A 127,828-nucleotide genomic window follows, 5' to 3' on the forward strand; every position below is an offset into this window, starting at 1 on the left:
CTTTGCAGAAATCTTTGTTTCTATCTGAGTAAAAACTGACATTTGAATTCAAAGCTCTTGTCAAAGCTGCAACCTGAAAATTTTTATACTAAAATATACTCATGTGTTCAAGACTAAAAGGTGCCAAACCAGAGCACGGGAAAATAGCAATAAAAATCGCAATATACCAAAAATAAGATAATCTTTTTGGTTATACATTAAGGAATTATATCATTGCTGAACTAAATATGTACTCCTGCAAACACCTGAAGTTAGCAACACAACCCCTATAGTTTAGCTCTGGAAAGCAAAAGAAACGGCTACAACAGACACATACACACACACAAACAGCGTGAATACACCACACAAACAGTTCAGCTTCCCTTGTTTTCTTCAGAAAGACAACCTGGTGGGTTGAATATACTGGCTGATACACAGCATGTGTACAAAAAGTCCCATCCAAACAACTTTCAAAGCAAAATGTGAACCAACTCAGTTCACAAATTGTTTGCCCTCTCTGCCTTGAAACTCTGCGTGCTTGCAAATAATATTTTTAAGAGCCAATACCTGAGAATGTACCCATCAGATATCTGGACTCAGTCGACTCTTCTGACTGGATACTGATTGGAACAGTTTGGCTAAAGTTTCACAGAGGATGTGATGAAAAAAATAGTTGTAAATAAGAGTAAGGAAAATTACAGGGGTCTACTGTAAAGTGATGAAAATGGTTATGAAAATGATAATATGTTATTGCTCTACAAAAAGGAAAGGTAAGTGAGTATCAGCGTAAGTAATTTTTTCTGCTTGTTATGGTTCTACTCTAATTATTAAATATAATTTATTGTACTATACCTATTAGATTCCTGTGTATGTGAGGTGAGCGCAGTATATTATTAGAGCATTAATTACAATGAGGCACATGCTGTAGGCTGTCTTGCTAGTTTGGAGCAAGGGAAAGAAAGTGCTTCGCTGTTGGTCATTAGGAAAATGTGAAATCTGAAGTTTGTGTAAACATGTGCCTGCAATTACACAAGTGCAGTGTATAAAAGATACATTGCAGCACAATAGATTCAGTCTCACTTTAATTGATTTGCTGATGTCTACAGTATACAGACGTGATAGGACTTGTTCCTCATACTTTCTCTCTTTGCACAATGCGGCTGTCCCTCAAAGTCTGACAGGATCTTGACATGGTCTAAATTAAAATGATTTTCACCTGTCTCGAAACTCTATCACCTGTCTTTTAACTTCAGTCATTCCTTTACTCATATTCCTTTTCAGTATGAAATGTCAATTGACCGAAGTGCTGTCACTTCTCTCAAACTTGGCTATTGTCTGACTTATCTGAATATAGCTTTGAATCAATGTGACATAGCTTTATTATATTGCTGCTACTCCTATAACAAGGATTTAATCCAGAAGAAGTACTATTAAGCTGCTGTATGTAGATGTTCTGACATGATGAGCGCGTTAACAAGATTTCATGTTAAATGTTTACATGCATGAAGCCATCAAAAATGTATAACTGTGTAAAAGGCAGGAATTGCTGGTAAACCAGCTATGCAGATCAGTGTGGCTCGTCATGTTATTTTAAGTGGAGAAGCATCCTAATAAACTCTTAAGCACTCAGAATGATTAGCTATTGCATAACCTGAAACAGCGCCAAAGGGTTAAAGCCCAGTTTTAATGTAGTTCAGACATTACTGGGCTTCAGTATTGGGCTGTATTCCAAAAAGACAATTTAAGAGAATTACTGGAGCCACATTAAGTTGTCAAGATATCCATTCGATCAATGAGAGCCTAAAGAAACATTGTGTTGCTGGAGGGAAATGCATCCCACACATGTGGGCTTTGTTAATTTGCTGCATGCATATCCTAAATTAACTGTCTTCATCTAAAACAGGGCAGCTGAATTACTGTCACAGTCTAAAAATTCTTCCAAGGTAGGCCACATACTGTTCCTGTTCCTGAACAGTGAACTGTACACTGTGTGGGCTGCTGTACATAATTTAACCATGAAATAATAACAGGAGTCTCTTGATTTGACACATTTATAAAGTTCACAATTATTTTAGTTTGGAAGTATCATTTGAATACTACAGTTATAATTTAATTAGTAATATTACATGGAAAAGCTAAAAAACATTGCAATAGAAGCACATAATTTGGCATGTGGGTAAATTTTTTGCTCACATTATTTATTAATGGTTTGAAGTGATGTTCCCTTTGGCAGAAATCCTTAAAAAAACATTGACTTAAGGCAATTAAATGCCTCTCATTATCACTTTTTAGAGAAAAACAAGAGACATCTTACTGACTTATTAGGGTCTTCAAGGTTCTGTGTGTCTGTGTACTGCGGGACAAAATAATTAATGTTCCGAAGTATATATTGGCATGCACAAGTTCAAAGAAATTACTTAAGTGCTCACAATATATTATACATCTATAATTGTATGAAGTAAATTGGTTTAAATGTTTTGGCTGGCTGATTTCATAGTCTATGCTTTATCTTCTATTCCGATTCTGTGTTGGATCTTTGTAGATATTTATTTTACCCATTTAGTAACACTACTTTGAGTGAGTTACATGACATCAATTTAAAGACAATGGAATTGTCAAAGATTTTTAAATGAATACCCACCTGGCATGATATAATATAAACCATAATATTATAATAAAAAGAGGAAAAAAAAATATTTTTACTTAATGAACCGCATTGTTCCTGATAGCAGGAAAACACTGTCTGATATCTTAATTTCTTCTCTGACCATTTAGGATTATTTCAAAATCTGGAACAGACTTGGTGTCGTTTCAAATAGTCCACAAAACATCACAAGCGTTTTGACCACAGTGCCAAACTTTCCATATTGGTTTAACACCAAGAATCTAATATATTTGTCCATTTCTGATGCATTTTGTTATTTTCTTTGGTTGTTAGCAGAGTAGGCAGAGGTCATGTGAAAAAACTCATCTGGTATTCATTATTGGGATTCATTTTGGCAGCTGATGTACAGTTACTAATTTAAAGTTACGGTTAGATTAGACTCTTCCAGAGGACCTCTGGCCCCTGGTCCCTGTGGATCAGAGCTCAGAGAAAGACTGGTTAACTGTAGCAAAAGGATCTCTGAACTTGATTATATTGTTCAATATGTAGCATTTGTGTCTAAAATCTAAAGAATATGTAGACAAATAAATATATTGCAATTTAAAGTTTAAAAGAAGTGGTTACCAGACCTCAACTCAGGTTGTGGTTAGCAACTCGAGGCTACACTAGCAAGTTTCTTACCAGCATGAAAAAACAGAATCTTCAGTGCTCATATGATTCCTTTTAACAAGTAAAATAATTATATTTCTTTTAAGTACTCTTTTAAGTGCAAAATGATTTAATTATACCTCTTTTTCTAAACAATTTCTTTTCATTTTTTATACAATTTCTATCTTAACACACAAATAGTCAAATAAATATATCTTTTTTAAAAAACACATGTAAAATGGTCTGTTAAAGGTCTGTGAGAAAAGGTTTCTCTGCCTGCTCCCTTGCAACCTCCCTCTAAAAAAGGTTCCTCATTTTCTGCCAAACAACTCACACAAAGAGTCAGGTTACAGCTAAAACCAGATCTCAAGAAAGGTGGCTGTCACTCTTTTTAAAAAATGAGTCACTGTACCTGACCTCTGTGCTGTGTTCAAGATTATGTAACTGCTCCAAAAGGTGATACTGTCAGATTTGACCGAACTCTGAGCCAGTCAACTTTTTCTCTCTTTCCTTCAGATCTATTGTATACCGAATATGTGGACTCGGTTAAAAGCGATAAGTAGCCTAATACATGGATTTGCATTTGCTTGCATTTGTATTGTCTTTGTTCTTCATTGGGAAAGCCCAGCCTGACCCGGTCTGCTCTCTGAAATTCTGGCCTGAGTTGATGGACACTGAGTGAGTATAAATATTCAAGCTCTGTGGAACCATCTGTGCTGCCACATTAGAAACAGCATTATCATTTCACAAAACAAAAGCTTTTATGTCACACCTACTTGTGTTAGAATTGTTATATTGTTTTTTGCAGCCTCAATGACACAATGACATTTTTAAAAGTGGACCGTTACTCAAACACTAGTAATTTCAAAAAGGACAATTTACATAATGCAGAAAGAGCACAGATTTACAAAGGGTCAGTCTTGTATTTACTAGTATAAATGATCATTTTCCAAATCATCACTGATCACAGATGAACATCCCAGAAACTGAAAATATAAAATATAATCATTAACCTCAAATTTTAACAAAAGAAATCTTTTTCATGTTATGTAATTCGAGCTATGACTCCATTACCTTTCTGTTTTCATTTTAAACATTCATCTTTGCCCTTCTGTGTTGTGAATTTGCAAGGGGTATTTGTACATGTATTCATTATTGAATATTTCTAGTGTGGTTACTAAAGCAGCTTTGTTCTTTTGGCTGCCACTGAATATAATCATCAGTGAAAAAAACTGCACATAAGTGTTTTTTAATTAAAGTCTCTTGCTTAGAAAAGCCTGAGGCGGCCTCCAATCTCAAAGCAGCATGTTGTTAAGAATTGGGATGTATTATTTTCAGGTCAAAATTAAATTCACTGCAAAGGTTTCTATCAGAATCAAAGGCCCTTTTTTCTCAGATATAAGAAAAAGTGTTGTCTGAAGTTTTCGGATGTCTGTATTACTGAGTGGAGGAACCAGTGGCGCTTTTTATATTTACATTAACTGCTGTTTAACTGCTTTATTTAGGCCTGATTACATTACTAAACCGTATTCACCTTTTTATTATTACCTGTTTTTCTTCGAGAGTGAAGCGTTAACTGAATACAGCAGAGTTACCCGAAACCTGTCCTGTGGTAGAAAATATTTTAATGCAGGACGACAGTGAGAGAGAGCAATGCCTACAACAGTTAGTGAAAAATTTAGTTTGACAAATTCAACATTTAACTTTAGTTAAATATTTAGTTTAGCAAACCCTTAATGTAAGATTTTGTTAAATATTTAGTTTGGCAAACTCAATAGTGTAGGATCAAGTTAAATATTAATTTCAAAAAACTAAACATTTAACATTTAGTGAAATATTTAGTTTGGGATCAACGTCATGTCAGAAAATGCATTTTTGTAAACGTGCTCTATTCTTTCGTCTGTTATGTGTCATTTCTTAGTTACAAAATGAACATGGAAGTGGGGGCAACTCCAGCAAACTCTCCCATTGAACCTAAGTACTTGCTGCAAACTAGCACGTCTCAGACTGTAGACTTTAAAGCAAGCACTGGAGACAGAATTTAGATGCAAACTTAGCTTAAGGCTGAAATATCCATAGCAGTATGACCAGGTGAATGGAATAAAGCATGCCCCTTCTCCTCATACCCAAAAACAAACAAACAAAAAACATCAAATGTACACAAAAATGTTTAAAGCTTCAAAAGATAGGTGGAATGCAAGCTTTAAAAGAGAGGTCTGAAATAAATTACATAAGGTTGTGGTCCTGCAGGTCCTGGAGCAAGATTCAATCTATAACCTTAAAAGCCCTTTGACCAAACCGGAGCAGAGTTCATCACAGAAGACAGGGCTCCTCCCTGAGAGAGTGTGGGAGGAGTGAAGGAGTCCAAGGGTTGGATGAGGTCAGTGAATCAAGGAAGTCCAAGGCCATGGAAAATCTTGTTCTGTATGCCATGTTGGACTGTATGCCAGTGTCAGTGCTGCAGAGCGTGGGCGAGGTGTTCACAGGGTCAGATGAATACTGTAAGGTTCGAACATACTACCTGAATAGATACTTTAAAGAGAGCTGTATAGTGATATTTATGAACTGGAAGTCTGGATGTTATAAAGCCATGCATTGGGCTACAGAGGGTTTTAGGGGGAAAAATGGGTGCATTATTAGCACTTAATTTGCAAAAAATCTAAAAGTCAGCTATCTAAGATTCAAATGTGTGATGCATAAAGAGGAATCTTAGGAAGACCTTCTCATTATGCCTCATTCACTGACAATTCTCTCACTCTCCTTCTTATTTGCTGACTATGGGTGTTTACTCTTTAAGTTAAACCAATCAGACTCAGCCACAATCTCGTCCAGCCACCAATCATGTTGCTGCTGTCTAACTATAAATCTGTTCTCTCACTGCTGCTTTCAGGGTCATTTCAGTGTGAAATTGTTGAGACCCTCCTCCACCCCATTCACCTCCAGTTCATCATATCCAGTGACCAGGTTGAGCGCATCAGAAGTCCACTCCTCATCATATCCAGATCTTCAGCATTCTCTTCAGTCCTTCATCAACACCACCACCGCTTCACACACTTCACCAACCCCTTCAAATATGATAGCATCACAATGGGGTCTAATCGCCAAAGATTTTTCATATTTCTCATCTTCATTGTGCACATGTCTATTAAATATATTTGTGTATTCAAAATTAAATCTCTCCTGATTTAAATGCTAAAAACCCCAGAACACTTCAGGTCGGGATTTGGTTGTTACTTGCAGAATATAAATTAAGGTGTGACTCCACAGTCCACCTCATTATCTTTACTTAGTTGGAGGAAACATTATACAAAGAGGTGTGTGTGTGTTGGCGGGGGGGTTAACTGTCAAGGGTCCTGGTTAATCAACAGATAGATTTATACGTGACTAATCTGAACAACTGTTTACAATATAATTCACAATGCCTTTGAATTCGCAAAGGAAGAATGAATTGCTCTTTTTTCTATTTTCACTCACAAAATGATTCCATCCATTGATTATGTATGTTGGCTTTTCTGCTGTTTACCAGCTGAAAGGCTTGTAGTGTTTTTCTCCCACAATTGCACAAAGAGACATCGTTATTGTCACTAATTATACGTTAAACCAACAAATATTTTGACAACTGTGTGCTTTACAGACACTGGGAGCTATAAAGCAATCTAATTTAAATAAAGTTTCCACAACTGCAGTGGCCAGGGACACATGTAACGTCATAAACAGCCAACAGAGATGAGGAGATACAATTTAGATGGGAGCAGATGCACACATTTTAAAAAGTGCTCATTGTTTCCTATTGCAGAGGGAACAACTTATCAACAATGTCATAGGTAACATGCAGGAGGAACAATTTCACAATATGATATTATGGTGTAAAAAAAATGACATTCCCCTTGCAGGAACAATTTCAGTTGTAATGAACCAACATTTATTCAACATCAAAAGAACAATTCACAAAATAGTTCTCAGTGGTTTTCGGTTTTACCCCTGATCGCAACAATCTCCTCATTATTTTCACCCAGCAAGGAAACAACAGGCTGGTACTGAATGTTTAGTGCACAAATGCTGAGAATTAAAGGAATGGTTTGACTATTTTGGAAATGTGTTTCACTGGTTGCCTGGCAACCTCACAGCAACAAAAGGACTTAATAAAGTGACGGCCAAAAAATAGTCTGGCACATAACCCTCCGTAAGACCACAAACTTTTTCTCAATAGGAATACAAATAAGCATATTGTCAAACTTTGTAGTGCTGTGTTTACGTTTTTATAGCTCATTGATATGGTTTGATATGAGTTAAGTCTCATGGCTCTAACAAGTAACCTTGAACAAGCCAAATGTACACAATTCCTCTAAGACAGCCAAAGTTAATATGTGGATAGTTAATAAATGTAAGTAACAAACTAAAGACCAAGATGTGTTCCTGTGTAATAGTTTTTATTGATGCATAGGGATGAAAAATTCAAGTGCGTCTTGAGGATACGAGGATCGAGCATCTGACACTGTGACTATAACCAAAGCGCATTAAAAACCAGACGTACCAGTACACACATGAGTGCAAAAAGGAAAGAAAATAAGCACATTTTTATCTCATCTAACATTTTACTCTCAGAATGCCAGCACAACTTTACAAATGTCACAGACTTCCCAAAGAAGTTAAGGACTAACAAATGTATTCCACCGCAGTTTGTTTGTGCCATTTTTTCTGACTGAACTACTGATTAGAAATCCGCACAATGAAAAGCTCATTTTGACAGAAGAAACATGTTGGAGAAAAAAAATGCTTATCAATCTGTAAAAGGGTGAATGCTAATTCAGCAAAGTTTATCAGAATGATGAATTTAAATGACAACAATATTTTTCGACATATAAAATTATCATTTCAAATGCCTTCCTGTTCAGTACCCCTCTCACCTTCATGACCTCCCTCAAAGAGTGAAAATGTCCTCTGAATTTTAAATCAGCAATATGAAGATCATTGTTGAGGAAAGGTCACAAGGTCTCATTTTTCATTTAGCCTTTGAGACTGTTACTGACTACCATGTTATTATTAGGGAACTAACTTTCTAGGTTTAGTGGGAGTTCAGTACAGAAGCCTCAACATGCATTTGATGACATTAAACTTTCGGGTGTAGTCACTGAAATTTATGATCTAATTTGAATGGAATGAAAATGCCATCTGTGCAACTAAACTTTCATGATTTATTGATTTAAAAAGCTGGATAAAACACAGACCTGAGCCTTTGAAGAGCACAATCACATCTCACATTTTTCATTCCATCTGCCATGTTGATTTGCCAGCTTTTTTACACTGACTTGTTTTTTTCTGCATATATGTTGTTTTGCAGTTCAAAACTTTTGCCAAAGTAATATTTTCTGTAGTACTGAGTGGACAAGGAAGCCTGTCTGTCGAGAGCCAATTTTCTTTCTGAACTCATGCACACACACAAAAAAACCATCACTGCCAGCAGCAAATTTCACTAATAATGTAAATTCAGCGCCTAATTGGCAGCACACCAGCTGTTTCTCATCAAAATAATGAGTCTGTTTTTCTTTTATGAGAATATTATCTATCTTCTTTAGACACTGAAAGCACGGTTTCAGTTTTCGCGTCTTTCCGTTGAGGCAGTGTGCCTGACTACACAGTTACAGCCTGAGGTTTCCAGACAGAGATCCAGTCTGAACCTGTCTAATGTTGCCATCAGCCAGAAAAAGAGAGGGAGGCTTTTACCACCAACAGGCAGCTCAATGACTGCTCAAGACTGACTGATTAATTTCCTGCCTTTGTTGGTCAAGACAATATAGACCCTTCATAAGTCTTCTACCTTGTCTTCATCCTTCTTAATGGCTCACTGCACAGTTTTATTGTATGCAGATGAGGGAACCTGATCAAGTCAGTTTCTGTGCACATGCATAACTGCAAGGTCTTAGATCTGCCACTTGAGTGCGACTTATTAATGATTTCTGGGACTCCAACTCTTACATATGCACTGAGCAATATAAAAGGTTAATAGGTATTTTATTTTCTCGGTTTAAAGGAAGGCAGACATTAGTGATCAGATTGTAACTTTTGCTGGGTGTTAAATAAAAGAGCCTCCTGGCATTATGCTTTTGTGATGAATGATAGCCACTCAGTAGCATTGCTGAATTGCTGATAGCTAAATTAATGAGGTTGCTTCAACTTGTACAGTGTTTTAAAGTAAAGATATCCATGTTCTAATTAAGTGCTTGTTTGATTTAAATGAGTAAACATTAAAAATTGTCACTGATCAAATACTTTGAAAATGTCAGGACTTCCACAAACACAGAGCATATCATCAGAGCGGAAATTAAACCGACAAAGAGATCGAAGAAACCAAAGAGAAAAATATTGAAAAGATTAAAATTTTGTCCTGATGATGCCACTAAATGAAGTCGGGAGATTACCAAAGTTATCAATTCATATTGAGGGAATATTAATGTGTGTTGCAAAGTTCATGGCAATCCATCCAAAATGTTTCACTCAATGTTAACCTACCAAAGTCAGTAAGATATATAGTCCAAGGGTCCCATGTTCCCCATTTCGAGGGTTAGGGCTGGAGGTTAGGGAACATAGACATACTCCCATTGGGACATTTCATTTTGAACCAAAGCGGTGGGCCAACCGACTGAGCTGATCATTGCTATCCATTAAGCCATGCCTCTAATGTAGCTAAAAATAATTTATTATAGAAATGTATAGATTGACGTAAACTCTGGCACTGGACCAACTGTTCTGGATTTAGAAATATACACATAAACACAATGTACGTACAAACACACACTCAAACATATGAAACACTTTAATATATGTTAAACACTTTTGACACTTGCAGTAGCATGTAAACCTTAGTGTCAACCCCAGTGAGTTTTCATGGGAGATTAGATACATTTCATGTCTCCATTATGAGCACTCATGGGTAATTTTCTTCTACCACATGAGAAATATTGCTAAGTGATTGCACGGTTTGCATGCAATGATGTAGGTTGAAAGACACGATGCAGAAGGTTCACAGCCTGTAATGTTATTAATTGTCACAGCATATGTTGCTCCATCTTTCCCCTTTTTACCTCCCTTTGGTTTCTAAATGAAGTCATTTGCACATATTGTACATGTGAATCACAGACATTTTTTTTTTGTTGGAGTGAACATTTGATATCTGTGCATGTAAGTCACAGCCTATTTTATAATTGCACTCAGATTTCCAATAATTGAATTAATAAAACTGATCAGCTGATGACCACCTTAATGCATAACACATATATGTAGTGTTAATTAATCATAGTTGTCCTACTGATAGAATTGTTGTTCCTTGCGTATTGTTTTTGATTACTGCATGTGAGCATATTCTACATGATGTTGTGTTTAGAACTTCACCATCAGTTTTACAAAATGAATCTCCAAAATGTGATGCGTAGATATTATACGTTTAATCTTTAAATATAATAAAGGAGGCTATTTGTTTGTATGCGGATTGCAAAATGTGACAAATAACCCTTTTTTAAGAGCCATAGTAACCTTACAACATTAATTTATTTTAAAAAAAAACAACAACACTGTTACTTTCTCATAACATGATATTAGTCACAAAAAATGTTATGTTATCTTATGATTCGATTGATTATGATTCTTGCAACAGGACTGCCTATTATAGCCCTATAGAGTTTTTCTTCTGGTATTTCCAGATGGATTTATTCATTCAAGTTGCCCTTTCATTGTGTTTTATTATTTCATAAACACACAACTTTTGCAGTGCATTGTGCACAATTATTCTGTTGTTTTCTTGTCTGTGCATGCATGCCAGTGTGATAGATAGATCAAGACTGTGATCAGTCCATTACAGAAGTGAACATACTGTTGATATAATACAGTTCTGGGTTGCCTTTTAAACCTTATGAGATACTGGCCATGGACTATAATTCAACTCCTACATTATTCCTCTTTATCATAATTGCATTGGTTGATGATAAACCGATGATAAATCGACTGAGTACAATGCATCAAAATGTGTTGTATTTACAAAGGAAACTCACCACGACACATGTTGTATATGTAGGCAACCTTGTGTAGATCTGCATATTGTCTTTTAGCCAGATTCTACTGGGCCATACTGTAGGACTCATAAATCACTATACTGAATATTAAAGCAAAGGTGACCCCAACCTCAGTGCAGTCATAATACATTGATTCCTGTATTTTTAAACAGAAATAAGTGAATGATCGCTATATTGAATGTTGCCTGTACATTTATTACTTAATAATGAATTTGGATTGTTTGACTTTTTGTCCACACAATGACAAAACAAGACAAAGAATGTTCATTAGAGGCTACAAAAAAGGCTAAAACGGCAAAAAAAAAAAGTACAATCATTTTGATTAATTCATTCTGTGTTGTTTTAAAATGTAGAAAGCAGCTGTAAAGTCATAACTACTTTTCTCTTTTTTGTTAAAGTTAAGCCATCCCATATGCCTCAGCAGTTCGACACACAGTAACCCAATAAATATTAATGCAAGCTGCAAACACATTTGCCAGGAGATGTAGCCAACAATCTGTTTGGAATAATTATCTTGGCGCTTTTTGTATAGTCAGCTAACTAAATAGTTATGTTTACCTTATATCAGGCTTTATTCACAGATAATGTCAATTTTGGTGACAGGCTTGGTTTGCATGACAGCAGTTTTATTCGTTACTGAAGACATGGGACCAATAAAACTACTGCAACGAATCTTTGTGCTGCTTGTTGTTTTTCTTTGTTTTTCTTTACAAATGTATGTACCATTTGTGAAGGGTGGTTATTGTATATATTTGTGGTTGCATATTTGTGTTATAAAACAAAGGGAAATACTGCATAGAGCTTTCATTTAAACGAGGTTAAGGTAAGTTAAGAAACGTTTTACATTTTAAATAAAATCCAAAGGACAGACACCCATGTGAAGCAATTGGCAGCATGCTCATTCACAAAGGTTTTATAAATCCTTTAATGAGTTTTTTTTTTCACTTGGTGTGACATAGCATAACCAAATTTCTCTAAGGCGTCCTCTGAAACTTCCATTTGGGCTTTAATTTAATACCCAGGCTGTTACGGTTTTGATGTTCAAAAAACAATGAAAGAGAAAAGAAAACTTGTAAGGTGACAGAAAAAATGTTATAATTGAAAATGAAATCATGGAGCCCCTAAAGAGACCACACTAATTTACATAATAATGAATACTCATGTGTTATTGTGTAGTCTGGTACATGCTGTTTAACTACGCTAAGACTTTGAAATGGTTTGTTCCTGGGCTTTGAACCTCTCGCTGTACAGCTGATGACTTTGCACTGAGCAGAATGACAGGAAAATAATGAAAAACCATCTCTCTCACATCAGAGTTCTCTGTAAATTCATTTGAACACATCTGTTCCCCTGGAGTGTCATCAAGTGACGCAGCTGTAAAATATTGTGGGAGCGACAATCGTTAATGGGAAAGAGCACAAATGGCTAACATTACCCATCAGCCACCATTTATTTAGATATAAAATGGACTTATTTGTCTACTCTGTTGTTTTTCTCTGCTCAGGGGACAACTGAAATGATATCCTAGCAGTGGAAACAATAAATTGAAAATATACCTAAATGTTGGATAGCTGAATAAAAACCACTCATCTAATTTATCAATTAAAAACCACGCTTTGCCTGCCCATATGCCTGCCATTAGCGGGTCTGTTAGTCATTGTATTGGCGAACAAGTGTTTTTTGCCCTTGACCTGAATGAAATATTCAAGAGAGCTACACATACACACACATACACACACTCTGAGCTGGTGGAACAGATGCAGGTGTTATCTTTGGGTGGGCAACAGGCAGACGTCTCCATCTCCAGTGGTCAGAGTCATCGGGGTCGTCATTGTTCTGCTTTGACCCGCTCCACGCAGCAGAGACACCTGAATCATTTTAATGATTTCTTTGTATGAAGCCTCAGACATACAAAGAAGGAGCAGGGAGATTGCATCTGTCCCTTTCCAGTGATATCTGTGTCTGTATGGTGGCATCACAGGGTCACGTAAGCCTGTGATTGAAGAAGCCACTGTAGATTTTACAAACCTACAAAAAATAACTGTAGTCCAGAGAGAGAAAATTCTCTTTGGCATTCACAAAGTAATTTCAGATTTTTTGTCTCTCCTGATAATCCAAGTTGAAAAGCAATTTGATGTTTAGGGTTTGAGATAATATCTCACTTGAATCATATTTAGGTCAAAGATGATGTGGGAATATAGATCTAAAAAACTAGGTTTTATAGCAGTTCCTGAATGTCAGTAATTCAATACAGAAACTAAAAAGAAATATCCAGTCTGCTTTGATGAAAATTAAAGGAATGGTTTGACATTTTTGGAAACAGCCTTATACACTTTCTTGCCACGAGTTAGATTCATACCACTCTGATAGGGTAAATATGAAGCTGACTTCCAGATGTTGCCAGCTTAGCACTAAGCTTACCAGATGCTGGTTACAGCTATATATTTACAGTATGAGAGTGGTATCAATCCTCTCTTCTAAATCTTGTCAAGAAAGCAATAAGCATATTTTCCAAAATTAGTGATTGATCCTGCTGACTAATTTTGCCTGAGATTTAGACTAGTCGACTAGTCTAGACTGTTATAACGTTCAAAAGACGGTCAAAATTGAACTCATTTTAAATACTCTGCACACACACACCACTAGGCTTCACAAATTACAGTTACACACATTTGACGTTTTAAATGTCAGTAAACGCACTGGGATACGACTAAAATTGGCAACATATGGACAATAACTTTCTGCTGGATAACTCTGTGAATAATTTGAAAGAAAATGAAGACCTTGCTCATGTTATTAGACGAAGAGAGAGATCACCCTAACAACTGCTTGATTGTTGTGAGATAACTTGACACATGATGCCCATTTTTTCCACCGCTGGCTGGATTAACTCTGTGAACAACAAAATGTAGATGATATGGCATCTGCAATGATGTGAAGTCACACAAGATAATGTTACAGCTTTCAAGAAGGAGGTAGGCTAATGCTGTGTTAGCTACCTAAACATGGCCAGCATATATAGCGAAGCTGACAACTGTTTTATGATTTGATCGCTTTCTCAGACTAATCTAGTTAACACCCCTCCCTTAAATGATCTTATCTTGTCAGAAATAGAAGTAGAAAGGTACAGTTACAGACATGCAGAGAAAAACTGTGCTTTATGTTGTATTTGCTGAAGGAGCCTGTGGGCTTTTCAGCTGAATGCCTCCATATGCTGTATGCTTTACACATGAGAGCTGCAGGCCGGAAACAAGGCAGGAGGTGTTCTCAGCGGTCCCTCCTACATGCTGTTTCTGTCTCTGGGGCTCTTGGGTTTGCATGTGTGTGAGACCAAACCCATTCAGCATCAAAACCATTCCTTTGTTTCACATAAACCCCCTCATTTATTCAAGCTAGTTTCTACATCCAAACAATGCCTATAACAAGAATGAATTTGTCCTAATTATCTTCTGAAACTGTGAGTAAAATCCTCTCACTTTAAGAAGTGTGTGGGGAAAATACGTAACCATTTTACTGTGATGTAACAAGCTTTTGCCAACAGCAGACTATTCATTGGATCATTGTAGAAATACCAGCTGCTGCCCTTATAGTTGCGGATTTGCATATTCGACACCTCTGTAAATACTGCATGTGGAAGTATTCATAACTCTTCCTGCCACACTCAATGCTACCACAGAGTTGCAGCAATCTTTAAAATGTACAGTAATTATTAAAAACAAGCTTACAGTAGCTGCTTTTTGCTTCCTCGACATTAAGCCTTTCATAAAGCCAGAAGAGATTTTCAGATTTGATTTATTTTTTGGCTTCTGTAGAGTCTCCTTTAAGGGACCCCCCAGTGATGTAGTCACTTGATTCAAAGTGTTTTCCTCTGAGAGCAGCTCTTTCAGAAAGTGATGTGTGATTATCTCCGCTTGTCACAATCCTAATCAAAATAAAGTTCAGGCTTACTGCGGTGCAAGCATTATGGGGGATGCACAGATGTTTCAGATAGCAAGAATCAGGTGTTACTCCTATTCTGCCACAAACAAACAACGTGATGTGCAAGACCTGAAGGAAAAATGTAACATTTTATGTGGGGTATAAGGCCTGAGTGTGCTTCTCTGGCATTTTATTTAAACTTTTAGTAGCAACATAGGAGTATTGGTCCAACTACTGCTATGTTTTAACACTGCTCAGATGAGTGTATCAATGACAGTGGCTGTCAGGCAGTAAATACCTCATAAAATAATAGAGTTAAACAAATGGGATTTGAGGAGTGATCAATATTTTTTAAATACAGTCAACAACAATATTGATACTGTGGAGCTACTGTATAGTCAAACAAACACACATACTATCTTATATGTCAGTACTACAGTACAGAAGATTGAGTCCTAGTCAACACTTACAGATTCAGCAAGGTTCACAAACAGTAAGTGCATGACCCAAACAGGGAGGGTGGTCTGTTCCCTGAGCACCGGACTAATATTTAGATGCATTATGGATCAGTAGTTCAAATTTCTTTTGCATAAACTCACTATTCTTAATGACTGACACAGCCTTCATGCTGTCACAGATCAGTAACTGGAACTATCTAAAAACCCTGCAGAGCTTCCTGTGGCAGCTCAATATTTGTATATCCCTGTGGTGACTAAGGCCAGAGTGGCTGGATGGCAATTAGCAGAGCTGTACAAGGCGCATGCATGACTTCACTGCTTTCATAACTATTATTTGACTGTAAGCAGTATCATATTTGCTCACAGGACAGGTAGAAAAAAAGCCAAAAGTTAACATTCACTACAATTATTTTATCACACAATAAATCACTGATTTATAAAATAAGTTGAATTCTGTAATCTAGTTTAATTAAGCACCCCTGTAGGCCTCAAGCCATTTGATTTCTTCAAATTAAAGCAAAGAGCTTTTTTAAAAGGACTACACACAGAATATTGAAAACTAATTTCTCCAAAAAGCCCCCAGTGTAAAAACTTGGCAACCCAGGTGGAAGGCACAGCAAATGGTTGTTTTCAATATTTTGGATGACTTGGCCAGTATGGGAGTTATGGACAGCATAAGGCTGAATGCAGATGAGTTTAGTTTGTTGCAGTGTTGCTAACCACTTTTTGCACATTCCATCAAAACCAGCCATACTGCTCCTGTAGATGTTTACCAGTCAGGAAATTATGCTAGTTTGAATACTAATGATGCACAGCATTCAGCTGTAGAGATATTTTAACAGCATTCTTATATTAATTTAGATGTTGCAAACTAGTTATTTAAAATTAACAAGGTTATTACAAATAATGGACAATCTAATATGAGTTCATGAATAAATGCATTTGTTAATGAGCAGTAATTAACACATCAAGCTAATAAGCTCATGACAGCTTTTGTGGGGCATCAATTTTGATGAAAACTTCAGCTGCACATGACAACGTCAACTTACCAGAAATATGTGGTAGCGTTGTGTGTTTTCATGAATGCCTCTTGTGTGTGTGTGTGTGTGTGTGTGTGTGTGTGTGTGTGTGTGTGTGTGTGTGTGTATGTCTTGCTTTTATTGCTGTATAGCTTCAATAATGCCACCTGCAATAATAGCTGAACATGTGCCTGCTGTATGTAAGTGCACTTCACTTGCCCTCCTCTCACCTTCACAGATGCAACAGCGTTCAAAAGAATGAAGCACTTTTAGTCAAGTTTATTTTTTTTAATTTTTTAAAAAAAAATTTAATCCCTCTCCCTGCACCATCTGTCAGAAATCATAGACCAGCTCGCAACCTTTGACCTTCCTCTTTTTATTCAAGCAACTCTGCAGAGCACTAATGAAAAGTTTTACAGGAACTGAGGCAAGTATATCTCTAAACACTTTCCAACCTCCACTGATCATACACTTCACAATCTGCTCTGCTTTTTTTTACCGTTACGTGAGCCAGGGAATCATTTAGACAACACGGTGTAGGCGGTTGTCCTTTTGTCAGTATGCACAGCATCTGTGTGGGCTGCCTGCTGGGCTCAGCTCTCTTATGGATAGGGCACTGCAAGGCCCAGGCTCCCCGGCTGCAGTCAGACAGATGCAGACTGGTGGGCGCCTCATTGCTAACTGCCTGCAGACACACAACAGCCATCGTGTACCAACACTCAGTTGGAAATGACTGTGAGATTGATGTGGATATCCAGCACATGTGTGCCTGAATCCACTTCCCTGGCCTCTGACCCGCTTCAGTTTGTTTACATCTTATATCATTAGTCAGGTGTTGTGAATGAAAAAAACAATACTGTGTAGGATTAGGAATGTTTCATCAGCATGTATGCATATATTATTGTCATAACGGCTTTATTTGTTGTTTTTACTGATTTAGCTTCACTAAATTACATATAAAAAATGAATGGATGATAAAGGAATAGTTTGTCATTTTTAGAAATACACTAATTAGCTTTTTTGCCGAGAGTCAGATGAGAAGATTGACCCATATATCTGTTCTGTACCGCCGACAGGTGTTTAGCTTAGCTTGGCATATAGGTTGGAGAAAGAGAAAACAGTTACCAGAGGAGACTCCAGGAAATAACTGTATTATATAGGCTCTTGTAAAGATAAGATAAGATAGATATGTTAATCTAATTTTTAGACGTTGTTTTCACAGATTAAACAAACAATATATAACATGTTAATGTATGAGCTTTGGAGATGCTGGTAGGTGGATTAGTTATCTTTGAACAGAGCCTGGCTAGGAGTTTCCTTCTGTCTCTAGTCTTTGTTTTAAGGTAAGCAAACCAGTGGCTGGCTCCAGCTAGATATTTGGCAAAGACAAGAGTGGCATTAATTAGTTATTGAGATGATTTAAAGAAAAATGTTACCAGGGTTAGGACGTAGTTTTACCCATGTATAAACTAGTTTTACATAAACTAAACATAAAAGCAAAACTTCCATTCAAAAGAAATGTCAGCATAAAAACCTAATGATGGCTGAATCTGTAATGATGAAGTTGTTGTGAATATTATTCATGTGTTATGAATTTATTTTAAACTCAGAAGGTTAATGTTAAGATGTCAGCAGTCTTAAGGCAGCATTTTCTTGGAAACTATGGGTCTGACATAAAGTATCATCTAATATTAGCAGGGGTTTCTTCTATTAGCTTATATAATTACTAATGAAGAAGATTACAAAGAACCTGAATGGGTAGCGCATCCTCCATGACTGATGGTGTTTCCCTCTGCTACGTCTCTGTTGGTATACTGTATGTCTGTTCTGTCTAGTTGAGATGTTTCTCAAGACATTTCAGGTGATGAAAGACGGCATCAGTTCCACAAGCTGAATAATTAACTAGTTATTTTTACCCCTCTGGGGCATGAAGCGGCTGCCTGTATGTGTGCAGACAGGTGAGAGGATTGCTGACTGTATAAACGATGGCATTGAGTCAGAGGATCTCATGGTTTCACAGGCGTGCAGCCAAGCTTGTTAATAAAAGGCCCTAGTAAGGGATTGCTCTGCATTCAGAGTACCCTCAAATTTGAATAATTCAAATACAGAGGTATTGTTAAGTTTAAGCTACATCCGGAGCTGCTGTTCTTGTTATATATAATCATTATTAGGGAGGAATCTAAGAAAATGTTCCCCATTGTTGGGTTCTTAATGTAGCTGTCAGTATCTCAGGAAAAGTTATGTCATCAACTTGATGGAAAAGGACGTGCTATGCAAGCACTTTCCTTTGACTACAATGTCAAATTGTCATGATATTCAAATTAAATCAATCTGTCACAGAACCTCAAATCCGAGTCAAGTCATTGTACTTGTTGATGATGGATAAATTGAGACGTCAAGGCTGAACCAGCCTCTGAATCATGCATGTAGTGCAATTTTCCTCTGAGCTATGTGTAAAATATAGGTATACATTTCCCCTGTTGCCTCTGAGCTAATGGATAGAAAAGAAGAAGGAGGTAAAAAAAAAAATGACCAAAGCAGGCACACAGGCACTTATCCATTTTTAATTATATATGTCTTGCATCCCCTGTCAAAATAATCCCGCTGTGCATTCCCTGTAAGTGTATCAATATGAGCTGGACACTATTTACAGACATAGAGCTCCATTCCCTTGTTTGTAGGGAGAGCACCCAACCCTAATCCTGAACCAGAGTAGCTCAGCTGGGAGAGCTGAAAGTACCAACATCAGGTATTTTCAGCCTTTCTTCCATCTAAACCATAAATAAACCTTGTTCATTCCCGAGTCACAGAGTACAGGCTGCATGTCACAGCTATTGGAATAGCCGTGTCTCTTTTGTAAGGCTTTTAGTGTAGGTGGTGTGTTTATCCCACCGGTCACGCTGAGGCAGCCACCATGGGGCCTCAGCCCTCCTCGGTGAGTGTTGGCTGAGTTTGCCCACGCTCTGCTCTCCACAGTGAGCTGTCTGTCTCTCCTGGTACCCAAGCTGTCAAATATCTTCACAGGAAACATACAAAAGGGGGGAGTGATGCTGAGAGAGGACATCATTTTCAGCAAATTACAGAGCAAGTATGACCCTCCCTCTCATTTTTTTTCTGGCTCCTGGGGAAATTATGAGGTAAGTCTGACACCTTGACTGCTGGATGATGAGCGCAGACATAGGCAAAGCAGAGAGACAATAAACTTCACTGAGGGTAATACCTTGGCTTAAGTGGCATTTCACGACCCCTGCAGACTCACAGATAAGAGGATGAAATCTCAAATTGGTCTCCTTGTCTAGTCAACGGGTGATTGATATTTTATAGTTCAACCCAAACATGCATAGCTGGGTGAAATGAAAACTGGATTTTGTTACATGGCAAGTCCATTCCAGATGCAATTTAAAACTTTGAACCATAGCGGGGAAATATGAGATCAATTATTATCTCAAACAGTTTATCTATGCTGACTAAATATTTAAATGAATGCAAATGGTACTCCCACAAAGGCCTGTGGCTTGGGATCTGTGTCGTAACCTAGTCCCACTCAGTGCGCTACCTAGTGTTTATGCAAATTATTCTTCACTGTAAGTTTGCTCATTGCAATTCTTTGGTTAGTGCAGCGCAGGTTAAACTGGTGCCTGCATACATATTTCTCTTTTCTTTTATTGCTCTGGTTTGTCCCTCTGTCACTGCTTGTTATTTTCCGCTCAATAGAATTTTAGATTAGCCATGAAAGATCAAATGCAAAGGCATTCACAGTTTTTTCTGGGCATTGTGCTAATATTCTGCTGTCAATGTACCTGGATATTAACTAAATTACTACTTCAGTGCATATCTGAGGGATCTAAACTGTACTTGCATTACATGACACTTTATACTAAGAAGTAAATATTGCACAATATACTCCACTACATTTATCTGACAGGGAGTAACAAAGGTTACTGGTTACTTTTACAAATTAAGATTTTACATACCAAACATTGTAAACATTGAGAATATGATGCATTATTAAAAAATTTGTCTATGCAGAAACAGTATATACAATTTTAGTTTAAACAGTTAATCTATCCATTATTGATTGATAATTGTTCTGATTAATCATAAAAAAATGCATTTCATAATTTCAGCTTCTAAAATGACTGCTTTGCTGCTTTTGATCATCTTAAATTACCTTAAACTGAATAATTTTGAGACAGCATTTGAAGCTTGAGCATATTCAGAATTTTCTTAATTTTTAAAAACCAAACAAAAAACAGATTGCAGAAAATAACCAGCAGATGAATCTATAATGGAAACACGAATCAGCTGAAGCCCTTAAATAATGAAAACTTATCTCCACCTCAACCATGTAGAGCATTAGTACTGCATTAGTATATACTGTGTATATCATGTCATTAGATATGCTACACTTAAATGGACAATTTTTCTGTAATCAGTACTTTCACAGATGACCCAATCTTTGGTTTCATTTTATTTATGTATTTGTTAGCTGTAAACAGAGGGTCTGATAGAGAACACTGTCAAACGAATGAACAATAGTAGGGAGACTTTAATGCCATGTCATATGCAATCACTGTATACTGCTGCCTTTCCAACGTTCAACCCTCCATCTGTTTGTGTGTTGCTGGAGGACAATAACCACATTGGTAAGTAGGGTTGTTAAGCGTCAACAAGCACTTTTGAGTGCAGCTTCCTAAACAACATTATCGTTGGTGAAGCAGCTGTAGATGCTGTCCCACTGCTTCACCAGTAAGATAGATCTCCTGCACTTCACTGACAGCAGATATTCCATTATATCAACCAGCAGTCACCGTTTCCTCCTCTGAATTATTGCCAGCCCTGGTACTTGCCTCAGCACCAAATTGGCTTAGCCAGTAAATGGAGGATTTGAATAATACATTCCACCTATCTGCCTCTCTTTCTTCTCCACCCAGACTGCCTGGACTTCATTTAGTGACATTATAATCCATTCATTTGTAGCAGTTGCTCACAATTTACATGAAGCATTACTACCCTCCCCAATGCAAGACTAGTCAAAAGTGCCTGATTTCAAAAGCAGTATTGCTGTCATTCTCATCTGTTATTCCATATTAGAGGTAAGTCTAAGTCTAAGTTATATGTACATACTCAAATAGCTTGATTGATTTCTAGGGCCAGTGGTGTTGTTGGTCTCTTTTGCTCCTTAGCTATACTTTCTCTCAAACCTGTGTTGATGACAACAATACCTGGTATGTCCTGAGAAGCTGAAATTCCATGTGCAGTTTTGTTTTAGCAAAATCTCTGTAGTGGTGTGTCTCAATAAATACAGAAAAAATTGCTTACATTTACGTTGTTAGATCAATTCCCACAGCACTTATTTAGGCTCATCGTTGTTTCTGGAATTGAGGACATCTGAAATCTTAAATTGAAGTCAGTATTCTATTGTGAGATAGTTTAGATAACTTCATAGTAAAATATCAATATGTATTGAACTCATATTCAGTGTGTAAATAAGAAATGTGTGAGAAAGCTCAAGAATGAATAAAATGTCTGTTGTCTGGTGTGAATATGCAATATCCAGACTTTGTTTAGCCATTTGAAAAAAGTTAATTGGAAAAACAGAAACAGAATAATTGAGACTATTTTTTTTACTTTGCCATTTGCTGGGAGAAGTCATAAAATTTAGCTTAAAGCCTCCACAGACTATTATTAAGTGACAAATTCATTGCTATGCTTGCTTGTTGGGAAAGGACAATCACGTTGAACATAATGTGCTGCTTAAAGCTAAAACCCAAAAGCATCATTTTAACTGAACATGCGGTTAAGCCACTCAAATGCAAAGCAACAGAACAACAAGAGACTTACATACTACAATGTAAACAAACATATTTCCACATTGGATTAGAGGCTAAATGTATTTTTACATATAGTAGGCCATCCCCTCGTATCAAAACAAAGAAACTAGATTTCTAGATTTTCTTATTTTTTCCACAGATCCTCTACGTCAATAAATCTAGTAGCAAGATGACACTGCATTACATATTTAGATTTATATATTCCCTTATGTACTTACTCTCCACTGTATCATCAGTATATTATGAACAGTCCTATCCATTGTGAATCAAAGCTCATACCTGGACAACATTAAAGCAATTGTGCCCTCAAGGTAAATTCAGCTGGGAAGGTCCATTATGAAAGCCCATCAGCTACACTCTGAAAGGTCCTCAGTCCTCAGGTTGTATCTGAATAAAAAAATATAATATTTCAGAAGCTTGCTCTTGTGAGCCTTCTCCAATGTATCCAAAGAAATATTTTGCATGTTAGGATTCAGAATTGAAGCAGTATTGTTGGCATTTGTCAGAATTCATGTAGCTTTACCTGCTCAAAAGAAAGATGAGACCTTTGGCTGTGACCGGTCATTCTTTATTCTGCCAGCTGTGGATCCTGATATCTTTAAACCTTTATTTTCTGAATTCAGGGTGATGTGCAGTGGCAGCACCAGGCTCAAAGGCTACTGTGTCTGGGGTCACGTATCAGGTTCACCCCAGGGTCATGAAGATATTAGGGAGCATGATACAGTGTGTCTGTCATTTTCAGTGCTGCAGCTGCACTGCTGTGACTTCCTGGGCCGGGCTGTCCACATCCACATTTCACAGCTCCAACGTGACTGCTGCAATGAGACAAGACATTGCAGCATCTGTGCCAAGTCCTCACACAACCACTTGCTCCCTCTCAGAGAAGAGCATCTGCAGCCTGGCTGCCACTTCCCGACTTACTCGGGTCATCCCCCAGACTACGTCATTACAGAGGACATCAGGCTGCACTCTCCATAAATTAAATCTGGGACTGCATTTACACAGGGACAGACAATGTGGGTTTAACCATTGAGGCACAGATCAGATTTATTCATTAGTATGTAATGTAATCTTTTCTTCTGTTCTCTGTATTTTTCCAGCTCCTTTTGCTCTGACCCCCAAGTAGGGTCTTAATCAACCTTGCCATCGTAGCATATTATGCATACATAACTTAGATTGTTTATTTGCGAAAGTAGAGGGAGAGTAAAGAAAGGGTATCCACAAATACAAATATACCTGCATTTAAACATGTTACATCATCTTGTGTTTCTTGTAAACACCATCCTGTATTAGACTGTGTGGATGCAGGTCTGTGTGGGTGGGAATTTGTATTCTGCAGGTTCTTGTATTCAATAATTTATCATTGATATATATTGATTTACTATCACAGAGACCAAGGCTTGACCTCCTCAGTGAAGTATGGTCTACTTCAATAGCTGTCCTGGCTCCTCCCTTCATCTGCTCCCCCTTCAATTTACAGACCACTGCCATCACAATGTGGCAGTTTTTACTTGTCTAAGGGGGCTCCTTAATGGTTTCCATTTACATTAGAGTACCCGAGCCTGTCATATACTGACAACATGCCACAGCCTGTGGTCAGGGGTCTAAGGACAGAGAGGTATATCCCGACTGTACCCCCTTGAAGCAAATGTTTAATTTGTGATATTGGACTATGTAAATAAAATTGACTTAATCATATGAATTTAAAAGTACATACACATATAACATTAGGTCTATGTGATCATTACAAAAAGCATTCAAGTGATATTAAACGGAATACAGTAAAAATACCTCATGTTTTCATACACAAGTTCCCTCACATTATTATTTAGGAATCACCGTCACCAAATAGTATGAAATGGACATATTAAGCATTTCTTTAGATTACTAAGGGGCCCCCTGCTGGTAGGACCAATGGACCTTTGTGTGTGGGAAAATATTATCTCCTTTCATGCAATACAAAATTAAACATGCCTCCAACCAGACTGTGAAATTGAGCAATTCAAAACCATTTCCAGCGCGGCGGTGCAGCCCGTACTCACAGAGAAAGGGAGGAAAAGTTTGCTCATAGATAGGCTGCTCAAGCCCTAAAGCTCAAGTGACGTAGCTGATACTTTTCACTCCGACTGTCTTCATTAACTTGAAACTGGAAACCGTTTTTATAACACACCGGCTATCATGCGTACTCACTTCTGCCCGAGGAGTTGCCATAACCCTCTCGGCATCCGTGATGAGCCCGCCACCATTTATAGCCTCGCGGTGACAAACAATCTTATTATGAGATTTAAACTTTGCCTCGGCTAGACTAGAGGATCAACATGCGCTCCTCTCGCACTTATTCCCCGCAGTTTCCCAACTGATACAGTACCTACCTGCCTACCCGCCTCCTCTTGTTATGGTTAAACGCCGGTGTCAGCTCTCGGTGTAATAGAAAAACCCATGCAGGGCTCCGGGTCTGTTCAGCATACATAAAGGCGAGCGGTGAGAGGAGCTCAGCCCCTGAATTAAATCACTCACCGCTAAATGGATCTTTGAGACTCTCCCTTGACGCAGTCAGTCGCTGCTTTGTGTGTCTTCAAACCGAAAAGAGAAAACTGGGATTCTTTTTTTAATTTTTATTTTTTTTATTATCTAACAGAAATACCTAATGTCTCTTTGAACAAATGTCTTGTGTTCGTGGTGACATACAGTAAGCTGCCAGCTTTGTATCGGGAAGAGGCTCTTGCTCCGCGATCGTCAAGCAGGTAAGCTCTTACAGTGTTGCTAGATTTTACACTTCAATATCGGCGAGTTTATAGACAGAATACTATACTTTATGTCCCTATGCATTCACACGGAGTAGCGGTAAATCTTTCAGATTGATATTGAATGCTTTTAAAGAATAGTGGTGTTGAATTTGAGTAGTCTTGTTTGGCTTTGCAGAACAAAAAAACACAAACTGTTCTATTACCAAGTGCATATACACCTTGCAAAATGCACAGCTGAACTTGTGCACCATCGTGCTGAAGTAGATGCATTTTGCGTTAGTTTTTGCCAGATCTTCGCAAGCTGACGTGTACTGTGAGCGGGACACGGGGGGCACTTTTTCGCTTTAACTGCGGTTCTTGTACGTTGCAAATAGTCTTTTAACTTTATTTTTTTTAAGTTTGATCAATCTCAATGTTATTTACCAAGATAGGGGCGCGTTTTAACGACACAATAGGTTTGCATTTGATCTGCAAACACTCCATCTGATACAGCTCCAGTGAAAGTAGAGGGTACTTTGCAACTGTAAAGCTCCAGTAACACCGCCCGCTTGCGATGTCGTTTCAGCACCACGGACAGCTCCCCGGCCGCTTTACTTACGCAGTGAAGAAGGCTCAACTTTATTTCATAGATTCACACAATGAAACTGGTATCTAGTCACATCTGAATGAGAGCACATGTTAATGTGAATGTAATTTACTTTGTCTGGTTATTATTGGAAATAAATAAATAAATAAATAAATATATAAATAAGCATCCCTGCCACAGCACTATACCATATTAAACGTGCATTAACTCATAATTTCAAACACAAATAATAAATGATCAGTGCATTGCATGGCTTGGATTTATTATGTTGTCATTATACAGTCTTGTACTTACAGTACAGTAGCTCTGTGCAGTCTCACTCAGATTAGCTGAGGATTTTGCTGCGTCTGTGCCATCTGTCTGGGAAATGCATACTATATACTTCACACTAGACATGTTGATTTATTTGAATTGCACAAGGCTTCATATGGATTGATTTCTTTATTCTAGTCAGCATAGGCCTAATTTCCAAAGAGGTTTAGCCAGCTCTGAAGTCTTCCACAAAAATGAAGACTCTCTAAATTCTCTGACAGAGGAGGAGGAGCGGAGGAGCTGGTGGTTTGGTGGGGATCTGTAGTCCAAAGCATATATAGTGGCTCAAAAAACGCTGAAACGATGCCAGGTTTAATATAACCTACACCTGCGGTCACTCGACAGCCAAAGAAATGACAAGCCTATAGGAACAATTCTCTGGCTTTCCACTCAGCTGCACTATGGACGTAGGAGTGCTGTATCATCTCTGTTCTGGATAAATAATGTGTTACTGTCCTAGTGACATTTAAAGCCAGGAAAGCATTTAAGACATACAACTTCTGCAATCTGTTTTATGCCACTGAACCGCAGGCATTGTATTAATTGTCAGTGGTTGCCCTCGTTCCAGTCATTTCATACAGAATACCAGCCTGAGCTTAGCCTTTACCATCCGTGTGAATCACTATCTGATTTTTTCCCAACTTTTAATGTCTGGAGTTATGACTGTTTCAAAACATCTTAGTTTTGCTGCTGTTGCTGAAGCTGTCTCTCACATTTGCTTTCACGTCTCCCTTTTCCTGTCCCCGTCTCCCTTATCTTGATTATGCAGCTGGATGATTGAGTCAGCTATTTTGTATGCAAGTTGCCTTAGCTTGGTTCTTTGTGGAGGGGGAGAGAGAGAGAGATCGTGCTGAGGATACTGAAAGAGAATTACAGCTTCTCATGACGGTTAGGAGTGGAAAAGATGAGGCTGCCCTGTTCGATAAATTGCTGTTTGAGAGAGGCAGATATCCTCAGGGGACAGCGGTTTTGGAAATGTGACCAACCTTTCTAAATGGAAATGGCAGCGCACATTACAGTTTTCCACGGCTCTATACTACGAACGACTTGAATTGAAGCATCCAAACTCTTTGTTACCAAGTTAGTCTAATATGAACCCATTTCTCTGAATTGGGAAAGATTTTAGAGGCACGTCATTTTGTACAGTGAGAGTGGACAAATATGTATGGCATACTATGAGAGCGGTGTACATAGGGAGGTGAAAATATCCATATTTACAGTAAGTTTAAGCTCATAGAAACCTTAAATCTAAACACATCCCACTACCCAGTTTGACTCTGGGTAGGAACTTTCACAAGATCTCATTCTCCTTTATCTCTTGCCATGTTTCTTGTTGTTTGTGAACTACGAGGAACAAAAATGTATGGGGGAAAAAAGCCAAAAAAAACCATAAAAGACATTGCACATGGAATGCAAATATGTTTACTTTTTCACACTAATGTAGAGAAGTTACCGAGGCTTGGCCAACTGCATGCTCAAGGAGCGATGCTCTGGTTATATGGTTAACAATGTGTAAACTGTAATCAAAGGGACCAGTCATGGTTTGTAGACAGAGCTGTGAAACATATGGTACAACAGCATGGCACATTTCTGTTCCACAGCTCTCCCAACCTGTAAAATTCAAACAGCAAGTTCCTGTGCTGTAGTGTGTGTGCATGTGCCATTTAAGAAGAGCTGTTGCACCACCTCACTCTCAAGTGTCCCATGTGACACTCAGCTGTTTTATAAAAGGAAGAATGAGCTCTTTTCTCTCAGTAGTGAAGAATGGCTAGGCTGTGGTATTAGTCACAGGGGGAAAACATGAACAAATTTAATTTCTTCCTAAGTAAGTGCTAAATGTCTGGATTTGATGCAGCAGACTATGTTGGAACAAGCAAGTAGATTGGTTATAGTTACATTGAATCAAGCAGCACATTGTCCAATAAAGTTATAATCCTTAAGAATTTAATTAAATTAAACCCAGTATTTAATACTATTACGGTATGTATTCTTTAGCAATAACCATTCAATACATTTGCTTCCTGTAATTACCTCTCTTTCTCTTAGTTTTCATTGTTTGTGACAAAGTTTCCTATTCCGGTGCTGGGCTCAAATTGCCTTCCCAAGGTATTCACAAGAAATGATGCAGGAAGTTTTGCAGGCTCTCATTCTTCTAAAGTGGTGTCAGAGTTGAATTAAGTTACTGCCAGTGTTTCATATTGAAGGCATTTAAATGTCAAAACACAGAGTGGCTTTTATTGTGAAGCAGTCACAGGAAACTGAAAAAAAAGGCTGCACTGTAAACATATACCAGTTGTTCTTCTTTGTGCTGAAACAGTAGCTTCTCAAGGAATGTTAGCTGTTGTATTAAACTGTACTTACTGTTACCACTAGGTGTCACCCAATCAACCAGGACTGAAATCTTAAAGATAACAACTTAAATGTAATTAATGAGTTATTATATTGTATTTAATTATACAGAACTGATGCAGCATATCACCTTTATTGGGTATGTTTTATAATGTAGTAGCTACCAGGAGCTATCAGCCAGTCATTATCTTAGTAATGAGTTGAGTTATATTACCTTTGAAAACATGGCGGTGAATATATTATAAGTGTACAAACTTTGGTTTGAATCGTTTTTTCTCAGTATTTCAAATTCAGTTTTTGTAGTGACCAGACTTATGAAGAGTTTTTTCTTGTGAAGGACAAGGCCATCAATGACACTGTCAGAGTTGGGCCTGAGGACATCAGACATGAAAAGGAAATGTTATTGACAGTAACTTAACATTCAGGAAAGGAAGGCAATTGGTTGAGGATTTCCGATATCTAATAAAGGCTGTAACTAGCAGATAAGGCTGAATATACAAAAACTGCTGCCACTTAAGCCTAGCTGCCCTTGGGCACATTTTATTTAGACATTGCAAAACAAAGATGCACCTTTGCTGAGATGGTATCTCATATAAAAAATGGTAAAAAAAAACCATTAGCAAACATCACCTTGAATCAGCAGCTCATGTGTCATTAACTGCACACTGTGTTCACAGAGCTGTGGTCTGGTCTCATCTCAGGAAAGAATGTATTTGAGTTTACTTAGGGGAGTTTATTGAAAGTGGCAGCGATGGCCCTTTGGATTCAAGGTGCATTTCAAGAAAAAACAACATCATGGCACGTCTGACCATTATTGCTAGGCACTTCCATTTCTTCTATTTACTAGCATCTTACGTGCTGATTACATTTCAGGAGAAAATTCGATGACTGCCATTTATCATTTTTTTATGGGGATTTTTTTCTGTGACAACTGATTAGCCCACAGAGCTAAGGAGTACATGAGAACACGAACGCTGGAGACAGTCAAGTTGGAATGAGCCACCGTACCATTGACAGATTGTGGGGATAAAGCCGGAGATGTAGGGATTCACTCGAGGGTGTGAATCAGGCATAATTAATTTAGGAGTGCACAAAAATTAATCCACCCAAGAGTGCCAGAAACGTTTCTGTGTAGTTTCCCCAGCCACCTGCTGGTTGCCTTATGATAGATGAAACCCTTTAGTAAACAAGCATCACAAAATGGCAGAGTGAGGCATATTGAACATTGCTGTGTCTCTTCCTTGCCATCTTCTCTGAAAAAAGTAATTAGATGCTGGGATGCAAAACACCATGGCAGTGTATCTGCGGGCACCTGCTCTGTTTGATGAATATCCTGTACACGGGAGCCCATTAAAGTCGATACAAAACAGCTCTGTCAAAGATCACTTCAGAATCAGGATTTTTGTGTAAAGTCCCTGATCGCTTAAATTAATTCCTTTTGTAACATCCAGATTATGCATATTATGATGAACATAGCAGAGTGTGTTGTGCCGTATAGTGTGTGGATCACCTTTTCATTACAGATCAAGAGCAGGGGGACAGGCAGCGGGACTTTTAACATTAGAAGTCACACCAAAGAGTTGGCAGAGACACTGCTCACAAACATAGAGCTGGTTTACAATATGCAGGCTGCTGGTGCTCTGTGAGCCCAGTATATGCAACATATTTCCTCTGTGCATTGTGCACTGTACACAGCACAAACCAATACACTGTACTTAAACACACACAAAGCACTTGCACAGAAATAACTATGATCTTCTTATCTATTTTATTATATGAAACTTTTCATTAGTCAAAGTTTCAAAAGGCCATACAACATCATTATATTAATATGCACTGTATGCATTTGCATAGCTGAGACAAAACCCAAAAGATAAGGGTCTTGACACTGGACATGGTTAATAATTAATTGCTAAGGCAAATTTCTTTGAAAGGAAACATTGTTTTGTTTTGCACAAAATGATCAAAACATTTCTACCAAGGGTTAATATGTACAACTAATCACATACATACATACATTACATTTGACTCCAAATTATGATATCTTATTGCCCAAATACATGGAATTACATATATCAAAGGCATAACACAAGACTACTATCTGTATTGGTTCATGTCCCCAAAATATATATATTCTGATTTATACCAGGGGGTACACCAGAGGTTCCTAAGCTTTCTGCTTAATTTTCTGCATTTAAGTGATTCAACCGTCATTTATACTCCTCATACATATATTTGAGTTTAGCTGGCAACAAAAACTCCTGAACCTAAATTTTGAACCCTGCATTCAAAAACAAAACTGCATCTAAATAAAAGCTGTGTTCAGGAGGAAATAGTGGAAATAGAACAGGATATTAGTGGAGTAGTGACTTTAAATAAATGACTGCCCTGTCAAACATTAGCATTCCATATAGAGTCACGTACAGTAAGGCGTCAGTCAAAAGGTAATAGCAGTTATAAAGGCCATATATAGCTATAATTAAGGTACTTATGTAGGTTGTGATTATGTCTGTTATTAATTTTCTTTAATTGAAACCATGCCAGAAAAAGATCAAACCAAAATGGGATCTGGTGACTGTGCTCGAAGGCTTTACCTTCGTCGGTAGTCAGGCAAAAAGAAGAAATGATGAATGAATTATTGCAAATGAGAATTAATCTCTGTTTTGTCTAGACTGCAACTGCTCTTCATCAATCATAAAAGGGATACTATAAAAATACAGGGCCAACACATATATATATATTGTTTAATGCTGTCTTGGTGCAGTGTTTGGCGAATGCTTGAGTTTGAATGGCACTCACCTGCTGAAGTTTTAATGCAGATGGATTTTCATGAATTAGATCTAACAGGCTCGGTGTGAACGTGCTGTCAGGTGTGAATGAACAAGGATGACAATGTGCTATAATGACCTATTTTTTGTTTATTGGATGTAGCTGATTATCTTGAGTGGAGATGCTTCGTTTATGTTTTAAGATAGATTAGAGCTAAATAACATCTTAAGGATCATAAAAATTATCAGATGGTGTAGTACTCCATTTACTATCTCTTCATTGTAATGATTGACAGCTACTTTAAGTAAAGTCCTGGTACTCTATCTCTGAGAAGACACACAAATGGGCATACATGTACTTGCAAAGCACACACAAACATACAATCTCTCTCTCTCTCTCTCTCTCTCTCTCTCTCTCTCTCACTGGAAGGACAGGACACCAATCACATTAATTGGTTCCTTGGGGAAATATAAAACCCAAAGACAAGGTTTGCAAAGTCCAAGGCGCTCAAAGTCCACCAAATAAGAAAATATATCGTCTTTTCCTGGGTGTATAAATAATCGTATATATTGTTTTACTCTATTTATTTTTTTATGTTATTCTAACTTTAATTTTCTGTTGTTCGGTGTGTGTAAGATGAAGGGACCGCAAACTTTCATTTTGTTGTACCACCTCTAGCTGTATAATAATAAATACATTTCCTTGGTCCTTCATCAAATTAAAGCAATTTTATACAGCAGACTTTGTATCTTGTTTCGCTGCGAGCGGCACATCTTTTGTTTAGATAATTATATTAGATTTCAATGCAGTTACAAATACATAGTGTTAGAAGATGTAGCTGATTAGTTCCCTGATTTGTAATGCAGCATGATTAGGCAGTATGCAGTTTCCTACCAATTATGAAATTTAAAACAACTGTCTTTAAAGATGACAGATGCTCCATGAATAAAGCTGCTCCCACATGCCACACTGAAGGCAAATGCTTTTCATCAAACAGTGAGAAAATTATTTTAGGTCAATAGGTGCCAAAAGTCATCATCATAATCAATACATGGCTCTCCTCCCTATGAATGTTAAGTAACCTCAGTCTGTGCTTGTAAACAGCTGATGCACTAATGATGCACAGAAGAAATTAACCTGTTCAATGACTTCTGCAAACATCTGCGACTATGAAACACTAAATCTTGTTTTTCTGTCTCTTCAACATTGCAGTTCCATCAGCTCTTCTTTTTACATATATTTTTCATCATTTTAATTCATAGTTCATCCTTACATGCATCACAGTGAGTTTTTCAGATCGATTTTGTCTACCCTCCCAGAGTCATTCATTCAACTCCTAATGCAAAGAAACCAGCTCTGGAGACTTCTAATTTGGTTAGTGGCGTAATTCATCTCTTTAAGTAAGATTTCATATTCAGGCGCAACGTCAGAGCAAAGACGAGCCAGCCAGCCAAACGCCTCCACTTTTTACTTCTGTTTTCTGCTTTGTAAACAGTCACATTGCTTCCAGGTGTGTGTCCCATTTCTGTCTTTGTCTCCAAAATGAATCATTCAACCAACCCACTAAGGTTGTTTGTGATTATGTTAGAAAGGTCTCCTGTCAATCATGATCCATTTAAGTCAACAATAAGCTTTTTTGGTTTGTTTGACTAGACTATTCCACCTTCTATAGTCTGTAAAACTTGCAGTGAGTATAGCTTGGTTTTACACAATATCAACCTAAAATCCATCTGTGTTAAGACTCAAATCCAAAGCCTTGATTTGAGGCAATAATAGACTGTACATGGTATTTACAATGTTTACACCGTATAATAAACAAATGCCAAATTCACGACTGTAAATATTATAATTTGAAATAATATCAATGATTAGCTGCTATTTGTTACTCCAAAAACCTAAAGCCATGGATAGATCATGAGACAGTGAGGCCTTGGACACTAAAAGTCCTCACAAAAACTGACAAAAAATGTTGTGTGTCTCTATAGTCATTTTGCAACACTTTGTGGTCATTTTGCATCACTTTGTGGTCATTTTGCAACACTTTGTGGTCATTTTGCAACATTTTGTGGTCATTTTGCATCACTTTGTGGTCGTTGTGTCTACTTGTAATCCTTTTGTGATCTTTATAGTTGTTTCGCATCAGATTGTGGTTGTTTTTGTCTCTTATTTGTTATTTGTGCATATCTTTGGAGACATTTAGCGCCTCTTTGTGCTTTTTTAAAATCTATTTGTAGTTGTTTTATGTTCCTTTATGGCAGTTTTTTTCTCTTTTTAGTCATTTTTCATTTCTTTGTGGTTTATTTTGGTCTCTCTGTGGTTATTTGATTGACTTTCCAACAAGAAAGGTGCAATAACTTCATACAAACATTCTAATACTAAATAAAACTATACACACTATTACCTTCCTACTGTGGTGGTGGCGGTGGTGGTGGTGGGTGGAGTGGGGCGTCCTCTGATCTGAAATGTACTCTAAAAAATAACTATTAGAAAGGAAAAATAGCAAGTGTGTCATAATGTGATCAAATAATTGGAAAACACAGGAGTGCTGTAAAAAGAGAATAAAAAAAACACAATTATTTCAGAATTGTTCTTTCATTGTTCAAAAGCAAACTTAAAGACTGCTGCTGCTCAAAGTCAGCTCACAGAGTTGCTGGATAATGCCTCTACTTTCTAACTCAAGGGATTGATTGTGGAGCTGTTTTTGCTCCATGCACCCAATTGCCCCTCACCGATTGAACAAACATTTCTTTAAGTGTACAATCATCTGAAGTGAAAGCCAAGACAAGACAAGGAGCAATCAGATGATCAGTCTAGGACTCATCTACACTTTGATGTTGTGTGAAGGTCATCCCTTAATCTTTCTTCACACCCCAGCCAACCACATTGTCGTGCAGACGTCTGATGAATGATTTGAGCAAGCCGATTGCTTCCCATTGAGCCAGCTCTATTGCAATGCTTGTGAGTTCTTGATGGTTGATGGGCAACCCCCACAAATATCCAGCTGACCAGAGTAACAAGGTTACCTTTGTCAACATCAGACTGGCTCTCTGATCATAGAAATGGAGAGACCTCTGTGACTGAATTTATTTACTGATGTTAATACCATTAACATTGTCTGGATGGTCATCAATAGCACTTTTCTTAGAAAGCAACTTGAGAAGGAAGCTTTCATATTAATCTAGAGATAGTCTAAGGAAAAAAGAAAAATAAACAATACATATTTTAGGTCACCTATGGGAATTGCCATGACTTATTCTTTTGGATGGAACACAGATGACACAGCATTGATATGACTAATTGAATGTGTTGAACATATTGTGTTTAAATCCCCCCTTTCAAAATAAATAATTTGTTAATTTTGTTTAAGCTGTTTAATGTCTGATTGTCTGCTGCTTCAAGGAGAAAATGTATGTTTAAATGATATGTGATAGTAAAACACTTCCATCTGCTATTTTTTGGCATTATGAGTACTTACTTTAGATACTACATTTTGCACAGGCCCTTTACTTGTAATGGAGTATTTTCACAGTATGTTTCACAGTACTTTCCTTTTCAGATATGTATCGGATATACTTTATGACATGTAGATTTAATTCTGAGTCACAGTGAAGAATACTGCCACACAAGTCATTTTGGGTGATCATTTCCACTTCCTACAATAACAGCCTCTTGACTCAGCGTGCAGCTGTTGTAACAGAAGGCTTTTATCTCCTAACAATCCCAGCATCTGCTTTACTCTTGAAGTTCTGTATCTTTGCTGCCTGAAAGGTGGAAGCAAAACAAAATTAAAATTCCCCACTTTTTTATTTTCAGGACTTTTAAGGGTTCTGTTGTTGTAGGACAATCACAACTCTAGTGAATGAGGTTTGAGCTGAGCTTCTAGCAGGGAAGTACAGATTCACGAAGTCAAGCTTCATTCAATGAGAACATAGCCGCTTTAGTTGAGATGGGCAGGTGGTCAATAATATTATGACTGACTCATCAATAATTTCATCAGCCATATGTCTAGCCTTTGCAACCTGTGGACAACCTTGTTTGTTGTACTATGGGGATCAAAGGTCTGTTGTGTGAGGAAATAATTAAGTAAAACGTCTTTTGATAGTTATTGACTTAAAGAGTGTGCAAGCTGCCAGTATACCCTAATGCATCTCTACATCTCAACTTAAAAGCCTTTAACCATTCTGTCAAGATGGTGTATAGCTTTTAAGTTTTGGCAAGCAAGCAAGTTTGCTTTCCTCTGCACGTGTCTAGTCATGATTAAAGAGTGCAACATGTTTTCGAAGTGTCCATGCAATGGCTCTTCACAGGCTTGAATAGAGTTACTTAATTTTCAATCAGTAGTACGAGCTAAATCTACTGACTGTCAGTGAGAAAGTGAAGATAGGACATTGTTACCATAGAAACTGCTTCCAAACTTGGAGCAAACATACTAGCATCTACTTATAAAAATGTGCCAGTATTCACACCATTAGCAGGCCACAGTGTACCATAACACTCACATTGGAGAGCGTCGCTGCATACTTGACTTACTGTTCATTGACACTATCCGAGGCTTTAATATGATGCAAATTATTCAAAGAGCCTGATTTCTACACAGTCATCTAAATGAAGTCTTGAAAAGGCCTTGGTGTAAGTGCTTTATACAATGACTTGAGCTTGGGAGCTTGAAACAACTAATGTGATAAATTAATTAAGACTCACAGTGTTTGTCGAGATTCCCACTGAGTCACTTGTGTTTCTATCTTTGTGACTGATTAAACAATGCAGTTGTTTGGGGGAAAAAGTGTCCTTTACAGAGAAGATTGATTGCAGAGCAACATAGTGAGGCAGAACACTGGACTTTCAAAGCAATAAGTGAACCGAGCCACATCAACTGAAAAAAAATCACTATATTTGGTGTGCCCTGAGCAATGAAGTCAGTGTTGCACTGTGCCAAGTTTTGAGAGTGCTGTTACCAAATACTACAGATCATGATTCAGATCAGATGCAAGACCTTTCTTGGCAGGGTTCTTGCTGCTTACAGCAGCGAATCAGAAACATATCAATATTTACCTGGATATCTGCCATGCTGAGAGATGATATCTCTGAACAACAGCCAGATGAATAACATCCTTTGAATATAACTTTTTTTCTCCCAACAGCTGATGAAATCGCAGAAAAATGTATTGGTAGCATGAACACTTTCGCAAACATACTTTTTTAATGATTATAATCCAGGTCGACAGCTGGCAAGAAAAGTGGTCCATCCCCAGCTGCATAGCATTAATCTGACGCTCCACCTGTTGTCTCCTCACTCACGCCCTCCATTGCTCATTAAACAGCGCTGCCTTTCAGGCCGAATCAGCTCAGCCTGGTGATCACCCACTGTGAGACCAGAGCACAGAGAGAGAAGGGATCTGGGGTGCCAGATTGTCAGGCCTGTGAGGTGTTATTCCTCAAATAAATATGATGATTATGTGTAAAGCCTGTGTGCCAATTATGCTTTCCCACTTCTTTAGTAAGACCACTTGGAATCTGTGTGAAGCTATGCACAAAATGTAGACTGCACAGTTCGGGTCTCTTGTCATTTGATGAATATATGTAATATAAAATGAACAGGAACAGGCGAAAAGCATGAGATTAGGTTCTTTCAGTGGACTTTTGTATGTACAAAACAGGAAGTGAATTGTGCCTCCACTGTTGAAGTCTCAACAATCAAACCCTTTGGGACAATAAGCGTTTTATATGTGAGGGCAGACTCCATCCTTTCCCTTGGGCAAACATAATGCCTATTTCACACACACATTCTTTTTATTTATGCGTGCAGTGCTTCAAAATCAAGGTGGTGTTGACTTGATAAAATAAAATATTATTTTATTTGATCCCTACGTTGTTGCTAAGAAGCAGGTTGATGTCAGTCGGTGTTCATGGATCACATGGCAAATGTCTCCCAAGAAGAAACTGGCTAGTCATCATGACTGAGCATGTAAAACCTTTTACTGTGTGCTAGGATACTGAATATTCAAGGGCTTTTACCACAAATTGGGTTATTGCATATAAAGTGTTCATGCTTTTCCACCATTGTGGCTCATAAACTAGCTCTCAGATTTAGGTGTCTAGGGTTAAGATCAGACTTTAATAGCAACTATCCCCCCATATTAATATAATTCACAGTGATGATCTGAGGAAACAATACCATACAATGGCTGTTTACATGTTAGCGATTCAATTCAAAAGCACAGTCTAACTAAAACATGATTCTGGTTGAACATTTCATGCATGTTGCACCTCTAGAGTCTGACCTCTGACCAGCATCACTGTGGGCTTGGTCAAAATTCTGCTTTGTTGTAAATATAACCCAACAGTGATGTTAGGATGTATTGACCACATCATAGTGCACTTTATCTCTAAACCAAGGCAGGAACTTTAACGGATCAATCAGGGGCTTTGGCGTAATGCTCCTGTCTGTCTAACTTTGAAATATTTCTATGCACGTCTATCTCAACAGTCACAACACATAGTTATAGCCTGCAAAATGTAGTAAAACTGATCAAAAACAGAGGCAGGGACTGTTGTAACCAAATTATAATCATCAGCCATCTTTTGCTCAGTAATTTCCAGCAGCTAAATAATGACAGAGGTGTTCTTCACATTAGCAATTTCAATAGATGGATTTCTGCTTCATTTTTCACAAAACAGACAGTTCAGGTGTTGCAAAAGCTCAACAGAGAAGGATGAAGGGAGTGTTATACTTATAATACAACCTATTTTTCATTTACTATTATGCTGTGCATAGACATCTCTGTTAAACTTCAGCCTCTAAGGATAGAATAGGTAAAGAAGGTTAAATAGCCTACTCTTACTAATAATATGCAGAAAAAAAGAACATGCAAGTTTAACACAAATTAAAGTATTACCTTAATTTTTAGGATGAATTGTTGAGGCCTGTTGTCAGATTAGAAGTGCCGTTAAAAAAATAAATCCAAATTTGGGTGCTCTCCATAACCTGTCTGAATTTAGATTATGCCCAACCACTTTAGGCAAAATAAAGGTGCCAAGGATCTTCACATTTACAATGTGCTGCCAAAACCTCTGGCAAATTCTGCATAAACCTGCAAGAAAAAGAAAACAAACCATTAAAGCATGTTTGCATCTGTTGTGATCTGTTAAACACAGATAACACTTATTATGTAGCAGATAAACCATCAAAAACCATTAAAATTGTACAGCAGTTTCTGCGTATTTTGCTGAGGTTTGGTGTGTGTATGGTTTGACTAGGATTACCGTGCGATTAGCATGGTTTCGCTAATGTGTGTCAGAGTCTAAATTATACTTACTGTAGGCTATGCATAGACACAACCCATATAATATGCAACTGTGGAACGTATGAAATCGTTACAGGTCCTTGCTGCCGTATTTTTGGCTCATTGAATGTTTGACTGGAACACTGCTCCCAAATCAAGAGGTTGACTAATTGTGGTATGCAACTGGCGAAGCAATTCACTGTCTACCATGTAAGTGAGTGACTAAATTAATAGATTCTAGTAGTATGCAGTGACGTAAGAAAAGAAAGCTTGAACAAGATCACTTCAACATCAAAAACCACAACAAATAGAGATAAATACCAAAGCCTTGTGTGTCAAGAAAAAACCTGCAAATGAAGGGTGGAGCAGATTGCTCAGCTCAACAGTATAATGCATTTAGATCTCTGCTTTACTTGCACAACCTGTAGAGGATTTTCATCAGTGAAATACACCTAATAAAATACAGTGGTATTGCATGGCACAGGCAGGAAATATGTAGTAGTGCACATAAACAATCAAGGAAGAGCATGCTGTTTTCTTATTCATTCTTTGAACTGAAACTTGAACCTATTGGCACTGATTTGATGCATAAAGAGAAGGCACCTTATGACCTGGGAGTGATAAATACTAGGAAGGCTTCCTCCCTCGAGTGAAAACCTCAATATGGGAATAGACCACAAGTAGATGGTCTCAGAGAGAGAAACATTTTCTAGAAGTAGACAAACTCAGTGTTAGAGGTCAGCAATGAAGATCAGCTCACCTCCATGGAAAATGAGAAGTGTTTAAGGGAAATACTGTATAAGTGAGAGATGTTCCACAGTCTGAATGTAAGGATATATTATAGCAAATATTTTTCCCTGTAGAAGAACACCACTCAGGCCCTTCAGCACTGTCAAAGTGTTCAGTGGAGTGCTGGATGAACTGCAGGAAACAGCCTGAGCAGTGAATATTACTACAGTATATACTGTATGTTTAATTCGAGGACAGGGCCTCCCTTGAGGGCCAGAGTGCCTATTAGCCCTGCGGGTGTGCCTGCTCAGACTTCACTCCTATCTGCCGCAGGCACAGTCCCTCTGTCAATTCCTCTGTGTTGTGCCTCCAGTCTCTCCTCCAGGGAAGTTTTCAAAGAGGTACATCTGTTCTGTCACAGTAATGCCAGTCATCACATGATGATAAACTTATTCTGAGAAGTGTTTTCCTTTGCAAATTATGAAAAGAACCATTACTATGATAGTTTAATTGTAATAATATGAATTTGAGTTGAGAAACTAGCCTTATTTATGTGGGAGCTCCAATGTTTTTCTGTAAATCAATTATCAATTCAACTTTTCAACATTAATTATGCATTTTAGTAATAGCATCACTCTCTTTGGTAATGAGAATAAACATTTTCCTGGAAATATGTGAGACAACCCTTCAATGTAGCATGTAATACAACAAAATTAGGTTTATTATGATTACATTAATCACAGCATAGAAGTTGAAATTTCAATTAATTTTCCTTGATAGTCTTCAAAGATGCAAGCTTGATTAAAAAGTATAATCTATCTTGACCAGCGCATAAATCCACATCAGAGGGAGTGGATATATCCATGAAGAAACGTGCACACTGTAGTGAATATTGGGCTCTGCACCCTGTTATCAGAGGTTGAGGCTTGACTAACTGTATCCTTTTCTGTCTAATCTGATTTGCACAGCTAAATGCTTATGCCTAGTGCTACGTGCCAGTGTCACTGTACTATTAATTAAAAATGTTAGGTCTTTCACTTTTCATTATTCTTACTGTTTAATGATTTTCAACATTCCCTTTTGGTTGATCTGATCTGATTACAAGATCCACAGTGCAAATGACTGACTGGACGGAGGAGACATTGAGTACTGACTACAAAATAAACAACAGACTGTACTGAAGTACAAAGACTGTACATTTATTTATAAAAAAATAACACAGGCAGTAATCAATAATCTTGTGTTCAACACCATTGCATAAGTAACAGTACTACTATTGTGCATGCTAGTGGACTCACTTAAAGGACTATGTTACAGTGTACAGACAGTTCAAAGCGTACTTATCTTTTCCACATAATTGCCACTCTGGGTAAGGGCTGCTTGATGGAAATGATTTTTTTTTAATTATCATGAGGCATAAATCTTTTATGTGGACAGTGTTCAAAGCGATGACACTGTGCAGATTCAGGAGCAAAAGATGCTTCAGTTGTTCAAAATGAAATATAGCCTAACGTATATCTTTCACTACTAGCCGGCATGTACATCAAGGCTTTTAAAGTTTGTGTCTGAATACGAGCTGGGTTCTGCAGGCGATCTTGGCTGTCATCCCTGCAGCTCGGACTGCAGCCAGGGTTTGGTCTGAGGCGGGGGCTCAAAAGTCTGAAGGGACCTCCCATAAGAGAGAGACATTTGAACTTTGGTTGCCATTCTGTTTCATTGATTAAAAGTTGAGTTTTCTGTGAAAGTGAACTCTGTGATACAAAGTGACTTTGTCCTCTTGTCCCAGCTTTTATCAGAAGTTTTTGTTTTTTCCCCAGAAAAACTAAAGTGTGCAAATATGCAGTTTTATCCAACAGTCTGCAGTACAGTGAGTGACTATTAGGGATGTACAATTCTCCCATCTAAAACGATCTGATATATACATAGACAGAAAAACATTTCTTACCTTCAAAAACATACACCGATCAGCCATAACATCATGACCACCCTGGTGGTGACCCACACACAAAAAACTATGATGCACTGTGTGTTCTGACACCTTTCTATCAGAACCAGCATTAACATTTTCAGCAATCTAAGCTACAGTAGCTCGTCTGTTGGATCAGACCACAAGGGTCAGCCTTCACTCCCTACTTGCATCAATGAGCCTTGGCCGCCCATGACCATTTCAGTTCACCACTTTTACCTCTTTGGACAACTTTTGATAGGTACTGACCACTGCAGACCGGGCCAGTTGTCTACCCGTCACAATTTGTCCCTTATCAAAGTCGCTCAAAGCTTGGGGTTAGGTTGCCTTGCTCAAGGGCACCTCGGCAGTGCACAGGAGGTGAAACTGGCATCTCTCTAGCTACCAGTCGACACTCCATATTGTGGTCTGTGGGATTTGAATCGACGACCCTCCGGTTCCCAAGCCAAGTCCCTACACGCTGAGCTACTGCTGACAGGTGCCATGATAACCAGCTAATCAGTGTTATTCACTTCACCAGTCAGTGGTCATGATGTGTAATGGCTGATCAGTGTATATTTTATAAAATACCAGGGAATGCAAGTATTTTTTTTCCTTTATGGCATGGGGAAAAGACATTTCAGAATTACGTTTCATTAGGTTTATTGCATTTCTAATAGACAAAATAATAATATCACTGTCCTGCGTGTTCTTGCTTGTGCTAGCTGTATTAGCATCCACAGACCTGCATAGGTGTCACCATGCCGCTTCACCAGGTGAGTGTTATGATTAAGATCTTACAAATGGTCAGACTTCCTGTTTATTGAATCCTAATGTTGTCCAAACTTTTGATTTGGTGAACTGTAAATCATGTCGGCGTTCTCTGACATGTTTGTTTATGTACCAACCTTGCAAGCCTCAGTGCACTAAAGTTACTCTCGGTGCTCTTGTCACAAGAACCTTGCATTTACTTTTACCTTTCACAAGAGTGGAGACGATGTTAGCAGCAAAGCTTCAATCAACCAATTCATAACTTTAGAATCAGACTATCGACCGGTTCACGGACTGTTTAGATCGATTCAGAGGTAAACTTGGTAAATCTTCACACCCCTTATATATCCCTATGGATGACTGACCAGGCTAGAATCTATAGTCTCCCTCATGAATATCTTCAAACAAACAATATTATGAATCACAAACAAAAGATTTAGAGCAATCATTTTTGAGAAATTTGCTGCCAACACTTTCTACAGATGACTAAAGAGGTCAGTTAGCCTCTTTGGGTCACTTATTATAAAAAATCTGACCCTTGCAAATTGACTCACTGGACTTAATGGGCCCATTTGGGCTGTGGATAAAAGATTGAAGATTCACATGCTGCTCTTATAATAAAGTAGTAATAGAGAGGCCAAGACGATGCTTGTATCATTTCAATGTTTTTTTTGTTTTGTTTTTCATGAATGTAATGAAGTAATTAAAGGTGTGAGTAATACATGTGGAAATTGTTAAGTTATCCTGCACATTAGTCCAAAGACAGTTTCTGTCAAACATTATGGGGCTTCCCAGTGACCCAGTGGTTTAAGACATGTACGTTGTAATCACGGTGTCATCAGTCCGAGTCTGGCTGACGGCTTTCTCACATGTCATGCCCCATTCTTTGCCCCCATGTTGTTTGTCACTTTGTACAATTAACTGTCTATATATATATAAAATAATGATTATATATATTTTATATTATTCATTTTAATACAAATAATATGATATATATTATAGCAGTATATGTGAGCACTTTTTTTGTCGTATCCATTAATTACCATTTGTTAAGTTTGAGCTTTAAATTTTGCAACAGCTACATATTAACCACATATTTTTACTTGTTTTGCTGTAAAAACAAACCATATTTTTCACAACACACTGATTTTATTGTTTTTGCTGCATAAAACTTCTCTGGAGTGTAAACACTAAATTAAAATACAATAACATATTGAATCAAAAGACAGATTCCAGTGTTTCCCTGCAAGTAGATGTGGATGTTTTCTCTTTGTGAAGAAGAACACATTATAGTGTGAATATTTTATGCATGGTTTACAATCTCAACTCAGCTGTTTTCTTACTAAGCGTGTGTGGCCCACATTCAGAACAATGCAGTCTTGCATTTTTGTAATATTATTAAATTTATGCACATGACTGCTTATGTTTGCAGAGGAGACCCCGAGATTTATTTGGATTTGCATCTCACTCAACAAGTTAATCAACAATATTTACGGGATTGTTTTGTTCCATTTTTTTTTTTAATTCAGCGCATGGATTTTTGTGAACTGCAAGCCACATTGGTTTTAGCAATAGTCAAGTATGAGAAAACAGGCTCTTGTGGAATTACATAACAGCCCTCTCACAAAACTGGAGAGATGCCAATGGTAGCTTTGAGGGACCAGCTAGACCGGACTTCTCTTCTCTTTTTAATGTGCTCTGCTTTCACAGCCATGAGCCATCACACTTCCCCTGGTAGCCTACATACACTCTCCTCCCTTTTTGTCTCTGGGTTTGGCCTCTATATCCTGCAGTTTACCCCAAAACAACACCGGTGGTTTTAAATGGGTAGTGGGAGGACCACTCATCTTCTTATATTGTTTTTATTGACTTAGACAGTTGAAAAACACAAAGTGAGAGAATTGGAGAGGAAACACAGACAGAGGTGTCAGATACTATACTGAAGGTACTTTGTGTTCTCAGGCTTGTCAATAGATACTGTGACAATTTATTTTGTATTGTACTGCTGTATAGAGCAGGGTTGTATGGCTGAAATGTGTATCACAAAAATATTTATCAATAAATATGCCATATAAATGAATGCATGCAATATCACATCCAACATAATCAAATTAAATGACAATGCAATTGATTATGTTTCACTGTGTCACTGCATTTCAAGACATGTAAAACTAAATATTTAATAATTAAATTTGTTGATTTTTATTTTCAAGTTTTTGGACAGAATAGACAGAACAGAATTTTGAAACTTATTAAACAAATGCAAGCGACTGGAGTCATAACTCAATCGAATCTGAACAAACAGACATAATACACCTATTTCTATGACTTGCACTTTCCAAGGATATTACTATTTCTCTATCTAATAAACATTCATAAATGTGCATAAAAATCATTGAAAAAAGATGCCTCTTACCCAGAGCTTACCTGAGAATCATCACATTCTTTAGTTTTCTTCAGTATCAAAGTAAATCGTAGTTCCGTCCAACATACAAGCTACAGTAGCTCAGTTTGCTGGTTCTGATAGAAAGATGTCAGAACACACAGTGCATCGCATTATGTTTTGGCTTTATGGCTGATCGGTGTATAATGTGTATAATATGAACTGCACTACTATTCACATAATATTACTTGAATAAGAAAATCTGAAGGTTGTAGAAGATTCACTGAGATATGGACAAATAGCTTTCTGAAAATTTCAAGACTTACTTTCTTGTCTCGTCCATCATCATTAGTGCTTTGCTGAATTGGTTTTTAGCTCTTATAAAATAAGTGTTTATCTGGACATGTATTCAAACTGCCAAGCACTTTGATTGCATGTAGTGTAGCAAGCAAGGCCACACAAATGCCCTGCCACTCCTGCAAGCTGTAAGCTCTTCCATGCACTCCTCTGAATTACCTGTCAGCATCGATTACAGAGAGTCAGTGTGGATAGGATCTTGGATTTTCTCTCCCTCAGAATTAAGATAAGCTCCTGCCTGCCTGTTTGAGATGCCCCTTGTTGACCCACCTGTTGAGAGTGATGTGAGATGTGTGCTCCACCGCTGTGGCCATATTATCCTCCAGCTATACACACAGATGCACTCACACCGAGCTGGCAGCACTCACTGTCCTCATCTGTTCATTTCTCCCCATCGCCCCCATTCCTCGTCTCCCTTCTCACCTTTGTTTTCAGTCCTTGTTTTTCTTCTCTCTTCTCTAACCCCTCTTGCTAAGCTATCTGTCTGCTTTTATTCAACCTCATCTCTCTCGCCACACCTCGTTGACAGCGAATTCCAAAGAGAATGTCCTATTTCTGCTGTTATCCAAGCAGAAATAAAACATTCTGCTCATTTAGTTTGTGAAATTGGATATATATATATTTAAATAGGCCATTTCACCAATGCACAACACTATCTACCTCACCTTAAGAGTACAGTGAATGTCTACTTGTGTGTAAAAATATTTGTCTCTATCTGTTTAATTCTGAAGTGAAGGTCCACTTTAAGTCTGTCTTTTTGTTTTGTCCTAGTGGTCAAAAAGCATCAAAATGTTAGTTGACAAGAAGCAATCCTGCATGTTTCAGCCTAAATAAATAACTACACTGAGTATTTGAATGGACTAACAGGTCGTAGCTGCCATTGAAAATTATACTTAAGTTTTAACTGAGGTTTAGGAAAAAAATGTTTTGTTGTTTGTTTGGGATAAAACAACTACTTGGTCGTGATTAGGGACTAATTGTGATTAATTGTGTTAATGGTAAAATGTATTAAAGTCTGACATTTTGTCAAATCATCCACCTGCCCACACTCCTCCCTCTGCGGAAGTTGTGGCTCTATAACAATGATTGCATTTCCATCCATCAGTTTTTATGCTTGTAAAAGGTAAAAACAAAAATAAGTTGAAATGTCCCAAAAAATTGGCTGATGTGTAAAAACTGGTGAATCAATAAAAACTGAATATGACATAGTGAAAGTAGTGCAATCAAAAAAGATTTCAAATAGGATGCATGTGACTTTATCACTCAAGCATCCGTCCAAATAAGAAATGAAAAATAGGGGCAGAAGAAAACATCCAATCTTTGTGGACCCAATCAGGAGACTGTAACCTTCCCCAAATTCTACATGAAACAAACTGAATGGCATATTTCCATTAACAGCCATATATGTCAAGTACGATCATTGGCAAACAAATTAATGATAATAACTCCCTAACCTCCATATCAGCACCACAACAAAACAAATTTAAGTCACTGCTCCTAAATTTGTGCCGCAGGCTTTAGACTTTCTCTTCAATCAACACTCATATGCATGCTGAAGTTTCAGAAACTCAAACAGATATCGCTACTTGAGACTGCCAAAGATCAGAGTGCAGCTTTCAAACGTTATTCCTGTTTTAGTGGCCTTTGACCTGCTTACATTTTTATTTTATTAATGCAAGCCAGATTACCCTGACCTCTAATCTAATCTAGAGAAAGAAATTGATTAAAAGATGGAAAAAGTGACTATGGCGCTAAGAGAATATTCTATTCTTAGCATACAGATCAATTTTCTCTTTTCTTACTAATAGAATAATGTAAAGCTCCTTGAGCTGAAGTTAAGACAAACTATTTATGAGTCATCCAAGTCTGTTTCCTATTCATTATCAATAGAAGAGCTCTAGGCCATGCATCAATGTGACACTACAGCTTAGTATTTGTTCTCTGGCTTTAAGAGGGAGTTTTTCATCTTTATAAATTCTGATTGGACTTTTTATGCCCCATGGAAATGATATGTGACTTTGCGACATTCTCTGAAACCATCGCAAAAGGTTTCATCAGGGTAGAGAGGCCAGTCCTTGAACGAACGCTTTCCATAATTTGCACAGCTTCAAGCCTAATGTTAAGTTGATGAGAGTCTCGTGGATGGGAGTCTGGAATCTAATATAATTTCAGCAGAGGGCTGATTACACTCTAAATGGTGTGCAGACTTTTCAATATGTTGGGTTAAGTAGATACGGGGAAAATTTATTTTTAGGTTTTTTCTGATGGGATTTCAATTTTACAACACTGATAGGGCTTTTCAGTGCCAGAAGAATTAAGATGTGACTTTGAGGCATTCTCCTAAACTCCTAATACAATTTCCACTGTGGAAACAAGCTGATTTTCTGGGTCAAAATAATCGTATCTTGATTTGGTTAAATAATCTAACAGTAATATAAAAAAACGAACACTAACAGTATATTGACTCAAACTGTGTCAATTTTTCACCCAGTGACTTTTAGTGAGTATTATTATTTGATATTGGGTTAGATGACATTTTGAGTTAAGATGGACAGTGACTCAGGCCCTCATGTCCACATTGCATGCTCTTATCAGCTTGCCTCAAACATGGCAGAGTAATAGTGTCCTCGTCAATCCATTTTGTTATTGTACTTACAGTTCCTAATCCCTAGGTAATCCCATTGACTTCACTACAGCGACAACTTGAGCTTTCCTGGACAGCTGTCATCTGTTTACATTTAAATGTCAAACTGCTAAGTTTATTAGCAAGGGGTGATGTGGTCAACAACGTTTTTTGGCTTTTGCTGTCTGAATAACTGTAACCATATGAAGACTTGTGAGGTGTGAGAATAAGAGCCTCATAATTGGATTCATTTGGACATGATCATTGTCCCCATTAGTACCATTTGTATACAGTGATGTAGACTCAATCTTTCATTGCCTCCTCCTCTCCCCTTGGAAATGGACAATTATCTTCCGTAAATTGATTCCTGCCACACATTGAGTACATCAAACACATGCACATAAAACTCAGTCCAGCACCCAATTGCTCACACTTTGTGTCACGTTGCACACATACCAACACACTGGGCTTTATCTCTCCCTTTGTGTGAGCATACATCTAGGTCACAAGGAAATTTAAAACATATGATTCTTTTCATGTTTGCTTGCCTCTAATCCCCCTAATCCATTATTTGCCATGCTCAGAATATGCTCTCTGTATTTGAACTTCAGTATGATCGACTGATACTGGTGGAGAAAAGGACTCGAGGACTCAGCAGCTATCGTTATCAGCTGATAGTCAACACCGCCTTGGGCAAATCCCACCCCGAGGTTGACACCATTTCCTTAGTGCCATTACTGATCTAATATGTCCGGGCTCACTCTAAGATCCAGTGACCCAACTGTCCAGAGTGTAATTTAAAATATACAGCCCCACTGTAACAGTAAACACCAAGATGAATATCTGACTGCCTCATAGTCAAGTGCCTGGATTAACTAAGGTTGTATAATTTCATATTAAACTATTGTGTATTAGGAAAAGGTTGATCATAACATAAGCCTAAGTTTTTTTTAGTTTTTTAATAAATCATCAACAAATCAATCTGTGTTTTGAGTAGTATCAAGCTTCCCATTTAACTCTCAGCCAGAATTTCCCTAAATTTGAAACTACTCCTTTAACAGATGAATTAGTATTTTCTTTCCAAACTGTGGCATATGAAAACATAATTGGGGATGGGCAGAATAAACTCTTCCTGTTTGGCTTTGAATGATACAAATTAACTTTTACAATCTTAGCTAGAATAACATGCAACACAGAAACTCTGTGGTAAATCCCTTTTACTGTGTCTTACAGCCTTGTGTAGAGGATTAGAGAGAAAATCCACAACAAAGCAGAGCTCAATCTCTGTATTGTGTCTTCATGATCTTGAACAGCTTGTGGTTTCTTTACATGCAGAACTTTCACCCAAAGTTAGAAAAGGAGCCAAGCATTAAAATAAAGCACTGCTAGAAAGACTGATGGTTGCAGAGCCCCCAGAGAGCTCTGTATAGCAACTTGGGGTTCTGCACCAGAGGCTGAAGGTTCTGTGTAGCTGCATAAACTCACCAGGTGTTGTCTGAGATGCAGTTTAGACCTCAGTCTCCTCTCTGCTGCTGCCTCCAGGCTGTCCAGCCATTTTCTCTCACAGTTTGTTTATCCTGTCTGCCTCCACAGATTCCTACCACAGAGAGTGGAGCACTGACCACCACTGACTGAGAGAATGTTTAATAGTCTGCTACATGCATTCAGACTGTCTCTTAAGAAAAACAGTTCCTTTGTTCTTGTAAGACTTTTCCACTTCCACATCCTCAGACTATGTTTACAATGTTTCTGGCTCTCCTGGTAGTTCATACCTTGTTCTTGTAGTTAAGGTATGGTGTTATGTACCTCCAACAAATCTATGGGAATTGTCTTTTGTGTAATATTTGTATTGCAATATTGCATCGGTCAATAACGATGACTATGGATGAGGATTGTTCATTTTTATTCATATCGATACCATTTTCGAGACTGCTTAAGGAACCAAGTCTTTATACCACTTGATACTTCGATACATCGATACTTTTCTATTAATTTGGTGGGAAAGACGAGAGGACAATAAATTCTTAACAGAACTGGTATTGCTTTTATTGCGTAATTGCAGTTGGCAGACAATTCAATTCAGTGATTTGATATAAATCATTCTCCTGAATGATCCTTCCTCCACCCACAGCTGCACCTGTGTGTTACCAGCCGAACCTTCCCCTTGGCCTATGGGTAACCTGTGCTGTTTTGTTGTAGGTAGTGAGTCTCTGTGTGAGGGGTAGTAATGTTACTTTAGTCAGTCATAAAGTGGGTAAGTAATTTTAGGTTAAGGTCCAAGAAAGACAACTCACGTTTTGCATATGGAGGAGGCTTGTAAATATTGCCTATCGAAAACAAAACTGTTACTTTACCTTGTAAAATATCTACTGTGTCCACCAGATAACTTAATTAAAACATACTTACTAAAATAATACTAATATGACTAATGATACAATTTTTGGTGACCCATCCATCCACCACAACCTCCTCACTACGTGGACTGTAATAAAGTCACCCGACTTCCTTTTTTGCCACAGATGCAAAGGAAACATTATTCCTACAGCAGCTAGAGGGCTTTGTCACTTGAACGTAAAGGAATGTCGTTTTGGGGTACTAAAACGACTGATGCTGTTGTTTTTCTTGGGGAAACAGTCTCCTTCAGTTGATGAAACTCTCCTTCAGGATCATATAGTGTTCTCAGTCCCTCGAGTGTCCCAAACTATAGGATTCATCAAAGAACTTGGGGAAGTTGCTTGAGTGAATTCTGAAGTGAGAGAGGTTCAGCAAGTGAACAAAAAAGGTGACAGCATAGTCCCCTGGAGTGCTTGAGGTTCTCTGCAGTTCGATCTGTGCCTGTGCTCAGCAGGTTGACTAACTGTAGTCTGTCTTTGAGGTGGCAAATAACTTAAAAACTCTGACATCCACTCGCACAACTCCAAATTTGATAGCGACGAAAGTAATGGAAATCGAACAACTGAGTTCTGCAGGTGGAATAAAAGCGCTATGTACCAGGTACATCAAGTCTGTTATCTACAAGGTCATTCAGCTACAACCACATTTTAGTTTCATTAGTTCTGCCAATTCTAAATACAGTATATGAAGACAACAGAAGTCAATGGGGTGAACCAAATCTGTTGGGCTTAGTGATTCTTAGTGATCACCAAGAATCTTTTATAGTTATCAGTCAAGCAATATTAAATTTCACCAGAACCTTACATGAAGCAGCACACCTCCACTGAGGCTCTGAGTGAAATTAGTTCCCCTATTTGTTGCAGTATAATTTAAAGGATTTTAATCTTCTACATATTAAGCTTTGACTTGCGTCCTGAGATAGCATACTTGTCCACATGTTTGGGACACAGAGCTGACAAAGTTGAGGAAGAAAGACTGACGGTAGAAAAGCAGCAAACTGTCACACAAAGTGTTTGGTTTTTTTCAGCCCCTGACAGACGTGCCGTACCTTTCCTTAGCACTGAGGCATGAGTCAATCAAAACTCTAAGCACAGGACATCCCTGCATGTCCTATCTCCCTTGAGCTCCTTCAATACATTACAGTGATGGACGTGTGTCAGGTGATGAGAAAAAGTCAAGCGACTTACACCAATCATTGCTGCCTTACATCTTGGCAGTTTAGCGGGTTCATGTAAAAGGAAAGATCGACAGTTGCTCAGTTCTCTTGGAGAAGACAGACCTCTTCCTACAGATCAGCTGTTACAGTCATTGAACTGACAGTCAGTTCTTTTCTTCCTCAAAGACGCTGTAGTCTGCGTCTGCCTGGTGTGAAAACATTCCAATTTTGAAACACACTGTCTCTTGTACAATATTCTTCTGAGTATGTTGCCTGTTTTGTCTTCCATTGGGTTATAGAAAAGCCTATTTTTTTTTTAAAACCAGCTCAGAATAGTGTTCTGACATTTTGTGCCATAATTCAGTACAATCCCAGAATGCACCATGGTTTCTGTTTTAGGTGAGCCTATGTTGTCCTATGAGTGAAGCAACATAAGTTTTAACAGCCATGGATAATGATATACCATTAGGCAATACAGATTTTGTCAGATTTTGCTTTACTATTTCTTCCTGAATATCTAGGGTTTCCACTGAAGGAAATGTGACAGGTCAGTGAAGACTGTTTTTTGGCAATATGATAGTTGGTTAAAAGTTATTATCTTTGGGTTTTGGACTGTTTTCCAGATAAAACAAGGAATCGAAATGCTATAATTAATGTGCATAAATAATAAATGACACAAGTAGCACCATTTTACTTAACAATACATGTGTGAGCAACTGTGCTCTGGATTAAATTATCTTCAGACACCACTTTGGCTTTGAAATGTCAAGTACAATAAACAGTCAAAATACCATTTCTTATAAACATATAGTGTGCATGCAAATCATTGGTATTGTCTAACCCTCTATAGCAAACAGAGTATGGCCACATTAACAAAAACATGTAAAATAAAATATAATCCAACAGCACAGTCATGATATACTGGGATACTGGAAAATATCTCAACTTCTAACAATTACTAAGATTTCTTTCATTTTCAGACCATGGTTTTTGGTATTGTTTTGTACTTTATTATACTTTATTATATCAAAAGGTGTTATATTGTCCACTCAGTGGATTTAATAATATGATAACACTCATAATATGATTTCCTGCTTTTAAAGTGACATTTAAAAGCTACCTGCAGTTTCAGCTGACAAATGTTGACAAATTGGGTTGAACCTAATATGACCCACCTCGATAACATTGTTTGTAACTGTTACAGACAATTACAGACTTGAAGTCCTTATTGTGTTGAAATTATTTTCTTCTTGCAGTGTTTGATCCTTAACACTCACAGTCATGATCTAAAGCAAACACCAATAATCCAAAATGTGGAAGGGGATATTTAGCGCTCATCATTACCTTAGTTGGTCAATTCCAGGCTTATTTGCAGATTGCACAAACGAGACACCATGAAATGAAAGCCTACAAAGAAGTAGTCATTAGGAAAGCAAGGCTTTGACAGCACTTGTGGATTCATTGTTCAAAAGCATCCAATAAGGACAACTCTATAGATTGAACAGACCTATTAAACGTTACCATGGTGACGATAGTCATGAATTGTTTTACAATCACTGTCAGAGTCCTTAAATGGGGCTTTTTGCCACTTATCTCTGAATCTCTGCTGCTAAAATTTGCATATGTTCAGCCCTTCAGGATGATCTTACTTAGTCCTGTCGGGGGGCTGCTTCCAATGAGCAGCAACGCCACTTCTCTTACAGTTGGCTTGAGTGGCAAAGTGCAATTACTGAACCCTCTTCCCTGACACTGACACAGCAATGTAATTATCTCTGAAGTTGGCCCAATGTGACTCTCATTGTTTAACCCTTGTGTAACAGGTCAGCAGGATTGTCTGCCACTCCCCATCTATCCTGATAGCAGAAGGTAAGATGGGGGCATGGTCTGTATCAAGCCTGACAATAGACAACTGGACAGGAATAATCCAACACATCCCACCTTTGTTAAACTGGATTTAACAGGTTTTCGAATATATTTTAGTGAATCAAGTACCTTGTTTTTGAATGTCACTAATTGCACCTGGCAACACCTGCTGTAGCTGGAGATGCTGGGCAGATGAGTCAGCGGTTATCAAAAAATAATTCCACCCACATAACTATTTCTAACACCATGATGTGTTGTTTCTGCATATTATTTATTATTAATTCCAGAAGACATAAAGGTTAAAAGACATAAAGTAAAAACTACCAGGCTACTCTTTTCATCTTGCTTTTAATATTTGTACTAAACTAACATAATCCTAATCAAGCATGCTGGCTAACAAGTGTTCTACTGTTCCTTTTTCACTCTAGTTTGTAAAACTAATAAAGAAGAGAAACAATAGGAAATAATGTGTGCTGAGTTAAGCATTCTGAAAATTATATTAAAACAACATTATAGTTGCTAGGATCTACTTTTGTCTCTGGTTGGTACCTAAAAAAGACATTATCTTAGCCCACACGTTTTCCCTATTCGGAATTTGTGTGCATTTACAATAGAAGTCATAACCCTTTCTTGGTAAACAATGTAATATTTTACTATAGTATTTTTATTGATGTCAGTGTTTGCTAGACTTTTAAAGACTATCCTTTTACAGATTATTCTCTCATGTAACATTGCTAAAATCAAGGTTATAGAATATCATACTGTTAATTGAATAGTGTTTTTAAGAGGATAAGGGTGAGCAAAGAAAGTTTATGACATCATGTTTTTTATTGCTCCAGTGATCCTGCATTAGTTGTCACAAGATTTTCAACCAACTACTGAAACAGCTTTGATAGCACCTGTAAGATGAAGACATGGAAAAATGGAGGACGTTTTGCCAAACATCTCCTCCCAGTAGAACGATGATGTAAGCACACAGGCTTTTAGGTGGCTGGTGTGCAGCCAGGTAGAATGACATATGGCAAGGAGGCATGAGCAATGTGCTGCAAATCACACTTAGGTGAACGCAATCTCTGCCTTGACTTTCAGGTTTCATAAATAATGCAGTACGTGCAAAGAAAAACATTTGGATTTCCCAGGAGCAAAGACAAATACGTTCCACTTTTAAAGTGCACTTGTTTCAAAAAAAGAAAAAAAACATTTATAGCCAGAGTAGCCTGGAAATGCCACTTGACTGTCCCAACTTTGACCTGAAAAACACTTGTCTATTTTAACACACAACATAAATCCTACCCAAGCAGGTCTGGGACTTGAACAGAGTCCAGGCAGAGCTGTGACATGCTCAGCCAGGTCTGTCCAGGTGGTCAGAGTTCAAACAGACTGTCGATGAAGCCGTATTCATTCACAATGTGTTCATCTCTGTTTAAAGCCAACTCTCCATTGAGCATTTCGTTGTAAATAATAAGTACTCACACATTCTTTGAACCGTCTATACTAATAATCTTACTACTGCATCATGGGAAGTATACTGAGTTTCAGGTGATACAATAGTGTGAAAAACAGTGTGAAAAGTGTGTAAAAATATTCAGTGTCTGGATTGTAGTTATTGTTAGAAACTGAAAAGGGAATGTTTATGATAGGGAGCTAGGATTTTTAAATATTATGCTACCTTGCGGTCTATCATATTTCTTAAAATTGGGTTTTGGATAGTTTGGACATTACAAATATTTAGTAGATAAAACAGCCATTTTTTAAGAATGGGATTTGGTGGTTCTCAAATTGTAAGACTTAATTTAGCTTTCCCTCACTGAAAGGGGAATAACAGTTAAGTAGTAAGTAAGGACTTACTGTATGTCTGAACGTGCCAGAAGAGAAGCCCTACATAAGTACAGATGCCTCTGAATCCAAATCTTATTGTTCCTGGAGCCTGATTTCAGGGTGGAGTACAGACTTTAAAGGGCAGTGGCAATAAAAGAAGCATAATAGGTTAGAGTAGGTCACAAAGAGAGCCCAGTGCCAATAAATACAAGTAACAATCCAGAAAATAAAATTTTATTTAGATGAACAAGCACCACTGTGATCACCAGAACAACTTTTTAAGACTATTATAATTGGGTCTGCATTAGATGTATTGGGTTTTAAGAGTAAGGTACCGCATGCACTTACACTGTATCACTGGAAAACAGTCACTGAATAAATGCGAGCAAAAGTGAAAAGGAGGGGGAAGAGAGACAAACGAGGAAAGAGACAGAGAAATAAGAGAGAGAAGAGAGGCTTCTCTGCCTCAGACAGCGTGTGGGCTTTTGTGTGATAGCTGGTGGCTGTAGGAGGCTGTGAAAAGATACGGTCTACTAATGGGTGTTCAGGAGAATGTTTCATTTATTATCATACTTTACTAATGCGACATGGAGTAATATAGGACGGCAGTGCTATTCATGCAAACTCTGAGGGTTTTGCATTGTAGGGACTGTTAGTGGTGCTTCCAAAACAGTTAATCCTGGGAGAGGAGAGGCAGCTGCAGCCCTGAGAGGCTGTTATGAAGTGTGGCTTTAGAGCAGCCATTGGCAACATTAGGTCCACAGACCAGATACAGAACCTTTAATCTTTTCCCATGGACACATTTTCAGTATTGTCTATTCCTCAGTGGTAGTTGTTCTGTTCTTAGCTCTACTTTGACCTTAACAGTCCAAAAACATTGTTGCCTTTCAACATGTTGTTTTAGTATGCTACTGTTTTTCTCTGCATGGCATATCTACCTTAGTAATAACCAAATGCACTAACCAAGTCATATACAATGTGACATGCACACATAAATATGATTGTAGCCTTTCTTAAAAGAGCACACCATTGATTTAGTATTGCAGTATAACACTGTCACACTCAAGATGAACAGTTTTAAAAAGTATAAAAATTTATACAGCAAACCTGGTGCCTACAGTCTCCACAATGCAACTCCTCCGCTTACAGTCCTGACAGAGATTTGAGTGAGTTTTGCTACTAGCGGCTAACGTAGCCTCAAGTCACTTGCCTCAAGCATAGATGAGGAGCGGTGGTACAAAGTTCTGGTAAGTTCACGTCTTTCTAACTCCACACCCCCACATTTTTCCAAACGGCACCTCAAGTGATATCATTTGAGATAATTTATCAGATTTGTAAACAGACTTTGATGTGTGAAAAAAACATTTATGCTTTACGTAGCAACAAGTGGGGTTTTTTGGAATTTCTTTGTGTTTTAAGAGGTTATTTTCATATGCCATGCTGAATGGAGGGACTGCATAAATAGAAAATGGTCCATAATTGAGTTTATTTGAAAGCCCAGAGAAATTACTTGGTTTTAATGGTTCAGTGTGTAGGATTTAGCAGCATCTAGAGGTGTAGTTTCAGATTGCATCCCCTCGCTTCACCCTCCCCTTCCAAGCGCAAAGGATAACTGTTGTGTGTTCAAACTGAGATTTACCTGCTTACCTTAAAACCAACAAGCAAGAAAAAGGAAATCAAAAAAAAAAAACACAAAGGCACAATAATATGCCTGTAGGTTTTCTGTGTTTGATAAGATTATTATTCAGTTATTACTTGGCAATATTTTTCAAAACTTACCTTCTATGTAGCAGTCTTTGACAGCTCCATGACCATTTCCACAATAATACAATGAGCAGCGAACAACCTTCCAAGTTTTGATCCTAACCTGAAAAGCAAATGAGAGCATAGTGATAGACAACCTCATCACTGAACATTTCTGCTGGCTCTCCCCTGTAACTAGATTTAGGTTACTCATTCATTGCGTAGACTTTATTATTTTGTCAAGCTCCATAATCTCCATTGTCGCCTGTGCCAGAGTTTCTGTTAGAGGCATTAAGCACCAACAGCAAGATAGTTTATCACTTAGTTTTTAAATTATATATGAGACAGGAAATTATCCTTATAAACGAAGGGAACAAAATTTATAGTGAAGAGCACATTCAAAAGTTATATGTTCAGTGTGTCTTACTGTGTTATCTCTGAATGTACCTTCAACCCAGTGTTAGGTATTCTGTGTAGATTGACAAAAAAAAAAAAAGCTAATGAGATCTAGAAGAAATGTATAAGAACATTTAAATGAACTTGTACATGAGCAAAATTGTATTTCAAATTGTGTCATAGGTGGAATTCTCCTTTGCCCATTTAACCCCCCAGATGGTTTCAACCTGAGGGATGTGAATTGAACTGTTATAACTTTAAGGAACTCAAACATATAGTAAGGAGCTTGCTCATTTAAAGCATTTAAAGAGACGGTGTACAAATGACACCGCAAATGAAGGATACCACACAGCAGATAATCAACAGGAGGAGGAACATGCATGCACTGGGTAAGAAATGTCTCATAGGTGACCAGCCCAGCGGAGTTATGGAGGCAGAGAGAGAAAGGCAAAGCCCAGGAACAAAGCCAGCACAAACAGATGTTGGAAAATGTACCAAAATCCAGCACAAAGCTAGGTTCTGGATGGCAGAATAAAAATGCAAGAAACATGGAAAAAGATCACTGAGAAAGAATTCTGATACTGCAGGTAATAAACCACACCATGGCTAAAGAGGAACAGAGACATTATAAGAAAAATAGGTCATGTCAATTAAATTCAAAATATAAACTTAATGCGACTATTATCTTGCAGCCAAGTCAAAAAAGAGTTGACTGATTTGACCAAACTACACTCTCAGAGTGGTTGTGTGATTGTCATTTTTTCTGAAGGAGCGTTTCCATGAAGAGAATTTATTGTACGTTCCAGGCAGCAACAACAGGTTTTGTTGAGTGTTCGACACTAGAGGCTCAATCAGTAAAAATATAGTGTATCTGAAACAGGGAATGGAACTACAGCATGCATGACTACCGAAGAAGGAAGGATCATGAAGTGAGCCTATGGTGTCCAGAGATGTTTTGTGTGATAAAGGGTGATGCTAGAACTTACGTTTAACTAAATAGATAAAGACAAAAAATATTCCCACTAAGACATCAGCCCAGCAATCTGCGGCAGTCACCTCATCTCTTGATCCAGCAAGTGAATTTTGGCAAAACCCACTGCATTAAAGCAGTCTAGAGTGAAAGCTGCATGACATGCTGTACTTTTATCATCACTGTCTTGTGAACTTTATTAGCACACAGAAAAGGGTTCATATCGAGAAGAGTAAATCAAAATGCTGCAAGGCAACCTGAGTTGCTACCAACCAACATTATGAGCAATCAGTTCTAACACAATTTGATGTCCAAGGTTAAGGTATGCCACAAAATATCTCCTCTGTTACCCCTTTCTCACTACCACTTGAATCCTATTAGATAGTAAACCCTCTTGAGGGAAAGCGAGATCACAAAGATATGAGAGATGGAGGCAAGGGAGGAAACTGGGTCTGCTTGTGTGCCTCAGCATTTGTGATGAGACATTAACCTCAATGTACGTGGAGCCCTCAGATAACCCAAGTAACTAAGGAGTTGATGATGAATTATAGATGTTGTTGTATTCATTGCTCTAATACCTACGATCTTGTAACCATCTACATGCTGGTGAAAGATCCAAGAATAGAGAGTGTATTAACTGTATGTCCACATATTGTACAGATAAATCAAGTGCATCAATTTCCTATAATTAACCCTAACCCATTGTGCTTTTTATGGCACCTGTGATGTCTTTGCGATTTGATGAATGAAACTAAAGAAACTGAATACAAAACACATAACAAAAGCTCCTTTATTACTACCATTGCAGTGATATTTGAACTTCAGCTTTTGTTAATGATGGTCTTTTTTCAATAAATGTGTTTAAATTCACACACAGCTATATGAAATGTTCCATCTTGAGGCAGGCAGTATATGTTTTTGGCCAGCCCCCTTAAATTCAGTGATTTTAATCATCTTTCCAAGAGCCCCCAGGTGAATTTGTCTTTGTTTGTGTTCATGTTACTTGAGATAGATAATCCATCACAGTGAACAATATGTCATCTTTTATTTATGTCATATTAATTTTATTGTTGCATGCTAACACAGTTGACACATTACCAGTATTTCCACTCATAAACTAGAATAATGAATACTTTCTGAATTTGAAAGTAATTATTATTATTATTTGCTTGAATGTTATATTCTAGAGCTTCACCCAAATTTGTATTAGCCACAATTAATTTATTAATTTAACCTATATATTAAAAATATAATACAATTGCACAAACACAGTAAAGTAAAGCTTGTGTAAACGTCTCTACTATTCGAGAAAGTGACGAGTCTCATTTTGGCTTTAAGAAGAAAATTAAGCCTAGTTTCTAAAAAAAAAAACAGCTGCAGCTTTTCTGACGAGCTGCTTAATATGCAGTTCAAAAAGCAGACCATCATCATTTAAGATATTTGTACTCTGGAACAGACTCAATTACATTACCCTGAAAATAGTAACAGATGGAAGATTTTGTGACCTATTTCCAGAATTAGCACTGAAAGTTTAGTTTAATCAGCATTCAGCACAAGTTTCAACAGACATGAAGTTTGCAGAACTGTATTAAACTCAAATGTTACTAGTGTGTCATTTGTTAGGCACAAAATTAAATTAGAGCATCATCAGCGCATCAACAAAGCTGGGAATTCTGAACATTTTGGTCTATATCAAAACATGTCAGATAGACTGTGGATACTACAGTATGTTAAACTTGGCTTGGGCCAATCATCAGTCTGGACACTTAAATTACTTCAGATCAATTAAAAAAAAATTGTTTTAAATCCGGCTAACTAAGTTAGACTGAAAAAGACCTGTAACTTAATTGATAACTGTCATTTAATGGCAATCTCTAAGTAACAGAATGTTGGCAACATTTAATGGTGCAACAATATAAAGTAAGTACCAAGTTTATGAAGTTAATGCGCTATAATGAGCACTTACAAAAAAGTTTTAGTGGTTGAATAAATTCCGCTTGAACAACTCTGGCCAATGAGTTGGCTGCTGCTCCGAATGTAATAACATAAATCCTTAAATGACTCATGTATTTAAGCAAGAACTATTTTTGTTTTATTACTGTTACTGTACACTTTGCACTTCAAACACCATGTTCAGTAAATTATATAATATCATTGTGTTCTTAAAGAACCTCTGCAAGACATTTCTATTAAGATGTAAAGTAAAGTCCTGCAAAATGCCTTTATGAAGCTGGCAATTTAAACATTTCACCCAATCCATTTCTGTAAACATTTTCCATTGCACTGCAGAATGCATGATGCAAAGACCTGAACTGACTGCTTGGCTTTAGCGTTGACACTGTAGCTTCATCAGACCCCAAAGTGCATTACCAGCTCCACTCAAACCCTTTAATGAATCAACTCTGGCAAGACCCATCAATATGAAGACACTGAATAATGCCTTTAGTGCAGACACTTAGCTTGTTACCCTATCCATTCCATAAGTGCTGATTGAGGAAACAGAGGAAAAAAGCTGCAGTGCACAGGTTGCTCTCATGGTGTCAACATAAAATGCATTTATGGTTAATATAATTAGTTTGGGTCATGTGATGTTTGGTTATTTATGTTTAAGTATTAAACAATGTTACAAAAAACAGTGTGTTTCAACACTCATATTAAGATTTTCCTTCTCTAATACACTGTAAATTGAACCATGAAATTTTACACCAGTTTTTTGAACAGGTCTCTCACTGTCAACAATACCTGTACATGCTTGTATCTCAAGTTACTTTCTACTCTTTGTATTATAGATGATGTCTGTCCATTTTCCCTTTTTAATTATTCAATTCATTCAAAGGAGGCCATTACATTAATCATCACTCATACTGCAGGAATTGGTGAACAAAATGTCTGTTCAGTTTATTTTAATATACAGTACATCACATATTTGTTTTAAAAATACAAAGCAAAAGCAGACCACTTTCAGCCTTGAGTTTGCTGAGTCATGACAATTTATTCTTACAGCCACTGACATCGGTGTCTTAGCGGCTGCAGAGTAAAGGCGGAGCGTTGTACTGTGATTTATTGAGTGGGCCTACTGCAGAGGGAAGCAGGCAGAATAAAGTGCTCTCACCTGGAAAGTGAGACCCACTGTGATCAGGAGTGATTTTCGGCTTCGCTTTTCACATCACTGTAAAAAGAGCCAATGAGGTCTGAATGATTCCATATTCATGAGTGGATTAATGAACAGTCGCAGGAAGAGCCAAATTGATTCTTAACATTTATCAGTGTTGAATATATGAATGGACAAGAGCAAGTGTGCAGGCGGTTGATGCGCTGACCACTTGCTTTAAATAATGAACACAGGGGGAATGTGTACAGAGGACAGTCTACAGTATCTCTTTCCTGCACATTCAGTTGAGTGGCTACCGGGACTTGCCCCCGTAAACTGCTTGAACGCACTCTCAGTGTGAGGGCACTCTGCACACAGTGTCTTCCCTCGCCTTGCAGGTTTCCGTGTTAACATATGTACTGCGCAGCCCCACGGGCCCGACACTTCCTCTCCCCTGTGCACACTCAGCTTCGTGAGTTGAACAGGGCGAGATAACTTGTGCCATTTTTCACGTCAGATTGTGTCCTAGATATGCATCACCTACCACTAAATGCAGGATGTGTTCCCCATCTCATGCTTGGAGTTTTGACATATTGCAGGCACTCTGTTCTACACAGTGAAAATTTCAATCTGGGCTGGTTTAGGCATAATAATAAACTTAAACACAAGGATTTTACAGCACTCTGTCATCTTGACAATCACTGCAAACAACTTGAAGGCCTTAAGGGTGCTCAACAGGGATGAAGCAATTCCAGGCTTCTACATCTCACAGTCCTCTAAGTCTCCTCTGAGCCCATCAATTAAACTGCAGACTCCTCTTTATGGAAGACTTGTACCTTTTGTCCTTTACACAGTAAAGCCTGCCTTTAAAGCTATCCACATAACCTGACTGACTGAGTCAATCTCAGCTAACTGACATAAGTATGTCTATTTAAATTTTATAATATATGGCCACTAGCAAATAATATGACCTGTAAATAAATGCCTCAAGATTAAAGAGTACATACTATCAAAATGCTGAAATACCCCAGTTTGAAGAAGAAGAAAACTGTATTATTTCAGTCCATTTTTATTCAGGGTAAAATGTTGATTTTCCAATGATGATATCATTTAGACAGGCTGTTAAATTTCGATAGTGAACCATAGGATGCTTCATGGACTTCCTTTGAAAGGCTCAGAATCACAGTTTGAATTCAAGTCTAATGATCGCACTGATGACAGGACTCATTTTAAATTAATGCTGAGCAGTTGGTGAGATTTTGCTCTGCTGTAAGTCTTAATTGAATCCTTGCAGTGGTGCTGGAGATGTTCTGCAGTTGCTTCTTGATAGGATTTTTATTTAGAACTAAGAGAAAACCACTGGACAAGAGTGTCACTGCAATATCAGTGCTTCATTGCACCATATGTCTTCCCAGATGCCTTCAACTTTACTAATGAGAATATCAGAGAAAGTGTTTCACATGAAGCAACCTTTGTGCAGTCTTTGTAAGTACGTTATTATGCGAATTCCAGTAGACTTTATGGTTACACTACACATTCAAAGACCAATTATTTTGTTAAAAAAGGGTAGATTATAGAGATATTATGGATTATCATGTGGGCACTAGTTTATTCAGTCGGTCCAATTTTAAAGTAGATACTGAGAGATACTCTACATTTATTGGTGCTAAAAGGGAATACAGTACTGTATGTGCTTCACATGACTTGATGCGTCTCCATACTGAAAGTGCACAATGTAGCATGAATCCTTTCTTTTTCTGAAAAGCGCCTATGTGCATTAGTCTGTTCTCAGCGTCCATATGTTCCAAAATGTTCTTCTCCTAGAATACCAGCACCCAATGCCCTCTTTAGCTGGTCCTGCCCCAAAGCAGAGCAATAAAGGCAGTGGAGTAAAACCATGCAGAGCCCTGTTATACTTGTCATCCTTATCATTCTACCCCACTTATTCCAGATAATAACAAATTACTGCCTCTGTCACTCAAGAGATCTGACTATGACCGAGAATAAAAGTCATTATGGCGCTTCACAAGATGTTCTTGACGAATAATCCTGGAGAGCAAAAACAGACATGGAAGTACATTAATGTCTTTGTAACTTGCATGTGCGCAAGACCACTCTTGGGCACAGATTGCCATTCTGCTGCTATTCATCTCTATTCAGAGCTGGCCTGGAAGCAAAGAAGAAGAATCTATGAGGCAAAGATCAGGCATTAAATGAATAATTCCCCAGGCGAAACAAAACAGTCACAGAGTTTGTGCCACTTAATAGCTTTGCTGCTTCTGTGCCCCATGGTCCAGTCTGTTCACAGAGCACAGAAATGGCTCGAACAAAAGATTATGAATGCACCTCTGAAATGAGTCAACAGCAGGGTTTCCTTCAATACGGCAAAGGTTAAGTGCAAAGCTTTTACGTGTTAAAACAAGACAAGAGGTACCGCACTTAGAGTGTCAGGTTAGATAGAATATTATATAATATAATTATGACAAGAATTATTGTGGTATATATTTTGAATATGATGATAAACAAACCATCCGAAAATGTTAAATTCTACCAAGGCAGTGTACTGTAACAGCAGGACTGAAAGGGCAAATTCATTTAAGCTGTCTTGAAAGAATATAGTGTTGGCTATTCATATTTCCTCAGTGAGTTGCTCCCAAGTTCAGAGTCCCCATCTGCAAAAACTTGCTTCCAGAATCTGAAAGGCTGTAGATTTTACCACTGTGCAGTGGAGGTAAAGGCTATATAAAACAAATCTACAGTATTTGTTGAAAAATCAAGGAAAGGAAATATCGTAGTTAAACTATTGTGTAGCTACTAAATTCAGAATTAAACTACTATGTCAATTACAGATCAAATTTAGGGACTGCACAAAAATCATTAGGGGAGGAGAGAGGAAGCAGAAAAAAAGAAGGTTACTGTCATTTTTATTTTTGCTGAAGGGACCACAGCCTAACTTTTTAAGAGAGGAGGGAAGGGTAGATAGAGTAGAAGTTTTCATGTGTGTTTTGGCATATGCAAAGGATATAGGATTGGGTAAAAATATTGTGGTGAATGAGCCCTTCAACACATAGTTGCCTGTTCATTTCCATTTTGTTTTATTTCCCATAACTAATATTATTATTTTGAGATATTAGGGGAGGGTATTAAAGTTTTCCTCTAAGTAATGAAAGAAAATAAAGCCTTACTTTTTAATGAAATAAAATGTAAGATTCAGCACCTCTCACCATCGCAATAATTGTCATATATGGCAGAATCATACAATTTAAATCACAAAAAAATGAACTCTTGTAACATGCCTTTAAACTAAATATTTAATCTATTTTATTTTATTTTATTTTATTTTCGATAAGGTAGCATGTACAACTTAACTTGAAGGTGTATGAGGTTGCAACCTTTACACAACAAAGTGGCAGTTCCTTACATATGCTGTTTTAAAATCTAAAAGCAAATCTTTTTGTTTTCTGTAGAGCGGAAGGCTCACACATATACATTTTGTACTTTCGCAGTAAAGTCCACGACCAGTCATGTTCTATTTTTCTGTACAACATCATTATGTGTGCTCTAGAAAGCATGCTTTGCTACTTTAATATTGAATGAGTGAAGGAATAACACACCAGTATCTTGCTTTCATGAAGCTATCAGGAAACCCATTCTGTCTCCAAATGTGTTTTTTTTTTACTTTAGATAGCATTTGCTATGGTTGAGGGTACAGTAAGTATTACTGCATGCCTATTTTTAGAAAGGCAATTTCAAAGTTTACTGTGTGCATACGCATGCACACAGGGAAGTGTTTGGAAGTATTCTTGTGTGTGTGTGTGTGTGTGTGTGTGTGTGTGTGTGTGTGTGTGCCTGTGCATTTGTGTGTGTATGTTGCTTTGCTTAAGGGTCTTGTTTATGGGTTCAACAGGCAGCACATACTCCCTTATTCTCCATAGGGGAAACTAGATGCTCTCCACTTCCATTCCTTTAGGCTTAACTGAGACTGAGTCACTCAGATGTAAAATCAAGAACATTGAGTATTAGAAAATAATATGTAAATCTAATAACTTTACCAGTTATTTCATGGTCAGTTGGAAAGCCTGGCTGCTGCATTAATCTGAATTTAGATCATATAACACAACCCATTGTGATTCCTGTCACTGTGAGACTTTAAAAAAATCTACACAAAAACAGACTGAGTCGGCAAACTTACAAAATTGACCAACTCGGCAGCGTTCATGAGACACCTCCTATCACACACTCTCTCTCTACATCAGAGTGGACATTTCAAAGAGTAGAGTTACTTTTAGCCGGTTTCCTGCTCACTCTGTGCAGTATGTTGCTTGTGACTGTGCTACAAAGATTTGTTATGCTCTCATACACCCTCCTCCACCCCAGCTGCCACGCTTTTAAGTGCTGCAAAGTGAGGCACTCCTTGATTGGCAGCTCAGGATCCGTGAAGTACATAACAGGAGATGTCTTCACCGCCTAAACCTTTTCATCCTGTCAGAATCAGAAATTGTCTTATTTAAAACAACTCTGACTCAAATGTACCAGGCAAGGAGCAAATCATGTGCACAGTTTAGTCTTCTGTCACCACAAAGGTCCAGTGTGTAGGATATGGTGGCATCTAGCGGTGTAGTTGCAGATTTAAACTCCAATGTTTCACCCTGCCCTTCTGAGTATGAAAGTGAAACCACAGAGGCCGCGATGTGCAAAAATTGCAAATGCTTCTATCTAGAGTCAGTTTAGTTTAGTTTCTCCCTTCTGGACTACTGTAGAAACATGGCGGTTCAACATGGCGGACTCCATGGAAGGCAACACGCAAGATCTGTAGATGTAAAATAACAAAAACGATTCCTATATTCAGGTGATTATACACTAATGAAAACATAGTTATGCGTTGCCACTGGTCAGTAAAAGTTAATATTGCCAGATAATATAAGCCTGTCACCTTATTGTCCGCTTACATAACATGATTTTATAATCCTGAAAGACAGAGATAAGAAATCAAATCGAATTATGTGTTTTGACATCAGTGTAGAGCACATTCTCCATATTATGCAAGTCACCACAATCAATATGATCAATGCTTTCTTTTGTCTAACATGTACAAAATAGAGTGATTTTAATTTAGATAAATTTTAAAGCTGTACACCACAGAAAGCTGTGTAGAGCATAACATATCGCATGGCACCAAGGTCAATACAGTTTTATGGACACTTTTTTCCTAAATTGCTGTTGGTTGTTGGTAACACCTGATGCCCACTGTGTGCACCCAGGAGTTCAAAACTTAAAATGAATCCCACTACAAGTAGAGGGAGAAGTGGGGTTAGGTCTTTATCTAAACACTTTGCATCCGCTTCAAAGTTGCTCCCTCTTTTTTAAACCTCTTTCATTTTCAAAATTGTTTCCTCAAAGCTGGGCTCAAAATGTTCTATCCTTCTGAAAAAAACAAACTAATTTGTGACTGCTTCCCTTTCCAGAAGATAATTTAAATGTACATGTGTGCATGAGGTGCATTGATTAACATGATCAGAGCTCAAGAGTACAAGACATTGTACAGAGTACATTCATACCTAATATAATAGATTCAACAGAAACACACTTCAGTGTTCAGTTTTGTTGTGTTTATGCTGCTGGAACTTTCATATGGTACAACAGGAGGGGAATGGGACAATGAACCTTACTGGTTGATTTCTTAACCCCCCTTTCTAAAGCATCAAATTAAAACAGCAATAGCACAAATTAAATTAACTGAAACATCCTTTATGCACAATGACTAAATATTGACACTGGTCCTCTCATAGAAAGTTGAGATGGGACAGACTAAATTGGCAGTAATTTAAATTCTGAATAGTTGCATCAAGCTGTGGATCACAGCATGCTATTTTTGTCCTCATATCCATGTGCACTTCTCTGCACGTCAGCAGCTGAGCAGAATCAGTCAGATCGGAGCCAGTGCTCAACCTTTCAATGCTCTGGGTCAGCATCCTGGAGATGTGCCAGAAATTCCAGCTCCTCAAGACCATATGGGGTCTATTTCTCCTCACCACCTTACTCTTGCGTTCCTGCACCCCTTCCACCAGGGCTGCACCCTGACCCATCCTCACATACATCATGTCTTATCAAAAGCAACACAAAAGATGAAACCGTAAGCGAGAGAACATGATGGATTAATAGTGCTCCACTTCACCATATAAAAACAATCAATACTTCACTGAAAAGGGCTTATAGATTATCACAAAAAAAACTGGCTATTCTTATGTGAATGAAGCTACTGTTTCTAGTGTAACGAGAAAAGGGGATAGCTTGTCGTATTATAATTATTTGAATGAGGTAAATTCACATAACAATAGACTTAATGTTAAATTTTTTTTCAAATCTACAAAGCTATACATATGGTAGAAACAGGCAAATAAATGTTATCATCAAAACTGCAGTGTACACTGTTGTACCTTTATGTAACTGTGACCTGTGAGTGTACTGAGGAGTACAGCTTGTGGTTTTCACTATATGACTGGTTTGGATATACTCTATACAGCTCTATTACCAGCCCACACTTAAAATGAATGAAGCCAATTTTGAAAAATTGTTATTGCAGCTGCAGATCTCTCTAAACCCTATTTTTGTATTTACTTGGCTACATCTTGAATGAATTTGGCATGTGTTTTCATCAAATTACTTTTTCTCTTTCTTCTCATGCCCAACAGCTTATAAAAATTAAAGCCCTTAGCATGATGCAAGGTCTCAAAGTACAGATTCTTCATCACAATACAAGAGATACAGACTGCAGACTTCAGTGCAACATTAATTGAAAGAGTTGAAGAGTTACCTATGCATTCCTCTCTCCTAGAAATTACATTCATATACAGCCAATTTGCAATATAAAATATGTTTTCAAGGAAATGTAATGAAGAGCAGATAATGTTTTCTATCAACATAATGAGGAAATGTTGCTAATTAACACATCTGGCAAGTTGCAAAAATGTTAATATTTTTTTGATATTTTGATTATTTTGATTTAATATTTGACTTGAAGCATGAGACACAACATGTTATTAACATTTACCAAAACCATTTTACTACTAAAGTATCACTATAGTCATCAACCTCAACCACAGACCGGGTTAGATGTAATTTCTAGGGTTGGTTTATGTGTAAATTAATTTAGCTGTTAACCTGATTCACAGAGTTACATTTAAAATTGTAAGAAAAGCACAGCTGCTATTGTAGTCAAGCACCATAACGGTTCCTAACACCTTGCCATACATGTAGGACACACTGTTTATCTTATATGATGCTGGACTGACATTACCAGCATACCTAGTTTCTGTGCCAACTTCATGGTGGGTGCCAACGTGACAAACCCATCTTTATCTGATGAACAATAAACAACATTCATAGGGAAAACTAATTTTCTTCCATATAATGAGCTCTTCTTTGAATTTAATTCACATATGGAGTGATGTTGAGTCCATATTTCATTTGTGGTTCATTTCCGGTGCCACTGCGAACATGTGTGGACGTGTTTTGAGAAAAATTCTTGAGCAACCTGGTTGGGGGAAGAAAAAAAGTTCCCTCTTGGTTGAAGCATGGCAAGCAGGGGCAGCTGCAGGACTGACCCTGCCAAGGACAGAGAGCTTCCCATGCCTGTTCAATGCCATAAAATGGGTCATTGAACAGCTAAATGGAGTCATTATGACGAGTAATTAAAAGAATACTGCTGAAGACTCCCAAACTCCCCTTTTCTCTTGGTTCCGCTGCTTTTTGTGTTGTCACGGGCCTTTGCTGAAAGGCAGCTGCCTTGGGCCACTTAAACTATCACCCCTTTCACTGGAATGCAAATAGCAGCCTTAGCGGCTAATTGAATTGCATTATCTATTGTCCTCTCATTTACTGAAAATCTAGCTATTTTGCAGATTTCCATTACTGATTGTTGGAGATTGAATTTTGCCTGTGCTTTTTATCTGATATAGCATGTCATACACTCTGAATCACAAGGGATGAGAACACGGAATTGTTTCATTAGAGCAAGAGGAGTAATATGAATACTGATTGTACAGCAATCTGGAGCTTGTCTCATGCAGATATTAATATGTATGTAGGTGTGAAAATTGCAGCTTTGCATCGCTGCATTGCTGAAGAGACTCGGTAAACAGAATCATAAAAGCAGGGATGGAGCATGGATAAAAGATGAAAAAATCATGTGTCATTTCTATTTTGCTTATTGCAGTGAATACAAAACATCCATCTCTCTTTAGTACAAAGCTTCTCTTTCTCTTTATTTTAACTTCCAATAAAAATGCATGAAGATGTGCGCAAGCAGCCTCCCCCTGGGCGGTATGTGCACCACATTCTCATTCACTTTACGGAGAGTCATTAAGATGATAGGGGGGGAACTGATGTTTGATTAATTAGTAAAACTAACTTTGGCAAGACCGGAAACTGAAACAGAGGATTTCATTAGCTTGTGCTTGTTAGATAAGGTTAATGAGGTGGTTCCGATTCTTGAAAAAAAAGGAGAGAAAAAAAGAACATTCATGCTGCTGAATTCATTTCGGACACCGCAATGCCAAAAGGAGGTTATCCTCTCAAGAAGCAGCTTTTTATTACATGCCACATTTTTGGATTTAATATGTTGACTTAAATTTGTGCTTGTTAGATGAAAATATGAAGTACTTGACATGCCGGTCAACATACAAAATCCTTGTAGCAAGTTGCTCCAAAACAAACAACTCTTGATAGGGAATTACATATTAACAGCTATCTCTATTTTTTTCTTTTTTCCTCAGAGTTCAAAAAGAGAAATCGTGAACATCTGCACTGCTGGAGGACACCAGGGATGCTCTCTCACACTGAGGACTTCAACCTAGATTACAGAGGTAAGTGCAGTTATTTGTACAGTTGCTTGTAGCTTGAGTCAACTGCAGCTCTGCATGAGCAAACACCCTCTAAGAGGATCACAGAGAATCCATCGCTAATCTTCTGGTCAATACACATGACAAGTACAGTGCCTCAAAGGACATGTCATCCTGACAGTCAGTGGACAGTCTGTATATCACTCTGTGGATTAATGTTGTGTCCAAGTTTCCTTGTTTCAAGCTCTGCTTTTTCATTTAAATTAGCATGTTAGCATCGGAATCAAAAATGTTTATTCTAGGTATTTAGAAGTTAGTGTGGAGTCTTATAAAAAGCTAGTGCTTGTATTTTTTATTTATAAAACCTTTGTGAGACAATTTACAATGAAATGTCTGTAAATGTCAATAAATGTCTATTTTTTTCCTAGTTTTTTCATAATTATTATTCTGGTAAAAATTCAAATTTTCCTCCTCTAATGACTCTAATTATTCTAGTTTATTTATTGACTGGCTAAACTTGACTTATCAAAATAATTAGAAACCACCACAGTTTAATTCCTCAATAACGAATGAATGAATGAACAGAATGAATGAAGAATGCACCAAAGAATAATTCAAAGTATCAATTATTTCAGTCAGTTCAATAAGTTTATCATCACCCTTCTGCCAAAGAGTTACTAGGTATGCATTTGGACAAATATGCACAACAAATGAGCACTTCATTGGCTTATGTGTGTACTGTGTGTAGAATATGGTCACACAGGACAATCAGTGCTACATGTAATAAGAAAGGTATTCACAAAAGGGACGTAGCCTTAAAATTTTAATCATCATTGACTCACTTTCTCAAAATACATTTTCATAACCTGTGGTAAAGAATTTCTACTTGTTCAGTACTTTTCATTGCACTTTGCATGTAACACTAAATCTAAAGCACAGCTCAGTCTGAGGCTGAGACCATACGTAGGTGATTTAAGTTGATTTTATATTGATGCAAAGATCTTTACACCTTTGATCTAAAAACCTCAAAGATTTCTTTATCTTGTAACATTATTTACTGGTGTGAAATGAGAAATATAATCATGGGGATGCTAGTGTAGCTATAAACCTTTGGTCTTTAAACAAAAAAAACAAACACAATTCTAACTTGAAAAGTACAGAAGCCGAGAACAGCCATGGATTTTTTTATTTTTTATGCACTGTTATATCGTGATAACGACTTATTATCTTGTTATCTCGATATAACAAAGTTTTTTTTCTCATGATAACGAATTAATTAATAATGTGTTCGTCTTGATTTCAACCTACAAGAGCTGCCACGAACGGCTTCCAGTCAAGTAAACAAACTAACGTAAAGTGTAACTTACCGGTTGGCTACGGAAGCCGTTCGTGGCAGCTCTTCAATTCGTTATCACGAGAAAACGTTTGTTGTTATATCGAGATAATGAAATAAATGAATTTTTTATAACGAGAAAATAATCTTTGTTATATCGAGATAACAAGATAATAAGTTGTTATCACGTGATAACAGTGCATAAAAAAAGAAAAATCCATGGCTGTTCTCAGCTTCCGTAGAAAGTGTCCCATTTCCCATTAAACAAAAATGAACAGAAAGATGCAACCTCACAATGAAAGGGCCCTAGAGATTAATATTTATAATAATCATGCTGTAGAAACAAAGCAATGTACAAATAATAAAGACTTTTAACTTTTCACACTGCAGTGTATTCATGACGTTTGTGGTTCATGTATCATTAAATAAATCAGCTTTCAACAAGACTTTCCGTGTATGCTCTCGCCCAAAAAGCACTTTAATGGTCATTGAATCTGACGTTTTAGTGTCATCACTAACCAAAGAAATTCTATTCATTGTATTTTATTTGGTATATTTCTTTTAAAGGGTTTGTGTTCTAGGTCTTTGGCTTTCATGTTTACATGATTTTCAGTTTCAAATGAGAATTCGTATTTTTATTTAAACTAGAAGTTAAAAGACAATGAGCCTATGTATATATTCTTGTCAGTCATTTAAAGAAATGAACACATCAAATCCCCATTGGACACATCAAATATGTGTTTCAGTGCTGACTTTGATTTAACCCTCATTACCTTTTAAATACAGACAATAGGATTTTTCTTCAAACTGTTTCTTGTCGAACTGTCTAGAAATATTTCTACATTCTTGGAGTGTGAATATAAGACCACATTATGAATATAAGGAGCACAACGAGCCATACATACTAATTATTGCCTTCTGCAAACAAAAAAGTTTGGCAACCCAATGAAAGACTAGTGCGGCGAGGTTTTAACCACTGTCATTAAAACTGAAGATGTAGTGCTGCTGGTGCTGCTGCTGCTGCTGCTGCTGCTGCTGGTAGTGCAGTTGAGTCTGTGGGTCCAGAGCTGGAGAGGGACCACAAAACTCCCAGTTTAATTATTTTATTTAACAAAAAGAGTGTCCAGAGCAATATTCTTTTAGGGGATCTATATTTCCTAGTTTCCCTGTAGACATATGTGTTTTTACTTCACTGATTTGTGCAATGTGCACTAATGGAGCAAAAGTCCAGCCCACTTTAAGAAACACTGGGCTAAATTCAGGAGCATTTTCTTTATTCTGTGAGGTTCCTTTATTCAAGTGTGCCGAAGCTGATTTACCAAACCACACAAAGTTGACTCACTCGCTTCAGCCTGATGAGTGTCACCTGTTCATGAGGATGAATGTTTTTTTTGCAAGATTTAAGGTTTACCATTAATAATGGCCCTAAAATTTGAAGAATATTAATTTTCCATTAAGTAATCTTTTAAGTTATTTCATATTTATTTTCGGTATCATTTTTAAACTCAAACTTCTTTTAGAAGACAAGTGTTTTTTTCCGCTGTGGGAAACGATGTTGTGTATGCCCCTTGTGATGGAATTGTATGTTGCCTTTGGAGCGACTGTGATTTCCAATGTCTATGTGTTTCTATGTGTTTCTATGTTAGTGTGTCACTATTTTTTATCCTTCCATCACTATAAAATCAGTATAAAAGTTGCCATTGGATTCAGAGTCATTGATTGACTGTGATGATCATTCTCTGTCCAGGTCATGGCAGCTTTAAGCTTTAGCCCTATCAAGCTGTATAGTGTTAGCTGCTCCGTCAACTTGGATACCTAATTGATGGCACTAGAGAAGAGTTATCTGAATGGATTACCGTAAAGAGCATCATGGATTAGCCAGTGAGAGACATGGATCCCAAGGGAGCCTTAAATTGGTCACATAAAGTCCTTATAAAACATCTGTATTGTTGGCAATTATTGGGCTGCCTGCTCATCAAAGGAATGTAACCCTTCTTCGTGCTTTGCTCCATGCATCAATATCACTCTGGCCTGTTATGCCTCACACTGGCTGCAATGTGGATGGTTGGAGCCCCAATGATCAATGCCGCATGAAAACCTGAGTGGTTGTAAATATAGCATTGGTTTATAGTTGCACTGATGACTTAGTTATTAGGACGTCAAGCTGGTAACACATGGTGACTATATAAAACCAACCTGTCGGAGTTTTTTTTGCTCTGCAAGATCAATGCAGCATACCACACTCTCCACAGCAGCACAATCCATATTTAAAAGGCTAAATGGCTGGTTTTCACTTCTTGATTAACGATTCATGTGATTACATTATTACTGGGAACTGCGGTGCGCAATCAGTAAATCAGAGTAAAAGACAATCCAACATAGTGCCTCCTCAGTGGTTCTGTTGTGGTTCTGTATTGGTGCATTTCCCAGAATTGAACTCATCCAATTGCCTTGCTGGGCTGTCATCAGTCCTAATGTACTGTCATTTTTAGTGATCACTTTACTCACTTGATGCTCCCTCAGTCAATTAATTTCTTGATGAGAGCTACATCTATCAGAAATATGGCCACCATAAGATTGAAGGCTTTGCCCTGTAAGAGATGAGTGGATCCAAATCAGATCAAACATGCTTTCAGTAAACATCCTGTGCATATTCAAGTCCCTTTGTGTCAAGCTCAGTGTTTTTGTAAAACAAACTCTTTTAAACCTACAAAAAGTAGTTTAGATGTCTGCATGGGCATCTTTTCTTGTTGTTACCATGAATCATTGTTATTACACCAAATAAGGAACTATTTAATAGTTTCATATAATATATGAGGATGAGTAATATACATGTTATGGTACATAATGTACTTGTATTGTGGACAAATTCAGACAAAGACAAATTCAAATTAATTTAGGATTTAGGAGGAGCAGTGGCTGGGTAAAATATACAGAGTATGAAAATCCATTGTATTTAGCCATGTTTTAGAGCGGGGGTCTCAAAGAGGCCAAACAGAAGTAATGCTTCATTTTCTATAGCAGACTTCTAAACTCATCACTTTAGAATCATGTTTATATGCAATTCTCATAAAATTAGGAAAAGTATCAAGGCAATAAAACAATACAAAGTATGTTTTGGAGCATTAATATGTTAAAGAGGGCCTGGGGCCTCCAGAACCCAAACAGAACATTAGTGTTAAGTTAAAGAGAGATGACACCCCACAAAGTATCTGTAAAATAAGTCAAAATTAGACTCCAGTGATTATTGTATGGAACTCACAAAAAAAACACATATTTATTATACATTAATCAAGTCAACACAGGGCTAGTTCTTATAATGTAATCTTCATTACTTTAGTCAAATCCTGTATTTTGTTAATAAAGACAAGGCAGCCAGGCTGTGACTTGCCAATGAGAAAGGCAATCATGGAGAAAATGAATGAAAGCTAAAATGGGTCTGCAAACTTTTGAAAGACAGCTGTCAGCCATTCATTACAGACTCCCTAATGACTTTTTTTCCCACATCACTGATAAAGTGCTGTGGCACCTTTCTCAGCATAACAGGGGACTTTTTTCAAATCATGACACCTCAATTCTTCCCCTTATTACATGTCATTCAGCCAGTCAGACTACAGAAGACAACCCCTGTTTGTTGTCTGTGTTAGAACTGTAGAATTTTAAATCAATGCAATAAAACAAAGAAACTCAATTTTAAATGTATATGTTGTTTTAAAACACGTATTTGGGCACATTCTTGAGTGAGAAAAGAGAAGATAATTGAGGCCCTGGTTTATCAGCTACAGAGAAGGATTAAAAACCTGAGGCCGTTCACCTTTAAAGAGGGATCTCTGGCCATCTGCTTTTATGTTTCCTCGTCAAAATCTGTCCTTCATTCTTGTCTTTAACTTTTGATGTCTTTTGCAAGACATTATACAATATGCTTTGTTTTTAAGCCTATAAACGAGTATTACATGTAGATTTCACAGATATTATTAATATAACAGAACCGAATATTGCGGTAAATTAGTCTTTATTGACATTTGATGAGCATGAATCTGTGCACTCAAGTGTTCTCATTCTTGCAGTAAATAGTAAATATTAGTAAATATCATGTGACTCACTTTTTATAATAAGGAGCTGAAACTGATATCTCAGGTACATAAGCTTCCCGTTTTAAATTTGTATAGTGATTTTCGTAACAGGTTTTCTTTGGTCTAAAATATAACAAGATTGCAGAAGATGAGAGACCAGGCCACTCAAATGAGAAAACTGTCACCAGCATCATTTAATGAACAAGTACTCATATATTAGCTTTTAATCTCTCTGACTCACATCCTCCATTACACTGCTATCTGCCATCACATTTCAGCAAAAGTAAAAACAAAACATGATCTATAATTTCATTACCTATAATTCCCATCATAACCTCTGCAATGTTTGGTTATTTCTATTTAACAGGAAGTGACCTACCATTTAAATTGGTTATGTCTGATGATGTATGTTTGCCATTGCCACTCTCTGTCTTTATTCCTTTTAGAAAGAAAACACAAAAGAAGGAAATTCCCCCCAAAAAGATTATAAATTAAAATCAGTGTCTTACTCTCCAACCTGGGGGGGAAAAAAAAAAAAAAAAGGAAAAAAAAAAAAAAAAAACCCCCCTTTTTTTTTGTTTTTAAAAAAAAAATAAAAAAAAAAAAAAAAAATAAAAAAAAAAAAAAAAATTAAAAAAAAAAAAAAAAAAAAAAAAAAAAATAAAATTTTTTTAAATTAAAAATATAAAAAAAAAAAAAATATAAAATTTTTATAAAAAAAAAAAAAATATAAATAAAATTAAATTTTAACAAAAAAAAATTAAATTTATTTTTTATTTAAAAAAAATAAAGGGAAAAAAAAAAAATAAAAAAAAAAAAATATTTTTTTTTATTATCTTAAAATTTTTTTAATTAAAAATTTTTTTTTTTTTTAAAAAAAAAAACTGACTTCCACGTACATTAGCAACATTTCTACAAGGGTGTAGAACTAACTATCATGTACATAAACAAAAGTATTGCTTTAGCCACTAAAAATCATGTTCATTTTAATTATTGTAGTGAATATTTATTGTGGAATCCATATAATGGCCTATATCAATGATAAAAGTGTAACAGGGAAGTAGGAGTAGGAAAACAGCATCAATGAAAAGAGTCGCACCTGCACACTCTGAACCTCTGAACCCCAAATTTATTTAAATGGATAAAAAGTAGAATGTTTTCATCTATGAACTGATTAATCACGTCACATAAGGCATCCGTCCACTATGTAATATAACTTGTCATATAACCTTTCCACTTTGATGTTGAATGATAATTGCCTTTGCCTCATCTCCTTAGTAGGTTATGACACAGATGACATTTATTGACTAGACACCCTTGTTCAAATATTTTACAAGAAGTGTGCAAAAGGCAATGTAGATGAGCAGCATCTGTGAAAGAGGCGTAGTTGTTATTATATGGAGGACTTGTATTATCCATGCTGGTGATGGAACCAGCTGTTAAAAACCTCATTAAAGCTTTTGCTTCTTTAAATAGGGAATGACGTATTCTAATAAAATCTCTTCCAGGCAGTAGGCTTTTGTGGAAAAAAACCTGAATGGCATTGTTATGGTTGTGAGAACTACATGTGAGAGCTACTCAAGCACAAGGTGATTTTTCTAATCACTGTTTACTGTATGCACTTCATTATTTTTTCCTTTGTGAAGAAACAGTTTCTTTTTTCTAAATCAGCTAAGCAAATACTAATTTTTTATTGTGTGCGTTTGTGGAAGGAAATTCAAATGGACAACAGCAATAAAAATGCTAATTCTGACACAATGTTATCAGGGCATTTTATGTTTATCTAAACTAATGTCCATTAGCATTTAAAGCATCTATCTGTTGCATCCTCCAACCTAACTGGAATAAAACTCCTCCCCGTGGTTTTCCTGTCATGTTGTGTTGAGATCTCCTTCAAGTCTACTGTTCACTTTGTGTGGTGCACCAAAAAACCTTTCACTCCTTTGATAGTCAAGCACGAGCTCCTTGTTGCATCCTCTGCCCCTTATTGAGCCTGAGAGAATTTGTCCTGTCAGAAACAATAACTTTCCTTTCAAGGCAGAGACAGTTTTATTTCTCAACAAAGCCATCGCACAAGGTGGTTGCTTCCATTTGCCTCCCCCGTGTTTCCTTTCATTCCTGCACTCATCATACTGTGGATCAAATTGTAGCACCAGGAAAGTCAGACTTTTCTAACATCACTGATGTTTTTTTTTCCTGTCGCCTTGTCCAACTGCAATACTCCTTTTGGGTTCTGTAAAATGGAGCTCATACTGTAGGTTCAGGGAGTAACATAAACTCATTATTCCCCCCAAATTGGATAATCATCAGCTGATCTCCCTGAGCACCAACTATACACCCACACACCTATCCACATAACAGTCTAATGTATTAAAATTCCTGCTTCATGAATCTGTTGCTACTGCCGCTCCTATCTGCTGTCTCTGACCACCATAAACATTAAATGCAGCATGGATGGATTACAGAATGGGCCCAGGAGGTAAAGGGGTGAGGGCCTCTGTTTGAAGTGATGTTGACATTTGTTGTTGAAAAGTCAATCAAATGACGAAAAAGAGATGCAGAACGACCAGAAAGAGACCCAAAGCAACTGAAAACGGACTGGCAGCGTTCAGTTTAGATGTCTTGTGCCTATGTAGGAGAGGTGGGGGCCTTTACATGTCTGTGCCCAGGGGCCATCGTCTCATAATCCATCCTTGGCAACACCCACCACCTATAGCCTTCAGTCATATTTTCAGTTTAGGCTGCTGATGCTTTTGTTGCTAACCATCATTATTTGGCAAGTGGCTGTCATGCATTAAAAGCTAAAAGCACACCACCCACCAGCCCAGTCTTCACATATTTGCAAAGAGTGCCGCAGCTGCTTTCAGCTGACAACTGCTATTTCTGCTGGTAACTGCTGCTCACCTCCTCAGTCCAAGCCCATTCCTGAACTAGTGGTTAACCTTATCATTATCAACTACTTTGAATGGAATCATTGCGTCAGGATAATGTATTTGTAGAAAGATAGGATGAGAATGTTTCTGACGGGAGAGTGCAAATAAATAAATATCAAAACATGCACGGTCTATTTGATGTTAGTTTGGTTTCTTGGTAAATTTTTTGTTTTATCCATTAACCCAGAGCCCATATTTGTAGATACATTTTTAACGCTGCAGTTTAAAGGTAAATCTTGTTAAATATTGAGCTTCCATTATTACAATGGGATTTATAGCCAGCAACTCCTCCCAAAAGTAAGGAAATACCCCACTGAAGATTAATGGCTGGTTTAACTACATGCTGAAATCTATGTATTACTAAAGGTACAACTTCTTCTATTAGAAAACCTCTTACAGAAAAAGAAGCTCAGCTACAGTATTAAATTGCTGTCCACCACAAAAACATGACTGGACCTAGAGAGAAGGAAAAAAACAATGAGAAATTGAAATAATTAATTCTTCTGGGTGGACAATTAGGCATCTGCAACCTCATTCTTCAGTTTAACATTTTGCCCATACAGAATTACAGATACAGAGCAACAACTAGCAACAGTGCAGTGCAGTGAGCTTGTGTTTTAATCAGGTGAGCTATTGTGTAGTACGAAAACAGTATTTAAACCTGGGAATAGAAAATGCTGATGTGTACAACACGTTGAAGATGTTTTCCTCAATGGCAACTCCCATGGTTTAAAACTGCTTCCTGAAATTTGTTCAGTCATACTTTTGTGTGTGGTTGTGATTCAAAAGCAGAATATATTTAAACAACATGCAGAGACAATAAAGAAAGAAAGAAAGAAAGAAAGAAAGAAAGAAAGAAAGAAAGAAAGAAAGAAAGAAAGAAAGGGCATATTTAGCCTGAGGAAAGTCATCAGTGAGATGGAGCCTCATAGTAGTTCAGGCAGGCACAGGCGTCATTTTATATCACGTTCCCTACATCCTCCATTCCACATCCACAAACTGCAGTATCTCTCACATTATAGGCTGTCTATATAAACATTTGGCACTCAGTCTGCACTGCATCCTCACTGCTTCACTGCTGCCTGCTGTCAAAAATTGAACTCCCTCCAACTCCCCAGCCTCTCCCTGCATCAGCATTTCGTTGCACATGAAATTTGAATGTTTTTAGCATGTGTTCATGATTATTAAATGTTGTGTATCTCAGGCTCTGTCAGGGCGATAGTGAACCTATAGGGACAATCCGTGTCAAACCTACTCAGACATGAGCAGAGCCACACAGCCAAACTAAAATGCATGTCGCTGCAAAAAATGGTTAAAAGCCTTATGTGAGTGTCCTGACTGAGTAAGGGTGAATCTGGGTAAGAAGATGAAATTATAAAACTCCCTGGAAACCAAGCTAACTCTCTTCAAGATGTAGATGGATTGAATTAAACCTGTCTCACAGGCCTCCTTGTGGAGATAATTTCAATGTGATAATATCCTCTTCCTAAATGTGTCAGATAGTCTATGGGGTCAGACAGATATAAACATTCAGCACAGGTAACGGCTGCTCTGCTGTTCACAGCTTGTCAATCAGAACACTGCGGCTGGTTGACCTGTCAGTCAGAAGCATGGTCCTGCAGTAGAGCATAATTGAATTAGCTCAAGTCACTTCCTGAAGGTTAATTGGTGGGGAAACCTTGGCTGGGCATGTGGTAATTGACCAAGATAAGGAGAGCCTTGTCCAATCACAGATTTTATCAGCATGAACTTTGATCAATTCTCTAAACATAAGGTATTAATAAAATTATAAATATAAAGATGTCGACACCCAGCAATCCTGTTAAATCTGCCTGAATAGTGAGTTTTCCATAACTTTCTGTCACACTCAGGGGCAGCACTGTAGCTCCCACTTAAGTTCGACATGTCATGAGTCAGCAGCTACAGACATTGCTGGCAGATGCTTTGGCTCGGAGGCCAAAATAACGTGCCGAGTTGATGGTCAGTTGATGGTCTGGAAAATTGCATTTAAACCTTCAGGTGTTATTCCTAGTTGTATCTTACTCTCAAACGTACAGAATTAAATTAAACTCTACTTTGCCCCTGTCCCTTTGATAAATGCTCTCTACAGCCCAGTTTCTTTTCCCCCTGTTCAGTATGCATTCTGTGGAGCTGAACTCTTACAGTACAGTACAGAAATCACAGCATAAATGTTAAAGGAATGCTAAAGAAAGACCTGTGGAACAGTTGAGGAGGATGCACTTTTCTGCTTTCTGCTAACTATTGTGCCAATTCTCCTGCAGCGTTAAACTGATGTGTCTGTTTCTATCAGTGCTGTGTGATTCCACGCCATTCTCCATGGCTTATCATCTTTATAAGAGGTGTCACCCAAAGTGGAGCTTTTAGTTTGTAATGAGATTTTTTGCTCTCGTCTAAGCTTGAATCGTACTAGGTCATGAGCCTGCTGAAGGACTCTTGATACACTGAAGAACAATAGAGTGAGATATTGGGAATTTACAAGAGATGGCAGGGCAGTAAGTCATTTAAAGTTTTACAAAGTATGACACCTGTGTGGAATACCAAGTAGAAAGTGGGCTGAATGCAACTTTCTAATAGACCAACAGGCAGTTTCAAATTCAGGATGGCTGTGCATATTTGTATCTGCCCAACCTTTGCACTCAAGGCCTTAATTATCCAAAAGGGATCTGTCATCTGACATTTAGCACTAATGTATCATCAGCATTAATTGAGATCAACCCACACTTCAGCAATACTTATTATCCTGATACTAATTTGCAGTTAATTAGCAGGGACCAGTGCTAATTGGCAGCAAGAAGAAGTTATTTGTCTTTTACTGATCTCTGCAAAATAACAAAAATAAAATACTGTGTTGTATTCTTTCCCATTTGCCTTTTTTCAATAATTATAGTAATGTTGCAGACTCCAAGCATTAACTACCTGTGGACAGATAATGTGTGAGGAAAAAGGCAGAAACAGGAGATGTTAGTTGTGTTAATTCAACAGGCAGCTCTCTGTCTTTACTAAAAACAATAGACCTTTTTCACAGCAGCCATTTTGAGATGAAATACTAACGTAAACACAGGTGTTACCAATGATGTGAGGTTCTGTTCCATTCAGGTCAAATAGACTCAGGGTGCTGCTATTGTGCATGCTGGCTCACCAGAAAGGCTCTGCTAAACTAAATGAAACAGAACCTTAATACCATTGGTAATTACCCTACTATTTCATGTTAAAATGGTTTCTGTGAAAAAAGGTCTATTGATCTCTTATTCTCTTTCTCTTAAACCTTCTTTTTTTCCATTTTCACAAATCACCATCCCAACAACCATGAGGTGCTCACATATTTAACCACTGTGATGACTAATAATTTACAGCCACACAAGTCTGTAGTCCAGTCAAACTGAAATAGCGTATTTACCAAGTTCTAATGTGAACTACAACTTAGTTAATTCTGCTTTAATGAGCCAAGATGTACGATACCAGTAGCTTTAATATAACATTAATATGTCAGACTGACAACCAAGACACAACATAAAAACACCATTGTTCATTTAAAAATGCTTTTAAATCAAAAGTTTCTTTTGCTCTCAATTCCTGATATATTGTACTCCAAATAGAGTACCTTATCACTACATTCATCACTTTATTTCAGCCTCAGGAGGTCATATTGAGATAAATACTGTGCTGAAAGCTTGTTCTGGCTGCATTTTATATGAGGAAGCAACTCCAATTGTCATGTGGGAATAAAAGGCTTTGTCTGGAAAACAAATGAATTCAGTGCATCTAGGTGGCAAACAATACTCCACACTTATAAGACAAGTTAGGTTATACTAACGGAAAACTCCATATGCTGTCTACTGAAGTCCAGCAAGTATATCACTAAGCCATAAAATGAGCTGAACTTTTAGCAAACAGTATTCAATGAAGACAGGACCATCAATTCTTTTCCAGGCAATATTCCCCAAGTAATTAATGCATGAGTTTAATATCCTCTGATATAACCCAAGCATATGTGCCCTCGTTCTCCTTCTCTCCAAAGCAATTCAGTACCTCAATGAGCACAATGTTTTCCTTCCCCAAGAGAAGTAGTTCCATTTCAACTCAATTGATTCTCCACTTCTGGTTTCCCATCTTTACTTTTTTTTCATTCTTCCCAGCAAGAAATGTATGCATTTTCAATGACATCAAATAAAGGGCAGTCATTGGTATGGATGAGGAGGGTCCTCAGAGATTGAGGCACCTTCACCAACACAAAGCACAAGATAGGGAGCACTGGGAGAAACAAGAAAAAGCAGAGCCTCAAACTGTAAAAACAGATCCTTTGATATCATATCAATATATTAATTTAGTATGCAAGGTGAAATTGTTTGGACAGACACACTGACAAACGAAAGGGGACTGAGACACAGAGATAGCCAGAGAAGGAGGTGAGGTGCAGTCTGGTTGGTCTGCATACAATATGCTATTGTTTGTGGGGAGGAAGATGCAGTAGTTCCAAAATCTTTTTTTTTTCAATGTGGCGTTCTGGACCTTCTGTCAAAGTTCGCCTTGAAGCACTGCGTCTTGTGGCAGGTGGAGCTGCAATCCTGAGGGTCTGTGTGAGAGAGGACGACTCTTCTGCTTCACTTTTAAAGACTCTAGCCAGATACAGAGAACTGAAAGATTCCCGTTAAATCCAACCTGTCACTATCACAACACCTACCTCAACCCTCCCTTGTGTGATTTTTGGACGTCTCTAAAAAGACAAATTCTCAAGCTGCTTTATATGCTGCCAAAAATAGTTTCTAGAAAAGATAGACCACAATTTCTTCACATTTACAGCTGTATTTGTGTTGTGTAGTCTTTTTTCATAAAAAAATAACCAATGATTAACTGAGTAGAGGAACTATGAACTATGAAGAGGCTTTGAGCAACAGGAACAGATATTTACAAGGCTGTCTTTGAATTATTCTTCAACAGCAGGGTTTCAATAGGTTATCCACAGAAGAGGAAAAGAAAAAGAAAAGCCTTCATTACCCAGTGCATAAAGCCTAAACGGAAAAGAGACTGTGGAATGGCTGCCTGTGTCTGATAGGGGAATATACTCAGCTCTGATGCCTTAGGTGTTCTGGCCTGCTGCACTCAGGGCTAGCACTGGACCATACAGATTGCTGCCATTATGGAAAGTGGGTCTGTGCTGGCAAATAGACCTAAGCTCTCGTAAAGAAACATATACTGGTGAATGCCTTAGTCTCATTTGAAGATCAGAATGTGGTTTGCTAGAAAACAAAGCAATAAAAACATTTTTTATGCAGTTGGTTGCTTTGGTTATCCCCTAACAAGTCAACACTACAGGCATTGTTTTCATTGGTATATATGCTGTGGATTCATTGGGAAACAAATGTAAAAGTTAAAATGCATTGTTTGAATGCAAAATCTGCATTTTGTCATCCAAAAGCTACAGTACCACCTATCAGTGTAAGCATACTTGTGTTTACCCTAACAAGGCGAACTATCCTGGCTGTAATTTATGCATGGTTTTCAGCGGTGAGGCAGTGAATCAGTTGGAGGCTCACTAGAGTGAGTCACTGTGGACAAACAAAACACAGCCAATGCATTCTAAATGAGAGGAGACTTCTTAGCTTTAACTTAAACTTCCATTTAACCACTGAAGGATCTCGCATCAGTGTCACGCTGTGAGCAAGTGGAGGTCGGGTCAGATGAGCTCAGTCTCTGCCGTGCGGTATTTGTAATAAAGGTCAGAGACTGGGGAATAATAACAAGCAAGGTTTTTCTTTAAGCGATCCTTTACCTTGTCGGATATTCTGCAGAGCTGTATTTTTCATATTCATTTCATGGAACATTTGATTTGGAACCTCTTTCCTCTCAGGGGCTTTGACAGTGTTCTTTCCTTCAATGCTCTTTTGTCGTCATGAAGGTTGTTTTGTAATGGCACCATTTGGCATTCTGTTGCAGTGTCCTCCAGCACAGCATTTGTCTCTCCTCTTTATCTGCACTTGAATAGCTGACCAATGCTTTTACTTGATCATCTCAGCCCGATTGCAGACAATTTCTTGGTACTGTGTGAACCACGGAGAATTGCAATTAAAAACAGTCTCTATGCACCAAAATTGTCTGTAATTTGTGTTTTAAAATGTTGCCTTTTATGTGCCTTTGAATTAAACTTGGGTCGTGCACTTCTAAGTGTGTATGGACTCAGCCTTGCAGAAAGCTGTAGTTGCACAGGTCGCACAGGTTGCACACTGAAATTGAGTGACAGGGTCTGCCCTCAGTTATGGAACTTTGTCACACATTTCCAATAAAATCTCCATTCTGACTGCCACTGAACAAAATATCAGAATTTATTGAAAGTGGCTTGCATACGCTACATAGCAAAACAGCTTGCTGTACCATGCATTCATTTACCACATTCGGTAAAGAGTGGGAATGGGACAGCAGAAATAGAATTTCCAATGAAGACATAGCAGCCACCCCATTTATAGCAAATGTATGGCATATAAAGCACAATTGGGCTACACTATAATCTCACCCTCTGGGCCAACTCAATGTGAAACATACAAAGCCTCAGATTATACCAACAGTGTTCCAGTATCACTTTATCAGCATACAGTACAGTGTTTAGTGTTGGAGATTTTTCAGAGCTGGAATGTTTTTTTTCTCTCAATAGCACGAAGAACCATTTTGTTATTATTTTATTATATTTTGTGATTTTAATTTAACAAGCATGCAGTTCTTATGTACCCTCCATCCTGGGATTGAACCTCAGTTAAGTGGCTTGGAAAACAAACCCACCCCAGCTCAGTATCACTATAGGAATCATATAAATTCATATTGCATTTAGGATCTTGTGATTTAGGATAAATAACAATCCAGGAAGTTGTTTACCCTGTACTGTATCTTTTTTAATTGCCTAACCTCAACCATATCTTAAGCACAATTTCATTTTCCTTATTTTTATTTATCATAACCACAGCCTTTCCTTTACCTTATCCCTTAATCCCCTTAACTGTAGTTGCCATGCAGAGATATTGCTGAAAGAATGTTGGCACTGAATGTTAAAAACATCAATCTCAGGTTTTGCAAAGATGTCCAATGCAAAAGGTTTTGAGAGAAACGTAATGCCGCCTAAATATCTTTTTTCAACAGTATCTAGTCATAAACACTAATGAATGATTAACTTATTTTTATGGTTTTGTTTAGGCACTTAAAGTTAGGGAAAGATTGTGGTCTTATATTGAAAAATTTAACACTGATTCATGGTACGAGACAGGATGTGTTCACTTTATTAACATTTAACCAAAACCAGAATCCCTCTGTAACTTAAGTGCTTTTGTTGCTTAAACCTGACCCCACACATTACAACCCATGACCTGCATGTGGTATAAAAACATTGCACTTCCTTTACTTGAAAAAATGTTGCCACTGAATATACTTTCGCCTCCAATTCCATTTCCCTCAAAAAGTATATGGCAAAACAATTCAGTTGCATATAAATGTAACAGGAGAGAGGGTTGTTGAATAGAAGACCCACCCAAACCAAAGCTTTCTGCTCAATCAAGGCACTGGTCTCAGAACTGGTGTTGGTTCCCAGTTGATACGCATCCTATTTAGGGTCAAACAAAGAGGACAAATTAATGATTATGTTTCAGTGCAGACACTTGTATCCCCAATGTGACGTATTGTGAGGAAAATCACAATACTCATGTGAATGTAATGTGATAAACTAAACTCAGAAAAAGGTCAAATGACAGCAGGATTGGTCTTTAGGTCCATGATGGCAGGTGGGGTTTCAACTTGAAGTATATTCTTTCTGCCATAAACTGTCACATTTATTCTATTCTAACAGTGATTATCCCTGTTGTGTGGAGCCATGTCCTCCGACACACAAAAGCACCTTCTCACCCCCTGGGTCCCCCCCACAAGGCAATCCATTTTGGCCTGTGTTAGAGGCAGCAGTGGTGAAGTAAAAGACAAGAATAGATTACTACACATATTAAGACCTCTGGGTTGATGTTTTTTTGTTGTTGTTGTGCTTTCATTTTCAGCACATACTGATTAGTACTCCCATTAATTACAAATTAGTGGTTATTAAAAGATAATTTCTAGTACTAACCTTAAATATTTCTGAGGCTGCTCAGTAATCTCTCTGTATCTATTTAAACAAATAGTTTTCTTTGATATACTCCTTTGATTATAATAATTAAATCATAATTGAAAATCCCCCCTTTAGGAAGGGTAGTGTTTACATCTGTCTTCTTACAGTAAAAAAAAAAAAAAAAGTTTTCACTTTTATTTGGAGCTATAATAGATCTGAATTGTCTTAAGAATCACTGAAGATTCCACTAAAGCTGACTTGTAGCAGTCAGTTATTATTATTATTATTATTATTATTATTATTATATTATTGTCAATTGCAGCCTAACAATGACTACACATGCACATACCTGTGCAGCAGGCAGCATGTTTTTTTATTTCCTTGTCAGCAGCATTACAATGACCCTTGACGAATTAATTGCTGTAATGAAGGCTGAAATAATGAGTGATTTGGTAATAAAGGTTGTGCTCTGAATCCATCTACTGAAAGAACTACACTTTACAGCACTATTTAACTTTTGAAAGACAAAATAGCACATTAATTGTTTTAATTAAAAGTTGAACATATAAGCAATAAAACACACTCTTGCTAAGTTCAATACACCCATGGCTTTTACTGCTACGGCCTTAATTGGTCTGGTATGACCTGCAGCTAATGGTGGACATTTATAGGGTGAGACAGCTTAAGATAGGCAGGAAACGGGATGAGAGGGTGGATGACATACAGCAAAGGGCCATGGGTGGAGATATTGCTGTGCAACTGAATTTATGCCAATTGTTAAAGTATATTTTAGTAGCATTTACCATTATCTTGTAATTGTCACTTGTGGTAACAGTGGCTGCTGCTCAGCAAACATGACATACAATGCATTTAAATATGGCTTTAACTGATCTGTAAGATTTCAAAGTACTTGTAAGGATGTCATATGCTGTATTCAGATTTTCTTCGCTGCGGTGGCCTCTACTGCAGTATAGAGAGTAATAGCTGTTGCTGCCATTTGTACTACCATGGCTTGGCTCACTTTGCAAAAGATCTTAATTTAATTTAGGGCAATTCAGTATTCACACCATGTGCACAATTTCCCTCTTTTGGCTTGTAGAATCAGTGCTCAAAAGGATTTTAATTTATGCATGAAGGTTTTTAGAGGAAAATCCTACATACATTGATTCAAAGTGTCATTTCATGTGATGTTGGATAATTGATTTAATGCATCTTCTTAACATTGGCCTTCCTCAGATGTGTCTGACAGTCCTCAGGTTAATGGTGTGAAAACAGGGACCCTGCTTTTTCCAACCTGTCAAGTGGTAATTGGCCAACAGTTTCCTTAAATTGCAGTCTGCCAAAGGGACTGCAAACACCTCTTAAACTGTGTACAAAATAATTAGTGGGGCCTGAACAAGGAGAGCATGCAGTAAACATGGATCCTAGTGCACAATTTCAATACCTACATATGCAATATGTAGTACATACAAAGTACATTTTTTATCCTGACAAAATGTAATTAATGTCAACTATGTTCTTGTCTTTATATTACAGGTTATTCCTTCGTGCACATGCCAGAGACACAGAAAGGAAGACAGTGGCAGAAACAATAAGATGAGACCATTTAATGATGGTAACCTTTAAGGAGAAAAGCACAAGCCAGCCTGAGGTGGTGAAATCTCTTTTAAGCATCACCACAAGTTCACTGCAGGCAAACCTCAATGAAAGAAACTCAGTGTAAGGTCAGATACTCAACATTTTTCTGACTGCTACATGGGGACAACACCATCCATCAATGAAGAGGAGACAAATAAAAGGATTGTTTCTGGTCCCTGAGAACAGTTGAACATCCAGCTAATTATCCAACAGGATTGTCTCAGCTTTACTGAAACCACAGCGGTATCACCTTTCTCTAATTTTTTTGGCCCTGTTCATGACTCTCAGAGAAGCACCAATGGCCTGCAGCTTAGGCATGGTGATGAGTGCCTTGTTTTGGTCTGTAGCCATTGTATATTTTACTCATATTGGCAGAGTCAGTGGAGACTGCTGGTTAATTGAGGGTGAAAAGGGCTTTGTATGGCTTGCAATTTGTAGCCAAAACCAACCACCTTATGAGGCCATCCCACAGCATATCAACAGCACCATTGTGGATCTTCGTCTGAATGAAAACAAAATCAAAAGTATCCATTATTCTGCCCTTAGTCGCTTTGCCAACTTGACCTACCTGAACCTGACAAAGAATGAAATCTCCTACATAGAGGATGGGGCCTTTTCTGCTCAGTTTAACTTACAAGTCCTTCAAATGGGCTTCAACAAGTTGCGGAACCTGACAGAGGGGATCCTCAGGGGTTTAGGAAAGCTTCAGTACCTCTACCTCCAGGCAAACCTGATTGAGACTGTGACACCCAATGCCTTTTGGGAATGCCCCAACATTGAGAACATTGACCTCTCCATGAACCGAATCCAGCAGTTAGACGGGTCCACGTTTACCAGTTTGACTAAACTGACCACCTGTGAGCTGTACACCAACCCTTTCAACTGCTCATGTGAATTACTCGGTTTTGTCAAATGGCTCTCAGTTTTCCCCAACAGGACAAATGAGCGAATGGTCTGTGACTCCCCACCTGGCGTCTCTGGTTATAGTTTATTGAGCCAGAATCCAAACAATCCAACATATCGAAATGCGCTTCACATGCTGACCACTGTGTGTACTGATGACTATGTGACACCATTCATTCCTGTGCCCACTGAGCCCACAACACCCCCACCAGACTCGACACTTTGTGGGCTAGAAGATTGTCCCTCAGGCACAGAGCCAGAAGACATTACCATTAGTACAACATACAATGATGTGGAAGTAAACCCTCTGATGAAACTGAAGGAAGTATCAAATACAGGTGCCACCATCACTGTTCAGATTCCTCATCCTTACAAGAAGATGTACATCCTGGTTCTGTACAACAACAGCTTTTTCACCGATATTCAAAATCTGAAAGATATAAAAGAGGACATTGAACTAAAAAACCTTAAACCCCATACTAACTATACATACTGTGTCGCTTCGATACGTAATTCTCTTAGACACAACCACACTTGTCTGACAATCAATACTGGCCCTTGGAATGGAAAGGATAGAAGTGTAAACAATGCAACTGCTACTCATTACATTATGACAATTTTAGGCTGCCTCTTTAGCATGGTAATTTTTCTGGGTGTGGTTTACTATTGCTTGCGAAGAAAGCGTCAGCAAGATGAAAAGCACAAAAAATCAGGCAGCCTGAAGAAAAATATAATGGAACTCAAATATGGACAAGAACTGGAGGGAGGGACTATTTCTCGAATGTCACAGAAGCAGTTGTTGGCCGGGGAGAGCATGGCACGCATGCCATACTTACAATCTGCAGGTGAAATGGAGCAGTACAAATTTCAAGAGATAAGTGATACTCCTAAAATGATGAAAGGAAATTACATGGAGGTGCGAAGCATGGATCACCATGAACGCAGGGAGTGTGACATGGGAATGCCTGGGAATAGCCAGGGGTCGGTGGCAGAGATTTCCACCATTGCAAAAGAGGTGGATAAAGTAAATCAGATAATTAACAACTGTATAGATGCTTTAAAGTCAGAATCCACCTCTTTTCAAGGGGTGAAATCTGGAGCAGTGTCCACTGCAGAGCCCCAGCTCGTACTAATATCAGAACACCCACAGAGTAAATCTGGCCTTCTGTCCCCAGCGTATAAGGACAGCTACCACCACTCTCTGCAGAGGCATCGGTCCTCTGATGTCTCGCCAAAGAGGCCCAGCACTGCCACAGGAGGGCCCATGCGAAGCCCCAGGCCTTATCGCTCTGAATCCAAGTACATAGAGAAAACCTCCCCAACAGGAGAGACCATCCTCACTGTAACACCTGCTGCTGCCATTCTGAGAGCTGAGGCAGACAAGATCCGTCAGTACAGTGACCACCGGCACTCGTATCCCGATGCTCACATAGAGGAGCTTGAAGGACCCGATGGTCACAAGTCCTCCATGTTGGAGCCTCTTACTCACTCTCGCTCCAGAGACTTAGCATATTCCCAGCTGCCATCTCAGTATCACAATCTAAGCTACTCCTCCAGTCCTGAATACTACTGCAAACCTTCACACAGCATCTGGGAGCGATTCAAACTCCACCGGAAACGGCACAAAGATGACGAGTACATGGCTGCAGGCCATGCACTGCGCAAGAAAGTCCAGTTTGCAAAGGATGAGGACCTGCATGATATTTTAGACTACTGGAAAGGTGTATCAGCCCAACATAAATCATAACCTCTTTAGGTGTTTTTAAAATGGACCACACATTGCAGAAATGACACAAGAACCTCATCTGACAATTGAATCAATGGATACTTCCATATTATAATCAACTACTCACTCACATGTATTACATTCTCTTTTGACTGTGAGGAAAATGGGGTAAAGATTCTTTAAATTTGTCATATTATGTAAAGCATTCATTGGGAAAACTTTTATCTATTAAAGAGAAAATATATTGCAAATTAATAATATATATGTTACAATGGATTATAGGTTTTTGGGTATCGCATGGCCAAGTCCTGTGACAGTGGATTTGCTGTTGTGTAATATGAAACTACTATATGAAGATATGTCTACTGAATCCTCAATATTTTTTTGAGGAACTACCTGGACCCTTCATTCAAAAAGAACTTTGTTTTATTCCCTCCCTGCATATATTTAATTCTACAAAACTATGTACAGATATGGGTTTCTATATTTGCAATGTTTGCTGTGTAAATGGAAAAGTATTAGTGGATAAATCAGGTTTTATGGAGCGCTGTTCATTTAGAATAACTTGTTGCTGAAGAATGGCATGTCCCACTTTAAGCCTGTCAGATCATTTGTCATTTTAACCGTCACCGCCTGTTTTTTTATTCTTTTCTCTGTTAAAGCTTTTACATGCATCTACAAGATACAGATGGATTCAGTTTTAATGTCCCCTTAATTTCACAACGCAGTATTCAATGGATGGACTCTGATAGACTTCATGCAGGCACGATGCAGTGTATTACATGCTGTAATGAAGGTCTCAGTCATCAGTTTCATGAACCGTCATCTATATCTTCAGTACCAAAGTAGAAAAAGCTGAAATGTTTACAATATTTCTGCACGGTCTGGGAATCGTATGAACATAGAGCAGTAGATCTGTTGACATTTTCCTTTTTTTTATTGTATCAGCTACTCCTGCAAAAGTGAAAACATTGGCAAACAATCATATCCATACACAGGATATGGTATTGAAGGTCTACTATTAATCACTAACATTTCAATGGGAAGGCAGCTGTACTTTGTCGCCTGTTGTTTAGGTAGAGGCAGCTGTTCTTCCCTGCAGGAGAGCCCGATGGATGAATGTAACAGATACATATTCTGATCTGTCTATGGCAGCTTTTATGTAAGGAAATATTTATTTAATGCTATTAACGACTGTGTTTTTTTCCTTTGCTTCAATATTTCTTCCAGTGTATTATATTGAATAATGTCTGATCCGATAAATGCAGAAAAGTAGTTTGTTATTCGGATGGGCCTTGTTGCTTGCTGAGAGGTTTCATTTTGTTTTTACCTGCTAGGCTGTTCAATCTTTTTGTATATTATGAAAGCTACGTACCAGACGAATATCAACATGCTAGACTAAAATTTGAGAATGTGAAACTGAATCCTCTGACTTACTGGCTGTGAATTTGTATATCATGAAATTTTTTGAGTAAATATAAGACTTAACGCTTTTTCTTTGTAAGATGTTTATATAACTTATTCCAAATAGGCTCATGATGATTCATTGCATATTTATGAATGAGCAATAAATATGCATTTCAACTCTCCTACTTATTTGAGGAATTCTAATAATGTAACTCTAAATTTATTGTCAATGTAGGATTTGGGTTTATTAAAAAGCAGAGAACAGCTCTCGGAGGTTAAGCAGTTATACCTCGCAGCAGCCATTTCTAGAGATGCAGAAATATTCAAAAATTCTCCACTGCTATATGATCTACATAAAATATAAAAAGATGTGGGAAAACTTTGTGGAAGATTAGTCTCCTCATTGGTCCATACAGATCTCATCACTTCAGGGAAGCAGAAGCTTTAGTAGACACTTAAGTCACATGCTTCATGTACACCATGATTAATTAGTTGAGTCTGGTTCCATTAAACTTTTCCACCTCAGCAGAGTGTAAAAAACTTTTTTTTTTTAAATTTGTGCTGTTTCCACTCAGGTTTTGTAAGTCCAACAGGTGAAAAGAAACACACTTATTGTTGTCCTCAATAAGGGGACACTGCAAACTTCAACTTTGGTCACACTTCATATTCTGCAACCTCAAAAAACAGCAGCCCTTTGAGTGTAAATTAATATTAAACACTTCAGTATCTAAAAAATCATAAAAGAAGGACAGACATACTTAATGTACTGTGTGTTGAGGTAAGGACCAGGGTCTGCAATCTGGCAGCACAGCTGACCTGAGGGAATTCCTTTATCAGGGTACATATTTTTTCATCAACTCCTTTTTTTCTTCCATTTGACATTGAGTATGTAAACATAACTGCAGGCTTTAGTTAGCCCATTTGTATTTTTTCTGTGTCATAACACTGCGTCCATTTCACGTAAGTGTGTCACGACACTGTTATTATTCATTAATGTGAAATGAAGCATTCATGAGCCTGATGTGAATGTGTTATGTAAGCACTTTATAAAGTGTTACTTGGTTGTCTGACTTAATATTTCAACCGCCTTAAGATTTTGGGATATGTGTACAAGTGTAAATTTCCTTTTGTTTTATTTTAATGTTGATACTGTTGACAAGTCTCCATTTGTTGTTATTTTTATAAAAGCATTTCAGTATCTTCTGAGAGCTGTCAGGTTTCTAGTTCATTTAGCTATTTAGCAACATGTTTTTATACTGCATATTGTAGCACTTCTGTGTCTAATAAGAGTTTAAAGTGATGATAAAACCTTTAGAAAGATCAACAGTTGTTGTTCAAGTGCATCAAAACAAACAAGAGCACAAAAATGTGTTTTTTATTTTATTTCTTAATACTATGTTATCTGCTTTCAGACAAAGTACTGTGAAATAAAGTTAAGGGTGCACATACAGTATACACTCAGTATCTTTATTATGACTTTTGGCCAGAATCACTCTAATCTGCCATTGAGCACTTGATCCAGCTAAGTCACATCCGGGCTGCATCGTGGCTGCCAGATACGTTGCACTGCCATTCTAGATGGTGGTGCAATGTCCACTGGCGCCATGACATGAACGTCTCGCTCAATGCTCCTTTCCACACTCTGCTATCTTTATGAGCCAGGTCTACTTCTGCCGGAAGATCCACTGCTTTTGAGACGTTTCCAGTGGACACTGAAACCATGACTGAGCCAAAGCGAAAACGGAACATGACACAGTGGAAAGTGTAAGATGGCATGAGGCTATTCTAAAAGGTCTAGTGTATAACATCTAAGAGGATTTACTGGAAGAAATGGAAGATAATGTTCATATTATATATATGTATATATATATACATATATATTATAAGAAGAAATACACCCTTTGACACAATTAACCAAAAAGTGCCCAAACCTTCCTTGCCATTTTTCATTAATGCACACATTCATGCAGCAAGGTGCTCCAAAATCTAATCAAATCATATACACTATAGATTGAAGTATGAACCCTGTTGTTCTCGAGTAACTGAGATCTATTTTCTGGTGGTCACATCAAGAGTGTGCACATTACCCCAACCATTTGTGATTTTGTGGCTCATCTTGACATGTGCTATAATGTGCCTGGAGTGCATTAAAAATTAGCGTTAAAACAAATCAGGTAAGCTTGCACAGCAGGTGATGGTGCACCAATATAGTCTTCTTCAAAAATCATCTCCTTTCATGTGCGTTACGCCTGCCAGTCTCATTTTGATATAAACTCAAAATTAGCAGACATGTTTCCATGCACACCAAACATGTTTTAATGTGATTAGCGTAATAATGAAAGCAACTGAACAACTGGATTAAGAGCTTATTTTTACAAAACCACCTAGTAGTTTCTGAACCCATGTTGCTGTTTAAGTGTGTAGTTTTATGTAATAATGTGGTGTAGTTTAATGGTGATACTTCCAGTGCTAACACTTTTGACAGTATATGTATTCAGATGTTGAAAACATTAACAGTAATGCAAAGTCTGGGTGTCATCTTCTCAAAATCCAGGAGCAGTAGTGTCTTTTTAAACTCATCATACAGGAAGAAAACGAGCAGAAATACTACAATGTAGCCGCATGTTGCAGGAGCTCTGCCATTGTCATGATTAGTTAGTAGTTACCACTATGAAAGAAGGTAAAAGGCTTCATTTGAAAGCTTTTTTGTGTCCTTACTCCCACCTCTGACTAAAAGCAAAAGCTCAGGACCATTCAAAGAGTCAAAATGAAAATATTAAAGATTCCATGTATGTAGTAAATAGCTGCAGGGGTTACTGATTAGTAGAGGTAAGTAAACAAACTGAGGTACACGTCCAGACTGAATTCAAAATCACAGGAGCAGGCCAAGGCTGTTTTTATGTTGTTTGAAGGTCCAACAGTCTCACTTAGTTCATTTACATTTTCTGTGCTCAACAAACTACTGCCAATTACTGTATATAACATCTGATAATGCTCCCAATAAACAACAACAGTTCTGTACCTGAAGCTAAAAGGAGTCGATCAGCATGCTATCTGCTTCATGTACCGTACACTATACCTGGGAACTGATCATTACTGCTTTCCTAAAAATGCAATGAACTTCAACTATAAAGCAATAACCATATTGCTTTACTTTGCTTGACTCACCTCAGCCATCGATAGCTTGTTTACAGTGCTGCTTTTTCTGCCTTTCTATTGCAATTTGCTTTGCCTGGAGGGAAATGAAGGGGAGAGGCTGTGAAAGGCGTCGTCTTTGATTTGTTGTTGTTACTCACATCACTGAACAACAGAGGTTAGCATGAAGGCAGAAATTACACACAGACTCAACCTGTAACTCCTCACTTAATCTTTGTATGGCAGGAGCAGTGCTGGACCAACGAGGGGTAGAAAAGTTTTACAGCTGTACTCAGAATTTTCCTTGTTGATTATTTTTCAGTTTATGATTTAAATTCTACTACTTTCAGTAATGGACAAAACGCTGAATTCTGTTTGTTGTGATGGATTTTCCAGTGTAAAGTCTCTGCAAGTCAGTTTTTTCTATGGAAACCAATGGCTTACTGGAAGATAATAAAAACACAGGCTGTGTGCAAAATCACTAGTGCAGTACAGTGCAGCATTTACTGTTGTTTATTTCAGTGTCTGAACTCTGATTCTGTAAATATATATATATGTATATATTTAGCTTTTGAACATGCTAACCTTTGCTAAACAAAGCACAGCTGAGGCTGATGGGAATGTAATTACTTTTTGCGAATATTGTGGCCATAAACCAAAGAGTTGAACAAATTTAACAAATGTAAACTGAAAAATGATATGGGATTAGCAAAGGATACATCACCTGGGAACTGTGAATGTCTGTTGAGATATTTTACAACCCTACAAAACTTTGGGCAATCACTGACAGTTGTTGAGACATTACACTCTGTGCTAGGTAAGTCATTGGACCAGGTCAGAAGGATTCATTCACCATGAATCTATTCACAGAATTTCATGGAAATCCATTCAATATTTCTGTCTGGACCAAGAGACAGGCATTTACCATCCCTAGAACCACACTACTAAAAATCTTTATAGTCTGTGTAGGAACAGGGTTATCAGAGATGTTTTGAGCTTCAAATTCATCCAAACTTGGATATATTTTAAAGACAAGACAAGACTTAATTCTACAGCATGAGCGGTGGTCACAGCCTGGTTGGGTGGCATTGCTCTCTCTGTTTGAAAACAACAACTAAGTCAGCACACAGCATGAATCATGAATCATCATCAAAATCAAATTTAAGGAGGGAGTTCTATCATAAAGTTTCAACTCTTCTGACCACACCCAACACTGATGTAGGCTTGTGTTTAAGCATAATTTGGGGATTTCGAATGACCTACTGAGTGCTTATCATGTTGAGAATAATGGATGTGAGAACCAGTGAGTGATTTCAAACACAGCACAGACTGAACTCGGAGCTAGGAACTCCATCAAGTCACAGATGAGAAAACAGGGCACAGTATACTGATCACACAACTGGGGCTTTACCCAAGGGTTTATGTTGATCCTGAACATACAAATATTTTAGGGGACACAGCATAACAGCTAGATAATAATAAGAAAAAAAGGTCAACCTAATCCCCAAACACATTTGTCTATGTTCTTTCTGGGTTTCTTCCCTGGAAGAGCGACATTGTGAAAAGACCAAAGATCCTATTCATGGTCGAGATGGAAAACAAGCCACAAATATTACTTTCATTTCAAGACATTTTTGGAAATCTCCCTTCACTGTAAGAAAGATAGCTTTTTGAACATAAACACCCTGTCTGCCATCCTTTCCGCAAAGTTCACAGATGGAGACCCTGTATCTCTGGACATGGCACACAGAGTGCATTAATCAGCTGTCAGCAGAGCATGACTAAGGCTCCAAGTTGAAAGTATTTGAAGAGAGGAAACACCAAAAGTTCCTCAGCTCTTGTCAAATCCAATGTCTAATTGGACATGGGCGATCAGCTATGAAGGAGAGAGAATCTACAGTGGGCTCTAAATTGAGATCTACACAGAGATCAAAGATCAAATAGCTGGTATAATTAACAGATTGAGCCCTTATAAAGCTGCTTCAAAGGGTGATCAAATGAGCCAATAGACTTTCCAGCATGGATAGTGATCAGCAAGGTCTCAGGAAAATACACCTTGCAAATTAAATACAATTTTAAATGTATATCCACATAAAATATTACTATTATTTTAATATTTAAATGATCTACATTAAACAGTATTTCCCACATGTAGCTAAATGTGTGATGTGCTTACTGCCTCCCAAGAAAGAGCATTATGAATGAATCTTTCATGTTTTCACCAAGGGGCGTTGAAGCTTGTGATCTATGAGCACCTTCGTGATGATGGGCTGAAACTCTTCACTCTTGTTAAAGGAGATTTATGCTGGTGGATGATTCCGATGAGCCAAAAAGACCCAGGACTCGCTCATTAATACTAGGCACAGCAGCAGCAGTGATCGCCAAGCAGAACGAGTGAATGATCCTTCAAATGAGCGCCGTGCCGAAGCAGGTCACAGGGACCACCAGTCAACACTACTGGCAAGGAACAGAAGAAGAACTGCTGAGCACACTCCATGTTGGAGCAGGAGAGACCGAACGGCTCATTACGATATGAAAGTGAGAACAAATCAAAGAGTCTTCACACACTAGAAAATATAAGACGTGTGCCCACACAGGTCACATGACTTTTGTTCTCGGAACTTTTGCTTCTGGCGATAATGAGCCTGCCTGTCTCTTCCCAACATCTTTGGTCCTCTTATTTTTTTCCTGCCACACAAAGACTCCTCTGATCATACCAGAGTACAAACGAGAAGAGGCTGAGCAAAAAAAAAAAAAAAAATCAATGGTTCCATTCTTGAGAAAGATAAAACGCTTTTACGCTTTAATTATTTCCCGCCTTGTAGCTTTATGAATTTGCTTACTACTCAATTCAGAGGTGAGGACTCTCTTACAATAGACTGGATCAGTTCATTTCTTTTCATTAGAGTTGAATTAGCATGTTAATTATTTGTTTCTAATGAAGACTGTGAATCTATTTGGACACAAACATATTCTTTAAAGTATATGGAAAATATATAGAAAGCTTTTCAAACCCAGTGTAGCTGGTAAATCTGTTATTTTTTTTTTGCTTCTAATCAACTTGAAATCAATTAGCAATTAAATTCATTAATTCAACATTTTAACAAAAGATAAATACAGCCAGTGGGAAACATCTGACTTAAAACTCAATCAATAAACAAGTGTAAATATTGTTTTTCTGTTGGTCCATGTATATATATTGAGTGAATTAAACAACATTTTGACATGCCACAATAAGAAAGGCACAAGCATAAACAATGAAATGACATTTAGTTTAGCTTCACTTTCAGGGTCCAGGTATTGTGCATCACTGTCACACTGTCACAACTTATTGGGTCACTTGAATAGAACAGAGTCATCTTTAACCCTATTACCAATGCCTGTGCTTTCCCCACTGTCACAAGTCAAAATGCCGGCTGTCAAAAAGGCCTCAGTGAATGAATAAACATTAAATGATCTCCTGTATCTGAGAACTATATACAACCCATGTTTCTTTATTATCCGTCACATAGGCTACTATAAAGGTAATGGATGACAGCCAAACTGCCTCACCTCACTGTAAGCTGTACTGTCATTGTTGGCACTCTACACCAACTTATGGCAGAAAAGGATGGATTGGACAAAAGGATGTGATCATGTGAGCAACACTACAATTTCTCGTCTGGCCAAATGAGCCCTTTCGCTCCATCAGCTTCGAACAAAGGTGAACTCTAACCTGTGAATCACTGGTAATCACAGTGAAACAGGAAACAATAGATAGAATGGCTGGAAGATTGAATACTTGTATAGCAGAAATGTAATGTGACCATTTCTTTACACTTGAAGAGGAAACACCTTTATCATTTTTAATGGTTCAAAAAGTTTGGTGACGTTAGGTAATTCCAGCACAGCGTCTTCAGTCTAATTATCCATAGTAAGTGAAATACCCCGTAAAGGTGCGCATGGGCCTTCAATAAAGGGGTTGTAATATGTGTGTTTTTAATCCGGTAGCTTCATTAGACTTCAGTTCAGCACCATTAGTGCCCACAGCATGATCTATTGAAGGTGCCCTGTGGAGTTTTTGATGACTGTTGTTTGTTCTTTTGGTGTTGTAGTGAATTATATTATATTGAAAGTTGTTTAGCATTTTCTGTCAGTTCCATTTAGGCTACATGAGATGGACAGAACATTTGGAACACCTCTGAATAGATTGCAGTCAAGTAGCCTACAACATGCACTAAACATGACCTCAATGAAACATATAACTGAACTAACACCTTAGGGAAAGTGTCAACAAAATGTTAGGCAACATAAAAATAGACTTCATAGCAGAACAGTACATTTAGAGTGCATTTATGAAAAATGCAACAAGATTTTGATGCAACCCAAAGGGAGAACATTTTGGATTTCACAGAGGGACTAAATCGTTTAGTTTGAGGGCCATTTTTTCTATGTGTCAGTTTTTTCTATGTGTCACTACAAGATCCTGAGCAATGATGTCACACAATGAGATTTCTTTCTGTCACACTTTGTTGGTGCTTTTGTCCCAGCTGGGAATTCACCATCGTCCTCAGTGTGATGTCTTTTAATCTCAAAACGCTGCAATCACACTGGGCTTTTTTTTTTCTCCTTTCCTGTGGGACGTGTTTCTGATTGCTGAGGCACTTGTTATTTCCTGGAAGAGGCTCTGATGCATACTACAGTCCTCTAATCTGTCCAGCAATCATAAAGTCTCTGGAAGCTGTCACTGATTGCCCTGATAGTGACATCATTTTAGAAGATGTGTAAAAATATAATTATTTCCTAACTGTCAAGGAAAGACACGTATAACTACTATCAACTTGTGTCCAACAGCATCCAATGTATTTGTAAACATGCAAACATTTACAATGATTTTTCAGCGCTCTTGAAGACATAGATGAAAATACAAACACTCAAGCCATCAACTTAAGTCTTTATAGCGTAGCAAGTCAACCTTTATCTATATAAGTTATAAGTTGTTTTTTTAGAATTATCAGCTCTGAATAAATCTTTGTCATGTGAAATCACTTTGTGGAGAAGAGAATGCAATTAGTCAGACGCTTCATGATTTTAAATAGCTTAGATTGCAATCCATTAAGAAACTGCATTTCCCATCATACTCTAAAAACATTATACGAATTCAGATATCCCACTCTTTGTTGCATTATTTTCTGTCTTTAGTGACAAACAATTCTCTATTATCCCAATTCTATTGACTGTTGAATCACACAGGAAAGGAAGGAAGTGCCAGGATTTTCATTAGCAGGAGCTCTTACCCTGCATGCTGCTACATATTCTTCATCAACTATTCCTGTTTATCGTTGTTTCTTTTTTAACATAACAATCTGAGCCTTAATCAGACTGCAATGGAAACAAGCACTGCGACATTAGGAAGTGAAGCTGACGAACATGAATGGAACATCTGCACAGAATCAAAATGAAGGAGACATACTTGTATCAGATATAGTGCTGAACTGTTCGGGACTTTTCATATTAACATCTTCATCTTCATTCACTCATTAATCTTCCATGCTCTACAGGTCAAATGGAGGTTAGAGTATATCCCAGCATGCATTGGCCCAGAAATACCCTTGAACGGTTTCTAGTCCATCACAGGCCAGACAATAACATACAGATGAGTAAGGGGCGGGTTTAGAAACCTATCAATGAGTAAATAGGCTAAATAGGTGGTGTTTTTGTGCGTAATATATTTCTCCTTGTGGTTATTTTGCATCATTTTATAGTCATTTTGCATTTTTTTGTAGTCTTTGAGTGTATTTTTGTTGATGATCTGGCCCCCACCTCTGCTCGTATTCATTCCTATGGGCACTTTAGACGAGAGAACATGCAAAAATATTTATGGCCTTCATACCATACTATACAAACTATATTTCCTATATTCTAATCTCTGAATTGAGCAAATAGTCAAATTATATATAAGACACTGCTCTTTGTATATTTGCATTTAGGACTAATGAAGGTGCTTTGTCACTGCAACAGAAACTGGTTTTGAAGGATAAAGTGTGAAAAAAACAAGTGATAATTTGGACTCAACCTCCTCTGCATTCTACTTAACAACAACACTCCTGCTGAATAGAGAATGAGATGCATCAGACCAGGGAATGTTGTGTTAGTATGCATTGTGACTGAAATTAAGCGTTGTTCTTCATTTTACATCCTTTGCATGCAGAGAAACCTGAATTCTAAGGAAATAGCTCTTGTAGGTGGCAGTGCATAAATTCATTACTTCTAGTAAAAGCGTTAACGGAGATCACAACATTGTGTTCCTGATTTATGTAAAGACAAGGCGTTGAAGGTTTCTATCCAACAGAAAAAAAAAATTACATTGATGTTAAATCAAAGCAGGACATGACATTCACCTTTTTACCCTTTTTTGATTAATAATGGGATAAAAGTCAAGTTTCACAGTGTGAGAATTGGTTGTTTTTTTTGTCTCTTTTGGTGTGAGCCAGGGTGTGTGTGTTCTCAGCATGTCTGAATGTGTTTCCTGCGGGTGTTCTGGTTTCCTCCCACAGTCCAGAAACATGTAAGTCAGGTGAAAGAAACTCTAAATTGCCTGTGGGTGTGAATGTGAGTGTGAATGTGTTTGTCTGTCTGTAAGTATTAGCCCCTGCAATAGACTGGAGACCTCTCCAGCAGCGTACTCCGCCTCTCACCAATTGGATGCTGGGATAGACTCCGGCCCCCCACGACCACAAGTAAAATGAGTGGGTATGGAGGGTGTGAGCCATCTAAAATATCTGCAAATGTTTCAGCTAAATGAAGTTCATTGGGGTAATCCTACAAAATAACATTCTCTGTTTCAGATACATTTCTTATTTCACCATAAAAGTCTGTCATAAAAGACACATTTCAGTACTGATTTTTTTCAAGGTTAAACATGAGTAACATACTAATGGCCTACTAATTAGTCATATAGTACAAATAGGTTTGAGAAATAGGATTTAACACAAGTGTTAACTCCTTTCAAATTATATGCTATCCAGTTTTTGTTGTTGTTGTTGTTGTTGTTGTTGTTGTTGTTGTTGTTGTTGTTTTAATGACATGGACCTCCTGGATCCAGAAAGTAACATTCCTTCATCCAGTTTGCCTATCAGCCCCCTGTAGCTGCTGTCAAAGTCTGCAGATGACAATCCACTTGCTTCCAAAACTGTTAACCTCTGCGGCTTTGCGTCTATAACTCTAGGAACATTCTCCTCCATTTACTAAAAAAAGCTCCTCTAGACAGGAAGGTACACTTTGGGCAAATAAAGTATGAGTTCAGTATCCACCTTGATGGAACTATTGCTTTCTAAGTAACTGAGAGTTGTAAAGTTTCCAAAATAGTTTCAATGGTAAAAGTGGCAATGCTATTTGCCAAGATATTTCTAAGCATAACAGAGTGTTTGTGACAAAATGTTCTGTTTTGTTGACTATATATATATATTATATTTGTTTTGTTTTCTTTAATGTTGTGTTTTGCAACTCAGGGCCAGGGTACAATGAGTACTAGTAGAGTAAATTTGCCCAGAATACAGCTTTCTTAACATTTCTAAACAGTGACAAATAATATTAATTATGGCACAATTCCATTTAGGTAATCCACTTCTAATTCCCTGGTATTGTGCATGCTGGCTCACTGGCATGAACTACTGGGACACCCAAATGTAACACAGCCATCAATTATATTGTTCAGTTACACCAGTATTTTCCTGCTACAGGTATGTGAGAAAAGATTGGCTGTGAGAAAAATATTAAACAAGTTCAGTTAATGACAAACATCAATCCTTTCAGCAGTTATGTCACGTAAATAAGAAAGCAAGAATAACAGTCTAATGTCAATGGCATGTCATCGGTGCCAGGGTAGCACAGGATGTGATTAAGACAATTAGATCCACCTGTTCTCTGCTGTCCCCTGTGTCCTTAATGTTGCCCAACACAACCACACTCAGTGATCAGAGGCTGGAGGCAAAACAGTCTCTAACTGACTTTCATTTGAAAAGCCTATCCCATGCAGGTCCTTTATATGTGTTTGTCCAGTCCGAGCAATTGATCCCAGTCCTCCTGAATTAAGCTGAGTGAGTGGGTCAGATATCCAGCTGTAGTGGGATATATTCACTGAGAGCATGCCAGTATTACTTTATTGTGAAGTAGTGTGTCTGACTCAACCGATTGTTCTTGATTTGTCTACTGCTCAGAAACAGCTGGAAGAGCGGTGAGACCAGTCAGGCGAGAGCTGCAGAAAGGATGACCAAATGGGTTGGGAAAAAACTGCATTATTTAAATGTTGCCCTGAAAACAAACGGCTCAATTTTCTGAGGACATTCATGGTCTCCAGAAGATGCCTCTTTGTTAATCTAATAACCTTTTCTCTAGCACCACCATCCAAAATCTTAACTTGTAATGAAATGTATTGAGCTCATTCAAGCTACAATTTGGATACTCAATAAACCTTCTCTCTAGCACTACCCTTAAGGGGCAGATTTCCCATTAAGTTTAATGGGCACATTAATGTGGCACTGACATGATTAAGCTATTAATCAATTAGTTTATAGAAAGACAATCTCAAACAGTTTTGATCATGTATGTCATTCATCATGCAAAAATGCCAAACATGCTAGTGTTTAGTACTTTTTGCATCATACTAAATTAAGTAGTATTTGAAGATCAATGTTAAATGAACAGGTTTACAATCAGGCAGAAGAAGGAAGAAAGAAATAAAGACAGGCAGGCCAATATCTTCTGCAGGTTTACTTTACCTCCATGGGGAAAGAGGGTCCCATTGTTTCCATATGTTCATTAAAAACCTCATAATTTACATTCCACAATCATAATATGAAAATAAGGGTTTTGGTTAGTAACGCGTTATTAACGCCATTAACGCAAACCTATTTTAACAGCGTCAATTTTTTTATGGCAAGATTAATGCCTAGCACACTTTGTAGTTTTTTTCACATGCTGTTGCAACAACTAGTAACGTTAGAAAAACTACAACACCACACCGGAAACAATCATCGGAAACAAAACAACAGGCACACCGCACACACTTGTTTAAGAGTAGTAGACGTTACGTTTTGAGTGGATGGCTGTTTGCTGTTTGAGTAACTGGCTCAAAGCAAAGAAGTAGTAGGCTTATCTTTTATTGGTAACCGTTACTGTTCATTCTTTCTGAAATAAGAGGCTGGGTTGAGCAGATAAAATTGTCAGGAGACATTAAAGTCAAAGCCACTCTGTTTTCCCCAGAGAATTACCTGTTAAAAGATGTAACATCATAAAAGATACTTATTCTACCACTTGTACCATCCAAAGTAAACAGAAGTGATACTTATTGAGGATGTTTGGCAATCTGTACAATGTTTTAACCTTGACTTTATACTTTACTTTTTTACTTTACTTAATAAAAGTATCCTCTTTAATGTGTATCATTACATCTTTGTTTCAGTAATTACGTTAAGCAACACGTCATATAGAAAGAAGAATAAAGACATAGATGATGATGTGATTTTATTGCCTCCTGAGTTAAAAGTAGACAAAAATCGACCTATTTGGCCTAAAAATATAGTCAACAATATCCCCACCTGTTTTCAGGCTGACAGAAGTATCTACCTACTACTGGTACAATGGGGGCAAATAAGATGGAAACACTCTTTACATGTATCCAGCCTGTGACAGCGCTAACCAAGACAAATAACCCACCTTTACGTCTGTGAGCAACAAGATGGATTAGAGTAACAACTCTGACTTGCAGCTCTTTGTACTGAGAGGAAACCAACACAGACATGAGCAGAGCCTACAAACTTCACAGAGGAATCACATTTTTAACCCGCAACTGTTTACAGCAATTACTGGGAGTAACTAGCATGGGGAATGATATTCGTGTGCAGTAATATCTAAAAATCTAAAACCATTAAGCAAAGTTAAAGATCAAACACTCTGCTGCATTTTAACAAGCTCCACCACACAGTGCATTATGCCCGATTAAGACAACAAAAACACCCAAGCACAGCCCATGACCAATATACTGGTAACACTAATTAACAACAATGACACTGAGAGTTCGGATGTCTGCTAATATGATGGCCAATACTGCAGTTATTGACTAAATCTTCCTTATTAATGTCAACTGTCTCCAAAACAGAACTATGGAAGGTCAGGTCAGAGTGTCAGTCACTAAGGAGCTTTGACTCTGAAAGCTTTGTCGCCTCTGTCATCTATCTGAACCAAATAGTTTCATATTTTGGCTCCCGGCAACAATCTTTTCAAAAAAGTCTAGGTGGACTGAGGTTCAAAATGTGACAACTATGTGATGCTCTTCCAGCTTCTCTTTTAAAATTTAACAGCAGGAAATACACTGTCGCTCCATCTAATGCACTCTGTTTTCTTCTTCAGGTGGTGAAATACAACTACCAAAATGCATTTTCAAAGTCAGCTTCACCACAGTACACTCGCAGACACTAAAATAGCAAAACTGACTTCATGTTCATATTTGCAGAATATAACCAGCTTCTGAGAAACCAACATCTCCTAAATGTTTCCAATGCACCATGTATGCACTGGAAAGATATTAGGTAAATACATCAGATCAAAAGCCTCTGGCAGCAGTGAATAGAACTAAAAATGTCTGCGGTGAATAAAAAGCTGTTTCTATCCTCTGAGATGTGCAAAACTCAATAACTCTGGTATTATTCTTATAGGGTCCAATCCATTTTAGATCTAATAAATTTCATTACACTTTCAGACCACGGCTGCCATGAATACTCGATTGTGAGTGACTCCAGGGATGTTGATTAATTTCAGATAAGGGCATATAGCTTTGATGGAGTGGTCTTATCGCCGTTTCATATTAGTGCAGCACCATGATATAAGCATGCTGTGAAGCCATCAGGCTGATGCACACCACTGTGGAGTAACATGTATGAATCCTGAAAATAATTATGTTTCTTAAGACAGAATTGCAGAATATGTTCAAGCAAAAACAGTGAAAAAAATGCTATGATTTGCTGCTGTTCTCCATGTTATATCATTGTACACCAAATGCAAGTATCGTCTGGTTTTGGACTGTTGGTCAGACAAAACAAAACATTTAAAGATGTTGTGACGCCCCTCCTGCTGTCTTGGACCTCACCAAGCAACTGGTTGACATGGTTGAAGGCTGATTAACTTCATCTGGGCCATAAAAGCTGGCCCATGTGTTCGCTCTCTCTCTCCCTTCTTACTGCTGATGTCCACCCTGCTTCACTGTCCTTTGATTTTTGTTGGCTTTAGTTTTAGTACATTACTGACAATGTCACCTTGGACAAAGAAAAAACAATTCACAATTTCACTATTTTCTGACATTTTGTAGATGTTCAATTAACAAAATCTGCAGATTTATCAATAATGAAAATGTTTTTAACCGCAGTTCTAAAAACTTCACACTGGCCTCATATGTTCTACAAGCAGTTGTGGATGACATTTAGGCCTATTGGCAACAAGCACTTGGTTTAGGTCACTTGGCTTGCGCCTTTGCAGAAGTATCAGCATTATATTCATCAGCTGCCAAGTTGGCTAGTAACCTGATGACACTACTTGCTGCAATTAATTTTTAACCATTTCTAGAGGGTGGGCAGGTGATAATTTCAAGCCCTGGTGCACACCCATAAAGTCTCACAGAAACCTGGAGAATGTACTATGAAGCAGGACTTGGGGTTAGCGAGTTCACTTCAGGACTAACCCTGGGTTTTCAGTCTTACGATGGTGGTTCACTTCTTACTGGGGTATATCGCCATGGTAACTTATGCTGAACAGCTAAACTGCTGTAGTTATGTTTGAGATAAGGGATCAACGCTATACAACCACTCCCTACTGATCAATCAATTCTCTTGAAAAATGATACCATTCACCAGAAGATCCCGTGGATTCATTAATTATTAAATCCTATAAGTTCTAATAATACATCCATGAGAGGATCCCACGGTGCGTGGACTGTGAGAGGGTCTCTTAGGAGGGAACAAGTGTTCAGAGATACTCATTGGAGGGACTGACTTATCTTATCATCCTACAACAGAGGCTGATTAAAGCGCTGAAGTCTTGTAGAATGTTGTACTGAAATTGTGTCTACTTACCGCTTTGAATTATGTTTTCATAATTTATTCTTTATTTGCTCCCAAGTCTGATTCACAGTGCCTGTTTTTTCTTTTTATGTTAAATAGCCCATTATGAGCATATATTCTGGTATTTAAATTACGTTTATATGAATAATGATAATAAGATAATAAATCATAATAATTCTAATGATAGTGAATGTCCTTGATTCCTTGATTGAATATGTTTATTATGACACGAGGTTGAATTAGTTTAGTATACCCTAATGTAGCGTCACCTTTTGCAGTTTAATTGCAGAATTAGGGCGAGTTTTCATTAAATGTTCAGTTTTTAGACCACTATTTGAGCATTTTTCTATGGAATTAATGAATTTTTTGTTTTGTTGTTTTATTAAGTTCATTTAGAGCAATGTTTGAGCCGAAAATGCAAACAATAAATAACTATTAATGTTTTGAATAAAATAAATTAAATACCTTTTATCAAACTGAAATACTAAGACAACCTACACTCTATACTAAAATACTTAGGGTACTTAAATGTACTGAGAAGAAAGTGGTTCAAATTTCTGAAAGATTAATAAAAAAGTAATATAAAATAATATATTTTGCTTTTATATCAACATCTTAAAAGTTGAAAAGCTGACAGTTTGAAGGGCTTAGTGATCAAAGCGGGCGTGGATCCCAATAAATATGCAAGTCTTTTCATTGCAAATGACAATGTAATTAAATGAAAATGGATCACTTCATTTGGCTCTGATCTACAGGGGGTTTATATACAGCCTGGTATCACACAGCATGTTGCCTAACAAGATGGTCAAAGTACTTATGACTTTATAATGAAAGGCCATTATAAACATAAAAGCATGTGTCTCACAACAGTGAGCATGTCCACCCACTCGCTGAAACTGCACCAGGGAGAATGTTTCTTGGTGAGAGATTACACTGTGACTGTCAATATGTTGGATGACCTTTGATAAAGTCATTGTCTTGGACAGATTTTTGCTAACAAATATGGCTAAAAAGGCTATTGTTCAAGAGAGAAGACTTATATTCTTTATCTCCCCATGACATCCACAGACGGTTTTAAAGATTCACAGTCATTATCTGACTGTCTGACATGAACAAGTTGAGGCTGAGGACAGTTATCGCTTGTCTTTTTACAGACTCTCTGATTTGTTCCTCATTTTTGCTTTGTGGTCACTTCCCACATCTCCTTTGTGGCTCTTGTACCATCATCTAACACCCACTATAATAAAAGGCTGGGATATTGAATTTGTGGATGTATTCGAGCTGTGGTGGATGAGCTGTGAACAGGACTTGCTTTGATTCAAATACCAGAGGAGATCTGTGATAAGGTACAGCAGTGTTTATTTTTCTCTGCACAAAATAAACTGCTTAAGCATGTGTGGTGAAGTAATGAACTTGTTTCACTGAATCAGTTTTAACCTTTGTGTTGTGAAGACAGGCTTGGCAGCTTAAGTTTATGGAATAAAAACTGACTGGGGAGTAAAAATTACAAGGTTGTCTGATTCTTACATTTGAGCTGATGACCTCAGGTCACCACTTTAGAGAGCCTAGACCCAAAGAATACAAGAGTCAAAGACTTACTCAACTCTACAGTGATTTGACTGAGCAATGTGCGCATAGGAACTTACACCTTGCCCTTCTTTAATGAATACTGTGCAGTGAATTGCTGTCCTCTTGGGAGAAACAACTGTATTGATCACACCCCAGATGTTTATGTTTAGGGGCAAAGGGGGAAGGAAAGGCATGACGTTGATACACCACCACAAATACTGTTAGGGAGGAGGGTGGAGTGGATGATTGATGAAAACATGTGACTTAAAAGCTGGAGGCAGTTCTTTTTCTGTCTCCTACTGAAAGTAAATGCCGCTCCTTTTCACCATGACGTCAAAATGTCCCTTATAATTAAGGACGTCCCAACCAACAAGTTTATCTGGCACTGATTGAAATCTAAGTCCTTTAATACTGGGTCCCATCTAATACTTATAGTTACCTAAATGTTGATTAAATATGTATCTGACACACCTTCTCCACAAGTGTCCTCAATCAAAACTATAAAATTGTATATAAAATATATATAAAACACTTTCTCACTTAGTGCTGAAAATATATCTTATTGTATTTGAACAACATTTCGGTCTGTATAACCTTCATTAGATATATGGAGGTCACCAAAACATTGTGGAGGTTAAGGTAGAAGAAAAGGAGAGCATGCTACAATATTAGTAGGCAGAGGTTGACAACACACAGTAAAATGCGGTAAAACTTTCTTTTTGCTAATATTCCATAGATATTATTATTATTATTAGATAGATATTTCTGGATCATTTTCATGAAATCAAACCCCATTTTTGATTATCTCTATGGTCTGCATTGTTTTACTATTCACTGTATTTATATTCATTACCTCTTTAAATACAAGTTTGTCATTGTTAGTGGCAGAGTCCACCATTCTCACAGTGAATTAAAATTACCTACCTCCGCATGAAGGAGTCACAGGAAACAATGTAACATTGAATCCAGAATTAACCAAATACAGACCTCAGTTTCAAGTGGGTAGCAGGTTAAAAATATAAAAACTCCAGCACACACAAAATTACCCTCTCCTCTGTTGTTTTTTGCAGTCAGTGAGTATCTGGATGTTTAGAAAAAGTATAATCGTACATCATGTGGTAGAGTGTGTTTGAGAAAAGTATTTACTGAAACATACTGACTGAAAAATTCAAAACTACCACTCTGTTCCTATAATTTCCTTTTTGTCAGATTTTCTCTTATATTTGTGTATTTTCCATCATAAATATTCATAAAAAAATTTCATCTTTCAGAATTTATGATCAAAACATTATTTATTAATTAAAAAATAAAAACAATAAAGAAAACATTTTCAGGTCATTACTGTAAATCCAGCTACACAAGGAAACAATTTTACCAATGGTTAAGTGATTAAGTAAATATAAACTAGACTGTTTTCTTACTTTCATTAAAATCATGACAACTGAAATATGTGTGATCTTAGAAATGCATTTATTTGCAAAATGTAAGAAACAATTATAATAGAATAAAATCATCATGCCACGTGAAATACAGTCAGTCCCCCCATCTGCTAGTTATGGTGTTGAATAATGGCCAGAAGGGTTTTTGCAGATGATTATAATGTCACAGTTAAGTTGGCCTTTGACCTTTTGGATATAAAATGTCATCACCTCATAGTTTTATCCTATTAGACATTTGTATGAAACGTTGTCATAATTAGCGTATGAATTCTTGACTTTCTTGATCTTGATCATGTGTTTTGTGAAGTCACAGTGGCCTTGACCTTTGACCACCAATTTATATATTGTGTTTACCAAAATGGGACAGACCAACATACATCCAGAAAACATAATTCCTCCAGCCAGCACTGGCGTGATGGCACTGAAATCAGAGCTTATACTGTATATTTTCACTGCTGCCCTAAAATTATATAATGTTTTTCTTTATAATGTTTTTCTGTAGTTATGAAATACTCTATGGCTTGAAGCACAATAAAAAATGACTTTTTGTCATCGTCGTTTTTGTCATTTTCCTCAAATGTCCATAATAAACATGGAGGCAGCAGGAAGCGACAGTGTTAGAGAAGGTTACAAATTTGAATCCCCACACCGCCTGGTAAAAAAAAAATGAGTGAGACGTGCTCTCCTCTTCCTCAGTCACAACTGTCAAAGTGCCCTTGAGCAAAATATTAACATCCCTACCTGCTCCAGTGGAGCTACTAATTGGTCCAAAGTAGACACAAGAAAACAGTGGTTCTCTTGGGCAGCTCCCAGATGTGAATGTAACTGTGTGATGATATTAAGCTCAATGCTGCTTAAAGAAAGTTCACACAAGTTCACTCTATAAAGATAAGTAAACCAATACTGTGTTCAAACAACTAGTTTCTTATTAAATCAAATTGATTTATGGCAAATTACTGGGGATGAGGAGGCTGGGAATATTATAATATTATTTCATTTTATTAAAAAAAATGGTTTGTTATACAACTGGTAATATGGTAACTTAGGAGGCCATTTGCTCTGAGGAATTTGGCACACAGTTGAAACCTTAACTCCAGACATTTGCTCCTGGTGTTGAAAGTTGCAAATTGCATTCTACTGGATAACAGTTGCCTTCCAAGCATATGGGAGAGAGTACAGTTATGAAAAACCTAAAATGTGTTATCTAGAGCCATTGTTTGGTTTGTCTATTCTGGGCTACTCTAGAAACATGGCGGACTAAGTAGAAAAGAACCTGTTCCCTCTGTAGATAAAAACGGCTCATTCTAAGGTAACAAACACACAAAGATTCTTCTTTTTAGGTGATTACACACTAATGAAAACATACCTGTGAATATTTATATTTCTGCCAATAGATCCTCCTAAATGTATGTATGTATGTATGTATTGTCATGAACCTGCTCATAGTTCATGACAAAGAAGGGAGACCACACAGACAATTTAAGTGTTTAAAGCAAAATAAATGTAATTAACCAATATTCACGATAAACAAATTATAATATGCATATGTACGTCAGTATGGTCGGTAGTGTAGTGAGTGTGTGGACATGGGTGAAGTGTTGTGTGTGGAAAAAGGTAATGCATGTATCAAAACCAAAGACAGCATCAAACCAAGGACCTGCTGGCTGGAAGGAGAGAGCGAGACCCACTACTCAACCACTTATAAAGCCCAGCAATTAGGATAAACCAGGTGTAGTCCATCCCATGGCCAAACCCTCTGTCACTCTGTCTCCTGGAGAAGGGAAAAGACACAGACCAACAAGAGGGGGGAGGGGTCATCACAGCATGTACCGGTATGTATTAAACTATGTATGCCAGCCGTTGCCACTTTTGTCTAAAAAAAAACTTGGTAAAACTTGGCTACAAAGGTCTAAAGAGCTGAGAGCAGCTGCAGGTGTTCTGTCATCCATCCCAAAATCTAAAGCACAAAGTGAGTCACTGGGGGGGGAAAGGTACTCTTTGTGGGGGAAAAAAATAAAAAACAACAACATGCGTTTTTTTGGCATGTTTTTGTTGTATAATGATGGACAGCAGAACAATACACCCAGGGCCACAGGGCAACTCTAAAAAAAATACATTTTTCATTTCCTGGGACCTTTAAGACTTCTGAGTTACACAGGAGTCATTTCAAATCTGCCAATACGATTATGTTTACTATCTGAACATTCACATTGCATTTAAGTACAATGTCTCCCAGGAAATTACCACTCTGGGTTGTTTCAACATCACACAACTGGCCCACTTTTTGGTGCAATGACCTTTTCAGCCCTCATGAAAACCATTTATATTATATTCCCTCAAGCACAGTGGCATTAATTCATGCTGAAACTCTATTCTAAGCTCTGTATTTGAACTCGGTTGCACTCGTTGTAACCCCCTCTCACCTCTGCTAGTTTTCACTTTCAACAACAGATCACCTGAGTGACAGAAGCCTGAAGCTTATTTAGTTCATCAGGCTTGCTGCAGAAGCTGACTTGGGCGAGGTGGCCATCACACCGGCTCTCCTGCAACACCTGCACTCACTCCAGATTGGAACACGTCGCGCTGACGAAATGCCAAGTGTCAGCATTCATGAAACCTGAAGTGCGTTGGTTCCCATGTACTCGATATTGTGATTCTAATAAGCCTCATGAACTTTAGGCGTTGTCTTCTGCTAATTATTTGAACATCAAACAGTAAAGACCGGCAAGGCTGCATTCATTACCGCACTCAAGAAGATTAATGGGTTCAGCCGCGATGGTGCACGTCACCTCAGTCAGGGAAGAAAGCAACACAAGCATACAACAACATAAACACACAACTTTGACACAGCTCCTCATAATGATCTTAAGCCCTCATTGAACAGATTGGGTCGTCAAGAGATCGTCTGCAAAGTAATTTCTGTCGCAGGACATCTGTAATGTTAATGGCCAATTCACATGAGATAACAGATCTCTAATCAGTCTTTGAAATTACAGAGATGGGAGTGTCTGCTCCATTTACAGAGGTGCCTACTCTATTTGCATGCTGTCCTGACACCAAAGTCGGCTGAAAAAACAAGATAGTGATATCAAATAGGCTGCACTTGGTCATTGGTTTAACAGGTTTATAATAATATCCTACCTAAAGTTGACATATTTTGATCTTTTCTATTTGAGAATGTTTACTTTTTACTTTTTTAACATTTTTGACATACTATTCATTGGGGCTTTAATGATTAGTCAATTATTCAAGTTATTTTTTAACCAAAAAGGCAAAACATTTTCTGGTTGCTGCTCTCTACACGGTTCTCGTTTACAAGATTTTTTCAAAAAATGTACTTTTCTGAATAAATGAGTATTGTGCTACACCTCTTCTTCTTGTGCTTTTCTCTGTCCTGCATCTGAACAGCATCTCAAGCACAAAGTCATTTATTGTGTACTGTCCTCAACAAGCAGAATTTAAATGGAGTCTAACCTTGGCTTCAGCGGCATTCAGGATAAGAATTCACTGGATGTTTTATCGTGAACATGCTCTACCCTGCAGACCTTAGGAAAACCCCTTAAATCCAATGTGACAAATGAAATGAGGAAAATCATGGTGGTTCAAAGATGGTCAACTGTTAAAAGGATTTCAGATTACCTGACTATAAAGAAGGTGATGATAAGATGCCAGGGGATAATAATTTTTCTTCAGTATAATTCTGAGCTGCATTATGAGCCGACATGCACAGAAGGAAGGTGCTGCTCTAAATATAATCTCCCCACATTTACATCTACAAGTGCCTGTCCATCAAGATGCATGTGCGCTGGCTGGTTGTTGAACACACACCAAGCAGATCATTTACTTTGTCACTTTCATCCACGCTCAGCTGGCTACTTTCAAAGTGAGGGCGCTCTGTGTGTGTTTTAACTTTGTAGGCCAGTAGCTCTATTAGTGACTCTGTCAGCAGCCATATTTCAGCATCTGTATGTGTTCCCACCCCTCTGCTCCCAATAACAAACACCATAAAGTGTCAATTGAATTATGAGCCCTGGTTTCTGCCTACTCATTTTGATAATAGATTTTGAGATAAATCACGCAGCTTTGTTTGGTGAGTAATGCTGGGCTGACAGAGGACAAAGCTCTCATACTCTGTAACCTCTACCTCATGTAAAGCACTAACAAGATGCTGCTGGATGTTTCTCACAACATGTTACACAGGAGACCACAGATTTAGTATTTCGATGCTTCCAAACCCATGAGTGTTAGCTAGAGACATAACAGAGAGTCTGGTGGTAGCTGGGTTAAGTATTAGTACAAAGCAGGCAGGGATATTTCCTGCCTTCGTAAATAGACCCTGTTTAAATAGCTGGAAGCCCACAACTCTGCAGTGACAGTTTTGTATTGTTCATTCGCCAATTAATAACTTCACTGTGAAAGGTTTGCGGGTAGTGGTCATTGATTCTGTGTTATTAAAACTCCCAGTGCTACCCACTAAGTCTCTCAGCCTTCGCCTGCAGACTGTTAAACAGGACCCCCCCCACCGTCTGCTCTGCTAATTTGGGCTGTTTGCTATCGATATTGATTCATTCTTGATATTCCCTTCAGCTGGCCTGTCTGTGAAACTCTTCACTGTAAGTCATTGCTCACCCACATGTCAATTACTGTAGAGAGGGAGAACACCACTCTGTCTTAATGAAACCAGATGGGCTGAGGAGTTGAACAGTTTGCTTCTGTTGCAGATATAAAGGGATGTGTTGAGGAAGTGAGAAACTAGCTTGTTGTGGAAATTGTACACAGATATTGTACTGCGGCAAATAAAACTGTGTGAAAACAGAGTCAGCTGAATGTGTGTTTATCTGATTTAACATGAAAACATAAGGGCAGAAGGTAATCAATACAAGGATATGTAGCATTTAATGACAATGACTGTATAATAAACCTATACTTATACCTACCTATAATATATAAAATAACTTAAAGTGATATTATATATTTAATGTTATAAGGTGATATGATATATAGCAGGATTAACATTTATTATGATTATTATTATTATTATTATTATGAATTTCTGGCATATCTGTTGATAAATGTGTTAAATTACCACTTTCAAAGAGAAAGAAATGGGAAATCTATGAGAAACATCCAGATCTTTGAGCTGTAAAGACTCAAAACTGTGCTCATTGTTACTTTACTTGGATGTTTGACTTTCACTGTGCTGAATGAATGATGTGTATATATATATATGTGTGTGTGTTTGACACTAAAAGCCTGTTTTCACATTCATCTCCTGAAGGGGGAAATTTCTCTGTGCTAACCTTAAATTTGAGATTTAAAATGCGCACTTACAATCATGATTTGTGACATCACAATTATAGCCCACCCAATATTGGATTTTTGAGGTCAATAATGATAAAAAAAATTTATTTGAAATATGGCTCAATAGTTATTTTTTTAACACCAACAATAAGATTTGCTTTTGTGTGTGTGTGTGTGCGTGTGTGTGTGCGTGTGTGTGTGCGTGTGTGTGTGTGTGTGTGTGCGTGTGTGTGTGTGTGTGTGTGTGTGTGTGTGTGTGTGTGTGTGTGTGTGTGTGTGTGTGTTTGAGCGTCCAAGATATTTTCTTGTCAGTCAGAGCTCCAGATGAACTTTGCGATCGTGACAGTGTTTCAAAATGACTTCAAACCTAGCTTGGCATTTCTGTGCACCAATTTCTTGTTACTTATCAGACTGGCAGATTTAACCTTAATCACAACTAGTTTGGAAGCTGTGGTCAAATATGGATTCACTCATAGAATGCATAATAGAAGATGTCTAGTGTCCAACTTTCAAAATTAAGAAAGAAATTAAATATTCACTGTCATGTCTCATATCTATGAATAGGAAGTAGAAATAACTTAAAAAACAGCTATAATCAATATGTTATAATAACGTTGTAAAATGACAACGTAAAAACAATGTGACAATGTTAAAGGTGTTGTTCGTAGTGATGAACCCAAAGAGATTTATAGCAATGTTTGAATGTTTGTATGTTTGCATCTGTCTAGCTTCAACTTTACTGTTTTGGTTCACTCCCACCGCTCTCAAAGCGTCCTTTTAGGATACAGTAGGCTGCTCGGAGAACAAAGCTTAGCATATAGTACACGAAGTTTGTTAACAAGCTCACCATCTACTTAAAGAGATAGATGATATTATGTCAGTATGCTCACAACTTGATTCAGCTTTGAGCAAGTCATCTAAATAGCATTTTTTTGGGGGAAAAAAAACATATCATATATTATTTAAATCATAGTATTTGTATGTGTCTGAAATGTCTTTAAATACATCTAGGATGTACAGTAACGTTTTCCCCACTCAGACACTGTGTCTGGCTAAGCTCTCTGTGTTCTTGACACCCACATAATGCTATTTTATCAAACTTGCATGCTGTATATCTACTGAAAACTCAAGATCTAGTCTGTCTCCGACACAATTTTCTGACTGTAGAAACAGCCGAAGGGTAATTCTGAATGACATGATGTGGCAGTGCCTCATCTCTGCTCCATCTGACACAGGTGTGTGAAGCTCACAGCCACAAGCATGCAGCCAAAAAACACCAGCAAGGATTGGCAGCTTGAGGCCAAATTCAGATTTAGGTGCAATAGCCACTAAATTAAATTAAAATACAGGAGACAGCTTTTGGGAATGGAAGAGCATTTGTCTACATCTGCTACAGTATTATTGTTAGAAAGCTAAAGACAAGGATATGTAACCATTCACCAAATTTAGCACCAATTTCACTTTTCACTCTATATGGTTACATTTTTACAATTATCTATCAAAACATTTTATAGATGCACGGCTCAGGAATTAAACACATTAGGCATCAAGACCTTGAAGTATGTGCAATCATGATTCCTGAAAGCAGTTATTAGTACAATTTAGTCTGATGAGCTATTAACACATGTCAATGGAGATGATTGCTGAGATGCACATTTCCTCACCACCTGCTGCATTTGATTATCACAGACAGAAAGGCGGAAACACCATCCCGAACTTCAAATCAGAGTCTTAATTTGAAAACTTTTCAAACAGGTACAGTATGTATGACAACTCCATTAAGCTGAGACACTTTTGTCCAAACATTTTTCATTATGCGAGTAGAAGTTTGCTGTTTTCTCTGATGAAGGAGCAAGAACAAAGTTTTCAAATTGGTTGTGGATGTTTTGTTTTGCCAGTGATGGAGACTTTTGTAAAATTTAATGAGGCCATTTTCTGCACATCCAATCTTCTTGCAGCAGCTGAGCGATGGAGCGTCATGCATGAACAAGGTTGATTAACAGGGAGGAGTAGCATTCAAAGCAAGAGTGTGATGACTAATGTGGGGAGACGTGAATTATTTGTTCAATTTCAGATTAAAAACCCTATTATCAGAGATCATCATGAATAGGAAGACAATTTGGATGACAGAAGCAGTGGGCCTGGGGTCACTGCAGACAGGGTCCAAGATGAAATAAAAAACACCAAATTACTCCTTAAAAGCACCCTTGTCTTCTCTCTGATGTACAGAAGGAGAGGACATCAGAGTAATGCTGAGAAAGAGCGTACTGGGGTGGTGATAATATTAGAAGTGAGAGCTCTCCATTCTCAGACACAGCGGATAATGGCATTTCAACCAACCTCCCATCATTAGTATAGCTCTGCCTCTTACCTATTCCATTACATCGCACTCATAGCCTCCGTCAAGAGTGCCCTTTTGGGTTTTTATGGCTTTTATACGATAGTTACCATCACATTTATGCTGGCTGACAACCTCTCAGCAAAACCGTAAACACACAATAGAAAACTGCATGGTGAATCAAGAAAGGTTGCTAAAGCAGCTTCCAGGTTACCTTGAAATATAATAAACTAGCCACTGTAAACATCATGCCCATCATTTTTACAATACGTTCAGGGAAATTATTGTATAAAGATGAGAAAACTATATTCATATAATATTTTCCATATAGATATGGAGTAAATGTAACTTTAAAGTTGTTATTTTCATAATAACAATATATATATAGCTCATTGTTAAAGCCTCACCACTCTCCTAGTCCTTTTGTCCACAGGCATCTGTTTTCACTCAAAAAGCACTAAACATCTACTGTACGCATAGCATCTGCCAAATGAACACAGTGGAGCATTTAGCGGTTAAAGACTCATGAACTGGAAACCAAAACAGAGCTAAAAGAGTGTGAATATTGAAACTGCATTCGCAAGGTAACCAGAAACACAACTCCAAATTGTATTTTCAACATGAATTATCTGTTTATATCCCACAATGATTAAAATAAAAACGCATTGCTTGTGCAGCCAATCGGCCCTTCACTTTGACTTTCAGCATGATGTACAGATATGCAGATACTCATAAAAAAAATCTGTGTACACATCTATAATTTTGACACAAAGCGATCCGATCAAAGCTTTTCACTCTGCACAATCTGCATTATTTTTAAGTCATCAGCATGTTAAGAAAAATGATGCAAGCAGCTCTATGGGGGATGGAGGTGATGATGATGGTGGTGGACTTGTCTGAGAAGCGGGCCGCTGGGCCATCGATCTACCACAACACATCACTCCAGCTCCATTTACAAAACCAATCACATCCCCTGCTGATTGATGTGCGGATAATTGAGCTGTCGCTAGGGTTTTCATGTTTCTCCTCTAGCTTGCTCCAGACTTTAGTTATTGTATTGTATTTTACTTTAACACCATTTATAACAAAGGACATCCTGATGTGTATTTATGTCAATATCCTGCCAGACTGCTGTCAGGCAGACAGAGCGATGCTAACTCCTGCACCGGGCATGATAGACCACTAGCCTGTCCAGGCTAATTAACCTCAGGGGCCAGGCCTCCTGCTACCCTGCAGGGTCAGCCGGTGTGGCAGCTGCTTCATCCCGACTTCTCACAGTCACAGGCTCCCCCCCGACTCTGTCTTACCAACAGACTTTACTCACTATAGCTGTGATTTTAAAGTAATCAAATTCTGGTGTTGCTGTAAAGAGTACTTGGATGGACTAGTTTTGTTTCTTTTTAGACACACTGTACAGTAAAGATTTTCAATCAGATTATGCTGAAAATAAAATAATAATGGAGCGTTATAAGTCTCAGAGCCTCTCAAGTATTACTTGTAGGGATTGTTTCTAAAAACATATTCACAGTTTCTAACTGATACTGCATTGTGTGAATGATTCAGATTTATCAGAAAGTGAATAATACATGGTAATATGACTGCATAAAGAACCACAACAATTTAAAATATAACTTGACCTTATATTGTAACAAAATGTCTTATTAAAAGCAATTGGCCAGCCTCCATACTGGGAATGACCGAATGACTGATGAATATATTTTGATATAGTGGAGCAAATTACAAACTTTTGATGCACTACTTTACTTTCAAAGTTTAACCTTAAGCATTATTCCACTTTAAAGAACCAGTGTGTCAGATTTAGTGGCATATAGCAGTATATTGGCAGATCACAACTCATTCACTTCACCCTTCCCGAGTGTGAAGGAGAAACTGCAGTGGCCACGAAATGCATGAAAAACACAAACGGGCCTATCTAGAATCCATTGGTGGCCGTTCTGTATCACTGTAGAAGCATTGTACTACTGCAGCATCTGTATATAAAACCGCTTATTCTAAGATAATAAAAACAACAAGACAACCACTCCCATGATATATATATATATATGTAACATGTTAGTTTGTGAACTTCAAGGTGGAGTTAGGCAGAGTTTGTTATCTTTGAGCTGAGCCAGACTAGCTGTTTACGCCTGACTCCAGTTTCTATGCTACGCTAGGCTAACTGCTGCTGGCTCCAGCTACATATCTTCTAATCTAACTCTGCAAAAAACCAAAAGCATTTTCCAAAATGTTGAATGATTCCTTTATATAGCTTATCCCATTTTGCCTCAGATATGTATTCAACATACATTTTATGGATGGAGAGATCTGATACCTCCATAGAACTTCAGTAACATACACAGTTAATTTATAACACAGCAGCCATTTAGTTTGATCACACAGTATGTAACCTTTTCTTTAGCACCAACTGCTCTTTTGCCACAGGCTGGTTTATATCCACTCATCACATTACGCTTTTCTTTGGTTTCAGGGGTTTTTACTGGTTTTGCTAACACTGTATTTTGTATGCAGACCCAGCCTATCTGCTTCTTTTCTTTTTTGTTCTCAGAGTCCTATCGTGAAGGGGATTATCACAGTCACTTGTCCACTTCTTTCACTGCATGTTTAAGCATGTAGCTGCATAGCTGCATTTGCACTGCATTTTAATTTTGAGTTTGCATGTGTGGCTTTCATCAGCAATGCATTGGCCTTTTGTGGGCTTTTGCTCTCTAATTTCCGCATACTTGGCTCCATCACAAGCCTGGTTCATAACTAATTGTTGTGTTTATTGTGTTGTGTTTATTAGAACTGTAGATTATTAGATTTCATCTTACTCACCAATCTTTTAGTCTAGTTTTACTGCTTTTAAATGGTTTCTTTTCTATCCAGTTTGTTATTTTCTCTCTCTTTTTTGTTCATGGAAACCTGCTTTTTGCCACTTCTTTACTGTAGCACCGTTTTTTGGTGAAACAAAGGTTTTTGTACTGCAAAAATCAAATCATGTGGATCTCACAGTTATGTAAATATTGTGATTATTATGTAAATATGTGTACTTGCAAGATGACATGTCAAAGGCTTCAAAACAAAATGCAACAAAGAGAGCACAACAAAGAAAACAGGAAATTGGAATGAATTTCTTATTTATGCATTGTGTTGGTGACAACTAGTCCAGATGGCAGTTTACAAGTGTCTGGGGCAGCTAGAATTTACATGAGTCCTGTCACAATGATGATGAAAATGGGTTTTCTCTGTGGTCTGAGCAGTACCACTTTACAGAGCACATTAGGCCATGAGAACCTCCTATGGTGTCTTTCTGTCTATGAACGGCCAAGCAGCAGGTTAACGCTACCCACATGGAAAAGGCTGCTGCCAGAGTATTAATAATTAAAGAGGCTCTGCGTCTCTCCTCTTGCATTGTTCCCTCTCGTGATGGCCATAAGCGAGTTGATTATCCTTTTCAGTGTCGACTCGGCAAGATTATCATCTGCTGCCCGCTGATACAGCGGCCATCACATAAAAGCTTGCTTTCCAGCAAACTGCATCATTGCTCTCAGGCAATGGCAGCTTCATCAGAAAACTAAGCCATGTACTGAGATAGCTGGCGATAATGCTTCCACACAGCAGGCCACATTTTGGAAAGAGTTCTTTCTCTCTCTCAACAATGTAGCAGTGGCCTTGCCATCTTACAGTCTTAAATATCAATGTCATTATTTTTATTAACATATAATAAATAATACATACAAGCATGGGGTGGGTGGGAGAGACTAATCATTTACTAATATGACTGCTGCCAAATTTCTGAAAACGTGATGGTACTTGTTTTTCTAGTGTAATGTATACAATTCTACTGGACTTGAGCCTGCAAGTATTCTAAATGCTAAAGGAGGAAGAACACCTAGCAGTATGGAGGAATAAACATCTTAAAGATGGCGACACGTGCAGCTGCAGCAGCAGCTCCACCTCCACTTGTTGAAAAGAAGAACAGTAAAACTGGAATGTTATAACTGAACTATGAGCAGGACGCACATATTGTGTTTTCATGTCAAATATGGAAAAGAAAGGGATTAAAACGTCTATATGAAACGAAATGATGCATTAAAGAGTGGAAAGCAAAAGGGTATGTTATGTAGTTGTTTTTTTATTCATTACCTAAGGCCACTGTTGTCTTTGTTGTTAATTGTTTTAAATAAAGTAGTGTATGTTGAAAGACATTTATTGTTTAGTTTTTGTATTTTACCATTGTATTGAATTGGGTTTTGAGAATCGAGAATTTTACTGGTTATCTTCGTTATCGACTACTAAATTTCTGGTATTGTGGCATCTCTGGTGCTGACTGTTTTCATGAACATGATATTTTCTTTCAAGGAAAAGAAAACTGGGAATTTAAACTGTACATTGTTAGTCTGTTCATCGACCAAGTATTACTGAGCAAAGCACTGAATCCCTGTCAGGGTCAGGCCTCTGGCCCATAAGGTGGCACAACAACGACTGATACTGAGAGTCATTTCTTTTGCTATATGCTATGATCCACTGGGTGCTTGCAGGCTGAGTATCAATTACTTGCACCGATGAAATTGAGACTGGGTTAAACAATAGCGGTCAGGTGGTAAAGAGTCAGTTTAGATGCAGAGATGAGGGGATCTCAACGGGTCACTGAGTGGTGGAGACTGAAAAGTTAGACAATAAAGCACAAGGATAATATACGGCTATATCCTAGCGCCTCTGAGAGGCTGTATTTAAGCAAAACAGTACTTTGCTCACAATGCAATCCTGGTGTTAAGCTGGTATAATGTTTACCATGTTCAGCATCTTAATTTAGCATTCGAACACTTAGTAAATAGCACAAAACACAAAGCAGAAGCTGGTGGGAATGTCATTAGTGTTGCAGGTAGGTTATAAACCAACTAACTGACTAAATAAACTTTTGACCTGATAATGACACTTGATGAAAAGTCAGAGAATCAGGATTCATCCTCTGGGAACCATGAATTTCTGCACAAAACTTACATATACAATAGATATTTCAGTCTGCACCAACTGACCGATACTGACATCCCTAGAGCCACTTTGCTAGCACAGCGAAACAAGTCTTCCAGGTTAGTGGTGGTCTACGTTTTTTCAACAATTGCTTGCTTTGAACTAGTAGGTTTCTGGGGGTCCCCAGAAAAAGGTGGTATCATTTATATTCATTATAATTCTATCCATAATTAACACAGTTGCTCTTGGGCTTTACACAGTTTCTGTAATAAAACATCTAAAAGCAGAAATCCTATCAGATGGGGGACCATGTGACAAAATCATATAAAATGGGCATGCGTGGTCTAATTTGTGTTAGTTTAGGGGTCCTTCACATAAAAAGGTTTGACAACCACTGAACTAGCAAACACATATGTGACATAATATGCATAATGCGTTCATATTCACATCTTATTACCAAAGAGTGTTTTTAATTAGATAAATAATTATGAGGCTAATTGGCAGAAAAATTCCGTCCGAATTCTGAAAAAAATGTAAGACAGTTTGGAGATTTCATTCACCTGCAGGCACTATACACAGTTTAGACAAGAGCACATTTCTTCAGCAGACAGTCTGCACAGGAGAAAGAATGAATAATGACGGGGGCTATGCTAGTGCTGATAGCTCTCGCCTCAATTTGATGCTAACATCCTCATAAATGACAAAATATACGTATGACACATGCTATTATAGATATGGATGTTGTTGACAGTCCTATGTTTGGTTTGTGCTTTCAGAGATACTGTGAAATGAGAAACCATTTGAGGACAGACATGATCTGCTAGATGAAGGAATAACATGTCATGTTGTGGTTGAGCTGTACTTTAATACTCATCTAGGAGCTGAGAGGATCCTCTGGGAAGAATGATATGGCTGCACATTTCTATGCCAGATGTCCCTGAAGGGGGGAAGCTAACCCCTTTCATCCATGTGCTTGGCTTACCCGTGATTCATGAAGCATGCAAGGCTGGTTACAACTGGGCCCTTTACTCTTTGTGTGCCCCTTTAATTTGAATGCCTGACCTCCCAAAGCTGCCAGAGATGTGGACAAGCAAAATTGTGGTGCTTAGAGGAAGGCATGGATGAGAATGTTTTTGACATTTGTTTCGGGTGTTGTCCCATTTCAGCATGGATCAGTGTCCCCCACACATCAATTTCACATGAGTTAGATCCAAAAGCAAACACAGCCGGAGGGGCTACGGCTGTCTGGTACTCGAATCTTTTGGAACAACGCCTCTGGACATCATAGTCCAGAGCACGAGCAAACAACATATGCTAAGCAGCTAGCCATAATCTCTTCATTGTACCACCTCTGCTGCTTCAACAGGTTTATGGTCACGTAATATATGGCAAATTATATATTTCCAACTGCAGCAGAGGCATGTGCTGAAGATTTTAGCTCCAACAGAACCAATATTAATAAATCCTCTGTGGTGCATTCAAACTAAGACCAGCTATGAGAGCCCTTCTGGGAGCCAGGACTTATCTGGGCCCTGACTTTTATTTCCTCACATGTAATCTAAAGTCAAATGGATCACAATTAACTGAATAAATCAAAGGGAAACATCTCTTTATATATCTTTTTATATATTTATAATAATTTAATAACAGTATTAGTCTTGTTGACATTGCATTTATTGGTTGTGTATATCCTTAGTAACAAATGTCTCAAAGTCACATTAAAACTGCAGGAACAACAGTGTGCTTTGCAATTTGGAGTTGCTCCCTTGTTGCACATTACAGGCGCAGAGACTCAAAGTTACAGTTCAGAGATGTTTACTGCAATGGGCACAATAGGATGGAGCTCTGTGAAATGGAAAGAGATAACACCGAGATGTGTTTGACAGTTTGTCGGGGTTTTACAAATTAAAGGGGGCACATGGTGAAATAACAAGTCTGATGTAGAGGATGGACAAATAGACACTATACTGTGAACAAAGTTACAGAGAAGCCTCAACAGTTACATACTCGGAGAGCTGCACAGTGGTGCATTCAGCTCCGTAGATTTTTAACTCACAGCACCAGGCTTCTTTCATTTTTATCACTTTTTTTTTATGTATATTTGATGCAAAATTATAGAGTGCTGCCCAGAAGTATACTGTGAGTTCAAAAGGTATGTGGGCACAAGAGCGTGTTTCATTATTTGTTTCCATAATAAAATAAATAAACAGAGGCAGTATTACAGGGTTTACATTTTGCTCATTTTCCCTTACGCTAGACTGAAAATAAAGACAGCTACATCCTAACACGGGCAGTCAAAGATACTGCACAGCAGATGTGGCTGGTGGTCTCATGACAGCTATGGTTTTAGTTCATGCTTTCGTCTTCCTTGTCAGTAGCTGGCGCCTACATTACCCACAATGCAACATGACCGCCAACAGTTTGGTCTGATATTCAGGCGTGTTATGCTTGGAGCAGCTAATGTAGACTTGAACAGCCTCAAAGTAGTTTTCATTTTCAAACTCAAATCAGATTACGCATAGCTCCCTCTGCAACCACAAAAGGCTTTTTCATATGTGCAGCAGTACTCCCCAAGACCTTCGATGTGGATAAACCTGAGATCTATCATCTTGTTTTCATGAAGGTCCCAAAACAAACACTTACATGAACAAACAGAAGACAGAACAATACAAAATACAAGACACACCACAACAATGCAAAAGAAAAAATAAGAGAACTCAAAAACAAAACAGAAAAGAGTCACAAACCTAAAACACTGCTGTCTGAGCACATCAGAGTGAGTACGCTGAAGTATAAGGGATAAATTGTCATCTTATATCAAGAGGAAGCTATGTGTAAAATCGGTCGAGTTCCCCTTCAAATCCGGGGAACGAAACCGACATGGATGAGTTAAAGACGTACAACATTATGCCATTTACTATACATGTTACATTAGTAAGTAACTCCTAGGGGGTAGGGGATAACACGCAACGAAGAATGGGAGGGGAATATTGGTATCGCGTGGTCAGCATCTTGAACCCCAGAGCCGACAGGATGCCCCCAGGGAAAAGTATGTCTTTTATATGTTGTCTGCTGTGTTCAGTCTGACTTGTGTATATTTAGTTGTTAGTGTGACCAAATTAGTTTCCCCCGCTAGCAATTAATATAGTTATCTAAAAAAAACAATGTTGCAACATTCAGCTCTGTTCATTAAAGATAATTTTATGTGAACATTTTAGACACTGATCGTTACAGAATGAGTTGCACTTTTGGCAGTATGCATCGAAGGATTATGTCAGCATCCAAAACTAGTAATTACTGCTCATCAAGCTAAGATGAAATAATATGACCTCCAGCCAACTGATCTAATCTACCAATCACACTGAACTTAGTGCAGTTTGAGTCTGTGGGCAGTTTCCGCAACTCAAAACTTTACGAATCACCTAACACATTATGTAAAACATTTTGAATTTGTTCATGCAATGTGTCTACAGATAAACTAGGTTCTCCTTATAGAGAGTATTTTCTCATCAAACTACATTTTGTCCAACTCATCTCTTGATCATTTCTCAGAAATGCAAAGCACACCCCGCATTATGTAATTTCATCAATCTTCATGGGAAAATTCCTGCTCTGCACTGTTCAGGCGCAGTGAGCAGCCACAGCAGAGCTCTCTTCAGCTCTAGTTCTGATGCCAGCACCTCAGTTAAGAGCTATGGCAGGAATAGATTTAATAACAAAGGCAGGAAGGAAAGGTGAAAGAAAACCAAAGCACCCACATGAAACCCACACAAGAATGGGGAGAGCATGAACGGACCTAAATTTCAAGATTTTAGAAGCTTCCCATCCACACCTCTCATCTGAACTACGGTGTTGAGTAATGTAATTTTAATGTGATGTTCTTGTGTGTTTTGCGGACTGTGGCAGAGAGAACAAAACGATAAGTTGGGAGCCCGTTCGCTGAGTCGCGTAAAACAAGTCTTGCTGGTTTAACTGGTTCTGGCTTAATGAACAGCGACATAGAATAATCTCTGCAGCCAGGTCGCAGGTGCACACTCCAGGCTACTGTTAACTCAGTCATTCTGACAAACACTGATCAAATGCACACAAGCTCAGAGAAGTGTAGCACAGAACCCATATGATCTCTTAGGATGCAAAGGGTTATCCATCAGAAGTTTAACCAAGAATGAAAATTTATCTTAAAAAGATACCAACATTGCCATTTTAAATACAACATACCTTTCATACTGTTATATGCAGCCAAAGAACTATTGGTAGTACCATAGTATTGACAAATTCCTTGTCAAATGCAAACTCTGGTGAGGATTATTTTTGAAGACGGCTGCTCAGTGCTGCGGACCAAAGCACTGAAAACGACCAAATCTGCAGAATAGCAGCAATCACATTTCAAAATATGCTTAGGGGAAGTAATTTCCAAAGAGCTGACAAACTTAAGTTTGGCTTGAGTGTGGCTATTTGAATTTTTAATTATCTTAATATCTCATGTGACTTGGCAGAGACAATTTTAGTAATTTAATATCATTATCATCCACTTTAGCTTTTATACTCCTCCTTTTTTAAGAGGTAGATTAAAAATAGTCTCACTGTGAATAGGTGAAAAGTAAGATATCCCATTGATTAAACCGGTTATTGCTCAACCTTTAAGCACAATTAAAGGAAATCATTAAGTTTAATGAAATACTGGAGTGCTGGTCTACTTCTTCAAAGGTTTCCCTCATTAGAATAGCCCCACAAGGTCAAGTATACGTGATTCTGCTCTGTTCAGCATATGAGTTAAACCTCTCTCATTAGACTTCTTTTCCACAGAGAAGATCCTGTCAAACTCACTGAAAGTACATGATGATGTTTAAACGGCCCATACATGTGGCAGGAGCACTGTTTTTATTGAAGTAAATCCTGTTCTAATCTGTTAAGGAATGATGCTGAATACTTTTATCGGTATCTTAACTTGCTGCTGATCACTCACCCATGAAATTCTTTGATTTATTTTATAATGCAACAAAGGAGGACTGGAATGACGGACAGTTTTCAGTCTGCACTTATTATGCAGAGCGATTCTGAACCCAGTCTCACCATCACTCCACTAGAGCTACTTGTCTTTTGCTTTCCAAGGTTCAAGCCCTAGAGGGAAGCACTGAGAGCTGCACACTCTCTCAAGGAAGTTTGAGGTGCAGCAGCTCTAAAAGGAATCAGTGGACAAAATTCTGGACTGTATAATGT

At 37.8% G+C, this 127,828-nt stretch overlaps 1 protein-coding gene across 1 annotated transcript; it reads left to right on the plus strand.

Annotated features, from left to right (window-relative positions):
* The first annotated feature begins 24,707 nt into the window (after positions 1-24,707).
* elfn1a (extracellular leucine-rich repeat and fibronectin type III domain containing 1a) lies at positions 24,708-93,210 on the plus strand. The gene is made up of 3 exons (XM_051388077.1): positions 24,708-25,271; positions 69,587-69,676; positions 87,623-93,210. The coding sequence occupies exon 3, from the start codon at positions 88,002-88,004 to the stop codon at positions 90,372-90,374; it is 2,373 nt and encodes a 790-aa protein (XP_051244037.1). The 5' UTR covers positions 24,708-25,271; positions 69,587-69,676; positions 87,623-88,001; the 3' UTR covers positions 90,375-93,210.
* Positions 93,211-127,828: the final 34,618 nt, after the last annotated feature.

Source organism: Dicentrarchus labrax, unplaced genomic scaffold (assembly GCF_905237075.1).
Source record: "Dicentrarchus labrax unplaced genomic scaffold, dlabrax2021, whole genome shotgun sequence".
In the NCBI taxonomy this organism is placed as follows: domain Eukaryota; kingdom Metazoa; phylum Chordata; class Actinopteri; family Moronidae; genus Dicentrarchus; species Dicentrarchus labrax.

What these genes read in the sequence shown, in the direction of transcription:
- elfn1a (XM_051388077.1), top strand. Translation starts at nt 88,002, where the DNA reads ATGACTCTCAGAGAAGCACCAATGGCCTGCAGCTTAGGCATGGTGATG.